Source organism: Lotus japonicus, chromosome 6 (assembly GCF_012489685.1).
Source record: "Lotus japonicus ecotype B-129 chromosome 6, LjGifu_v1.2".
Lineage (NCBI taxonomy): Eukaryota > Viridiplantae > Streptophyta > Magnoliopsida > Fabales > Fabaceae > Lotus > Lotus japonicus.
The window spans coordinates 65,126,349-65,242,832 of record NC_080046.1 but is presented as its reverse complement, the minus strand read 5'-3'; the positions used below and the strand labels follow the sequence as shown (position 1 = coordinate 65,242,832).

Below are 116,484 nucleotides of genomic sequence, written 5' to 3'. Positions count from 1 at the left end.
TTTTAATTAGAAAGTGAGGGGAGCAAGGATCGAACTCTAGACCTCTCGGTCATAGAGGCTCTGATACCATGTCAAATAACCACTTTATCCCAAAAGCTTAAGCTGTTGGGTAAGGGCAACATTAATGGTTTTATATTATATTCTAACAAGGAGCTTCTGCTTCTTCCTAACTAATAGTATATTCATTTGTTGGGAAATTTTAAAGCATTGTTGTGTTCAACTTACTTACCTTTATTTAGGATTTTATCGTGAATAAATTCTAATTAAATATATGTATCAAATGGAGAACAATGAAGATGACAAACATGTGAGCTTAAAAAGAAAAATAAATGTAGGTACATGCATGCATATAGCACACACGGTTGGGGAAGTTAACTAGTATTTGTAGTCCGTAATTAAGAAATCAACTTCCATTTGTTCATACTAGAATATAATATGCGTATATAATATTTCTTTGAGCGATCGAGCTTTTTCTAACTAATCCATGTATCTAAATTATAGTTGAACCCATCTATTGCCTGAACGCGTTTACAAACACACCAATAATCATCAGATATAATAAATTAAGTGCATGAATTATGATATGTAGATGATGAACGTAGTAAGCAATCACTCGTGTCTTTAGGGTGCTCACTATATAATTTTTTTATGGCCGGTAAGTTTACACTTCCCTCTCTAGTCATCTCTGCCTGAAAATCAAACAAAATTGGACAAGGATAGTCATTTTATTTTTCAGGCAAAATGAGGTCATCAGCTAGGAAGAATATTGACTTCTGGTCAGGGAACAAGGCTGGGGGACATGTGGACATTTAAGGTTATATACAAGGTTCGGTACATATATGTCCTTCAATATCATATTCTTACTCATTAATTACCTAATTAGTCATGGGTGGATATTAAGGTCACACGCGTCGGCCATCTTTAACTTTGAAAAATAAAAAATAAAAAACAAGAGAAAGGTCTTGTCTTGACAAGTATAAATAATAGGTTTTCATATATTAGGGTGGATAAATTCCAGTCACATAAATTAGTGACAGTTAAAAGATTGAGATTATTTCATGAGTCTGAAAAGCTTTGATTAAATATCTATGTTTGTCAATTATTTCAAATTTCATTTCCACTTATTTTTCTTTTCAATTTCTTTTTTGTTTTGTTTTATAATATCACTCATTATATCTCCAATTTCTCTATCTCACAGTGGGAATGAATTTGTAATCTCAACCATTTTTTTTCTTGAAAGGATCAAAAAATTTGGCAAGAGCTATCCAAATTCCTGAGATAGGCTTTCCTCTTGTAACCAGAAAAAATTCTTGAGATAGAGATTTCAAATTTGGTATGAAATAACATCCCATTGGCTAGGAAGTTATAGGATGGCAACATTTCCATACGTATTCTTAGCTATTCGATTTACTGCCTAGGTGTAATGGTTTATTTAGAATCTCTTAATGTATGTTAATTGAATACTCTTTAGTGGAATGAAAGCGATTATTTATCTCAATTCATAAGAAATATCTTTTACTTTTTATTTTGAATAATGAAGTGAATGCTAATGTTTACACTAACCTTTATATTATGTGGTTTTTGAACTTTTTAATTTTCTACAATATCCGAGAAGCAAAGTAGATTTTAACTGATTGACAATGACACTCGGATTAAATGCAAAATCTGAATTTGGAGTTTTCAAACCGCTAATTGAGGAGTTTCTGGATGGAATATACGCACCACAAGTTGATCCGGATCTTTGATATCCATGCAATTACCCACTTGTTAAGGCACACTTCTCAACTCTACCACCTGGTGCTTCTAGTTAAGAGATAAAATGGTCGGCTCAAGAAAAATACAAAAAAGCTATTAATTTCAGAGCTTTCTTAAAATTGATCCATAAAATTGACTCTTATGTGTTGGTCGGAAGGACGAAAGTGCCTTGCAATTGCATCAAAAAGTCCAGACAAAAACTCAAGTGTCATCCATCAAACCTCTACTGCTGGCAAGGTCAAGGAAACATTTGATTGGGTATAAGACAAGTATCACGTTCGAGCCGCGAACATACATATTCTGACATGGTTAATTAATCTTCCAGCTGATTGATTTTTTCATCCATAAGTTTCGAACTTCTTAAACTTGGGAGCTTGTAAAACTGTGATGTGAAATTTTATTATATTTAGTTAATTAAAAGAGATTTAAGCAGCAGTTTAAGCATGGTAATTCAAACAGGTGTAGGCATTGATGAACTCCACAACTGAGTAATATTATTCGACCACACCCAAGCAAGAGGATAAAGATAAGAAAAACACAAGTCAAGGTTTCCATGAGTCAACAGTCAAAGGAGGACACGTGTATAGATAATGTGTAGGCCGGGCCCAGTGTTACTTAATTTAACTGTTTTAGCTGGCTGGCTTGTAGTAGAATAGTTGCAGTTGGTACCGTTAAACTGATATATTTGGCAGTTTGTATAGTTGTGGTGCTAAATACAGATATCATTAAAAAGACGTACATGAGTCTGTTTGGTTTATTTTTGACTGTTTGGTTTTGATGATAAGAAAGTAGGACGAACATGAGATTGGTAGTTAAGAGACTAAAAAGGAAGGAGCAAGATTAAGGATAAGGTAGTTTAACGGTAACGGTTAGTACTCACGTATGATTATGAAGTCAATTCAAAAGAGTAGAATACGGGTACACTTTGTGTGGAGTATGTAATTAATCCGTGTCTATGCGGCGTCCATAGCAGCATAGCTCCAAAGAACACAGAGGTTAGGCTTTGCTGTCCATCAAGTAATCAACACGTAGATTTCATACTCACTTAATGTTATTTTAGAGTCTCGAGAGAATTAGTTTTATGTATGCCGATTGTGGACATACCTTGATACAACCAAAAAGTAATTAGTAGAATGTTGAGAACCTCAATCAGGTGTAGCTCAATAGCTTTGTTTGGTAGACGTGTCCAATTTTCTAATTTGTTCCTGAGAAGTTGGTTATTGTGTTGAATCTATACCACAATTTGAGATAAGAGGAAGGATACCAATATACTACTTTATATTATATGAATTTCAAGCAATGATAAAAAAGAGTTGTGACCTTTATTTGCAAAGGGTAAAAAGTGCAGCAGGATTAAGAAGGGATTGGTCCCCTTTTAAGATATTACTCCCTCCGGTCCTATTTATAAGTAATAACAAAAAAAATTCACATAATTTAAGAAATGTAGTAAAACTAGATAAAATGCATTAAATTTGTCTTGAATCAAAATAAACTTCCAAAATTACTCTTTGTTATTCGTGTTGGAAAGTGGGAAAGAGAGAAAATAATTAATGAGACACATTCTACAAGTTAGAATTAATAAGGGTATCATTGGAAAAAATAATTAATGCTCAAACTTTCATTTGAGTTTTATAAAAAGGACTAAGATTTTTCTTCTCTTTCATGCTTATAAATAGGACCGGAGGTTTTGATTGTAAAAATTTTGATTGCAAAAATTAACTGAGATTACAGAAGAAAAATGATAGTTAAAGCCAGAATCTAATCTTGCTTCCCTCTAAAATCTGGGGAACTTTCAGTGAAGAAGCCAAACTGCCGGGGTCATCTAAATTAGATTTATCATATTAAAGAACTTCAAATGCAAAAATTGAGAACTTGAGAAACCACCATTTGTATGCAAAAATCAGCATAAAACACAATGCAATACTAAATACAGAGCATGCATGAACTCGCGCTAGTCGCTAGAGTAAAATAATTGACCAATCATTCCCTTGATTTAAACCGTAAACGTATGTGACACAGTAATCATAAATAATCATCCTAAGAAAATCACCAGCCACTAGATAGTGGATAGCCAGTAACGAAACAAGAGCTAAGTTCCATTAGAAGATTGGGAAAATACAGCAACCAAGAAGGAGTAGTGGTGGTGGAAAGGTGGCCTTATACAATAAACTGATATTCTTCATAGAAACGACACATCTACTTGGTATCAATGTTTACATGTTTATACCGCCAAGGTGAGTAACTCCTAAATACATCGCTATAGCCTGCCTTTTCATCTTTTGACCATATCATTCATTCTTCTTGTTTTGTTTAAGCATTTTTTCAACTTCTCCACTGTATGGTGCGACATGATAAGCATACTGCTGAAGAACAGAAAAGACAACCATCTCTATGATTACCAACATATTCTGCATTGCTTCCTCAACGTGCTCCACGTCTAATTTATAAGGAAGAGATTGAAGGATGCCAAATGATGCTAAACCATCGAGAACCATTCCCTGCATATGGCCAAAGAAAGGATGTTCATTATTATCACAGACACGGCTCCAGATGATGGCGCTATTGTATATGAAGGATGATTCAGCAGTCAGGACAAGAAAAAATAATAAAAGGAAAATTTAAGAGAGAAATGGATGACTCAAGGGAATTGAAGCGTGAAATTATAAACCCATGTTAGTCTATGACAACATGTAACTGGCAATGGCATATAGGAAAGACCCTGAAATCAGAAAATTCTTAATAGAATGTAAGTATGTAATTGGTAGGATACCAAAAATAAAAATTCACAACTACATAGGGTTTAAAAGTTTGAGGCAAAAGTAAGACACTTAATTTCTAAAGGGAATCCCAAATAATTCAGCAAACAGTTACAGTTTCGACTTAACATAAGTAGAAAACTAGAAATCAACTTGTACTAATTAAATCTTTTGTCATCATTGGTCTCCACAGATTTTAAGATCACGCAGATTTACTTTATCTGTGAATGACAGAGCTCTTTCACTAGCAAAGTATTGAATACAAAGATTCCCAAAACTACAACGGAATAGGAGGTTATAGTCCCGGAATAACAATTTTTGGTATAATTTACTGTTTTAATGCAAAAAACAAATAGGAAGAAGCTATGAGAACAAAATATTAAAATAAACAAAGGAATTAAAGTTGAGAACCACTAGATGTTCTAAGTTTTTTGCTTTGATACTATATGTAAAGTCAAGACTATTCTGCATGTAAACGAAGCACTATATCAGCCAAAATTGTAAGTTCAGCAAAATCAGTAGTTCAAATTTTAGTTCTTATCTTACTCTAACAGTTTGTGATCTAAGCTGGTTTTCTAATCAATGTCTTTATAGATGATCATTGAACTCAGGTTACCTGATGACAACATAAAGGATAATAAATTTACCTGCCAAAAGCAGAAGAAAACAATTCCCTTGATGCACAGAAATTTCGCAAGAGGTTTGTGTGGAGCAAGTTCTTTAGCAAACACATGGTAAAAGATCACCAGAGAATACAAGGCCAATGACACAGAAATGTTGAGAATGATGGTGAATGTCCAGCTCAACCAAGTTGGATATAGACCAATTAGCTGTAACAGAATCATCAAAATGGAGCACACGGGGCGGACGACAACAAACTGCCATGTCCAATATTTTAGAAGCTTCAGAGTATGGTGGTTCAACCGAACAGTATGAGGCTGCATAATATCAATTTACACAATTGTCAATACAAGTCTTAACACAATCACACATAGATATGTAACTGAAAAGAAAAGCTACATGTAAGCAGAACAAGCTAACACATCCATCACGCAAAAGCTTTATGAATATTCAATTCTCCGCAAATTTTGACAACAATTCTAACTGTGCAAAACTATGCCATACCTGAAAAAGGGTCATTGGAAAAGAGTGGTGAATTTCTCTGCCTTTAATCTCATCAGGCACAATGTTTTTACTAATTGATATGTTCAAGTAACTATACATCAAAGCCAAAAACTTAGCAATGACAAGAGCTTCATAGCATTCTTTAACAGACTCCAAAAAAGTGAAAAACTCCTTGCTTCCTTCAATATCCAACAGTCCCACAAAGGAGACAACTGCATAGATAGGAGCCATGAGGATGATAATGATAATAGCCCTTTGCTCTTTGGGGTTCTTCCAATAGAAGAGATGCTGAGACAGTAACTGTGTGGTGAAATGCATCGAAAGCATAGCGCCAAACGCCGATCCCACCGTAGTGAGCTGCCTAGGATTCATTTTACTTAGATCCATCCTGATATGAAATGCTTAAATCTCTGAGCCTGCAAAAGAAATTCAGTGAAAATTAGACAAACCCTTTGAAAGGAGGCACTGAAAAATCAGCTCCACAGTTCAATTCATCACAATAAGAAGAAGCTTAAGGGTTCTTCTGGTTTCGCCGCCAAGACAAAAACATGTTTGTCTGTTTGTTTCATAACAACCTAGCTCTTATCGAAATTTACAGAAAACAAGGAACACTTCAATTTGAAAGGAAACAAGAAGAATAAGATGATTTTCCGATGGAGAGGAAGTTGAAGATTGAAAGCACGAAACGAAACTCACCTTAATCGGCGATGAACTGAACTGAACTGATTAGCTTTGACTCTCCACAAGCTTTCAACGGCGCTGCAAGTGAAAGAGAGTTCACGTTGTTGTTTAATAATTCACACACATGCTGGACCAATCAGATCTTGCCACCATATCATAATTTCTCAAAATAATAATATTTTATATGGTTCATTATCAACTTATTTCAACTTCTGTTTCAATTCAAGAAAAATAAAAGTTTATTTCAATTTCATTGAATAATAACATATGATATAGTACTTCTTAAAAGATAAGTGAATGTCAATTGTAGCATTCAAAATAAAATATCAACTGTATATTTCATACACTCATAACACATGAATGTCTAGTTTATCTAAAATTTAATGTGTATAATATAGGATACTATATATAGCTAAACATAAATTTGCATTTATGAAATCGGCTTATTTATATAGTTCAAAGTTAGATACTTAACAAGTTAATTAGCTAGTGAGTAGCTCATAATTTTCACATTTCACTTGTATATAAACTCAGTTAACAATTGAATGAAATCATATTGCTAGTTTTCACTTTTGTGCATAATTCCATCGTTTTAGGGTGAATCAAGGAATTCCTTTGCATGTCCAATCCTCCTCATTCAAAACATTCTCATTTCTTTCCATCCTTCATGAAAGCTCTATCAGACCACTACAATAGAGGACTTGGCCGGTATAAACTTTTCCCTTAATCACACACCATTGCTAAAAGATTCCCCACAAAATCTCTGAAGCCCTTACTATCTACATCCAGGTGAGAATTCAAGAGCTACATGGCTTCCAATCCTTTGAATGGCAGCGATTACCATCCATGGAGCACAGCTATGAAGAGATCACTATATTTTAAGAGCAATTTCAAGTTCATTAATGGTTCAATTGTTCCTTCAGGAAGTGATCCATGGCAAAGGTGTAGGTCACCGGTAGTTTCATAGATAACCAGAACCTTATCTCCTGAAATAGCTCAAAGTACTATGTATATAGAGAATTCAGCAGACAACCTATGAAATAACTTAAAAGACCTCATAATATAACACAGTGAGGACTCAAATTCTTCTGATGTAGCCATTGTCAATTTGCCACTCATAAACATACACACATACAATAATCTACATAAGTTTTCATATTATCCATACTTTTAGAAGAGAAGTAGATTTCATAACAATTCTGTTAACATTGACAGTTATAGAAGCAAAATACAACCCTCTGTTACTGTCCCAAATGACATTTTTTTGCATTTTTATTCTTCCCGATTGATTCACATCTAAAAAACATTTGAAATTCTACCTTTCATTTTTCATTCTTTGATTCTGCTCCCTCAATTCACTCCCAAACAAAGCAAATTCAAGTTTTAAACAAGCAGTGAAAGACAATCTCAGTCAAACCAAAACAAAAAGAAGATTAAGTATACAGTATACACGGCTTGGATCTCTAGTACATAATAACATACTTCTTATTAGAGAACTGTGGTCATGACACATGGACAGACTCAAATGATCCAGAAACATGTCATGTACTTGGGTATTTAGGATAGTTTTCATGTCAAAAGCAATATCTTCCCAATATGATGGCTGCTTTCCATAAGCTGGTGAGCCTCAGCTGCTTCAGAAAGTGGGAAAGATTTGTAGATCACAGGCTTAACCTTTCCTTCTGCAATTGCAGGCCAAACGTTCTTCTCCACTTCAGTAACTATCACAGCTTTATTTTCAATACTTCTGTTACGCAAGCCAGCCCCTGCACAGGCCACACAAATTCGATGTTCACAAATGTTGTATTAAACTACAGTTAGATCCTACAAATCGACCATATACCACACAGGAAAGAGCTCACATTCCAATAATGGAAAAACACAGAATAAGGACAACTGTTAGTAGTTAATCCATTAGTTAGTAATTAGAACTTAGAAGAGACTAGTTAGATAAATAGGGGAAATAGAAAAGGGCATTTATTAATTTGATAGCTTTTGGTGAAAGAAGAGTGTTTAGAAATTCTTATGATTTTATCCTAGTTTCCTTGGTTAGAGTCTTAGAGCTGATCTTAATCCCTAGTATTAAGGAATTGGTTCTATCAGCTTTTATAAAAATAGTGTAAAAATTACTTTCGTAAATGTATATAAAATATGTATTATTCATGTTTAAGTTGGTACAAGAACACTCTAGTCCAGGAAACTGTTCAGACGCTACCAGGGAGGGTAACCCTGTTTTGTCTTGTCGTCAGGTGTCCAAGGTGACAGTGACACCACAATTTGTATCAGAGACTGCTGATCGGTCTTCGCTCTGAGCGTTGTTGCCGGAGGAGCTTCCCCCTCTGGTCTAGTTGTGACCACTTTTGGCTAGTGGTTCAATTGTTTGAAATGTTCTTTGGTATGTTTGATTACTACTTGTTTCATTATTTGGTCCTTCATAGTCCCCTTTTTATTCAGTTTCAATAAAACAGTATGAAACGATTAGTACTTGCTTCAAAACGTGCTCTCTGGTGTGTTCTTCACTAAAGTTCTTCATTTGTGTGAAACAAGGAAGAGGAAACGCTTGCCTAGAATTCTATTGTCCATTTTCAAATCAGTTTCAATAAAACATTTCAATTTTTTATTATTACAATCACTTTTCCACTTCAATTTCTGAGTTCCTATCAGATAAAGCACAAGCAGAATTCATATGTGAAGTCATTAGACTATATTTAAGTGTCTCATTCTTCTCCCATCTTCTCCCATCTACCCAAAATTAAGAGAAATTTCATAAATTGCTTTGTATTTTTATAGTTTTTAAAGTGACTGGCTATTTACTTTAATTTCTTCATCGTCCAACATACAAGATGTCAAAACCATGTTTTCACTTATACAGACCACAGACAAATACTGAAGAAACTAACTCAAACAGGGTCATCTATTAGAAAAGAATATAATCTAAAATTTGTAATACCTTGTACAGTAAGACGCTTGGCAACTAAAGGCCGGAGATCTACTTCGGTAGAAGTCCCCCCTTGAAAGCCAATAATAAAAAGCCTTCCATCAAAGTTTAAGCTATCAAGATTTCTTTTATAGTAGGATGCTCCCATACAATCAAGAATAACATCAACACCTGCCACCGCACATCAATTACAACATACATCGTGCTTCTCAATACAACCAGTAAAAACACAAACATCAAAGGGTACAAATACTATATATGTAGGTATTTAACATTGAGGAATGCTAGGAAATCACAACATGCCTTTTAGAGGTAATACCTTGACCACCAGTTTCTTCCTTTACCCTCGCAACAAAGTCCTCAGTTTTGTAGTTGATACCCACATCAGCTCCTATACCTTTACAAAAAGCTAGTTTCTCCTCACTACCTGCTAAGTGATATCTAGAATCAAATTTTGGCAATAACTAATAACTACTTGGAAACATGTCAGGTTCACTGGATAACACAGCAGAGAGCTAATCTCCACATCTATCTATATATTTATACATAGAAATTGACTATAGTTCAATAACATGAAATTGAAAAAGCAGACTAAACAACCTGCAGTGACAAATACTCTTGCTCCGCGATACTTGGCAATCTGAATTGCAAATGTACCAATTCCACTGGAACCTCCATGAATCTGAGTTGGAACAATAAAGTTAACATTTCACTAACTAAGCTAGAATCATTAGTTATTACCAATCAAATTGATGATTGACATGATTATGATTTATGACTAACCAACAAGGTTTCTCCTTGAGTGAGGCGACTCATCATGAAAATAGTAGACCACACAGTGCATGCAACCTCAGGGAAACTAGCTGCATCCGTCAAAGAAACCCCAGGCGGAACCGGAAGAATCTGTTCCTGAGGAACAGCAACTTTCTCAGCATATCCACCTCCAGCAAGAAGAGCACAAACCTATAAACATGAATGAAAATCTCTGTAAATGAATGAGCAATAATAGTTGAAAAATCCTAAACTATGAAATGAGTTATGAACCTGATCGCCGATTTTCCACCGGGAAACGTGTTTGCCGATGGATTCAACGGTGCCGGAGCACTCAAGACCTGGGTAGGAGCTTGCACCTTTAGGGGGAGGGTAAGCGCCTTTCCTTTGAAGGGTATCGGCTCTGTTAAGGGCGGTGGCGTGGACTCTGATAAGGACTTCGCCGTCGCCGAGGTGGGGGTCTTCCACGTCTTGGAGCTGCAGCACTTGGGGGCCTCCCGGTGTGGTTATCACTACAGCCTTCATTTTTCCAACTTTGTTTGTCACGGACACGACTCCTTTCCTTCATATACAAACACTTGTTTGTATTTAGTTTACACTAAAACTTCTAGTTAAAGGTTTGATCTTAAGCGATGTGTATCGAGAAGATTTGTTCGGAGAAGTCTAGCCACTTAGAGCATGTTTGTGGAGCATTGAAAAAATAATGAAAGTTTAGCCACCTAGTGCATTGATGTAAGCGATGTAGTATATATTGTCCTCACTACATAAAAATTTTGGATCTGTCACTATCCCAACCGTTAGTTCTTTATAACATTAAGGGACATGGCATAAGATTTTTAACTTACTTGAATCAATAGATCTCTCCTCATAAATAATAATAATAATAATATGTTTTTTAACATGTACCAAAAATATTTCTCACTTGAGTTTTGAGCTATGCTATGCACCACATACTCCAAAACACATTTGAGTAGAAGCTAAAACTACATGAATTTGGAACCATGTTGAAACTACATGCTTCTAGGAAATGCACAAATCTACATCCAATTGCTTCACAAACCACTATTGCCATAACATACAAATTAGTAATTCGTCTTTTAGAAAATGTACCAATTTGACAAATTTGTATCTTTTTTATTAGAAAATTAAAATAAATAAATAAACATTACGTATTTGTATTTGGATGGAGGATACTACTATTTGAATGGATTGGATATTTCGGTGAAAATGGGGAAACTGGAAACAAATTTTGTAAACTTCTTGTTATAAGTCCCACATTGGCTAGAGATAGAGCCAAGATAAGCTTTATAAGGGTAGTGCAAACCTCAACTCTTGAGCTAGCTTTTGTGGTTGAGTATAGGCCTCCCAATTTCTAATATGGTATCAGAGCCTATCCTAGATCCATTTGTTGTGGAGACCTCCCATTATTGGGCCACCCGTTGTTAATCCCACGTTCCAGTCTGTTCAATCCTGGACGTGAGGGGGTGTGTTAGAAGTCCCACATTGGCTAGAGATAGAGCCAAGATAAGCTTTATAAGGGTAGTGCAAACCTCAACTCTTGAGGGGGTGTGTTAGAAGTCCCACATTGGCTAGAGATAGAGCCAAGATAAGCTTTATAAGGGTAGTGCAAACCTCAACTCTTGAGCTAGCTTTTGTGGTTGAGTATAGGCCTCCCAATTTCTAATACTTCTCAACCCCAATCTCGTGTAATAAAAAGAAATCTACGAACAATTTAAGGGCATCCAAAATAATATATTGCATAAGATATATGGACCAACAAAGTACCAATAATTTAATGGCATCCAAAATAATACATTGCATAAGTTATACCAACCTACAGAGTACTTGGAATTTAAAATTTTGTCCTATCACAAGATTAATTCAACCCACTAATATTTCTCCTCCATCATCGCCATCTGAATCATATTTTACTTGACATCTTCCTCTTTTTTGGAACCACTGGCTTATCATCATCCATGTACGACTGAAAATAAAAAGGAAAAAGGACATGCCACAGATTAGAAGCCAAGCCCCATCACAACAGGAAGGAAAAAGATGCAACATGACAGAGAGAAAAAATGATTCAAACATTTTAATAAAATGCAGTAAAGCCCATGAGTGGCATTGAGGGTTTGCTTGAGATGCAAAACCAACATCATACTAACCAGTAACCACACATACTAGCCACAGATTATAAGTCAAGCACCAACACAATAGGAAGGAAAAAGATGTAACATGACTGAGAAAAAAAAGTTTCAAACAGGAAAGTTCATGATACAAAATGCAGTAAAACCATCATCATACTAACCCCACAAACATCATTCTTAGCCTTATGTAATTAAAAGTAAAACAAGAAATAGAAAAAGAACATGTTTATTCCAAATAGATATAGTGACAATTCAGAAACGTCTATCAACCGTAACACTCACAATAAAAAAAAGTAGAAATGAGCAGAACACTATAAAGCTGCTGCTAAACAAGATTGGTTTAATAAAATAGCTTTAAAAGAACAAACTGAAACACTGCACAACAACAACAACAACAACAACAACAACAACAATTCCACAGAAGCTATTATAATTAGTCCTTCCACAGTTTGAAACTATTCCAAGCATTGTAAAGAAAATATTGAACAGTCGTAAGCAAAAAATGCAATCAGATATTGAGATAGCTAACCGGGGGGTCTGCTCCATCAAGAGGATTGAGCACTTGTCCAATGAAGAGGACTGTTCCGGTGAAATCTTCTCTGATCAAGAAGAGGAAAGGGTGGTTAGCTACAAAGTCTATACCAGCTGGAATTTGAGAACGGCACATTCGTGCCCCACGCACCAAAGTGGCCGCTGCAGCTTCAGTCCCTTGTTCATTTACCTCAATGAATGCTTTGTGAAATATGGTTTCCACGTGTAATTTACCCGAGGCCTCCAGCATTTTTGAAAAATCGGCATCCTGTGGAGAGAAAGGTGAAACAACTCCAAGCTCCTTGAGCACATCAGCAGCTTTAACACTATAAGAAATCTTGAATTTTGGAATCATGAAGTGACCTACTGGAAGTTTTCGGCGAGGAAAGGTTTGTTCCAAGAAACCAGACTCTGAAGCCAAGTTTTGAATTAAAGTTGACAATCCATCTTTTGCATCTGGAAGAAAAATGTACATGGAGAATCGGCGTGTTTGATCTCTACCTTGTTTATAAGAAAGACGGAGCACTTTAAAACCATCAAAAGCCCTAATAAATTGCTCAGCCTTGTTCTTGGTTTTCATGAAGGGAATCTTTCCTCCCTTACCATTAAGAGGAGTGCTGGCAAAGTGTGTTGAAGAATGTGTTTACAAGAGTGCGTTGCTATCATTTCTCTACAATTAAATGATGCATTGTATTCTTGTGCTAATTTATTTTCTTTTCCTTTTTTGTTTATCATATGCCACAATCAGATTGACAGACAATGGAGTTTCTGGGGAGAGACAAAGGTAAAAACTTCAATATCAGTTTACTTGCCCAACTAGCTTTCTGATTCTTCATTTTCCAGTTTTAATCTTTGATGTGTTACAAACAAAGTTCATGCCGGTTATAGCAAGTGATGGAAATAGTTTCTTTTGAAATTTGGAATTGGTTTGGCTGTTTTACAATCCTTGTAGTAATGTGATATTGTATCTTGGATATACTTTTCCTTCAAGTTAGTACTTTTTCTGCCTCTTCATGCATATCCTGCATCTTCTAGGATGTTGAGAGGCTTGCCGCAAGGTAAAATACATGCTAGTTCAAATCTTGAGCTAAGGCCATTATGGTTGAGAAGTAATTCAAGGTCGAAGGTGAGCATTTTTTGTTATTACTCTTCTATATTCTAATTATACTGAAAGCTATTGTTTTACCTGAGCTGACAAATATAATGATTGCTTGATGGTGATTATGATATTGCAGACTAGTGTTTACTCGAATCGTAACTTGCTGGCAGTTCCAATTCGTATTAAACAAAAGTGTAATGTCGATATCATGGTGCAAAAGGTATTAGTGATGATTGCTTAGATTATCAAAATTATTTGAATCCGCATTTCTTATTATTTTTCATTTTTTTCAGTTCCTTTCAGCAAATTTTACTATAATTTTGTTCCATTATGATGGCAATGTGGATGAATGGTTGAATCTTGGCTGGAGTAGCAAGGCCACACATATTGTTGCTCAGAATCAAACAAAGTGGTAAGTACAAGACTGATCACATCTGAAAACCCTGTATTGTGAATCATATGTCCCATGTAGGGAGATTCTTTAATTATTCTGAAGAAACTATAAGTGTAAATGGGGCAAACTATGTCTTCATTTATGTCAAGTTTTTTTTTCTTTTGAAAATCAAGATGTCAGCATGAGCCAGTTAGACGAATTAGACACGTTGAAAATTGGGTAAACACGTTACCTTTTGTCAACTTATTTAAATCAAAGTCTTAATTTTTTTTCTTAATTTATTAATCCTCTTTCCGTCATTCAAATTGAAAAAGTATTAGGTAATACTAATGCCTTTTGCCATGGGAATCCTCTAGTTAGATGATGAATTGGGGAATGTACCACACTACCACTGCTTGACCCTGGATTGCTCAATATGTGTCCATTATGTTGTTGTAGAAATTAATTATATTCATACTAGGATTTAGAATACCAATAATTTAATAGATATCGTGTAAGCAATTGCAACTTCAAGAATTTTCTCACAATGTGATGTGGTGTCATGGTAAATATGCACTCTGAGAATACTCTATAACTGCGGTAGAGTTAAAGAGTGAAGAGTGTATTCTGGTCATATAATGTAAAAGTATCCTTATTTTCCATCCAACATGGGCTCTAGGTTGCTATGCATTTCCCAATTGAGACTCAATAAACATATATGCATGGTCATTCTCCAACTCATAATGGATTACATAATGATGGTAGTTTCCAAGGAAAGTGTAAAAAACTTAACCATTCGACCTATATTTGATAAAACTAAACACCCCGATTCTAACAGTTGAGACTCTAGGCAGATATATTTTAATTTTCTAAACTGAGATATTAATTCGTGAATTCTTTCTCAGGTGGTTTGCAAAAAGATTTATTCATCCAGATATAGTTTCTATTTATGATTATATCTTTATGTGGGATGAGGATTTAGGAGTGCAGCATTTTTCTCCATCAAGGTATGAGTGATGCTTTTGTTGCTCTTCGCAGTGGTATTTTGATATTTGTGTGCAGTCTGCTTCCACTTTGAATGGTTACCATTTTATACTAGAATGGACCTGCAATGCTGGTACAAATGTAACAATTTTTTTAATCCAATTTCATGTGATAGATTTTTACCCTCATTTTAAAATTTGAAAGCTGAATGAAGATTGACTTTGAATTTTCTCCCTCTTCAATATACTTGTGTTGCAAGATCTATTATCCTTGTTCGATTGTTAACATTAGATTGCTAAGAAATCCTTCCTGTCTGAGATGGTGGTGGAATGAAGGAATTAATATAAACTTCTGATTTTGCAGATACATTAAAATTATAAAGGAAGAAGGTTTGGAGATATCCCAACCAGCTCTTGATCCAAATTCAACTGAGATACATCATAGAATCACAGTCCGAGCTAGAAGCAAGAAAGTTCATAGGTAACTTATTGACATTGTTAGAGACCATCTATATGCACTAACTAGTAAGTGCTGATCATACTTACACTGGATGTTTTCATCAATGCAGAAGAGTCTATGAGCACAGGGGCAATACAAGATGTTCGGATGCAAGTGAAGGGCCTCCATGCACTGGGTAACTACATTCTTTTGACCTGGTGGAGCTGTGTAATTTTTCAAGATATTGTTTGTGTTGTATCCTGTTCATGCATGTTATCATTCTGACATCTGGCATCTAGATGGCAGTATATGTTTAATTTGTTCTGGTGTTCGATTGCCTACATCTGTGTATTTGTAGTGACTAATAAGAAAAAAGCAATTGATTGTCAACTCTGACAAGACAAGTTTGGATTTAATAACAACAAAAATGTTAAGCACTTTGGAAATGTGATATCAAGCCAACTTAATATCTATCTCTTAGATGACTAACCTAAAATTATTTTCTTAGGTACAAAGGGTGCTAGGTTATTTTTTTACTCCCTTTTTTCATAGTTTCGCTCATCTAGGATGATGATGCATAGTAGCTCCTAGGTACGATCATCGTATCTGGGGTCCATCCTTGTCTTAATCTGCTTGAATAGGTCAAAGTTGGAGTAGTTCCTTGTTCCCTCTGAGTAGGGGAAACAAGGCAAGCCCCATCAACATCCCGTCCCACGCAAAAGAGTCGTACCCAGCTGAATACCACGATGTCTCCGCGCTTCGGATCAGGGCTCTGATTTTCGGCTTCTTTGAAAAAATTAGCAGAGAAGCCGCCGTTGATAATTGCTGTGAAGCAGCTTTCGACTGGACTCTTTTCAGGATGTTTGACCAGTAGATGTCTAGCCATATATAGAAAAGTTACAATTACTGTAAATGTAATAGTTATAATTGTAAAAGTAAATCTCTAGCAATATATAGAATTGTTACAATTACTGTAAATGAAATAGTTATAATTGTAATAGTAAATGTCTTATAATATATAGAATAGTTATAATTACTGTAAATGAAATAGTTATTATTGTAAAATATTTGTAAATGAAATAGTTTTTTACCTGTTATGTATTTATCATCTGAGGTGCATATAGCTAAATGGTCATGGGCATGATGGAAAGAAGGGAGACTGCACAATTCCAGCTATATACACCTCAGATGATAAATACATAACAGGTAAAAAACTATTTCATTTACAGATATTTTACAATAATAACTATTTCATTTACAGTAATTATAACTATTCTATATATTGCAAGACATTTACTATTACAATTATAACTATTTCATTTACAGTAATTATAACAATTCGATATATTGCTAGAGATTTACTTTTACAATTATAACTATTACATTTACAGTAATTGTAACTTTTCTATATATGGCTAGACATCTACTGGTCAAACATCCTGAAAAGAGTCACAGTCGGAAGTTGCCTCACAGTAATTATGAACTGCTGCTTCTCTGCTAATTTTTTCAAAGAAGCCGAAAATCAGAGCCCTGATCCGAAACGCGGAGACATCGTGGTATTCACCTCAGCTGGGTACGACTCTTTTGCGTGGGACGAGATGCTGATAGGGCTTGCCTTGTTTCCCCTACTCAGGGGAATAAGGAACTACTCCAACTTTGACATATTCAAGCAGATTAAGACAAGGATGGACCCCAGATACGATGATCCTATGATCCTGGGTACAAATGTGTTGTACCTAGGAGATCCAACAAATTATTCCTGAAAATATAAATGATCTTGATGCTGTTAGTAAACTAAACTGAAGACTGTTTTTCTTAAAAGACTAGTTCATGTTCTGCTGTGTTTAGAGATATCATCATGATGTTAGACTCAAGACTGTTTATCTTAAAATTTCATGTTCTTGCTTGTTTAAAGACCCATCAGGTTCCTTTTTATCATCATGCTGATATAGACTAAACCCTGTTTCTAGTTCATGTAATCAATCATGTTCATTCCTTATCCTTAATACATATCATCATGTGGTTAGACTCAACACTGTTTTTCATAAAGCAAATCAAGCAAACAGTGACCAATTGATGACTCGTTAGGGTCCTTTTTATCATCATGTTGTTTGATTGAATATTAGAGTTTATAAATCAATTCAAGTAAACAGTGACCAAATGAATTCTCATCAGGTGCTTTTTTATCATCATGCTGTTTGATTGAATATTAGAGTTTATAAATCAATTCAAGCAAACAGTGACCAAATGAAGCCTCATCAGGTTTTTTTTTTATCATCATGCTGTTTGATTGAATAATAGTTTATAAATCAATTCAAGCAAACAGTGATCAATTGAAGCCTCATCAGGTTCTTTTTTATGGTCATGCGGTTTGCTTGAATAATAGAGCTAAAAAATCAATTCAAGCAAACAGTGACCAATTGATAAAAAAGTGACCTATTCAAGCAAACGCACCTCCACAGATCTATATAAAAAAGCATATAGTACCTCGTATTTTTCCCTCCACCTCTGGTTGTCGCGCAATTCATTCTACTGCTTGACCTGCACCAGTGCCTTGACCAACCCCAGGTCTAATAGTAGCAAGCCGAACCCAACCCCGCAGCAACAACAGAAGCGGCAGAAATTATAAGATTCATCATAAGTTCCTCGTATTGAAATAAGAATATTTATTGAACCACCAATGATAAATCTGACATTCAACATCGAACTGAAGTAGAGGTTTTAGAGAGATACGCGGTAAAAACTGTTACCTTAAAGAAAAAGGTGGGTCTACCGCAACTCCAACCATTCCTCTTATATACATGATAGATCTGCCAACTAGATCTTAGATCTGCCACCAGCCGAGTCTACGCGGAGACAGACCGACCATAAGATCATGATCCTGAGGGACGTCGACGACGGCAACGCGAAAATCCAGGATCTACTGGAGTTCATGGATGCGGGTCTCTGGAGAGGACGTGGCGAGCCAGATCCTGCGGGGACTGGCGTATCTCCACCACCACCACATCGTATTCGTTCGTTCACTGTGACACCAAGCGGTGGATGAACCCGGCCGGAGAGGATAAACACGGATATAATTTTGATCTGAGAAGAGAAAATGAAGTCAGGTTTCCTGTGGCTGTGGAAGAGAAAGTTTTATATTTTTAATGAGAGAGAAGGTCGCGTTTGAAAGTTTTATATTTTTTTTTATACCATTGGCCTTGGATTCTAATCAAAGCTGTCAAGTCTGGTGAGGCTCCCAATGTAACCCACGTGAACGCTCTTTCCCACCAGATTAATTAAATTTACCCTTCCCTCTCGAGCCTCCCACTTACTTGGTTTGTTTGGTATTGGGAAGGAAAGAAAGGAAAAGAAAAGAAAGGAAAAGGAAAGAAAGAAAGAGAATGAAAAATAAGATGATTTTTAGGTTGTTTGGTTTTATAAAAAGTGGAAGGAAAAGTGAGAGGAAAGAAAGATGTAAGCTTTTGAAATGACACAAACATCCTCAACTAAAAATGAGATGTAATAATTGACTCTTTTAATTAAAATTTATTTTTTAAAATTTTTGTAGAACGAAAATTTTAATTATTTTGACGGAAGTTAACATAATTATATTTAATATTCATGGCCATCATTGCTTTTAATTTCTACAATATTATATAATAATTTTACTGTTTCATGAGAGACATAATAATGAAGGATAAAATTGTCATAGTGATGAAATTGTTCTCTTTCCACCGTTTTCTTCTCATTTTGGAAGGAAAACTGCAGTGGGGCCCACGACGTCAGTTTTCTCTTCCCCTCCCTTTTCAACCATTTCAAACAATGGAAAGATAATATATTTACAAGTTTTCTTTCCTTCATGTAATCTTTCCTTCGTTCCAAACACACCGTTTAAAGCTGGCTTTGTGTTTACGAGATGAAGCTTGTCCTCTAGATCTAGGATTTTTTAAGGACAAAGAAGCAGTGTTATCAGACTCGGACCGGTGATCGACTCGGTCGAGGTACTGGGTCAATGAGTCAATGGTTCAACCACTGGGTCACTGGTTGAACCGTTTAACTCGGTCGATACTAAAAAAATTAAAAAAAATTCATAATACCATAATAAAATGTCACAAAATACCATACACACAAAAGCAATAAGGAATTTTTTACCACAACAAAATGTCACAACTCACAAATAACTAAAATAAGTTTTAAACATCATCAAACAACATCGATTTTACGCTTTAATCACAACAAAAAGCGTATAAACAAGTTTAAAACAGAATCAACAACTAAGATCTTGTACATCATAAGCTAACAAATGATATATACACATGAAACAACTTGTATATAATCCAGTTTCTGATTCATGCTAGCTAAAAGGATTATCAATTTTTCAATTTTTTACAACACCAAAGCTTGTTATTCATATTCTTTAATTTGTCCTCAAAGAAACGACAAGAAGACTTTGCAAAGAAATTATATAGAACAACTTGACTCATTCTATATTAAAAAATTAAAAGAATTAATAATACTAACTAACATTAATTAATAACTTCATAATAAAAACACACAAATAATTATTTTAACTTATTGTTAAATAACGTTTTTGAAACAATTGTTAAATAACGTTAAGAAATAGTTATTGTTAAATTACTTAAATATATATATAAGTAATTATTATAATGGTTGGGTTGTGTTTTAGTTATTTTGTGTAACACTAATTTCGTTCAAAAAAAAAAACTGATGTTTACTTGTTAAAGATTTGTATAGTATTATTTTTGTTTATATAAATATAATTAATTGTAACCATTATATCAAAACACTTGTCTAGCCTAGTGGTAAGGTTCACAGCATTGAATCTTGAGGGAATGGGTTCGAATCCAAGCTAGACTCTTTTTCAAATTTTTTTCGCAACTAATAAATGCTAAGAAAAAAAAGGGCTCTGTTCAAAAAAAAATACAGGGGAAAAAAAAGGCCCGTTAATACAGGGAAAAAAAAGGCCCGTTCTAAGAACAAAAAAGGTAAAAAAAAATACAGGCCCGTTCTAAGAAAAAAAAAGGTGCTTTGTTAAAAAAAAAGGCCGGTTCAACCGAGACCGGCCGAGTCTCCGGTTTAATCATAAAAACCGGCCGAGTTGACCGGTTCACACCGGGCGGCTTGCATGGCCGATCCAATGCTCGGCTTGAACCGGTCTAGGGTCCGGTTCCCGGTTCAACCGGTCGAACCGGCCGGTTCGAGCCGAGTTTTATAACACTGCAAAGAAGTCTTTCAACAATGGGTCCCATGTTGATTAGAATTCCAAGCCCAAAAGAATTATTCTGAAGCCCAAATGGCCACAAAGACTACACAAAATCATTTGGGATGCGTTTACTATGCACAAGCTTAGCACCTTGTACTTTTGTTTTAAGCCTACCAAAATCATTTCATCCTATTCATGTGATTCTAACTACTCCTACAACTTAACTCAGTCAATCATGGCTAGATTAATCAACATTTACCCCTAATTTCCTTACCTTTAATCACATGCGTAATGAACTTACCCAACCTAGCCATATTTGAAACCGGTTAATTCCGGGTAGCCTTATAGTTAAAAAAATTGCCTTAATAGTAGGACACACTAGCCTGATTGGAGATGTTCTTTTTGTCGGTCTCCAAACTTGAGATCAAACTCATTCCTTTTTAACCCACTTCTTAACAAATCAAACTTTTCCTTCAAAGACCATCATGTTTGAAACAATAGTTGAAAACGGATCTATATCAATTTTTAAGTTTGTGCTTTGACTTATCTACCATTTTCAGTCGTCCATCCTTTATATATAGCCTTCTAAATGACATTGATCACACAATTGATCGTTGCATCACTATATGAATATTGCCACTTGCACTACTTTCTCTTTTCAATTCATCGGCTGAAGGGATCTCAAACGCATATTCTTCTTGACTGTCCACTTTTTTTCCCCTTAGCGAATCTCAAGACAAGAAGTGTAAGGCTTCCCCTTGAGGAGTTATACGACCTAAATATCCATGCAAGGACCCTCAACCGTTTCAATTAATTATGGATATTAAATGGGGTCCTTTTTTCCGCCCTACATTATCACTTAAATTCTTTGTCCTTACTTAAAACCTCTCGGAAATAGATCGGTCAATGAGAATGTATTTAAAGGGGAAATTCGAGATGTATTTTTCCTTTTGGGCTTTCTATATTGTAAGGGTTTACGTATAGAAATTTCAATTGATAGATTCACCAATGTTATGAATAGTAGTTAAGTGGAAAACTCTTGGTATTATAAGTGAAATGAACTTTTAAAAAAAAAATATTTGAGTTGAAAATAATCAGAGGATAGGTGATCACATTTCTAAATACGTTTTTTTCTTTGTTACCGCTGTAAGTCTTCTTTTACTGCTTTCTTCTATTTATGTATTGAAAATCACAAAAATAAATTTATCAAACATCCGATGAGATCAAACTTTTAGTATTGGAATGGAAACATCGTTCACACAATCTCTATGAATAACGAACTAATATCTACTTAAGTGAATTATAAAGATTTAAGTTAAAAACAGTATAAAGAGAATATAACTTTTGTCACCGTATAGTAGTCCGTAGGACATCGGCTACGCTAGCAAGCTAACTCTGTGAACAAGATGTTTTGACGAGTAAAATCTAATATCCACTTCCCTCGCGGAAATGAAGAACTTTACTAAATCCAGAACTATTTATCTCTTTTGGCGAGATGGAGACCAGATTGCTTCAAAGCACATAAATTGGATTAGGAAGCTTTACAACTTGATGACTTCTCAGTGTCTAAGTTCCCACGGGAAAAGTGTGAACTTCAAAGATTTGGGAATGAGCGAGAACATCTCAAGCTTCATGCAATTAAGCGACGGATCTATAAATTTTATGAGGTAATATTATATTCATGTGATTTTTTGTTGTTGTCAAAACATGATTTTCTTTTTCAAAAAGCGTGTGAAAGGGGTAAAGAAAAAAAAAATCGAACTCACGAATGAAATTATCATCTCTACAATGATGAGGAGGAGGATCATCCATACATGAATACATAATATACATGTAAACTAAAATCCAGCTCATGACTTAGCCAGTTATCCTATTGGGTACTATTGAAACACAATAAGAATAATGTTTGTTTTCACGGTCTTCTATAAGGAGAAAAAAAGTGAAATGAGAAGAGAGATAAAATGAAAAAAAAAAAATAAGAGAGAAAGTATGAGATGTGATAGATGATAAGATGAGATAAATAAAAATAAAAATAAATAAAAATGAGATGTATAAAAAATGAGGTGTGAATATATCATTATTGAATAACTACTTGATAATGATAATTTCATGTTTCCTCTCATGCTAAAATTTTATATCTATCAATTTTTTCATAAACATTTAAAAAGCCATTTTATAAAAAAAATAAAAAATATGTGGGAACACTATAATATTTACAGTCTACAGATATGTATTTCAAGGTGGATCCGTGGCAAGCAACTGCTTGGGGTAATATGTATTTCAAGGATAGCTTCAAATAGCAAATATCTTGTTCTCTGTTTCCTTTTAATTCTTATGGGTCTGGGTCATATATTTTGTTTACTATTTTTATTTTGTGTGTAGTTAGATGTCTAATTACTTGTAATTACGTTGTGATGTTCTCTTTGCACAACTCTGATTTCTGTTTTGAAATGCTCCTGCTCATGTATTAGGAACTTTTACTAGGAGAACACTGTTCACTGGCTTTGATATTTTGCCTGCTGTTGTGCCTAGCTCAAGATGAAGGAGGTGGTAGTTTTCCGGCTGTGTGATAGAGCAATGACGGAGCTTGAAGGGGAAAAGATTGAAGGGCCAAAATAAAATTTTAATACATAGAGTGAAATACTTTTTTTATTAGCCCACACATATTTACCAAAAAAATAAAGGTTAACTATCTTTTATACACAAATATTGGAAATTTATTGTAAGTTTGAGAATTTACTTATTATTTTTTTGAATTTTGGAATTCTTGATATATTTGTTTACCTCTAAACAACATTTTTATAATTATTTTCACAAGTTTGGGTGGTATTAATTTCCATAAAGATTAATTATCAAGATGTTTAAAGAAAAGTTTTCATCAACACTAATTACATGTGGGTAAGTTCGGGTCAAAGTGTTACAAAAAAAAAAGTTCCGGTCAAATTAAGATTCAGCTAAGTAGTAAAAGATGAAACAATTGGACAAAATTGGTGTGAGTATGAGTTGTTGCGTCGAGGTTAGAGCATCTCCAATGATAGTATCTAATGTTACATATATACTCATATAGGTATCTATAACCGTTAGAGTACATATTTAATTCCAACATGACAAAGAGTTTGCATGATAACAAGAGTTTAACGGTATAACAATAATAAAACTTGTAACGGTAACTAAAAAATTTATATTCCAACATTTCCAAACATTTGAAACTATAAATAGGATATTTGGGAACGTTTCAGATGTGAGAATAATAACAATTAGATTGTATTTTAATTTTTCAAAATTCAAAATTATTATTAATTCAATTTTTCAATAATTCATTTTTTATTATTTAAATTTAAGTTGCAAAAATAATTTATTAAAATAGAGTAAAATATACAAATGTGATGTTGATGGTTGAATCCACTATAGAAACTTTTAAGAGTTGGGTTGGAGTAAAAAGTTAGTAAAATGGTGTAAATGATGTGACATTATAAGAAATTGTAGAAAATGAACTGTAGATATTTTAGTGAGTATGATATGTAGATACTCTTAATATTTCATCTGCTCCTTTTTTTTGAAAGTTCATCAGTTTCTAATTATAAGACTTAATAATACAAAAGATTGCATTTTTCTTTTTTTTGAAAATTGAACGTTTATTATTATAAAAAACTTGAGCCAAAAACACTGTAGGCATGAGGCAAGTACAATCTGAAATGACAGAAACAAAAGCAACAAAGAAACCTGAGCTGTGCTAAAACCCACCACCAACCCACAGAATGACATAGTCGAAATCTCAAGAAGGAGCCTCATTAAAACCTTACTTGGAAAAATCCAATGAGATAAAAACCAAGCAAGAAAAAAGAGTATCACAATCATGGGATATTCATTCTGCACTAATACAAATAAGCACTACAATCCTTGAAATAAAAAATTAGCACTAGCTCAAAGCATGACCCTTTACATCACAAAATCTACTACAATTTGCATCATAGCCCACGTAAATCAGCAGCAACAGCAGGCTAGAACGATTTATTAACAGCAGCAGCAGTCACATGCAACAACAACAACAACAGTAAGCAATAACAACACAATAGTCAATTTTGTAATGTTGGTAGCACTTCTTGTGTAGTTTTGATTGTGAAGGATGTGGAAGCGCATGATTACGGTACTGTCGAGGATATGCCATCCACACCGGTAAAAATTTATAGCTCTGAAGAGGAGGATGGTGACGCAAAAGATGAGGCAAAAGAGGATGAAGCTAATGATGATGATGCTGCGAAAATTATAGAATTGCGTTTATTAAAAAGACTAAATGAGTCTAATAAATATATTGATATTTAAAAAATAATTCTTCAATATTTACTCTTTGTCATTTTCTCACTCACAATTGATATACTAAAAGTCATAGTTAGTCGAATTAGTAGTAATTAATTGTAGGTGGTAATTAAAATTTTGGAATTGAAAACCACAATTAATGTAAGGGATATATATAGAATAATACAATATTTTTTGTTAGATTATTGTATAAGGTCTTATATTTAGGTACATAAAAAATGTAAAACTAGGCTTCATAATTAAGAACGGAGGGAGTATATCGTACCTACTTTAAAGGTTGCTGCTGGGCCACAACATATTTTATTATGCGCACCGTAAAGGTTAATATAAACATGAAACTACTTCCTCCGTTCCTAATCTTTTGTTGTTTAAGGATATGCATATTGTTTAAGAGTGCAATCATTGATATATTTGTTGACATGAACACCCCTATTTAATGTTGAGTTAGAGTTTTTTTTTATAGACAAATGTTAGTGGTTAGTTGTTAGTAAGTTAAAAAATCCCTTCAAATTTCCCTGACAGGATTCAAATTCTAGACCTTCTCCTCTCTAACTCTTATGTCCCCTAACTCTTACCACTTGAGCTAACCTTCAGAGACAATGTTGAGTTAAAGTGAAGACTAAAGAGAGAGAATAATAATTATTTGTTAAGAAATTTGTTATGATTTTGATTGGTAAAAATAAGAGGTGATATGTAAGAGATATAATATTAAATGAAGATATACATGGAATAAATTGAGAAAAAATAAATTAGTTTTATAAAACAACAAAAAATTTAAAATTTAGCCCAAAAGTTAAAACAACAAAAAATTAAGAACGGGTAGAGTACTTTATATGATCCATTGGTGAGGTTTAACGACAAACTCTTGTTTAGAGAGATAGCACTTGATTGAGGTTTGTTTGGCCTTTGCACCTAGGTGTTTATCTAAAATCTTGCATGTTTTTATTTTATTTTGCTGAAGGTTGTCATTTTCAAACATTTGAAGAAAAACATCTAGTTACCTCATGGATAGATGTTCGACAAATTTTTCTAATAGGATATGTTTTCTAGAGTTTTTGGTGGTGAAGAGCTGAAGTTATTTCTCACATTGATTTTCTCTTTTTCTTTTCTGTCTACTTTAACTATTAGCCAATGTTATGTACTTCTTTATTACTATAATTAACATCTTCTAAGTCAATGTTCAAAATTGCAATTCAATTCGAGAAAGAAGATAAAAAAATCACAACTCAAATATTTTAGAGCGTATTTATATGAAAGTAATTAATTAATTAAAATGATAAACGATGATTCATTTTATAAAAATGCATGTGTGAGACAGTGGGGGCAAAGAGAAGCTAGACTAAATTGACAACCCATAAAAAAATGTAGTATGTTACTAGACCAATTTATCAAAATTAAGTGGGGGCAAATGCCCCTATGACTCCCAACGTGTATCCGTCTATTGGCGCGCAAACGGATACAAATTTTGGGCACAAACTTGCATGACAAATGGTCGTCCAAATTCCAAAAGCACCACCAGGCTTTTTCAACATTTTTCTGATGAATTATATAACTAAGTTTCTATTTACTTTATTGTATTTTTATTGATCCTAATCATTTGTTTCTTGATATCGTGCACTACATATAATTGTCGTGCATATAATTGTCGTATTAAAATGGGGGTGTTTTGTTACTGACACAAAAACCAAACACACCATCCAATTTTATTAAGTGCTCATCTTATTCGAAAGAGAGCCTCAAAATCAATTTTGAAAAGCCAAACGCTAATAGAAAAGCTCACAACGTGTGTCCTTCACAATCAATTCCACACTCAAAATCAACTTCTGAGCAAGCTACGAGCCATTACATATGGAGTACCAACGCTACAAATGATTGATCATTACAGTGTTAGCGCTCTGGTTCTCTCTCTTTCGCTTCTCTGATGTGTGCTCATCAAATGGGCAGAACTATTTAGCAGTTTTAGATAGATGTGTTGAATTAAATGTACTCAAACAAGAATCGCAATTAGGCTGCTCATCAATTCCATTAAGGCTACCATATCAACAACTGAAAACCATAATACTCCATCGTTACAATATAACAATACATTTAGTGAAGATGCACACATATTAAAAATGCAATAAGTTTTGTTAACTTTTTAAAACATTATATATATTTTTCAATTTTACCCTTTAAAATGCATTATTATCTCTCATCATTTATTTTACTTATAGGGGCATTATATAGAAAAACACTCATTAATGCTTCATTGAAATTATAAGTGGACAGTTATTATTAAACAAAAAATTTATCTCTAAGTTGACAGTTATTTAGAAACGGAGAGAATATATGATAATGCTTGAGGAGAAATGAATTGAAGATCAGATACATGTCATCGAGCATGTCAAATTATGCCAACATCAACATACAAAAATATTCAGTAATGCAGGATGTGACAAAATCAGGGGCAAAACTCAAACTTCAAACATGTATTACCATGAGTAAACCAATTAAGAGGTATTAACACACAACAAACCTTTAAATTAACTCAAAACAATGCACGACTCAACCTTAGATAAAAGCACAGGATAAGTCAATAGTTAGAAATAAGTCAAAATCCCAAAACGTACAAGTGCATTGCATCCACAATGTTTTACCAAAAAGGCAAAAACCACGAAAGCATACTCAGACTGATCATTGGATGAAAACCAACCAGACTGATCATTGGATATCCCACAATACACTTCCACATCTATGAATTTAAATTTTCACTAAGGAATTTCCTTGAAGAGAACACTTTCCAACATCACTCATCTATAAAAGTAACACATGCATTCTAGATCATATAAACATCCCCTATGTTGAAAACAATCCTGGCCCAACAAACTCACCCTAAGTTAACTTTAAAACAGAGCCTATGTGAGATAACAAATTCTCATCACTCATGCTACATCAGCCAGAGATAACTGTAAAACTCTTAGTCTCATCATGCCATCATCCATGGAGTTATATACACTTCAATCCTTCTAAGAGAGTTAACCTCACTCTCAAATATGCTAAGAGAACCAACTAGGGATTGCTTCAAGTAGTATATGTTTGATTCTCCTTAAGCATGATATTGTTTGAGTATTATAGATGAAAAATATTCCGCTAGAAAAGTTAACTCATCATAAATGTTTCCGGCTTGAACAAGATTGACTCCGATAAAGAATACATGTAAACTCAAAATAATATCCAAAGAAAATCAAGCAGTTCAAAAGGCAATTAATCAAACAAATAATTTACGGTCTGTCTGTGTTTTATAGTTTGGCATGTCAATGCAAACTCAATTCTTTTTTTTGAGTTCAGTTACAAGTTGAAACATCTATACTCAGAAGAATCAGCACACGAAGATAAGAAAAGAACATTCTTTTACATGAATTGATGATTGAAGTTGAATGTAATCATCCATATGCAAGTATGAAAACCTAATTATGTTATTCAATCATCTGTATCTGAATTGGATTCTGTATCTTCATCGAACTCAGGAGGCCTAATCCTGTTTGTATTGGCTTCCAATGGAGGTAGTCCATCATCATCGTCATCACTCTCGTCCATCTCATTTACTTGTTGGGAGGTGGTTGTTTCGTTTGAATCATCTACCATCTCAGATTTAAAAATTTCAGGCCTACATGGAAAGAATGATTGAAAAATGAGTATATTGGTAAGATACTAAGATGCCATTAGATGCTACCATGTAAAATACAAGTTTAACAGAGAGTGATCCGTCAAGAAAACATGTTCAATATAGATAGTGAGTATATGATTATTCATCAAGGGAGCGCAATGCAAATAAAGCTATACAAATCAACGCTGGAAACAAGAGCACACCATTCTGGAGATTTCTGTAGTGCTCGAACTTGTTCATAGAAAAGAACTTGAGAAACAAGACATGCAACCTTGCTACCTGATTCCAGAGCCTTTTCCTTTCCAGCGTCATCAACTACTACGAAGCTCCCTGCACATTGAGAAAGCATCAAGGTTGGTTGATCAATGAAGTGGAGGCAGACCAAGAAAAACAAATATATATATGGTTTTCAAAACCAAGACACGGTTCAATTTTCAGATTATGCAAATAGCCCGCAATTAATGTTTCAAGTAGTGTTCACCATGTATACGGTTAGGTTACGGACTTCTCAACAAAAATGAGGTGGCCAAGTGGACTTGCCCTGGTTTTTCAATAGTTGTATAACCTATATGGTCAGCTTAGATTTTTATTTTAAGAATGACACAGTAAAGGGTTGAGCAAAAAGAGCTAGTTAGGAACATTTGAAGATAGAGGCACTATCCTTTCCAAGATTGAGCATACGTCAAGTAATGCTTTCACTAAAGTCCAGAGCTTGAGAAAATCAACAATGATAAGAGAGAATCATTGGTTCACCAAGATTGAGAAATAATTATCACTAAAGCAATTAATTGTTTGTTATAAAAATAATGTCGATAACATATTGAGTAGCTTTTAAATTTCTATAGTAAGCATTCAATTGATTCATAAATAGGACAAACCTCGTTTTATCCACATGCTTTTCTGAAACTTAGCAGGAAATAGAGCTAGTGATTTCTCACCACGTGCATCCATGACCTTGAGACAAATCAAGACAAAAAGAATCAAAAGATAAATAAGTACTATATGCACAAGTAAACAATGGTGTGGCGTTTACCCGAAAAATATTAACATGATCATAAAGAAACCTAGAAACTAATATAAACACAGTCTTGCAAATCAGTCTGCACACTCTCTGTTGACGAAAGGAATTGACTATTGACGTGACATTACTTGAATATTAACAGGATTCACATGTCTTCTTGCTTTGTTTTTCCATTTTTATTTTTTTCTTTCCGGCTTTTGAAACAATCACTAATTTGGGTTCTATTTTCTTTCTTGCAGAGCTGGTAAAAACACTGAAAACCCCAAATTTCCATTAGAAGTTGTTAACCTAAGAATCTCATAAAGTAAAGGAAGTACCAAAGTTTGTGGGTAGAACTTCCAACCATCATCTATGTTAATAACTACAATGTGTTTCTTTTCTTGTTACTTTTTCAATAAATATGCCTGTTCTTTCCACAGATGCGAACTTCCATACAATATTCATTGATTTGTTCTTTTTAACAGTTTTTAAATTTCACCTCAATTATTTTGTAGGTGTTTTCTCAGCATAAAATACAGAAAAGGGAAAATTTGGAAGAGTTAAAACTTGAAAAACCAGTACCTCAATGAGATTGGAGCCTCGAAGAGACACCACTTGCGTGATGCTTTGCCCATCTTGAAGGGTTACATGTGTTTCCTCTGTGGCCCTTTTCAAATTCTTTCTTCCTCCTTTCATGGCCACCAAAAACTTCAATTTTCTTGTTGCCAAGGTTTCTCACGAAACTCTCCTGCATATCACAATTGGAAGCTAAATAGATTAATACAATTTTTTTAAAAAAAAATGCACATGAAAATATTTCAAAATGAATTGTTATAAATTATGTAAACATTTGCAGCCTTAGAAATACATATAATTCGGTAACACTAAATAGCACGAGATGGCACTTGACGAGAGTGCTCAAACAGTATGTGGAATATTTCAATTGTACAACAATTTGAATTGTTTTTTATAATAATCTCGTGATTTCCTGTTGAACTACCATGTGTTTTATGTCTACTATTTTCATTCTAAATAGCATTGCTTTATATAATTATATATCACTCAATCTCATACATGTTCAGAAATACAAATAAGCTGAGGTTTCAAATGCCAGCCAGTGCATCATTTCAATTTTCAACCACTAAAACGGACAAGAAAGCATAATCTCCAGCACTGCAAAAGCATAATACTCAGCATCAGAATCTGAATTTTTTTCTAAATACATGATCTTAAAGCCTAATCCCAGAGGTAAAAAAAACCATTCCAATTTTCCTTTTACTGTCTCTGCAAGAAAAAAAAAAGTATAAAGATAAAAACAGTGACTGTTTCAAAACCGTGAAAGACACCGTTCAGCTAGTGAGGCTTTGTTTTCATACCCTTTCTCTTGGTGAGTCTCGAAACTCAGAAGACCCTGTTGCTCGTGAACCACCACCGCCCCTCACATAGCTCCTCTGCCACCGCGAGTTGCTTCTCCGCTGCCATGCTTCTCCTTTTCCGCCGCCGGAAGCTTGAACAAGGTTTCGCAAGAGCTTCTCCTTCTCGCACCCTTGCTTTCACAGTGACCAGTGAGTGATTTCTAGTAATATTCACTTCTTCTACCATTGAATTCTTCTCCCCTTCACATCCCTCTGTTTATCTATTCAGCTTTTTGGGTATCGAAATTTTGAACCTTTAACTGAACTGAGCCTTGAATTGCTGAACTCTGTTTTTTTTTTCTGATATTATTCATATTTCATATCAGAATGTGTGAGACTGGTTCATCAAAGTCTTCAAGCAACACATGTGTTGTTGCATTTAAATCTAGGAAGAATGCCCCTTGCTTGGTTATTGCTACAAGAACTTATGATTTGGTTATTATGCATGCTTTAGGAGATGTACTAAGTAATATTGCACTCTATTATTGTCCTTTGTTGAAGTTTGCTTTAGTATGAAGTTGGTATGTTGAATTCCTTTGGTTAATGTATCTTCAATGGTACTAGTTTACTATCTTTGTATACCATAACAGGTTTTCACAAGTATTTTTTTCATTGTTGGTGAATTCGGTACGGACTCTAAAGGAGTTTACGCATAATTGTGAATTTGACAACCTTGAGTCTATTCATTTCACGTTTAGAATAATTAGTTTATTACTTTTACTTTTACCCTTAATTTAGAGATAACCAAAGAGCTCAGAATGTTAAACTCATTTTGAAGACAACTTTGATATATTCACATCCACTTTACCTCCCTCCCATCCATTATTTTTTTTCTTCCTATCTTTCTCTTCTTTTCCCATCACCTCCATTATATCTCTCACTTCTCTTGCTTTTATTCTTCTCACGCTGGTGGAGGTGGAAATGGGGGAGATTGCAAAACATTAGTGCTTTGAAGGATAAAAACTCACAGTAAAGACTTCATGACTTCATAAAATCATCCACGATTAGACCCTTGATGTTTCCTGGTGTAGGAAAGACGTGATTTGATTAACTTAGCTCTTAATTCTTTTTGAGGTCCTCATTGATATTTGGATTTTACTTAGCTAAGATATGAGTTTAGAGGTTGATTAGTTACCATCCCATTTTCTTTTACTTGAGTCTACTACTACACTATTATTGACGTGGTGAGAATTTGATTCTAAATTATTCTTATCTTGTATATCCCCCTGCCCTGACACCCCCATTTAAAGTTTAAACTCTTGTACCTGACCACGACAGTAGCCTTAAGTGTTAAGATTCTGATAGTGAATTGGCAATTGTACGAGGCTAGCTCTTTTACATGCTATTTGGATTTTTAAAAGCTCAGTTTTAAAAGATTCTGTACTAAGAACATCTCAACGGTTAAATCTGCTACCTTGAGACAAATTAAAATGGTAACTTAAATAAGAACTATATACCCAAGTAAATTGTGATATGCAGTTTATCTCAAAAACACTATCATCATGATAAGTAAACCTAGGCACTATACATAGTCATGCACATGTGTGGATGTGCTCCCTGCGTCCAAAAGGAATGGGTTGCTTACATTGAAAGTTACATTCTTAACAAAACATCAAGGTTAAGTCAGTTATGTGGTGTATACAGAATATGAAGAATATCTAGCATATATTTGTCTCTATTCTCATTTCATTTACATGGCACACAACTCCAACACTGAAACAGTTGAATTTAACTAGATAAAAAAACACCTCCACTAACCAACATGAAATTAATGGTATATTCAAACAAATCAGCAAAGAAGCCTGTTCAATCATTTTAATCCATGTCTTCTTGAAAGATTCATTGAAGCAGGCATGGTCACCCAACAAACGGTTCAAAACTAAGCAATGGAAAAGTTGAGTTCTAAACTAAGTTACAAGTAACCAGAGCAAAACAGAAAGAATGTAAGCAACACAAGATATCAAATTTTCATTTTTCCATTGCAGTAATAGGTAAAATAATAAATAAATAAAAACACGATTGAAGATACAATCATAATTATACAAAACACTAGCAGAAAGTAAGGCTAATTGTGTGCTGTGTTATTAAAGTACCAAACAATACATAACGTTGAAATTATAGGCTTTAGGTAGACAAGGGGAAAGAGATAAGAGAGGAGGAGCAAACCTGGTTGATGCGGCGGGAGGTGCAGTGGCGCGGCGTGGTGGGCGAGTGGCTGCTGGCAGTGGCGGATCCAGAAATTTTGTGGAGCCTGGGCAACATTGGATATGTTTGGATCAGTTAGGAGATTTGGATCGGATAAAATTGAATCTGACAAAGACGTGATTTACGTTTGGATGCTTTCATATGAGTAACTTTGACTAAAATTGTATGTTAGTGTATAATGTAATGACCAAAATGGTATATATATTAAATAAGATAAAATCAAATACTAAACTAAGGAATTAACTTTGAGTTAGAATCCACCACCTTATAACACATCGCAACTAGCTGGCAATTCCTTGCTAAAAAATGCCACTGGGCTATGAATGTTGCATCCGAGTGTATGAAAAATCCTTCAACATGATATAACATATCAGTATAATAAAATGGAAAGCCACCAGAATAATGGATGAAAACGAGTGCGAAATTGAAATAAAAAACTGGAGAGTTTGTGGATGATGTGAATCAAGAATAGATCATAACTTTCATGAGGATCATAGCTTAAAAAAACGCAAAGCATCAGAGGGTGGAATCCATCATCAGATTCAAAATTCTCACCCTGTCTCTCTCACTCACTCTTTCACCACAATGACTACATGCTTCACAATGAAATTGACAAACCGCCCACCCACAGGCCACATAGCCCACACTCTCTCTGTCTCTCACAGTCTCACTTCTTCACTCACCCCCTTCCCACACCGCCACTCCCTCTTCACTCACCCACCGTCGCCGACTGCTCCCCTTGCTTCACTCACCGTCTCACACTCTCACCCACCCACGCCAGCACAATCGATTCACAGAGATACAGTTCCAGACCCTCACGGCCTCACCCACTCACGCCAACACAATCGATTCACAGAGAATCAGAGTCAGAGGACAGAGACAAAGTCACAATTGATTAAGAAATTTACCTGCTTCTGCTTGGTGGTTTGGTGGAAGGAGCAATTGAACAATGGTGAACAGAGGTGAAGCCGTGCGTGAAGGAAGTGGTGAAGCCGTGCGTCAGCAATGAACAATCGAGCAAGTCAAAGAATAGGGTTTCAGAATTTTGTTTTTATCAACTAGTCCCTGAATTTTTCCCTTACCTTTACATTTGCCCTTTTTATTTTATTTTTTGTGGCCCAAAATATGATATGGGCCAAAGAAAAAACTTTTTTTTTGCCAGAAGCCTGGGCACGGGCCCAAGGTGGCCAGGCGGTAGATCCGCCTCTGGTTGCTGGCGCTGGGACTTGAGGAAGAGAGGGAGCGTACGTGTTTTTGAGAGAGAGAGGAATCAAACTAATTTAGGGTTTGTAAATTTAGGAATGAAACCAGATTTTAGAGAGAGGAATGGGTTGGACTTTTGTCTTTTGGTGTCTTAAATTTTATTTTATTTTTTCTGTTGGGCCAGTTCTTCAATTCAAGACTTATATTTTTTTTTCTTTTGTAATGCGGTCCAGCCCGCAAAACCGCGGTTCAACCCGCCTGAACTCACGGGTTGAGCGGGCCAGACCGCGTAGGCCCGCTTTTAAACGAGCAATCAATCACCGGGCCACAGCCCGCGCGGGTTGCAGGTTAAGCGGGCCGGCCCCAGGCACGGGCCAATTCGCCCAGCTCTAAGGGTAGGGTTAGGAACATGTGCAAGCAAAGGGGTAATGCAAACCACATTTGTTGCATCTCACTTTTTGAGATATATCAGAGTCTCTATGACTTAGCGGTCTAGAGTTAAATGCTTGTTGCCATCACTTTCTAATCAACAAGTGAAATTTAAGTACATGGTAGGTCAGTCTGTGCATTTATTCACGCTTTAAGTTTTTGGGATAAGTGGTTGCTTGACATGTGAAGTAGAATAACGCATAGCATCAAACTCAAGCTCCAAATGGCACGACGGAGTCAACATATCCACAAAGAATGACATCACGCACCAGAATGACATCGTTACAAAGCCTCCAAGCAAGTTCCTTGTATTGAGGGACAACCTTGCTCTTCCAAAGTTTCGACCAAAATGGTTGAGAAAAAGTGTTGTTAGCGGAGCTAGATATCGTATATTGGTACTATAAATTTGTAAAATGTCAACATAAATAAGCCTCATAAAAAGCGAAGCAACAAAACGATTGTCCCGTTTGGGACAACAACTTAATTAAGCACTTATGGTCATAAGCGCTTATGACATAAGTGCTTATTCATAAGCTATTTTAAAAACTTATTGACATAAATTGAAAATAAACTATATAAGCCTAAGCTCTTATTTATAAGCTATCCTGAATAACTTATGAAAATAAGCTCAAAGCAACTTATGATAGGCCTAAGTTGTTTACATAAGCTCTCCCAAACACTAACATAAACGTTTATGCTATCAGATAAACTCAAATAAGTTCATCCAAACGGGGCCTAAAAGTATTAAAAATTAATCTTTATGGCCCATTTGGTGGACAGAATAAGCAGACAGGATAGGATAGCAGTAATCATATCTTGCTGTAATATGTCGTTTGTTGCGCCAGCGGCATAGGATAACACTATCATGTCCCTTATCCTATAATGTCTATCATGTGTAAAAGTTATCTTGAGGGGGGAGTCAGGATAGAAATTATCCTGACATGATAGGATATTAGTTTATGAATATTATAAATTTTTTATGTCAAAGGAAAATTTGATACATTTTTCATTGTTTCTATCATATCCTATCAGTATCATGTCCGCCTCAAACGCATGATATGATAAAAGTCTTATCCAATCATTTATCACATCCTGCTCTTATAATATCCTGACCACCAAACGAGCCCTTAGTTCTAAGAGTGTGAGTTAACACAAATAAGATTCATCACCATAACAAAAATTAACTCTCACTTTAACATTACTTTTTTTTTTGTACAATGGAAAACTTTAACATTATCACTTAGTTAAAAATTAAAATGATAAAGGCCTTATTAAATTACTCCCTCCGGTTATTTCTATAAGAAACACTTTGAATTTTTTTTTGGTCATTTCTATAAGAAACACACTTATAAAATTAAATCAAATAATTCATTCAAATGTAAAGGGACATATTACCCTACAAAAATTTGGAGGAAAATTGCAAGCACCCAATAGGTATTGTCAACATTTATGGTAATTAGCATGATTGTTTTTGTGAAAAAAAAAAACATCATTGAAATTAAGTATAGTAGTTTATTTTATAAAAAATATTAGTTTCCTTAATTTATGTGACTTTACCAAAAAAATTCTTATAAAAAGAACAGGAGGGAATATAAGTGTGCCGACTTATAGTCTATGGCGGTTCCGAGTATATCAAAATCAATTTTCCTTTGTGTTGATAAATCTTCAAGTTTGTGCCTTGCAATAGCAAAGCAAAACACTTTTGTTGCCGTATCCAATTTTCCATCTTGTTTGAACCTTGTGGTGGTTCATGTAAGAATTTAATTTTTGTGTTTATGATTATTAAAAATATTATTTATTATAGAAAACATTGAAATATTTAATTATTAAATTAACAGAAATAAAAATATTTTTTTCAAATTTAATAAACTAAAAATAAAACCAAATAATTTTACAACTATTAATAAAAAATAAAAAATTTGAAATATGAAACAAGACTTGAACAATTATGATGCATTTACATTTCACTTTCTCTTCCATCTTATTTCTCTTATCTTTTTCTTTTCATATCACATCGTTTATCATTCTTTCAATTATTTTTCTTTTCTTCATATATCTCTCTTTCAAGTGTAAGTGAAAGAGTGTGAACAAAACATTTTTACTTTTTGGAATGCGTGCCGCCTTGCAACTCTAATAGCCAATGGCAACCCATATATGATTAAGCCACTTCCAATCTTGACCAAATTTAAATAATTATTACCTCAAATAGTTTTGTTTTATTTTAATATTTTGTAACCCTAAAAATATTAATACTCCCTCCATTCTTTTGTTATAAGACCATTTTTATAGTTTTTTTTTTCCTTAAATATAAGTCTATTTCTAATATTTAGGTAGCATTTTTTTTTTCAAACCTACCCTCACATTTGAAACTTCGTATTTCAGCTTTTCATATTTTAATTTATTTCCAATGCCACTACCATTCACTAACTATAACTCTAGAAATTCAAATTTTTCATCTATTGAATTACTTGGTGGACTACAAGAGTGACAAAAATTCCATTACTAGTATTTAATATTTTTGACAAAATTGAATAAGAAAATATAAAAAATATAATTAAATTAGTTTAAGTTTTTTTCAAAACATGAAAGTATTTAATAGTATAAGAGCATCTCCAATGAGAGTATGTAATGTCAAATACATACTCTCACCAATATCTATTACCATTGGAGCATATTTTTAATTCCAACATGGCTAGTGAGAGTATGTGAGTGTAGATACTCAATTTAGTCATGAAAAGTGTGTTTGCATTTATTATTGCTTAATGTAAAAGGTTTAAATAAAACTTGCAATTAATAAAATAAATTTTTATATAAACTTTTAAGAGTTGTTGGGTTGGAGTAAAAATTAATAAAAAGATGTAGATGATGTGACATTATTGGAAGTTGTAAAAAGTTTAGTGAGTATCATGGTTAAAGATGCTCTAAGAGCATTTCCAATGGTAGTATCTAATGTTAAATACATATTCATATGAGTATCTATTACCATTAGAGTACATATTCAATTTCAACATGGCAAATATGAGTATGTGGGAATAGATACTCCACACTAGACTTGAAAGATGAGTTTGCATTTATTACAAACACTTACAATTAATTAAAATGAAGATAAATAATAAAATATACAAATGTGATGTTAATAGTGGAATGCACTATAAAAACTTTTAAGAGTTGTTGGGTTGGAGTAAAAAGTTAATAAAATGGGGTAGATGATGTGGCATCATGGGAAAATGAAAAAAATGATGTGTAGATATTTTAGTGAGTATGATGGATGTAGATGCTCTAATAACATAACTTGCAAGTTGGAACCTTTCAATGCAACACAAGCCTCTAGACTAAAAATAGAATCAAAGACCTTGTTGGAACCTTGTAACGCTCCCTAAGAAGTTGATTCAAACCAACCAGCCAAAATGATGAAGGGGTTTTCTTCTTCATGTCTTGCTAACACACACATGTTCTGTTCTTCTATTCCTTTGAGCTTCTCCAACCACAACAACCTTGCCATTTCATCCGCTTTCCCAAGGAGCGTTGCCAATTCAAATACAAGATTGTTTATCCGCCACTCACAGCCATTGTTTATCCGCCACTCACAGTCAAACCACGCCTCATGTTTGGTGGTGCAGTGTGCGAGTTCGAGGTTGGTGACAGAATTGGAGAGAGATCTGAAACTGGAAGAAGGAGAAGGAGAGGCAACTGGAATAATGAGGTACAGGCACAACTGCAGAGAAGGGAAGGGAGCGGTGGAGCTTTTGGAGTGTCTGGAAAGAGAGGCAATCATGGGTGCTGATATTGGGAAAGAGCCTATGGATTACAACCGAAGGGCTCAGATATTTGAAAGGAGCTCTACTGTGTTCCAAGCTCTCAGCCTCAGGGAATTGGATACTGCTAGTAGTGATGATGTTCTTTCTACACCATAAATAGCGTAGGAAACTTGATTTGATATGATTCTGCATTTCTTGTTGAAATAAGAAAATAGTAAGTTTAACCTTGGAAAATGTATACCAGCAGAAATTACATTGGTGCAATTTTATAAGATGGAATATGTAACATTTCTTGGAAAATGGAAAATGTATACCTGACGAGTTAAGCCTGAGAAAAAACATTGGTGCAATTTTATAAGATGTGAACAAAAATAAATAAACTACAGCAACAAGAGAGATCACTTAAAAACTGAAAAAATAAAATAAAAAGGTACATTGTTGCCTAAACAATTTCTAAATGTTAATTTAACTGTCTGAATAGAAATGTAACTCTAGCGCTACACCATCGCAGAACTGTAATGTCATCGCACCTTCATACACTAATCAGTAACAAATGACAGTAACTTACTCCCATGTGACGTTAATGGTTGAATCCATTATAGAAACTTTTAAGAGTTGTTGGGTTGGAGTAAAAAGTTAGTAAAATGGTGTAAATGATGTGACATTATAAGAAATTGTAAAAAATGAATCGTAGATATTTTAGTGAATATGATATGTAGATGCTCTTAATATTTCATCCGTTCCTTTTTTTTTCGAAAGTTCATCCGTTTCTAATTATAAGACTTAATACAAAAAATTGCGTTTATTAAGAAAGCACTAAATGAGTCTAATAAATGTATTGATATTTAAAAAATAATTCTTCAATATTTACTCTTTGTCATTTTCTCTCACTCACAATTGATATACTAAAAGTCATAATTAGTTGAATTAGTAGTAATTAATTGTATGTGGTAATTAAAATTTTGGAATTGAAAACCACAATTAATGTAGGTGAACCCTAATGTGGACCACTTTTAAAGTGGTCTAATTTTAGACCACTTTTTTTAACCTACTATAACAGGTCAACACATTTTTTTAAATAAATTTAATATATGACAAATTTTTAATGATATTTTTTCTTAAAAAAAATAATGTGTTGACTTGCTATACCCGGTCAAAGTAGATGGTGTAAAATTACACCACCTAAAAATGGTGCATATTAGGTTCTCCCATTAATGTAAGGGAGTTATATACACTTCAATCCTTCTAAGAGAGTTAACCAGAGATAACTGTAAAACTCTTAGTCTCATAATGCCATCATCCATGGAGTTATATACACTTCAATCCTTCTAAGAGAGTTAACCTCACTCTCAAATATGCTAAGAGAACCAATTAGGGATTGTTTCAAGTAGTATATGTTTGATTATCCTTAAGCATGATATCGTTTGAGTATTATAAATGAAAAATATTCCGCTAGAAAAATTAACCCATCATAAATGTTTCCAGCTTGAACAAGATTGACTCCGGTAAAGAATACATGTAAACTCAAAATAATATCCAAAGAAAATATTCATCTTAACTCAAGATAAATGAAGGTTAGTGTTGCTTAAAAAAATGATGGTTAGCTTTAAAAAAAGAAAAAAAAAAGACTTCATAATATTACACGTACAACTTATAAAATTTTGTTCCAACCCCTCTCCTCTCACCTCTCATTTTCTTTTATCTACTTAATTTTATATAAATAAATAGTTTTAACGCGAACCATTCATTTTGCTATTTATTTTTAACCCCCTCAAGGTTTTTCTAGTTATTTTTATATAAATAACTAGTCTTAAATGTAAAAACCCCTGTATTCTCTAAGTTTCATTAAAATGGATTTTTTTCAATTGCAAACTATTTTTTAAAACTTCTAGAGAAAGAATCATAATTTTGGAACTAATGAAGATCTATTGATGAAAAATATAAGTTTAAATCAAATAAAAAAATAAGAAGTCTACATTGCTTTTTTTAGGCAAAATATTATTTGATAGAAAAAAATTGCTGAAGTACGAACTTCACATTTCAAGCTGTTCCAATACTACTTAGTTACACAACTAGATCAAACCTACCCATATCACCAGTATTTTGTTTAAAGGACAGAGCATATGTAGCTATAGCAGTTTTAGGAAGCAACAATTTTCAAAAACATATCCCAAAATCTGAATATGTATCAGTGTTACCCAAAACCAAATCCTATTTGAATCGCAATACAGAGACGAAATTGGGCATAACAAGAGGAGTGCTCTCACACGGAGGGGATGGTCAGTGTCTTTATTTCACATGTCTCCTTGTCAGGGCGGCATGTTAACTTTCTTTTTGGTTCTAACGTTATAGTATTAAAATAGAACTTTCATTTCATCGTATTGCTAGCTCTGCATTAGTGAATATAGTGCTTGTGGATCTTGCACTACAAATATGCTACAGTCACAAGTGCACAACAAAGTAAGGTTCAGGAAGACTAAAACACACTAGTCTCAGGAAAAAAAGCATAGACGGTTATACCTTTATCATCACCCTCTAAACACTCTAAAAAGCCTTAGATATTGAATCAACTTATATTAAAAACAAAGACCCATGATGATGAAGCCTCAACACAAAGATAGATGAATTTCAGTAAATGTTATAATGAAGTGTTACAAGAAGACAATTAAAGAACCCAACAAAAGAGAGCGATTAGGTTTTTCTATATTTCTGTTGGGAAATATCAGAGTGAATCTTATCCTTAATATACATCAACCCAATTAGCAAGGTCTTTTAAAGAGGTAGGAGGTGATGATCAGAGTTATAAACATTTTACTTATTAGTTTTAAAACTTGTATGATTTAGTATCCTAAAAATTGCTTAGGTGACAGTAGCCTAATCATCATTTGGTGTGCAAGATCCACAAGAAACATATCCCCTCTCTTCTGCTAGAGACCCTGATATGAAAATAATATGCTGGAAGCAAAAGAACTTCTTCACAAAATGTATACACATCTATCTATTGTACATAATAAAATGTAGTATGTGAAGCAAAGAATGCTGTCAAATATCCAGTAATGTGGAGTTAACCAACAGGAAACTATAAAATATAAGGATTGAACAGAAATAAACTGAAGATCAGATACACAACATCGAGCATGTCAAACCAAGCCAACAAACAAAAGTATCCAGTAATGCTGAGTTAACCAAATCAGGTGCAAAACTCAAATTCCAAACATGTATCACCATGAGCAAACCAATGAAGATTCTTAACCAAACAACAAAACCTTTAAATTAACTTCAAACAATGCAAGACTTGACCTTAACATAAAAGAAACAGGATAGAGCAGTGATAATTGGATTTCCCACAACTAATATGCAGCTAAATTTTCACTACTGAAATCCATTGCAGAGAACACATTTCACCATCCCTTATCTATAAAGAAAGGGAAGTATTCAAGTTCAGATAAACAAGTTGAAAACAACAATGCACTTTAAAGCAAAGCCTAGAGGTGCATGTCAGATTACAAATTTATCAGCACCTGATATATCAGTCAGGGATAACTGTATAATTGTTAATCTCATCATCCACAGCACCATGAGTCAGGCCAAAACAACAACAATTGTACACAGTTTTGATATGCTGCAAACCAGAATCACAGTAAACAGATTTGCATCATTGACTCCTCTACTGGAGTAACACAAGATGATCCACAATTGCAAACTAATAAAGAATAGGCTTCACTATCAAAATGGATCAAATACAATTCAAATATGCATAAAAAATTACAGATTGAATACGCGAATAATTGCAGGCTGTGAACAAATAAACAACCGGATTCATAAACGCAAATGCAGCAAAATTAAAATAAATTCCAATGCTAATACTAGAAGTATCAAAAGGTTTGATTTAACATTAAAGCAAAAGATAATAATCCATAACAAATAGCTTCGATCCAAAAAGAGCATATAGATAGTTTTCTAATATCAAATTCAAAGAACAACAACACTAATCAACAGTTTGCATGATATCCTCAGGAGCAAACTTGGTACCCTTCTCCTTATCAGCAGCGGCACGTCCCTTAGCCTTGCGGTCGAGAAGCGCCTTGCGATCCTTATCGAGCCTGAGCTTGGTGACCACCACCTTGGAAGGATGGATACCAACGTTGACAGTGGAGCCGTTCACCTTCTCACGAGTGATGCGCTCGATGTGGATCACCCATTTGCGCCTGTACACCTGAGTCACCTTCCCTTCTCTTCCCTTGTAGGTTCCACGCACCACCTGGACCTCGTCCTCCTTCCTCACCGGAACTGAGCGCACGTTGTACTTCGAGCGCAGGTCGGCGGAGAGCGGCGCGCTCATGAGGACGCGGCGGACGCTCGATGGGGCGGTGAAATGAGCCTTGCGGCTCTTTCGCCTGCTGCTGGAGACTCTGGGGTTGAACTTCATCTTCTTCTTCTTGGCTCTTCTGCTGCCGCTGCAACCAGGCTAGGGTTTCTGCAATTCTCGTTGGGTTTTTATTCAGTTTTGAACTGGGCTTACGGGCTTCTTTTCGTGTTCCTGAATAGGGTTTAGAAGTTGGGCTTTTGAGGTTGTTAAAATTGGGCCAAATTGTTGAGGACCCGGGGATAAAATTCATCCTTGTTCGAGTCGAGATATGTGGTAGTTCCTTCCGATAAATAATTTTTCCAGAGTTCGATCTTGTAACATTACCCTTGTAGGGATATAACTTACCTACCATAAACCAATACCTTGTTGGTTTTGAGGGGATAAAATTCGTAATTGCATGTGTAGAATTTAATTTTAATTTATGGATTATATGCCAGATTTTCAATTCAAAATTAACTTTGTAAACTATGATAGTTGCTTATAGGGATGAGGCAAAACTGGCGAACCCGCTCGCCGTGCTGTCAACCCACCTAAAGCAGGCCAATTTGTCCTGCCCCGCATTTTAGAAGTGGATTGGATTATAGACACTGCATTGTTTAACGGTAGGTTGACAGGTTGGTCTACCAAAAATAAATTGTAAGTTATTACATTAGAAATGAGCGGGTTGATGCACCGCAGCTGACAGTTTAGCAATTAACCTACCTGAAATAACTTTTTTAAGTGTGTTAAATTGATCTCGCAATTCAATCTTGATGTATTGCGGGTCAAAGACATTTTAAAAAATGCAACTCCTAGTAATTGAACTTTCGACCTAGAGGTTCAAACAACTATTTTTTACCTCTGCGACCAGTACCCTTTGGATCCACCTAAAATAGCTTTAAAAAATAATAATAAAAATAATATTGTAAAATATATTATTACGTATGGGCTAGGCAGGATGAGCCAAAACGGGTTGTGGGTTGGAAACCCAACCCGCCTGTTCTGGTGGTATGGCCCTTGAAGTCCAACCCGTTTTATCTTCCCTAGTTGCTTATTGTTCTCTCCTACTTCTGTATGGTTTAAGCAGCAACACGGTTTATGTGAGGGTGGGGAGACCACTAACGTATAAGCAAAGAACTTCAATTCACAGAAACAAATCATTTTGACCTAGCTTTACTCAACACTTTCAACAATAAAATCTTGAGTTATAGTTTCACATGGCTCCAGTGCATCATGTCTTGTATATACCAGAATATGCCATCTTCCCTTGAAGTTAAGGTCAATTATTCGACCATGCTTCATTAAATAAATACGTAGTATGTCAATCTTGTACTCAATGAAAACCCAGTAACGTGTTCCTTCAAGCTAATCTTAAAATTAAAGCCCTATATATCTGTAATGTACCTTCCAAAAGGAAACAAAACAGATGAAGTAATCAGAAAAATTATAATCTAGTTAGAAGATGGTTAGGCTTGGAGATTTGTTGGTGTCTCTTCCATTTGGATTATTTTTGTTGCTCTCAGGTGCTTTCATCACAATACCTGGTGCCAATGCCTGGAGCAAAGAGGGTCATGAGATGACATGCCTAATCGCACAGGTAAAGTTCAATCCCAATCCTCAAGCAATAAACACAATTGAATATATATTTGGATTGATGTAAGTGTTCTTACTTAATTTAGAGAAACTGAAAAGCAAGTGAATTGAGATTTTAATTATAGGAAAGTAATTGGAACTTAATTGTTTGAATGATAGGCATTTTTGAAGCCTGAGGCATCTGAAGCAATTTCCCATTTGCTACCTCCTAATGTGAAAGGTAACTTATCAGCACTTTGCACATGGCCCGACCAAATAAGGCACTGGTACAAATATAGATGGACAAGTCCACTTCATTTCATTGACACCCCTGATGATGCTTGTACTTTTGATTATTCAAGTAAGTATATGTTTATATCATATGGTTATTTTGTCATGTGCTCCTCAAGGCTCAAAATACTCAAAGAGCAAAACCTTTGCGCTATAAAACTCCTCCTACGCTCGAGTAGGCAGTCTACCTTGGATTTTTCCAAGAAGTTGATTCCACAGCTCGAACATATGACCGCAAAGTCACATGGCAGCAACGTTACTGTTGGCTTAAGATACTAATGCATGAAATTCTTGTTCTTACAACAGGAGACTGCCATGATCCAAAAGGCGTGAAGGATATGTGTGTTGCAGGAGCTATAAAAAATTTCACTTCTCAGCTTTCACATTACAAAGAAGGGACATCTGATCGTAGATGTAAGGGAATCAAGTTTTTCTAACATAAGCTCTTGATTAAAATTTTCAATTTCTTCTTAGTAATTTGGCTTCATTCATTCATTTTCTGATCTTTCAGATAATATGACTGAGGCGTTGTTGTTCTTGTCACACTTCATGGGAGATGTACACCAGGTTTGTGATAAACTCTTCAAAAGTGCTATATTCTGTAGCTTCTTACCATCCACTTAGACTAAAACTTTTGTGGACTCTGTTTTTTTCAGCCTATGCATGTTGGATTCACCACTGATGAAGGAGGAAACACAATAAACCTGCGCTGGTTTAGGCACAAATCTAATCTGCATCATGTAAGCTGCTCCATCTTTCTGTATTTCAAAACAAAATCTAAATAGAAGACAATTTAATTTAATTAATATACAAAAGACCACTTTTAGCTAGGCAAGTATATTGCTAGAGTGGATACAAATTTTCAACTCCATAATTATTAGAAAACCATTTTCTTTATTTGACCACTTATCTTGTTTTGGTGCATCATTAGGTGTGGGACAGAGAAATTATTCTCACAGCACTATCAGACTATTATGACAAGGATGTGAGTCTCCTCCTCCAAGACATTGAGAGGAACATCACTGATGTAAGACCAAATTTGTCTCTCAACCATCTAGCTTTTATTAAACTCATTGATTCTTTTAATATTCCAAATATAATCAACAATTTTCATGGAATTCGTTCTATAATTGATTGTAAAGTCAAACTCAATTTTGGGAAGAAGTTTAGATGAATCGCCAGGATTGATTATGAGAAAATGTAAGTTGATCCAAAATGCTAAATACCTTATTTCTTCTATGCAGGGAATGTGGGCTGATGATGTTACCTCTTGGGAACATTGTAATGATCTCTCTCACTGTGTAAATAAGTAAGCTCTTCACATTTTCTTGCCTCTTGTTGTTACTGCTTATGCATAGATTCCTCACATTGGATACGCTTATTTTGAAATCATATAGTTGGGCAAAAGAGAGCATACAAGTAGCTTGCAAATGGGGTTATGAAGGAGTTCAATCTGGAATGACTTTATCAGGTAAGAAAATTGTGACCAACCATAAACTCAACCAGTAATTAGTAAGCTTCTCTGTTAAGAACAGAACTAATACAATTAGTTTTTTTTCCTTATCTATCTAAATAATTCATTCATGATTTTGTTTAAGTACGACTTTGCACCTGTGATCCTTTTACAGATGAATACTTTGACTCAAGGATGCCATTTGTGATGAAACGAATTGCTCAGGGTGGAATTAGATTGGCCATGATTCTGAACCAGGTGTTTGGTGATGACCATGAAGAAGGATTTGCAACAGCAACTTAAGCTGACCCACCAAGACGTAGACTTACACAAATTAAGTGCTTAAATTTGTGAATAACCATAGGGTCTAGACAACATGAATGCATAGACCTGACAAAGTCACTTGTAAAATTTAATTTGTTTGTAACCATAGTGTGTGATTAGGTGAGCATTTGAAAAACCTGATTTTAGATTGTCCTGACTTTTCAAAGTTGATTTTTATTAATATATAGAGTACAATTTGAAGAAAATTGATTTAATTTTCTGTATTTTTATTGCAAAAGGGCAATACCAATGTCCATACAATAATCAAACAAGCAATTAGCTAGGACCAATATTCAACTCCTAATCAGGGCACTCAGGGATGAGAACAAGGCATTAGCAACTAGGCTACCCCAGCATCCAATGAAAGAATCTGCTCTCGTAAAGTATATATGTGTATATATGTTGGGCATAAAAAATGAGAGTAAATAGTTGAATTCCTCCTTGAAAATTCATGGTGCTCACAAATTGATCTCAAAGTGTAAAATTCAATTACGTTAGACCACCACACAAAAACGTTAGTAAAAGTTAACGGATATGCTAATGGGCTACTTAAGTGACATTTGAGCACTTGACATCCTATGAGACTTTATGAGCCTCTTATGAAGTTTCACCCTTCAATTTAGTCCATCCCTCCCTCATCTCCCCCATCAGCCGACATGTTGAGGGAAATCATCTTGGCCATTAGTCATACTAGTTCACGAGCTTTCGAGACATCGCCGTTTTCATTGTTGATGCTTTCTTAATCATTTTGAGCTACAACAACGAGAATAGCGGTTGTGATATCTGCAACAGTAGGGGAAGGTGTTAGAGCGTGACCAAGTCCATGACCAAGTTGAAATATTTAATGATCTTTGATCATAGTTCCACCGATAGAACAATTTTTAAATCGTACACCCTAGTCTTTCAATAAAAATTTGGATATGTGAAATGCTATAACGGTTAGAATGAGAAGGACCAAACATATGATGAAATCAGTTTCATGCTTAAGGAAATAATTTAAAATGAAGCGACACCATAATGTATGTAATAATGTAATGTTATCATGCAAACAAAATTATGTTAAGGAGAAGTGGTCAACATGAATTTACTTATAGCAGGGTTGGCACGTGGAAGGTGGCTTCCCATGTTTTTACGGTCTCACTCCTACTTTTCCAAGGTTTAATAACAATTTACTACTACTTCTTTAATTTATTATCGTCGCTACAACTGTCAACCCCACTGTTTTATTTGATGTTGGCTTGTTGAAAGTCAGAGATTGAGACTGAAAATTGAAATTAGGCATGCAGGAGTACTGTACTCCACTACTCATTGCTAGCGCAATCTCACTCTCAAGTCTCACCTGAATTTCTAATATATTTATATCTCTCTTACTGAACTCCTTAATTTTCCTTTTAAAAGTATAATTGATGAATCTTGATTAATTTTCTAATTTTTTTCCACGTTTAAAAAAAAGGTTTGTTTGGGTAGAGATAGAAATGATGGGTAGGAAATATAATTTTTTTTTTTACATCGAAAAGATAAATTGCGCTCGATTCATATGTTCTCCAGCTCCTATCACTTAGCTATCTTACGGGGAGCCTGAACCTCCCCCTATCCAACTCATATGTCCCCCCAACTCCTACCACTTAAGCTATCATACGGAAACAAAATTTTACTTAATTTGATTACATAAATAATAAACATATATAAAAGAAAATGTCATTTTTGTCATTTTCTTCTCACAATAATTATATTTCCAAACCAAAATAGGACTAGTACAATTTGAGTACAATTTTAGGTTTGGTACTTAGTAGAATGCATTAATGAGAGATGAAACATTTGCTCTAAACCTAAATCATGATCTATATGTCCCACTTCATTTAACCATTGATTGATTAAGATTTTGATCTTGACCTATCAACTTAACATCAAACCCAATCACCACCGTTGAATATTTCCCTGTGGCCCACCAACTCAATCATCAACGGTCACAATGCTTCTCCCACGCTTTCCTTTCGGCTACTTTGGTGTGTGTCCCCAAGAAAGAGACCCACCAACACTCACTGTGCATGCCTGTGCTGTGTGTTGCAGCAGAAATGCTCTCAAAGCAATGAAGTGAGAGACAGTGGATGCGCATTTTTAACTTCTTTTTCCTCAAAGTAAGTAAACAAAGTCATGAACCATCATGGTTTCTCGTACCAGCTACATTTAATTAATGTATATAGCCACACTTGGTCAGTCACACAGGGATACAGCATCTACACCGAGTTCCAAAGATAATAGCAAAAATCATAAAAAGTCGCTTTTCTATCGTGGGAAGAAGAAGAACTCAATCTCTTTGAACTTTGAACTTAGCTCTTCTCTGCTCTCTTTCCAAGCTAACTTTGCTGGGTTTATATCAAGGTATTTGCTTTCATGGTCTTGTTGCATGCTTTATTTGTTCTTATTTCTGGCAAACACTGGTATGGTATGTCTGTTTATATCATGTTGCATTCATTATAGTCTCTTTAATTAGGATCTCAAACCAAGCATTTAGGTGTATATAGTATAGAATTTACAGAATCCCCCCGTTTAACTATTTAAGCATATTTTCAAATGGCTTTTATGCATGTCACTTACTTTGTAAATTCACAAATTCTTTTCCAAGTGTTATTTTTTTTTGTTATACTTTGCTAAAGAAGGTTTGATTTCTAACTTGATTTTTCACCATTATGCTTTTATCCCCAATAAGAGTAAACAGGGGATGAGCTCAGAAAATTCTGTCTTGGTTGTCTTGTTGTTAAGCATATGTTTCAGATACATTTACTTGTTCTGTTTCATGACATTTAGGGAAGCTTTTGTTAACAACTGTGGACATTTCTGGTTTCTGGTTATTGTAGATTAATCTTGTAGGGGTGAATTTTGCTTTACCACAACTAATTTGTTTTCTATGACAAGTTAGTTAACAATTAATAGGATACTTGGATCAGTTACCCTTTATTATAATCAAATCTGAATCAAATCTGAATAAAGAAGCTACTCAGAGAAGCTTATTTACAGAATTGATTCTAACTTCTGAATCAATTGTATTGTAGAAGAGTTTCCAAACATGCACTGAGTTTTTGATTTTTCTCGGTTGGGCCAGGTTACTTTTGTTGGACTCATTTGATGGAGGAGAGACCAGAGACAGAGCTGATATCTATACCAGCAACACCAAGAGTGTCAACACCAGAGATTCTGACACCGTCGGGGCAGAGGTCACCGAGACCACCATCAAAGGAAGCAAAATCTTCAAATGCATGGACACCAACCTCGTTCATATCACCAAGGTTTCTGAGTCCAATAGGAACCCCAATGAAGAGAGTGCTCGTCAACATGAAGGGCTACTTGGAGGAGGTTGGTCACCTCACTAAGCTCAACCCTCAAGATGCATGGCTCCCCATCACTGAATCTCGCAATGGAAATGCTCACTACTCTGCGTTTCACAACCTCAATGCTGGGATTGGCTTCCAGGCCCTCCTTTTGCCTGTTGCTTTTGCTTATCTTGGCTGGTATGTTTTCATCTTCAGAGCATTTTACATATTGCATATCTTTGTGAGACTTACTCCACTCTTTATAAGGATTTATTTGACCATAACTTTAGCCAACTGAGACCTTAACACACACCCTCACACCTAGGGCCATACATTTGGAGCGTGAAATTTGCATGAATGAATCGTTCATTCGGTGGAACTAAAGTTTATTCATTCATTTTCAACATGAACAAATATCCCATGTTTTTTTTTTTGCAATGGCACAAGTTTGTACTTCTCTTTGTCTTTTTCTCTTTTATCTATGGGCAGAAACTTTACTTTCATTTTCTAAAAACAATTGCCTACTTGTCGATCATATCCTTTTAGTAGACATGATATGAGGGGGGTTTTGAAATGTGGGGCAACCCTTCTACTGATATCAAGTTTCATCTGAGATTTGATTGCTTGAATGGAAAGAATGGGGTGGGAAGGCTTGTTCAATCAACTATTTCTTGCTATTGGCAGCAGTTTTAATTCTGTCCTTATTCTCTTTTTTGGAGATTTATTTAGGGGTCCCTCTTGTTGGTCATCCAACTGTTAGTGGTTTCATCTTTTTCTCATAATTTCTAATACTGTTTAGGAAGAACCTTTTATGCAAGTCCTTTTTTACTATGTTTCTATCTCTAGATGCCTTACAATACAGAAAACGGAGTTTATCTAATTGAGCTTATTAGTAAAATTTTGTATGGAGTAGTCCCATGTGGAAAATATTTCATCAACAACTTATAAATGTTTTATCCAAATATTTTGCAGGAGTTGGGGAATTATTTCCTTAACCATAGCATATGTTTGGCAACTTTACACCTTATGGATTTTGGTTCAGCTACATGAAGCAGTTCCAGGTAAAAGGTACAACAGATATGTGGAGCTAGCACAAGCAGCATTTGGTAAGTTTGTTTGCCATCATTTACTTTCTCTAGCTACTTAATGTAGCATTCTTATAAAAAGCTACTTAATTGACAATGTAGTCATGCTTTGAGACATGTCATATATAGTTGATTGATTCATATATGGGTTTAAAACTTGAGGTTTATGATGTAATGCCATCCTCAAAGAACATGTTTACTCAAACTAACTGAAAAGTTACTAAGTTAGACATAATTGATTCTGGTTTTTGAATTAATTGTAGAAATATTTCCAAACATGCACTGAGTTTCTACCTTCTTTTGCAGGGGAAAGATTAGGAGTTTGGCTAGCTCTCTTCCCAACTGTTTATTTGTCAGCAGGAACAGCTACAGCTTTGATTCTTATTGGAGGGGAGACCATGAAACTGTTCTTCCAAATAGTTTGTGGTCCTACATGTACCTCAAATCCTTTAACCACTGTGGAGTGGTACCTGGTTTTCACTTCTCTAGCAATTGTCCTGTCTCAGCTTCCAAACCTCAATTCAATTGCAGGCATCTCACTCATAGGTGCTGTTACAGCCATCACTTACTCCACCATGGTCTGGGTACTCTCTGTCAGCCAACAAAGGCCACCCTCTATCTCTTATGAACCCCTGTCTATGCAATCATCATCTTCTTCTTTGTTTCTGGCATTGAATGCACTTGGAATTGTAGCCTTTTCTTTCAGAGGCCACAATTTGGTCCTTGAAGTTCAGGTAACCATGAGTTGCCAAGAAATTGTTTTTCTTTTACCTTAGAATTTATTTCTTTTCTTTTTAAGTAATCAAGATATGCACATTGTTTTCTTCAGGCCACAATGCCATCAACTTTTAAGCACCCTGCCCGCGTGCCAATGTGGAAAGGAGCCAAGGTTGCTTATTTCTTCATTGCAATGTGCATCTTCCCTGTTTCTATTGGTGGATTTTGGGCCTATGGGAACCAAGTAAGTGATCTCAAAATGTGATTTTGAATGATATGAAAGTGCAACTATTGGAGACTATATACATATGCAGATTGAATTTGGTTTAATAATATAAACTATAGTTAGTATTTTTAGGTTCCTTTGGGTTTGGGTTCGCGCAATAAGGCAATTCTAAATTCACACAGTTAAGGAATTTGAGTCTTTTGATTAAAGATCGGCTAACTCTGTTGGGGAGAGACACGACGAGGACCCATGGGTCAAGGCCGAGAGGAGACACCAAGGAGATCTTGGACACCACATCTTAACCCAAAACCTTAAGGCATTAGGTTTATGGGTCACATCTCTTATAAACTCTCCCTCCCACCTTGACTTCTCCGATGTGGGACTTGACTCCAACACTTGATTCCAACAATCTCCCCCTCAAGTGTGAGTCCTTCAACCACATCGCCCATGGTCCTCCCGTCTGCGGAAGCTATCCACCTTGCACCGCCGTTCGCTGCCAACGGAACTCGCCGCCTAGCCACACTGCTAGGAAGACTTTCGACACAAGGAGCCGTCATGGTCCCACGAACCATCGGCTCTGATACTACTTGTTGGGGAGAGACACGACAAGGACCCATGGGTCAAGGCCGAGAGGAGACACCAAGGAGATCTTGGACACCACATCTTAACCCAAAACCTTAAGGCATTAGGTTTATGGGTCCATCTCCTTATAAACTCTCCCTCTTACCTTGACTTCTCCGATGTGGGACTTGACTCTAACACTTGATTCCAACAATCTCCCCCTCAAGTGTGAGTCCCTCAACCACATCAGTATCACCCATGGTCCTCTCGTCTGCGGAAGCTATCCACCTTGCACCGCCGTTCGCTGCCAACGGAACTCGCCGCCTAGCCACACTGCTAGGAAGACTTTCGACACAAGGAGCTGTCATGGTCCCACGAACCATCGGCTCTGATACCACTTGTTGGGGAGAGACACGACGAGGACCCATGGGTCAAGGCCGAGAGGAGACACCAAGGAGATCTTGGACACCACATCTTAACCCAAAACCTTAAGGCATTAGGTTTATGGGTCACATCTCTTATAAACTCTCCCTCCCACCTTGACTTCTCCGATGTGGGACTTGACTCCAACACTTGATTCCAACAAACTCGTTTTTCATCAAGATTGAACGCGAGAGATAAACTCAAAATTTGAGCCATCTGGTTTTGATTGAACAACTTAGATTTATTGTCTGCGTGTATTTAGGATTTCCCTTTGCTGCATGGAATTCAAATTTCTCTGCATGTACCCTTTTTAATCATTGCTGGATCCTTAACTTTGACACTATTTTCTTACAGATGCCTCCTGGAGGGATTCTCACTGCCTTATATGCATTTCACAGTCATGACATCTCAAGAGGGATTCTGGCCTTAGCATTCCTTCTTGTTGTGTTCAACTGCTTGAGCAGTTTCCAGATATACTCAATGCCTGCTTTTGACAGTTTTGAAGCTGGATACACCAGCAGAACAAACCGTCCCTGCTCGATATGGGTCCGGTCAGGTTTTAGAGTCTTCTTTGGATTTGTCTCCTTCTTCATAGGAGTGGCTCTTCCCTTCCTCTCAAGTCTTGCTGGTTTGTTGGGAGGACTCACTCTTCCAGTCACTTTTGCATATCCTTGCTTCATGTGGGTTCTCATTAAACAGCCAACAAAATACAGCTTCAATTGGTATTTCAACTGGATTCTAGGCTGGTTGGGGGTTGGTTTTAGCTTGGCTTTCTCCATTGGGGGAATTTGGAGCATGGTGAATAATGGACTCAAATTGAAATTCTTCAAGCCCAGTTGAATTTTCAACAGGTCATCATGCAAATGCAGATGGACTATGTTATGTTATGCTGCTCTCTACTGAAGGCATTTCATCAGCTCCTCAACTTCTTTCAGAATGAATGAGTGGAAAGCCATTAATAAAGATGAAGTTCAAAGAATATCTCCCTGTGACTTTACCACTCCTTTTTACACTCTTCAGTGAGGTTTTGTTATCTTATGTAGCTTGTTATATTAGAAAATATATTGATGTGCTTGTGTTCATAATTGTAGAGACATCTGCACCCCTTACCTTTTCTTAAAAAGAAAGGATGAGGTGATCTGAGTGTGTGTTTAGATCAGCCTTCTCAGAATTGGTTATGGTAAAAGTGAATTGAAATTTGCATCATTTATGTTTGGATACGCATATGGAAGTGGTTTTTATAGGGTAATGTTGTGAAGTATAGTTATAAAATAGTACATATAATTATGTGTAGTGTAGAAACTACTCTCTCTAACCCCTACAATTTTGGGACAAAATCAATTCTTCAAGTCAATTAACAAATGCTTATATAACCACTTAAAAGTGATTATAGACAATAAGAATTGATTATGAAATTGCCAAACATGGAACAAGACACACTATTCATATGCTTTATGTTATAAATATGTAATAATAAACCCAAATGGGAGAGTAGCGCCATTCCCATTTGGTTTCAGCAGGGGCAGGAGGGGATTCAATTCAAAGGAAAGAATTAAAGCAATAGAACATTGAGATAGCATTGAAAATTATACCTTCAAATGCTATTAAGATTGTTTGAACTATTATATTACCTTTGAGCAGACTCTACAGTGATTCTCAGTATTAAGAACTCTTTTCAAAGGAGTGAAGTATTACTTTGACCCATATTCTTATAGAAAACTATCAATGTGTTGACTTAGAAAAAAGGGTGCATCTTCTAATGACCCTTTGTTGATTATAGAAGAAACTAATGACTGCTCAACTCTGGTATCCTGGTTTTGCTTGGTTCTTTTTTACTTTCTTTCTACAATGTAACAAAAGAAAATTATAACTCCCTGAAAAATGACTCATATATATCTTCATTGAGCTCATCTATTCTTTGAGTCCAAAGACCTTCCCAGGTTTATCCAACTAATTTCTCCTTTTAAGAGGTTTAAAACAACACATTCATCTAGTTAGTCCTTTCTAATTATTAAAGTTGCTCACAATAGCAAGAAACAAAAATTCATGATTGTTTGACTTTATTTAATTATTCATAGAGTTGTTTATTATTAATTTTCCTTGAAACTTTCATTGCTGATGACATAAAGGATCACGTATCACTTGATAGGAGTTTTATATAGAAGGACATTGTATACATTTGTACTCTAATCTCTTACAGTAAGAAATAAGAATGCTGAAAGAAAGATCACTCAATTTATTGACAGGTTTCCTTTGTGTACAGAAGAGTGTTCATAAATTGAGTTACCATTACAGAAATCCATTCAATTCTGCAGAAAAACAAGAGCCTAGTTCGATTCACTAGCAAAAAACTAGCACACATAATATACACATTAGAAACAAATTTGTACAAGAATGAAAAAGCCAAATATTTGTAGGGAGATTGGTTTCCACTTTGATCCTCTGCCTCAATGGTTGAAGTGAGAAGGTGCAGCACATGAAGTGGTGCGGGAGAAGATGCAAGCAACAGAGTTGGCCAACCCCAAAACAATTCCAAGCTTCACTTGTCCTCTCTTTGGAATCGGACGGCCAGAGATTCTCCTCCCAGGGAAGCTTCTTCCACTGTTGATCATGCCAGCCCCCATCTCACTCTGTTCTTGCTCTGTTTTCTCTGTTTTCCTCTGTTCCCTTCAACAAATAGAAGCTCTGTTTTGAAAATGATGCACTCTGCTTCCCTTCCATTTCAGGAACTTCAGTCTGTTATATAGTACTCATGTTACTAAATTACCCTGTGCTTTTAGGCTAAATATAGAGGGTTTGCCACTGATGTGGACTCCTTTTGACCTTCCATTTTTTGATAGGGCCATTTTTGCACTGCCACGCGTGAACTCAATAAAATATGGACCTGTGGAACATGGTAACAGAGACAGACAACGCGTCCACGGTGGCCCCAAAGAACAGACAACAAGGACAGTTTGAGTGTGATAAAATCTATCTAGTGTGAACTCAACTTTTGAAGAATTTTTAACTGAAATGAATCTTGAATAGGAAAAGTTAGCACACATGAGAACAATTCATGCTCTTAACTTTTAGTCTTTTTATCAATAAAAAAGAACTTAGTTAAGGTGTGACATTGTTGAATCTGCATTCTTTTAAGCATAGTAGCAGAATTCTTCAACATAGTTATCCAATACTGGCTTAGGAGAAATGCCAGCTTTTAGTTGATAAAGCAGTTCACATTAATTTAATAATTATGAGAGTAAACATGTGATTATGTGTAATTCCAGAGTTGTCTAGAATACAATCTATAATTTACAATAACTTTTGACCTGACTTGAACTAATCTATATAAAAAATTGTGTTGGGGCTTCTTAATTTGACTGTTAAGGAAGAAAATTGTGAAATTCACAAGGGTCATGACACTAATCATTTCACCAGAACTGTTTGGCATAGTAGTTTTGGTCGGTTGAGAAAGTTATGTAACAGCAGCAGGGAGGGCCTATTGCCATTGCAAGAGAAGACAGAGTGGACCGACCAATGCCATCTTCAACACTATTTCAATCCAGAAATCATGTGAGTGATGAACAAAGGACGCCACTACACTGCCATTCCATTCCTTAATGAATGTAGTTATAGATGCTTATTTGTTTGGTTTATGTGAGATAGAGAAAAGAGAAGAGAGAAAATGAGTAGAGAGAATGACATAAGAAATGAATAGATTTTGTATATTGTTTGATATATGATTAATAGAGCAATCACAAATTCTATGTTGCCCTCAATATTTTTTAAGTGTACTACCTAAATGACATGATCAAGTGTTACCATTTTCATGTGTAGATGTAACTCACGAAGGGTATAATTGCAATAAAGATTTATTTGGTTATGAAATAAATCATATAAAAAATATTTTGAAGTAAATATATGATTAATAAAATTATTTTTTGAAAGTTGTCTACATGTATTAATCAAACCGGCCCCTGTGTCAAAGCATTAGAACAAACAAAAGTATTTAGACCAAGAGGCCCCTCCTCTATTAAAATCGTAAAGGAGGAAGCGTTCATAACTAAAAAGTCAGCGACACTATTGTCGGAACAACGAACAAACAAAACATCCAATTGTACAAAAACCAAAGAAAAAGTGCGACAATCAAAGATAATCAAATCAAGGTAAGAGCCGCTTCTAGAACAATGCCTCCACCACCGATAAAGCTGCAAAAAATCGGTCTCAAAACACACCATCTGGAATCCAAGGTCAATTGTCAAACGCATAGCCCAACTCAGATTACAACCAAACACGATAAAGCTCACTCTTTTCCCTCCTTTTTCATTCCACCCCTTTTCTTCTCCTCCCTTATCATCAAAACAAACGAAGGTGCGTTTTCTTTATGTAAATTGGAATTCCTTTTTAGGACCCTAAGTATAATAATTTACTCAAATCTATGACCACCTTTATTTCTTTTTTTTTGAAAGTATGACCACCTTTATTTCACAACACAAACAACAAACTAGTCAGTGTCGAATATTAATCCAAAAAAAAAATCTAAAAATTCATAATTGAAGTTCAAAGCAAATCCACTTTAACCTTTGATACCCCAAAAAGAAGCAGCCCTAATAGTACTGCAATTTTGCCAAAGTTTGCAACTTTATGAGTCTGTATAGTAAATTATCATCAGCATTGCAAAACCCAAATTTCAATTTTTCCTTCTCTCCATTTCAACCTCAAAAAAATCTGATTTTTTTTTCTTTCAGTATTGAATAGTATTGATTAGCAACCGTGGGCACATACATACCAAGAGTGAGAGATTGGTTTGTGTGTATGGTAGCTGAGTGACATGTCTTTATATTGTTCAAGCTTTGCTACAATTATCCCACGTCTCTTTGGAACAAGAAGAACAACAAGATACGATGATGATGCCTTCTTCACACTCTCCCATGTTGATTTAGTACAATCTGGTTCAGGTTCATGTTCTTGTTCCATTTCACCCCGCAGCTACAATTTCTCAAGGCACATTGGTTTTGTGTCAAAATTTGACCAGCCTTGTTCTTCTCCTGTCATGGAAGAGGAGGAGGAACATGAGAAATTGCTTATTTTCTCTGAAGCAGAGGAATATTCTAAGGAATTATATGTTGCTGTCAGGGCAGTGCAGATGGCATGTTCCCTTTGCCAGAAAGTGCAGGACAATTTGATTTCAAAAACCAGCACCAATCATCAGGTTCACTCCAAGGATGATAATTCTCCGGTTACAGTTGCAGGTGAATGTCTTGTTTGCTATTTCTCAACTGGGTTTGTTTGATTAAGCTCTTGTTTCTGATAATTCTCTGCTTTTCTTCTGAATTGCATTCTAGTTTATCAATTGTGCTTGCCTTCCCAAAACAATTCTCTTTGTTTCAACAAAATGACCCAATTTGACAATTTGTCACCTGGTTCTATTTGGATTCGTGCATTGGATATTTATGTATTAGGGGTGGATTCTGCAGCATATATATGCAGGGAAGGGACCTTAGCAACTAGCAAGCAAACAAAAACTCCAGTCAAATATGTTATTGAAACTTGAAAGATAGTTTAGGTATATTAAATAAATAACTAAACATGTCTACAAGGGGAAAAACTTATGACCTTTGTCAAATTATGACAAGTGGCTTCTTTGTTTGTTCTCAAAAGCAGAAAAGAGAGGAATGCTAAACTCTTCTGATACACAAGGACAAAATCAGATCAATACTTATTTTCTAATTACTACAATCATTGGTGTGGATAGTGACATTTAAAGTTTAACGGTTCGTGGATTTTCTAAAGTTCACCTTTCTAATGAAGGGAAAAAATCAGCTGATTGACCTGCCATAGAATTTTGATCTTTTCCAGGATATATACACCTAGCTCTATTTCCCTTTACAATCACAAATTTCCCCATTTAGGATATGGCTTGCAGGTAGGAAGGCATATAATTCACTTATTCCGTAAGCAAACTACTTTTGAATGAACTAACTGTTTAACCTTGATCCCTGGAAATAGTTATGTTACCTCAATTTTGGCTGTATCATTCAGAAATAAAGGAAGGAAAGTGATATCTGACCCTCTTTTTCCCTATGTTGACAACATAAGAAATTCTATAGGAACAAAGGAATGATCACAAAGGAGGAGGAGGATAAGTATCCTATTTAAAATAATACCCTAAAAATTAAATTTAATGGAGGGAGGAAAAGGGCTCTGAAATCCCTTTGGATGTCTTCAAGAGATTATTGGAAAGACCGCTCCACCAAAGAAAGTCTGCAGGTCTTTCTCCTAGTAAACACCTTGCTCGGTTGCTTTACATAGGTAGTTGCATTTAGGACTTTTGGAAGCACATTTCTGCTTTAGATGAACAAAAGTTTTCCTAAAGATTGATGATATTGTTATTTGTTGAATAAGTTGAGGTAATTATTCAACTTATTTGCTAGACCTTTCGCAGTGTTCATTTTACATTTCTATTTCTAGATGCTGCTATTGGAATTGAAGTGAATGAGGTGCAATCCTATATGGATTCATGATCTTCATAATATAATTTATTACTTACCATGTTCTCTTCTCTTTGTGTGAAATTCTGATATATAGTCATTGGTAAAACTGACCTGAGTAAAGAGCTATGATCAAATTTATGTTTAGTCCTTCATTTATATTTCTTTAGAACGTTGATCGTATGATGCTTGAAGCTTATTTGTCTGAATTTTGTAAGTAAATCTTTTTGGACTTGATTGATCAGTCTATTCCTGGGAGTTGAAGAGTTTACATACACGCTAACAATCATGTTTAAATTGTACTCTTCATGATGCTATTTAAATAGATTGGAGTGTCCAAGCAATCGTCAGCTGGATATTGTCCGAGTGTTTAGGGAGTGAAAATATCTCAATTGTAGCTGAAGAAGATGTTCAAACTCTCTCCAAGGCTAACGCATCTGAGCTTTTAGAAGCTGTGGTTAGAACTGTTAATGAATGTCTTGCTGAAGCACCTCAATTTGGAGTTCCGAAGCCAAAATCAGCGCTTGGGGCTTCACAGGTTCTTGAAATCATTAGTCGCTGTAACTCAATTGGAGGCTCCACTGGAAGATTTTGGGTACTGGATCCTGTTGATGGCACATTAGGGTTTGTTCGTGGAGATCAATATGCTGTTGCTTTAGCACTCATAGAGGATGGAGAAGTGGTGCTTGGTGTTCTTGGGTGTCCTAACTACCCAATGAGAAAGGAATGGTTAAGTTATCAACACCGCTATCATAGGATTGTAGCCAAGCTGACTCCTCCAACTTCTCAAAGTTGGAACAAAGGTTGTGTGCTATATGCTAAAAGGGGAAGTGGAAAGTCTTGGATGCAACCGCTGGTCCATGTCGACAAGAAGTTTGTGTGGCCAAACTATGCAAAACAAGTTTCTGTCTCTTCCATTGACAATCCAGCACTTGCCACTTTTTGTGAACCAGTTGAGAAGGCCAATTCAAGCCATTCCTTTACGGAAGGACTGGCTCAAAGTGTTGGTCTCAGGTGCATTTATCTTCTCATTCCATTTCAATATCAATTATCCGTTTGCTCTTGATTTTTACTTGTGTGGTTCTCAACTTATGGACATATGAATATGGGAATTTTACCTATATTTTTTTTTTCACTGTTAAGTACCTGTTCCTACATGGAGACTGATTGATTTGTTAGATTTTTGTTATCTTGGCCTCCCAGAATCTAGAGGAAATGTTTTCCCCTCATCAACAGTCGATCGACTGATTAGCTGATTAGCTAGACCAGGCATATTAACCTCGCTCGGTTCTTAGGTTCGGTGTGTGAACAGTATCCCAATTAAATTAGTACCAGAAACATATTAAAATTTATGATTCTTGAGTAAGGTCCAATCATCCTGTTAATTAGTACTTTTGAGATGAAGAGGTTATGAAATATGATGGAAAGCAGAAATTGTGATGTGCAGTTGCATATTCCATTCTTAAAGACAAGTTAGATTCTCATTTATCTCTATGACAAAGAAACGTTGAGAACATATTCTTTGAAAGAAGTCAGCAAGACAACATAAATGTACTAGTATAGTCCTAGCTTTATAAGACAGCTCTTTCTCATGATGTCTGCAGGAAACAGCCATTAAGAGTATACAGCATGGTGAAATATGCAGCAATAGCTCGTGGGGATGCCGAGGTTTTCATGAAGTTTGCGAGGGCAGGGTATAAGGAGAAAGTATGGGATCACGCGGCAGGTGTTATCATCATACAAGAAGCTGGTGGGATTGTAACAGATGCTGGAGGACTTCCCTTGGACTTCTCAAAAGGCTTATATTTGGAAGGCCTTGATCGTGGTATAATTGCTTGTTCTGGATCCATACTCCATAAAAAGATCGTCGATGCCGTTGATGCCAGCTGGGGCTCTTCTAGCCTTTGAGGTTGTTTCTTTAATGGTTTAAACCACAGGTATTCTGCACTCATGCAAACTTGTTCGAGGCAGTTAGGATCACTATGGGCGGCTAAGCTCTATCTAACGCAGGTTGTTTCTATCAACGTAAATGTACACACAACAAATAATGTGAATAGTATTTTATCTTTTATTTCAGTTTTACATAATAAGCTAGGACCCCCTGGTTCACCTTCAGTATTGGTAACAGCATGCCAGCTTGTTAGCTGCAATAACTATTATTTGGCATTACGATAACACCAGGTTGTCATAATTTCTTAGCATTCTGAATGCTACTAACTGAGAGTGACTCTTCTTTGAGAGAGATTCATGGGCTTATGTACTATGTATTGCAACTTTATCCCAATTGTTCAACTTCTGGGTAGCATGCAGTTGGCGGATAATACTAAATTAAGTTGAATAATACAATGCATTTATACACATATTACATCTCTTATAAATAAGAAGTGATGTTCTTGACATAGAGGTGCATCATGTATTATAATTTATACAAGTTAATACTATAGGTAGTGGGGGCAGATGGGTTACAGAGAAGATGTGTATGAATTATGTTGAGATGTTTGTAAGATGAACACAATCTAATTAATGATGCTGCAAGTGCAAAACCCAGTTTTGGACTAGTAGTTTTTTCCTGCCCAAATTGGTTTCAGAAAGTCAGAAACTTCATTTATTGCATTGAATATCCTGCCGAGTTGATTTGGTACCACTATTTTGACTGGTTTAGAGGCAAAGCCTTAAAAATAAAATGGTCCCATAATACACGGTGGTTTTTCACGGTGAAATCACAGTTGACCGCCCCAAAAGTTAATGGAAGTTGCTTGTGTCAATCGTGATTTCGGTTGATCATGGTTTTCTTCTGTGTGTTCAAACATGTACTTAAATAAATAAAAAATCAATTGTAACAAAGGGTAGGATTTTTGAAGGGTGCATTTATGGAAACATGAAAGTCATATCATATGTAACCTGTGGTCGGCCCGGCCTTGTTGATTATCTCTACCCATCGTCTTCAACTTTGGCTCAGCGGTGGGGATGGTATGGTAAATTCACTTCAACAATTAATGTATGGTTTCCATGATTGTTCAGTTAACAACTCTTTCTACATTGCATATTTAGACAAAGAAAGGAACTTAGAAAGTTTTTAAAGTCCACGACAAGGAAAGCAAATTGCTACAAGAGATTAGTGAGATTTCAAATCATGTATACAGGCAAGCAAACTGAACTAAGGAAAAAAATCATTTGATACTTTGATGCGAAAGTATTTTTTTTCCAATATTGTGGGAGAGAATAGAGATAACCATCTCATGGTGAAACTTCATCAGAAGTTTTCATTGATAAAATACTATCATATTTTTTTTTGTCGATATGATTGATAATAGTAGTGATTTATCCTTTCGTTGATGATGCTTGCATAAAAGGGTAATTGATTAATGTGTTATATTTCTATGGACGATGATTGAATCACCAACCTTATAACTAAGTCACGAGGTTAGCGATTATCACACGACACCTTTGGTTAAATCCTATCATATCCGTTAAAAATTCAACATGTTGCATTTGTGCTTGATCTCAAAAGGACAGAGAAGAGAAAAAGAAAGTGTCTAGTTAATGCATCCAACCTACCAGAAGATCATAAATCCTCCCATCTGTCCTCCACACCCTCCCAATAAATGACACTTTCTCCCACTAACACATTTAAATACATCTCACTCACCACCATCACATATTCCACTAACCCTGTCTCTCCACAAAGAAAAAAAAGTCTAGACTTAACTCAACACAATGAAACCTGTAACCATCTTTCTCCTTTTCACCCTTGTACTCCTCATAGCTTCAGCCTCTGTGGAAACCCGACCTGATTCCACTGGAGCTTCTCAGCCAAAGAAGGATAAAAGAAACAACAACAACCAAGGTGATGGAAGCAACTATGGTGGTGGTGGAGCTGGTGGCTTCTTTGGTCCTGGAGGTGGGTTTACCATGCCAGGATTTGGAAGTGGATTTGGGAACGGCATCATAGGAGGCGGGTACGGAGGAGGGTATGGAAGTCCTAGTGGAGGGCGCTCTAAAAATGGTGTGGTGAGATCCACTGTTGTGTGCAAAGACAAAGGCCCCTGTTTCCAGAAAAAGGTGACTTGCCCTGCTAAGTGCTTCTCCTCTTTCAGCCGCTCCGGCAAGGGCTATGGCGGTGGTGGTGGCGGTGGTGGCTGCACCATTGATTGCAAAAAGAAATGCATCGCTTATTGTTGAGAAGAGGAGTTATATGCATGTTTGGATACACGAGTAAAATCGTGGTGAGGTTAAGAAGTTGCTTCTATCCACCGGGGTTTTCTACTATATGTTAAACATGCTCTATATGAATATGAATGAATGATAGCTGCAGTTGTTTTCTCTTGTAGTTGCTAGTAGTATTGTGGTCATGTATAAGATAAATAAACAGAAAGTAGACACATCTCTATGGTATGAAGGTGGGTTTGTTTTGGGAGTTGCTTTTGATTATGTACTCTAATTTTCATCTATAGGTGGAAAATTACTTGAGAGACACTGCATCATATGGATAGAGGATTATTGAGGATTATTATATATGTTATTATATGAAGATACTTAGATATATAGTGTTTATTGTTACCTGCTGTTACATTTCAAGCAATATGAGGTAGAGTCATCCTCAGTTTAATTTGTTTTATTTAGGCTTTCGGTCCTTCTTTCATAAAAAAAAAAGGGCAGATCTCAGTTTATCGCGCTACTTTTTTAGTGTACTAAATTACTCTCGCAATTTCAATTCGGGTGTGGTGATAGTCAAATGGCTCCTAGAAATTAAACTTTCGGCCTAACGGTTTAAACAACCACTTTTTATCAGTGCGACCGGTACGGTTGGGTACAGCTACTTTCATTTCAGGCCAAAATTCATGTATTCAAAATGAAACCCAAGTGGATGCAGTTTTGGCATGAAATTTGATTAAACTAGAAGTGAGATAAGTAGTAGAGATTGATGTGAACCTTCAACCTCAAACCCCAGATCTCATCCGTCACCAAATGTTAAATGCAAAACGTTTTCTAAATGTCCAAGCGTAAAACGTTTTAGGAGGTGAGTCTCTATCAAAATTAGAATCCTCCACTTCATTGAAACTTTCAGCATTTAATATTTTTCTTTAAATAACAAATATGGTTTAATCAAACATTAACGAAATCTGCGTGTAAAATAAAAAATGTTTGATAATCAAACATTCAGATCTAGTTACAAGTCAAGGAAAAAAGGGATTGAGGATGAACTACATGTATAGAGGATGAACTCTCTGCTTATAATATACACTAACAAGTAACAAACCACATGAACATGTTAAACAAGAGAAACAGTTCAAAAAAATCACCTCAGTAAAATACTTTAATTCGCAATTTCTGTGGCTAGTAATATACAACATCAATACAAACATAATCACAAGGTGATTTATCATATAGCAGCCCTCAATGTTCCTCTTGCAGCTTCGCGCTTCATCTCAGCAGCCTTACCACTGCCGCGGAAGTACATACCCACTTGCTGTAATGCAACCAAAGAAAGAGTGAATATGTATTTTGGCTATGTGCATTCATAGTTCTAGGTGCATCCACTTTAAAAATTGTTAAAACCTTGAAAAGAATAACCAAACCTGAATAACCCAGATGCCGACCAATATTTCAAGGCAGAATAATCCGAATCCAATGAAGTATAAAATCTATAAGAAAATAGGCAAAGACTAAATAATTTATCAATCATTCAGAAGCAGAAGATTTTCATTGCTTAGAACTGTAGAATGGTTTGTGTGACAAATTTTAAATTGACTTCGCATGTGTAAGATCACCCAAGTAAACTGGCAAATGGCAATGTTTGAGGACAGGCATACTTACCCCAATCACAGTATGGTCATCAATCACATCTATGGCTGACAGAATGCCACTGTATCAATTAGGAAATAGCACCAAACATTAGGGCAGTCTCTTGAAAATGTAGGGCAAAGTACCATTTTTAACAAGATGCCTATCCGTTTGATTTTCTTAGTCATTTTAGGATCAAACAAGACTTCAGCTCATGTATTTTAGGTGTACTGGTGTAACTGTAGAGTAATTAACTGTCTACATGTCCTAGGTTCAAGTCATGTCACATTCTATAATTCTTGTCGTAGAAACTTCTTTCAATCACCTCTATTGTAGAGACATAAGCAAAAATAATTTTGAACTAAGTGAGATTGGCTATATGGATCAACTCAAGTGTGTGTGTGTGTGTATGTATGTATGTATGTATATATACTAAATGTGTGTGTGTTGTATGTATATGTATATGTATATTTGAAGTCAACGTACGTCAGGGATTTTCCTTTGAAAACTATAGGAGGAGCAACTGCAGCTAAGATGCAGAACCCGAGGTGAAGCTGTAAGCAGAAAAAACCAATAAGGCAAATTGAATCTTGTCAAATAGCTAATATGCATAAACCGAAAGAGTCATTTTACCAAGTAAAACAGAAAAAACCATCCAAACTTCATAGCACTATCAGTCCTGCAAAATAAAAATGGAACAAGCTCAACATCAAGATCAATCAAAGTTTAGGGCCTATTCACTTTATATTTTCATTTTCTGTGTCCGTTTCCATTTTTCTATTTTTAATTTTAATTGAAAAAAGCTCCCTTGTTTTACTTTATTTTTCTGTATTCAATAATTCAAAGTTTTATACAGGAATCAGTGAAAACAATCAAACGGCATTTAGAAAAAAAAATCAAACATCCAAATGCATGTAACTTTAAAAAATGATTACCTAAAAGCACGATATAATGGGCGATACCACAGGACGTATGCTCCAGGAACCCCTGCTATGAAGTAGATAATAGCAAGAAACCATATTTTTACACCTACAACAAAAAAGGGACATCAGATTTGTATTTCGAGCCATTCAATAACTGAGAAAGATACTTGATCTGTATCTAAACTGACCTTCTCCCTTAATCCAAGCTGCAGTGACAGCTACAACGTTCCATGTAAGGCACAACACCAATCCTGCATCATTTAATTTTTATCAATGACCACTGTGGACCACATCCTATTACATATTTGTTTTGTTATAAAATAAATGTGGACCTGATGACTATACATTGTAGATACATTCTATATTATAACCACAATCAAATCAAAATAGCATTTTGATCAAGCTAAGAAGAATTAAAAAGAGAATGCATTCATCATGCCTCAATTTACTAAACAGAACAGGTTAGTTCCAACCAGCCAGGTATCATTCAGACAAAACTAGTTCATCAGTATATCACAACCTATTCTAATATATTTCACCTCCATCCAAGCCTTCACTTTTCTCATGGACCTTTCATTTATATATTTTAGGGCGTGGAAAACAATGAAGACAAGGTTGTCTTATCAGTATAGGAGTTTAACATTTTAGTCATTGACGCCAATTAATAGCAATACTGCAATATGCAACTTCTCTTTTACTTATTGAGAGAGAGGGAGAGAGACATAGATCATACAAAAGGACAACATCATCATCTACAGAAAACATGCATAGAAGAGACTTCAGACGGAATCAACTCAAGAAAGAAATAACCAATGCTCATTAGAAGTCGGTTGACATTATGAGGGCATCTGCTGGCTTAAGAAGTTGTGATGATGCAAACCAATAACCCCCGTCCCACAAAACAATTTAAAGATAAAAAGAACGAAAGAAAGGATAGTTTACCTAACAATGAAGTAAATGCAACATATTGCAATCTTTGAAGATGAATTGGAATTTCGTTAGCAATATCATGATGGATAATTGGAAAAAATGGCGGCCAATTCTTCTCCTCAAGAACAATGCCAGCTGCAAAACAATGTAATAGAATTTACACACACTTTAAGAACAAAAGCAGAACCAAAGATATTGATTGTTCAAGTAAAAAGCATTAGTTCAAGCTTTTCTAAGAGATGAGTCCGCATGTGTAGAATGGTTGGACTGGTACAACCATTGGAACACCTATTATCTACAGAATTAGTGCTATCCCACCATTCAATTGAATGTAAGCACAAACAAGTAACAGCCGAGGAAACAAATAAACCTAGCCAATAACCATAAGTACTGGAAATGTAAATTACCTCGTGCAGCAGCTTCTTCTTTCCGTCGGACTTCCTGCATTTTGATAGATCGGTAAACATAAAAATGCAGGTGAATTTCCAGGCATTTGTAAGTTAATAAGGAATCAGTAGACAAGGCTTCATATATACAAAGTTATCAGAAAATAAATAAATAAATAGCAACAAAAACATTCAAAACATAGAACATAAGTCATCAAATTTGTAGGGGATAATATGTTTAAGATGCATAATTCTAGAGGTCAACCGACTTCTAAATCTATGCATAACAATTTCAGAATTCAGATGCCCTCATAATGTCCAAACTTTAAAAAGTAGTATAGTAATTATAAAGATCTAACTGGTCACTAAATCAGGGTAGAATTACAATTCAGAAATCGTATTCAAAATAATGACAATAATTTAAGAAAACTTAACCAAATGGGTTGTTAATATTCACTTTAACTGTTTCCACACTAATTTTTTTTTTTTCAGGAACTTGTAATTTGAAGCTAGTTAACTCTGTCATACAATATAGACTCCACTGTCAATATTAGTTTTTCTCACATGCAAGGTTACCAAAATTATACCATGGACAAGATAGGGGGAAGAGGAGAAAATAGAAAAACCAAAATACAAAATATACCAATAAAGCGTACGAGTAGAAGCCATCAAATCTCATTTTATACCTGTTCCCGTCTTTTCAATTCAGCCTCCTTGGCTTGGAGTTCCTTTTCCTTCTTTTTCAAATCCTAATATTAAAATATATCATAATTAGAAAACCCATAATCAATCTCCAAACAGTACATGTAATACAATGTAAGTAAAGTTAAAATTATAAAGAAAGTAAGAACAGAGGATTGGGGATTTTTCAACAAACTCAATCTTATTATACAAACCTTTGATGAATCAAGAGGTATATCAACGGTGGCCCCAAAATAGTTATAATCAGCAGGTTCAGGATTAAGAGGTGCAAGCCTTGAGTTTGACGCAGGGGCAACGCTTCCAGGATTCTGAAAAAATTTAAAACATTTGCATTAGGTTTGGGCAGGATGTTGTGAATTACACATCTTTTTATCACGGTTAAGGGTTTGTTTTTTAAATACTAAGAATGAAAAAAAGCAAGGAAAAACTAGTTGATGATTTGTCTTAATTAATACCTGTTTCAGCTCTACCGAAGTTGTTGACTAGTAGAAAGGGAGGAAATGAAATAAAATATGGTAGACAAAATTCATCATTGTAATTGTAAACAATAACAAGTATAACCAAAGTCTTTTGCCACTAGACTGAAGTTGGTTACATGGATTAAAACATCATAATGTCATATCATGACTTGTAATCTCGTATCTTAAATGGTCTACTATTAGACATGATTCATGATCAAAAATTTCTATGGCTAATTATGCTGAGAAGAATGAATGACAGAAGCATTTCTCATGGATTGAACTTCATAAAAAAGAAAGTCGGTCATGGGCCCAGGCCTTGAAGTTCAGCAAGCACAAGGATCAAAGCAGAGTATAGTTTGTTTATGACTCCTACTTTGCAAATGATATTTCCATTACAAGGTAGCACACTAAACTAAACAAACAAGACTGTTCCCTGATGCACTATGGTGTTGAAAAACAAGATTAAAAAAGAAAACAGAAAGAAAGAGAAACACATCATGCATACAAAATATTATTTTTTGGTTGGGTTTAACAAACTCACTGTGGTGTAAAATGCACCCCCACTATAATTTGATTGGCTTGATGTTTTTCCCTTCACAGCTGGATCCTGTTAGTGTATAAAAAATTTGAAGCATCATGCAAGAGCATGTGTTGCAAAATTTTACCAGGACAAAAAAATCCGAACTTAGATTTAAGAAGCAAGTAAACATAAAAGATTCCAACTGGGAATACAATGTCCCATGGCCCCAACCCCCAAATTCTAAAATCCTCAAACTCTAATTCCTCATGTGCAAATACACCATTACTTTTTCGTCATCATAATTGATAAAGAAAAATTGGACCAAAGTGGCCAGTTCAACTGGAAAATCATCGCCAACAGTCTAGTGACTCTAGTCGATTCTGCTGACAAGGTTTTTTATTCTCCTTTTTCAAAAAGTCTTTTTTTTTAACAAAATGAAGGTTCGTTGCCAATTAACAAGCGATACAAGCCCACATTAAAGCCCATGTATGAGCAAAGCATGAGATAGCTTTCCCCTTCCCAGCTTTTATATATGTTGTAAGCTTGGACGTTTTGCTCACTATCCTACATGGGGCTATTTTTCCATCAAACTATGCATGCAGTAGAACTCCACCAGAAGAATGGTTTACCCAATGCAAACACTGCCAAGACTCCCCTTCCATCCAAGACATATAAGCAGCACCAAATACTCCACTTCTCCCAACACAGTAGTGATGCCTTGTTGGAGCTCCGCAATATCTCATGTTTACTCAACCTAATCTTTTGGCTAGTCATCTCCAATGTGTCCATTTCAGTTCAGATTGGAAAGCGACTGACTCTCATGGCGCACAATTGTATACAAGGTCACTATACAAATACTCGAACTAGGTAGGCTGCTTGGAGACTAGAAGATCTTATACTGGTTACTTCTTCTTTCTTGATACTCTCATGAACTTCAAAGAAGCAAACTCCTATGCCTATGGTGGTCAGCTACATCCACTTATTATGATAGTTTTTTACTATGAGATTCGTTTAACTTGAAGATTACTAGTACTTCATCACCAATGTATTTTACATAGAATACAGATAAACATACCAAAAAAAGTATCACTTAGGTACTTAATGGAAATATTTACATACAGTTCTATAGTTTCTTCAATGCAAGCAAGTCCATAGGCCTTGTGAAACATGTTTAGCAGAAAACATAAGTTCCTTCATGGAAAATAAAATTAAACAAAAATCTAGAACTACCTTAATAGTAATCCAAAAATCAAACAGGTCAACGGACAACCAACCACGAGAATCTTCATCCCAAAATCCAAAACAGTAATACAACTAGTATTACAAGGTCAAACACCACATAACGAGATTGAATTCACAAAAAAGAGCATGCCCAGTTGAAAAAAACTAAACTTTCCTAAAGCAGCACAGTTGGGAAGGAGCAAGAGGGACTTACAGAGAAGGGATTGACTTCTTCTTCATCAAAGGGGTTCTTGTCGTAGCGGCCGGCCATGAGAGGAAGATGACGGTGGTAGCAAGAAAGCAGCCTCGGAATTGGAACCAGAGAGACTATGCAAAGATCTGGAACTCAAGAACTCAAGGATTTCCAATATTGAATCTTGTTATGCAAGGGAATGAATGGCTGGATGATAAACAACAAGAAGAAAAACAAAATGAAAAAGGCAGCAATTCAGACACAGGAATGGTCTTTGGTCAGCTTAGTACACTTTGAAGGGAGCCAAGAGAGAACAACTCCTTTTCAACGTTGTTATCATCAAATTATTTTAATTTTTTAATAAATACTATTGAATTAGAATGATTGAATTTTAGAGTGATTTTGTTTAAAATTAAAAAATAATTTTTACCAACAACTCCAAGAACTCTATAATGATAGAGAACAAGTTCGAATCTCATAAAATATATTAGACGAAACGATAAATTGTAAAGAAGTTTGTTATATTAAGAGTTGTGACTTGTTTTATGTTTTGATGATCAAATCATAACTACTAGAACGTGATTACTCTCTGATCAAAATGATTTGAGTTTTAAAACTTAAAAGGATCGAGCAGTGGTTACACAAGTCTAAAATACTTCATCTCGACCATAAACGGTACAAAAGACGAATATTTGTCTTGGATTGCTTGCCTTGCATCTCGGATCTGACCATTTTATTATTAAATGTTTCATTACATTTACTTTAGACGTATTAAACTTGACATTGCATGCCAAACTGGGAATGGGGACTCATGTTTTGGTCAGCCCAATTGGTCATAAGACTCATTATCGTGTTGGTCAACCAGGGCGACCAAAATAAAGGCTTAACTTATCTAATATCTGGGTGAGCAAAGACAAAATTAACAATTTTAATAATATAGAGACTGTCAAACATAACCATTATCTCGGAGGCTCTACAGTATGCATATTAAACTCAATAAATACAAGTTTGATCATTTCACTATATAATCAAAATTGAGTTTCCCACATCTTTATACAAGTTTGATCATTTCACTATATAATCAAAATTGATTTTCCCACATCTTACCACCACCGTATAAGGATCAAAGTATTTTTTTCTCAGTTTCTGGAAGAACACTATTATAGTTTACTCTTAAATTTTAGGCTTAATTCAAGTTTGAGCCCCTGATGTTTCACAAATGTGCGGTTTGCATCCTCCGTGTTTAAAATGTGCGGTCAAGCTCCCTGATCTATTTAAATTGTGAGATTGATGCCCTTCCGGATTATTTTCGTCACCAATTAGTAGCTTATATTTTATGAATTAAATAAGTGACACATCAGTATTTCCGTTTGGTCAACTAACAGAGATGGACGGAAGGGTTTCAATCGACCGTTTTAGAAACATGAAGGAGTTTGACCGCACATTTTAAACACAGGGGATGCAGATCACACATTTGTGAAACATCAGGGGCTCAAACTGGAATTAAGCCTAAATTTTATCAATGATTCTAAATTTATAACTTAGTTATCTTGTACATGTATTTTTATATTTATTTAACTTTTTAGTGAAAACTTCTCCATCATTAAATTAACTTTAGATGTGTCCCCGAATAATAATTCAAGTAGTTAGAGCTGAAAATATATGGGTTAAGGAATGGAATGTCCATGAATCAATCCTGTGACCGGTCTTTCTAATGTAAAAAAGAAATAAACTCTGGATGTACACAATCATATCGAACTTTTTTTTATCATATTTCATACATCCAATCCAACGATTTTATAATAACGAAATAGAATACACAACTTAGCAAAGTCGTAGGTTAAGAACACAATATCAAACTATATGGAATGTTTAACGACCAACATTGGCAGGCAGCCACGCAAACGTGCCTTATACGCTCTTTCATATCCTTCTAGACCCTTGCAATTTTCAACTCAAAAATCAACATTACCTTTTCCCCCAAGAAAATGAGAAAATCAACGGGACTAAACCCTGCTACACCTAGATCATAAGTACTAGTACTAATACGCCTCAAGTTCAATAATCAATTTGTGCCGATAATCTTCCACTAATTAACACATTCTTTATACCTAAATTATTAAAGTACTACTAACCACCATTACTTAAATTTACATCATTCATAAGTTAATGCTTTTATGAAGTGTTATCTTCCTACCTAACCAGCTTGTAAAATCAAATAGGTCAATACACATACAAGATGCTTGTAGGAGAAGATTGAGAGAGACAACAAACTACATGACAATAATAACCAAAACTTTAACATCAACCACCGAAAAGCACTAAATGATGGCAAACTTTTTTTTTTAATCTATAATGATAATACTAAGCTGCATATACCATTACTGCATGCAATAAAAAAAGGAAAAGGAAAGAAGGGTGGTAGGGACACCATAACAACAAAAGAATAGAAAGGTGAACCTGTTCTTTTTCAAAATTGAATGTATTAAGAATTCACTCAGCTAACACTATATAAGAATTCACTCAGCTACGTACACAAACTAATGTATGCCTATGAATAAACGTAATTAATGCCTGTGAATTATGAAGCTTAACATGAGTTAATGGGTGCCGCGCCATCTTCTAATGCGTCTTTGGTCAGTTCTACTCCTAAATGGATCAACCCAGTTTTTGTCCACAGAAACAGCTTCATTCCAACGCTTTTTGAAGATTTCAAGTTCCCATGTTGACTGTCTTCGTATCTGTTCAATCCATATTAAGATGTAAACAGTGTCATTGGCAAGTTTTATTCATTGATCAATTAATGCAACACTTGGTTTTGAAAGTAACTATAGCTCAAAAGCCTCACCTCAGCTCGCATATCAATTGCTGCTCCACCTTGTTTCTGCTAAGGAAAGTATAGAAAATAGACAACAAAGTGAACTTTAGAAACACTAGGATAGTAAAATGAGATATAGAATCACCGAGAAAACAATCTAAATGTCATTAAAATAAAAGCGGTACCGTAGTTGTCTTTTTAAGTTTTGAAACCTGCAAAAAGGGAAAATAAATATCACTATTACAAGAAATAAAAAATCAACAGCAAACTTTAAAAAAACGGTACACTTGATCCTTAGCTAATGGAAACAAAAGCAATTCCAACATTTAGAGAGGAAGCAAATACCTTTGTTGTACCATGATCACTCCCACCCAGGGTCTGTATTCCCTTATGAACAACATATTCACTATCAACAACTCCCACTTTTTTAGTTCGATCACCCTGAAAAATGACAATGATCTCATGAATGATACTTGTTAAGTAGAAAAAGACGCTTAAAGAAGACAGCAAAAGAATTAAGTGCAGATCAGCCGGATATACGCATGATCAGTTGATTATATGGAGGGCCTGATGCATTCCAAATTGACATACTAAAGCTGTCATGTGAAAAGGTGTACAAGACTAAAAGAATACGTCATATAAGATGATATTAGAGACTAGCGCTTTCAGCTAATCAAAAAAGATTACTGCAAAATTGGTGGATCATTCAAAGACTGCAGTATATGCTAGTTGATTGGCTATATTTTTCACTACTAAGAACAAAAACAGTTGCATCACATGGCGATGAGAACCGTAGAGAAAGACAGAACCAGCTATTCAGGAGGAGCTCCAATCGGAAAATAAAATTAAAGTAAGTTTAGGACCACCAGAAGTAATAAACATAGTTCAGAAAATGTGGAAGTCTCACCTGTGCACAATATCCTAGTTTCATATCCATTCCCCATCCATGTACAAGGTCATTCTGAAGAAAACACAAACAATGGGTTACAAATGTTGAATGAACACGAAACATTTTGATCTATTAGTAAACTTTGGCAAAAATTGACTAAAAATACAAAAGAGACAAGGTTACAAGAAGTCAATCATAATAAAATGCAAGCAAATTAAATTGAAAAATGATATGGAAGAACACAACAATAATGAATTTTAGGACAAAAACAGAAGTGGTCCACAGTATGTCGCAGAACAGTATTTTTGGATAATTTTGAAAGACTTTCACCACTTGTCTTTGGTCAGAACTCAGAAAACAGTTAATATTGCTATGTTGTATGAGATACGGGAAGAATATTACCTGTATAAGATGCCATGTACAATACCAGGCAGATCGAGAGAAAACTGGAGCCATACCTTCTACAAACCTATACAAGTTGTATTGAAGATTTTTGTGTCATTCATTGCACGATTATAAATATGCATACCAAGATTTAGCATAACTATACGAAATCAAAAGACTGAAGGAAAACATAGGGTAATACAAAGTTAGTCATAAAATTAAAACATACTCCATTCTTTTCTTTTTAAGTGCCATTTAAGGTTTACACACAGATTAAGAAATGTAATTACAAACTCAAAATTTATGAGAAGATCCAAGTGCTTGCATTTCAAAGATTACACCCAAATAAAATTCAAATATACATTCTAAAATTGTCCTCTTGCCGAAAGAACTATTAACGGCCAACGGGTTACAGATTACTCCATATACTTGTATGAAAACCTTTTCAAACCTACTATGCATCATCATCCTAGATGCGCGAAACTATGAAAAAAGGGAGTAAAAAAATAACCCAGCACCCATCCTTTGTACCTAAGAAAATAATTTTAGGTTAGTCATCTAAGAGATAGATATTAAGTTGGCTTGATATCACATTTCCAAAGTGCTTAACTTTTTTGTTGTTATTAAATCCAAACCTGTCTTGTCAGAGTTGACAATCAATTGCTTTTTTCGTATTAGTCATTACAAATACACAAATGCAGGCGATTGAACACCAGAACAAATTAAACATATACTGCCATCTAGGTGCCAGATGTCAGAATGATAACATGCATGAACAGGATACAACACAAACAATATCTTGAAAAATTACACAGCTCCACCAGGTCAAAAGAAAGTAGTTACCCAGTGCATGGAGGCCCTTCACTTGCATCTGAACATCTTGTATTGCCCCTGCGCTCATAGACTCGTCTGCATTGACGAAAACATCCAGTGTAAGTATGATCAGCACTTACTAGTTAGTGCATATAGATGGTCTCTAACAATGTCAATAAGTTACCTATGAACTTTCTTGCTTCTAGCTCGGACTGTGATTCTATGATGTATCTCAGTTGAATTTGGATCAAGAGCTGGTTGGGATATCTCCAAACCTTCTTCCTTTATAATTTTAATGTATCTGCAAAATCAGAAGTTTATATTAATTCTTCCATTACTTCTATTACAAGATCTAAAATGAGAATATAAATCCAACAAATATCCTCTTTGTCTACCACCATCTCAGACAAACAAAGATTTCTTAGCAATCTAACAAGGATAATAGATCTTGCAACACAAGTATATTGAAGAGGCAGAAAATTCAAAGTCGATCTTCATTCAGCTTTCAAATTTTAAAAGGAGGGGGAAAACCTATCACATGAAATTGGATAAAAAAAAATTGTTACATTTGCACCAGCATTGCAGGTCCATTCTAGTATAAAATGGTAACCATTCAAAGTGGAAGCAGACTGCACACAAATATCAAAATACCACTGCAAAGAGCAACAAACATTACTCATACCTTGATGGAGAAAAATGCTGCACTCCTAAATCCTCATCCCACAGAAAGATATAATCATAAATAGAAACTATATCTGGATGTAAAAATCTTTTTGCAAACCACCTGAGAAAGAATTCACGAATTAATATCGCAGTTTTAGAAAATTAAAATATAATGTTTAACTTTTTTATACTTTACTTGGAAACTACCATAGTTATGTAATCCATTATGAGTTGAAGAATCACCATGCATATATGTTTAATTGTTTATTGAGTCTCAATTGGGAAATGTATAGCATTATGGTGCAGGACAAAGCAACCTAGGGCCCATGTTGGATGGAAAATAAGGATACTTTTACATTATATGACCAGGATTCACTCTTCACTCTTGAACTCTACCTCAGTTATAGAGTATTCTCAAAGTGCATGTTTACCGTGACACACATGGCATTGTGAGAAAATTCTTGAAGTTGCAATTGCTTACGCAATACTCCTAGTATGAATATAATTAATTAAATTTCTACAACAACATAATGAACACATATTGAGCAATCCAGGGTTAAGCAGTGGTAGTGTGGTAGATTCCACAATTCATCATCTAACTAGAGGATTCCCATGGCAAAAGGCATTAGCATTACATTAATATTTTTTCAATTTGAATGACGGTTCCAAGGCAGAAAGAGGAAAAATAAATTAAGACTTTGATTTAAATAAGTTGACAAAAGCCAAAGTGTTAACCCAATTTTCAGTGTTTATTGCGTCTAACTGGCTCATGCTGACATCTTGATTTTCAAAAAAAAAAATACATAAATGAAGACATAGTTTGCCCCATTTACACTTATAGTTTCCTCAAAATAATTAAAGAATATCCCTACATGGGACATATGATTCACAATACAGGGTTTTCAGAAGTGATCAGTCTTGTACTTACCACTTTGTTTGATTCTGTGCAACAATATGTGCGGCTTTGCTACTCCAGCCAAGATTCAACCATCCATCCACATTGCCATCATAATGGAACAAAATAATAGTAAAATTTGCTGAAAGGAACTGAAACAAAAGAAATATGATAAGAAATGCTGATTCAAATAATTATGATAATCTAAGCAATCATCACTAATACCTTTTGCACCATGATATCAACATTACGCTTTTGCTTAATACCAACTGGAACTGCCAGCAAGTTACGATTGGAGTAAACACTAGCCTGCAATTTCATAATCACCATCAAGCAAACAATCTATTTGTCAGCTCAGGAAACACAATAATTTTCAGTAGAACTAAAATATAGAAGAACAATACAAAAACTGCTCACCTTTGACCTTGAATTACTTCTCAACCATAATGGCTTTAGCTCAAGATCTGAACTAGCATGTATTATACCTCGTGGCAAGCCTCTCAACATCCTAGAAGTTGCGGGATATGCCTGAAGGGGCAGAAAAAAGTACCAACTGGAATGAAAAATATATCCAAGATACAAAATCATATTGCTACAAGGATTGTAAAACAGCCAAACCGATTCCAAATTTTGAAAGCAACTATTTCCATCATTTACTATAACCGGCATGAACTTTGCTTGTAGCACATCAAAGATTAAAACTGGAAAATGAAGAATCAGAAAGCTAGTTGGGCAAGTAAACTGATATCGAAGTTTTTACCTTTGTCTCTCCCCAGAAACTCCATTGTCTGTCAATCTAATTGTGGTATATGATAAACAAATAAGGAAAAGAAAATAAGTTAGCACAAGAATACAATGCACCATTTAATTGTAGAGAAATGCTAGCAACACACTCTTCTAAACACATTCTTCAACACACTATGCCTGCACTATTCTTAATGGTAAGGAAGGAAAGAGTTTAGTAGTCTAATGTTTCCGGAAATGATTTGACAAAATTTCTGATCAAATGGCCTATTTACACGTTATAGGACTCTATGGATAAAGCAGTACTAATATATCCTTAATAAGATGCTAAATTGGTGTGTTTAATTTAATCAACATTTTGACTCTTAGACATGACATACATATAAATATATAATTCTATCCAAAGGAATTCTACTGATCTCGTACCTCTTCTTGGTGATATTGATACTTTGTAGTTCTATACACAATGAACAACATTACTGTACACACAACTGCCATGAAAGGCAGCTGTTTCATCTTCCAACTTGATTTTCCCTGCTAAAATAAAATAATGTTAAAATATTAAAGCTACACCCATATCTTCAGAATCAAAAGATTGTTGAACAGAAACTCTCCTAAAAGTAACAACGTAATGAGATAGAAGAAAAGAGGACAGACCCCATCAGACAAGCCACTCTTTTTCCTCATCAGCCATCTCAATGATTTGATAGTCGTCATGGAAAATCAAATCTTTTATTCAGTCTTCATCACAAACTGTTTGCCAAGACATAAAGACTCAGAAGCTATTTCAAGCCAATGTTTGAGATATTATTTGCTTCAATATACTTTTCAAAACTAATCATTCATAACGTGAGAAGCACTGAAGCAGGTAACTGAATCAAAGAGTATAAAACAGCACGATCAAAGTTCCAAGCACATGGCATAATTTGGCATCAACAATAAAGCCAGCTAGTCAAAACAACAAAATTTCAAGTTTCCACATTCTAAGTTCTTAAGCACAAAACAAAATACATTGTTTTTTAGCTGAATTGCTAGTGAACACTACCTACGGTCCAAAAGGACATGCATCAGTACTAAACAGAACTGAATGACCTTCTTTCATACAATTCACAAAAACCTCGAGCACAACATGACATTCATGCAAGTGCCACGTGTCAACTGATATAGGAGCTAATACTTGTGAATTGAAGATAGAGAAGGATCAATTGAAATTTCACAGGAAGAAACATGCATAGAACATTGGCGATGACACCAAAAGCATGTCCCTGCTAGCTGAATCTACACCCCTCTATCTAACAACACCAACCAAAACTTCCATATAAAATATAATAAACATGCTCAGAAATGAAGCAACCCAAGCAATTTCCAAAGCTAGCATCAAAACTTGAAACAAAAGCATCTAGGAACACGGAAACAGAACCTCAAACATTAGATTTTCCCCTGATCACATAAAAAAATTGGAAATATTCACAGCTGTTCAGCACACAGAAAGAACTACTAAACCTGAAACCAAAAGTCTTCCATTCACAACAAACTCCATAGAAAAATTAAGGGGGAGAAAAAGAGTAGAAACAATTTCCACCGACAATGAAAGAGGAAAAAAACAACTCACAAACCGTTTCAATCAGATCTAACCCAATTCAGACACTCTTTATAGTCATTTAAAGAAGAGTAAAGTTTCACTCCAAAACGCAACTCAAAAATTAAAAATCCCAGCTAAAACGTCTATTTTGAATTTATTGTTCTTCTGTGACAAGAAATTCAAAGGCTTTCCGCCATTTTTTTCAAGACCCGGATCTTACTTACCCTGAAGAACACTGAAGGAAAAAGTGAAAAAAAACTAAAAAACAGTGATAGAAAGCAATGCCCCAGAAGAAGAATCAACTAGGAAACTTAAAGGGCAATCATGAAAAGTCGAAAAGCATCCAACTTTGAATGGTGGCAGCTGAAACAGTAAACCCCATATGAAAAAACAAAAGATCTCAAGCTGAACGAATGAAAGAGTGCACAAAAGACAAGAGCTCAGAGTGTGGGAGCAGAGAACATGAACCTGAAAGTTTGAATGCATGCGGTTGTAGTTGTAGCTATGGATGAAGAATGAATAGTGTGATGACAAGTGCAGTATCTAGTGGTGAGTCGTGTCAATTCGTTGTAATCCGAAGAACCAAACCCAAGTCTTTCGGTATGAGACTACTGTTGTTGTGTTCTTATATGTTAGGAAGGAGTAAAGGACACAGACACAGTCACACTCAACCCTCTTGTTTAATCCCCACTTCTTCTGCACTCTGCACACTCTCATTTCATTTGATTCCTTTCTCTCACTTTGCATTTCCAAATTTTTAAAAATCCATCCTTGATTTTAGATACACTTATTACTTTTCCATTATTTCTTTCCATTTCAAAATCAAATATTGTTGTTCCAGCCATTCACACCCTGTATTTACCTTTATTTTCCTTATAAGTATATCGTAATCATGTTCGAGTCAAAAATATCTATATTTGGATTAATTCAAAGTTCAGTAGTCGGCCTCGCGCTCTCGCCCTTACTACTTGGTGTGTTGAGTGTGCCTCTACTACTTGGTGTGCTGAGTGCGAGATGAGATATTAATATCTAAGCAACCAAACATGTACCATTTAAATTAGTAATTCGTTGGTTTGTACTTACCTCTTTCATTTGATATATCGGAAAACTAACAGTAAAAGGAATAAAAACAAATACGGAATCGATAAACGATCCTTCAAAATGAGGATCTCTAAGTCTCAAGACGGAGCCTCCAACAAACACCAGGACACCGACGGGGAAGAAGCCCATCTTCTGGCTAGCCAATCCACTGGTTAATTGCAATCTCTAAACACGTTGTACTTATTTCTTTACGGTAATTAGAACTGATTTTGAAAAATGTAAAAATATGTCAAACCGTAAATGGAAAAAATTTAGTCGTAAGTCTCTATCACTTGATGTGCCGAGTGTGAAATGAGATATTAATCTCCAACAAAAACATGTTTTGGCATTTTAACTAAAATATAGCATTTCTATTAATAATAATAATAATATTCCCTAAAATATTACTACTGAGAATGTGAGCTCATACTTTGAAAAAATCTTCATGAAAGGAAAAGACGTGGATAATAGGGTACGTGTTGCTGTGAAATTTTTTTGTGATAAATAATTGCTTAAAATAAGGGTTATGTTAATCATGCCAGCGTCTTAAACAAAGCCTTCTTATTATAATAGTAAATTCTTGACCTTCATGCTTCTTCTTCTTCTTTCACAAATCCTAGTGCTTGACATTTTCTAGGGTCACAATTCACAAACCAACGGTGGTTGTTCAATCACAATGTGCGCATTTTGATTTATTATATTATTTTACGATAATATGTAAAAAAAAGTAAAATATTCCAACTAGTGAAAAATAATTGAGCTAATAAACTCTGTTGTTGATGCCATTAATTCAAAAGAATCCAATTGTAGCAAAACCAACAATATACCTATTTAAGTTCAAAAAAAAAAACAATATACCTATTTCTGCAAAATTTTCAATCACATGAATGAGGGAAAATACTTTTCTAAAATGAGTTTGACGACAAAAGCTATATTAATATAATGTCCTGCATTAACATGATGCCACCTGCATTTCACATTAATCTCCAGCTAGAAGTTCACTGCACCACTTTACAAATATACGATGTATCGGTTCAAGTTTTGTAAATGCAGCTCCATTATATAATCTCAAAATTAATTTGGTAAATAACAGTAGTTGGACCCTCACCACTCAAAATTAATCTGCAGCAGAATTATTGAAAAGGTGTTGGGGTAGGGAACCAACCTCACCAAACCCACCCCAGATTCTCCCTTTTTATTAGGGGATTGATTGATTAACCAAATTATATTTTCAAAATGAGATTAATTTTTATGTATCGACGGTGTAAATAAGTTTTACACCATCCTTCAATCACATCCCTCCATTTTATTAGTTTACAATTAATTTTAAATTTAATAGCATATAAAATAGAAAATAAATAGTTGTGATTGAATGATGGTATGCATAAAAATTAATCACTTTCAAAATCTATATATATATATATATATATATATATATGTAAAGCTCACTTGAGCTTTTGCATTAAACTCATTAGCAAAGAGTATTAAACGCATTAAACCATATAATTCTCAAATTAAAAACTAAAAAAAATTATTGTCAATATTAAAAATTAATTTTGTTAAAAAAAACTGAAATTTTCTTTAGTTTTGCATTTGACAAATATTAAAAATTAAAATTAGTTAATAATAAAATAATATTTTTTAATAAATAATGTAGATAAATAGTTTTAAAATTAAAAAGCACCGCTAAAATGAATTTAAAGTTAACTATAACATATATGTGCATTATTGAAAAAATATCTAATAATAATTTTTCATAAATTTTGTTATTTCTAAAAATCATTTCTATGCTAATAATTAAATATCAATAATAAAATTTGAGTAATATTAATTATTTTTACAAAAAAATCTAATAATATTTATTGAAATGTCTTAACACGGTTTAATTACAATTATAATTAAAAAATATTTATTTATTTATTTAAACTATAATAATGTTAAAAAATATTGTAAGTAAACCCGTGCAACGCACGGGAATAATATCTAGTTATTAGTATATTCAAAAATAGACAGGGGAGATTGATCCTTTAATTTCGTCACAATTAATCACACGAAGTAAATGTCAACCCACACTCTTCATGTGATATGGTCACTCACACATGCACCAAATTAAGGTTTTAAAGTGGTCAGCCACAGATAAATAAATAAATAAATACTACCCATCACGGAATGCAGCCCATTCTTCTTCTTTCATTCTTAATTTTATTTTGGCTTAATTGCACTTTTGGTCCCCCACAAATAACAAATGTGCATTTTTGGTCCTAAACGTTTGAAAATAGCAGAATCAGTCCCACACGTTTGTCTCCGTTAGCATTTTTGGTCCCTCCGTTAAAATTCTAACAGAAGTTACTTATTGCACCCCCATTTTACTATTATCACCCCTCACTAGGACCAGAAATGCACATTTATCATTCGTGGGGACCAAAAGTGTAATTAAGTTTAAAAAATAAAAAAACCAAGAAACTCATCAACCACTTCTTCTTATTCTTCTTCTCCCAATTCTCATCTCTCCTTATGCTATGTTACTTGTCCATACGCAGGTGTAGGTTCATCATTAACTTCCAATGAGAACCTGTAAGAAAAAATAAGTATGAGTTTGAAAACTAACACTGCGTATCTCACATGTTTGTGCATGATGAGTACTTGCAGGCCCTGGCAATAAAGACTTGCAACCATGTGTGTGAATGGATAAAAAATGTGGAAAATGAAATATTTTTGCTAGGAGCTAGCCCCTTTTCATGGTGATTCCCATGACAAATGCTGTAAACATGTACCATAATTTTAATTTAATACAGTGATGCCAACAAGAAGTGGAAACCATTGTGGATCATTAAAAGGAAATATTTCTCTAATCATTTAAGAACTTGATGGAGAAGAAGAAGTGGTTGGTGGGTTTCTTGGTTTTTTTATTTTTTAGGCTTAATTGCATTTTTGGTCCCCCACGAATGATAAATGTGCATTTATAGTCCCAGTGAGGGGTGAGAATAGTAAAATGGGGTGCAATAAGTAACTTCTGTTAGAATTTTAACGGAGGGGACCAAAAACGCTAACGGAGACAAACGTGTGGGACTGATTCTGCTATTTTCAAACGTTTAGGACAAAAAATGCACATTTATCATTCGTGGGGAACCAAAAATGCAATTAAGCCTTTTTTTTTTGCATAATTGATCTATAACTATTTAATTCAGATGTGTTTGAGAATGATGATTGTGCAAAATTAAAAGTGAAACGTTGATTAGTACTCCGTGGCTCATTTATGGCCTAGGGTTTTCAATTTTTTTGTTCATGCTTGATCAAGTCTCATATGTCAAATTCCAGCAAGGTTTCCAATATTAAACATCAACAATTAACCAGATCTAACACATGTTAATGACCATAATTCAGATCTAGGCATATATGGTGAAAATAGCAAGGTTTTGACATAAAATCATCATGGATCAAGGCATCATGTAAAATGGCATGATAAAACAGAACATTTTCATTCTAAACTTGCATGGAAGGAATTCTCAATCATACATACAAACCCCTCGTGTTAGAGATCACCCAAATTCTCAACCTTCCACATAAAATCATGAGATTTCAAACATGCAATCTCCTAGACTCTACCAAACTAGATCAGCCCTCACCTTAGCCTTAGGATTGTGAAGAAAAGATGGAGATTGAAGAAGTTGATCCCTTGCTCCTACTCTCTTGCTCGAAACATTTCCTCTTCCTCGATCCCTTTGCCTTTCTCTCTCGCGGTCTCTCTTTCCTCCCCAAAAGAAAAGAAAGAGTTGAGAAAGGAGAGAAAGAAGACGCGAGAGAGAGGGGAAGATGATGAGTCAGAGGAGTAGGGACATGGGTTGAGGGACTTCCACTTTTCTTTAGGGTTGAGAGTCCGAGTGACACTGAACTTTTAGTTTACTTTTCAGTTGGATCATTTTTTTTTAAAATTGATGTAATTTACGGTGAAGTTTCTTTTGGATAATTATTTCATACTTTTCTGTTGATTAATAAATTTCGAGGTTTACGTTGACGATTATTTCCGCACGATAAAATGGTTAAGTTTCAAGATTTCGTAAAATTGAATTTTTGTCATTAATTCAAGAGTAATTAATTAAACGACAAAAATTCTTTACGAAAATTGTATTAGTTGGTTACTGTGTGACACCCGAGAAATCGGGGCGTTACATTTTCTCAATCTCCTCCTCAGTCCAATTCTTAGCAGTGTTTGAGAGAACATAGGATTGGAAGGTTTACTGTTTGTATAAATATAAAATACAGATAAACGAGATTAAAATCTCAAACACAATAACCCTAAATCCTAAATCATAAACAATGGAAACAACTCACTCTTCACATGGCCCATGACTTTTCCAGCCCAATGAAACCCCGTTGGACCAAAAAAAAATTCAAATCCCGGACCACGCTAATAAGCCACTTATAACTGCTGTGACCCACACTACATGAAACTTGGCAACCCAACACCAAGGGTGACATGATCCAATTAAAATCACTTTATTTTCTATTTTAGAATCACCATAATTCAGGGTGACAAATTTTTAATGCAAGTATCCACTTCTTAGTACATTTAGCTCTCTCTGCAGAAGTTTTTTCCATACACAAAACTCGAACTCGAGATTTAAAGGCAATCAAACATGTACTATTATAAACAAGCACATATGGGCATTCCAAAGGTGACATGATCTAGTTATGCTATTTTTAATAACTAAATAAGTACTAAATCAACAAATAACAATAGTCCACCATCCAAACCTAAACCTAAAAGCATTCCACCATCCAAATCATCACCTGTAATCCTAACTAATATTTTTTTGTTAAAACTTGCATACATTTTAGTTATGAAGTTGCATATCCTATAGTGAACTTCACCGGCAGAGTTAAATTTTAAATGTAATACTTCCCTGCAATGACAAACCTATTTTGATTTTCAATAAGGACACATGCTCATGGATCACTTCCCATCCATTCAATTAGTACACTTCACCTTTGCTACCTTCAACATTCGTACTTACAACAAGTGACTAGAATTATAGTACTCATGAGAACTTAAATAACTTGTATGAAATTATATATTCAAACCTTACTGCTAACTACTGCACTAAAAAAAGTTTCTGTCACTAACAATTTACAAGAAGAAATTAGATGCTGGCAAGAAACAAAATCAAAAGACTACATTAATAAACTTATCCTCATAAGTTAACTATAATTTAGAACTATTTCATACATTTGTTGTAGTTAGTTCCCTCTTGCACCTTACCCGAATTCCTCTAGATGATGCATGAACCTTTGTCCTTCACTAAAGCAAACAAAAAAGTTCTAACCCAAAAGGAAAAACCTTTGTACAAAGAACCAGACCTATTGTCTAAAGCTATGTTTGGATACCTATAGACACGGGTGCAAACGGATGTTAGCACTCACTTCGAGACAACAAAAAGTGAGCGCAACTCTTCTTATGGATAAAGTTTGTTTGTGTAGCATTCAACTGGTATCCAAACACAAGAAAAAACTATCCCTTTGTTCTAACTCTTTTCTTCCCTTTCAATGGTGTTGCAGGCTTTGGTCCTGCGGTTCCACGTCCAACCTTTTTCGGTCGACCAAAAGCTTTCTTCTTAACAGTTAAGGATTCCACTGGGGAAGGAGAATCAACTTTACAGGGTTTCTTAGCTCCATCAGACACCCCAGATGCAGAGTTGTTGCCACCAGTTGCCTTAGCAACAATTTTTCTGTTACCCGGGCGTACACTTCTTGGTTTCACACGAGGATTTTGCACAGGTAATTTTGAAGACTCATTAGCCTCGGAGGTGGTGGTGACTTTGCTGCTGCTAATACCCTTGGAAGTCTCCCTCATTTTTTTGGTGACAAGGTCTCTTAGCAGCATAGCAGATTTATACACGCGAGTGCTCTTGGAGTAGAAGACTAGAGCATTGTTAGCCAGTAGCAGCAGGTCCCGGAAAAGTTCTCTAGCTGACTTGATTGTTTTGTCGCTAATCCTTGACCTTATGGTGTCGAAGTCCATGTGCCGCCGGATCATCTTCTTGTACTTTCCTCTCTTCTGTCATAGGAATACACAAATGATTCAATAACTGCATAATGCCTTTAATCATTGGATTTTACAACACTACTCTATACAAATAACTTTTCCCATAAACATATCCCAACATAAACCACTTCTCTTTCAACCCATCTTAAGTCACTTCCACCATAATTAATTTTACCAAAACCAATTCTAACAACACTAAACACGCAACTAGAAGATACCATAACAAGCACACCCTAGAGAACAACAACAACAATCACTAGCCACTTGGTAAAAGTCAAAATCCATTTATACAAGTAACTAGCTAAGTCTAGAGCTACTGGACCTATCATTCAAAAATTTATGGTGAGAAGCTTAGAAACTAGCTACAAATGGATAAGATGAGACTTTTTAATCAAACATACCTGACTATCAAGTCTGCGTCGGAAGGCGGAGGCTCCTTGAGTTTCGAAAATAGAATCTAACATCTCCATTATTTCTCCTGCCCCAGTCTTTTTCAAGTTCTTGATTTGATCATCTACACCAGAAGACTTGGCAACTTCATCATAGTTGCTGGTAGAACTTTCTTTACACAAGGACACTACATCAGCTGAATCCAATAAGTCACTTTCTCCCATACTTGCTGCTTCCTTAATATTTCTGCCACAATCCTTCCTCTTCCTCTTTCCTCTTCTTTTCTTCAGACTTCCTACTTGTCCCTCATAAATAGTATTTGTCAAGTTATCTACATTCAAAACTTTAACCTGCTCACTAGAGTGTGAAGCTTCAGGCTTAGTCTCGGTATCCTCGGCTGGAACCTGGCGTTCAGGAGACCAGTTTGTTGTCCTGGTTTCATGCGTGAAACTCCCAGCAGATAGCCCATCCTTCGAAAGCTCTTTATTGGAAGATTCAACTCTCTCCAACTTCTGTGAAGGTTCATGTGATGCTGGACTTCCTGAGCCATTTTCAACATGACGATCATCTATTTTTTCATTCTTCTCAGCCTTGAGGGATTCAAGCTTCGACTCAAGAGCCCTGAAACAAAGATAATTATAAACTAAGCTAAAAAAGCATAGTATATGGACTGTCCATTCTAAAGGACCACTTGTTGGTCATGACCTATAACATTTCATGGACAATTCATTTAGGGAAAACACTTGTAGTATATAGGAATAATAGCATGTTTGGTTCCACATTTCAATGCTCTAAAATCAGTTCTGATTAGAAGCTACAGTCTTAGGTTCTGAGACGTGTCTTGGATTTTGCGCAAATCATGAAACCAAACATGTTATCATTACTTTCTTGTCCTCTTACGGAAAATCTCAGCTTGAAGAGACAGATAACCACGCAACTAACCCAATCTTTTTATCAGATTGCTCCAGAGCTCTCTTCAGCTCTGCTATTCTAGCCTTCTTAAGCTCCTCATACCAAGCCCTGAGAACGCCATTTTACCATAATACAATGAGAGACATTATAAAACTTGTAGGAAACCTTCAAAGGGTATTTCATTATAAAGCTTCAAATGAAATCTTCTGCTTACGTGCTCCCAGAATACCGCTTTAGAAATTCTTCATACTTGGCTTCACAATTCTACAAAAGTAATATATCAACTACAATTAAGTAACCACCATGAGGCAAAGAAGAACACAAATTTTAAGGAGTAAATTTAAACCCAAATGTATTATGCTAATTTCATTAAAACTATCAATCTATCAGGCTAAGTTCTCAGATATGTAAATTGAGTTAAACAACAAGAAGCAAGCACAAAAAGAAGTTTGGCCAAAAAAATGAATTATTTTTAATTTTTTATAATTAAAACAATTTCTTTATTTACCTGGACATGCTATACAGAAAGGGCATGATCATAAAGATTCATCATTCTTCATATAACAAACAAAACAAAAGGTTGTGTGCCACCTCAGTGAGACAGTGACCATGTGCAAGTGATGATGTACAAACAATTGTATATAGATAGTGTTACATTTTTCGACTAAGTGGTCAGCACCTGTGATTGTGAAGAACAATTGACACGTGTCACCCACCCAATCGTCACTCTAAAAAACACTTTTTCATGATCATAAGTAACTAACAAATATTCTTTACTTAGCACCATGGTCCATGACTTTTACTAGTGGCATAATGTCACAATCTTTGATTTTTTATAATAACGACCCATAAAACGGTCAAAACATTCGTTGACTAAACAAAAAAACATTCTTAAAAATTGTTTTTAACTAATAGCATAAATATTATATTAATTGTAACTATTATAGTATGAGATTAATGAGTCAAGAGAGATGGCTCATGAGCCGCGACGCTTCGGAATTAAAAAGCAAAAATTTCCAAAATATTTTATATTTTATTTCCTAAGGTACGTACTTTTTTGTTTTATTAGTCCTTATCTTTATGTCCTATGTTACATGGATTTCCATTTATACCCCTTCACATGAAGTATCTCCATACAAGTGTCCTTGACTATGGTTATCCTAACGTTTGAATAGCACATAAGACAGTGGGGTAGCATAAGATTTTTTTTCCCCCTATTTCTTAAACCATCATTAAAAAATAAATATAAATGTGCTTAATGCCATATTCTTCGAATATAAAACAGATAAGTATTAAATATTTTATCTTCAATATAATATAAGATGTTCTGATTAAAGAGGATATCCCATTATTAAGAAAAATACGTTGCTAAACATAACAATGAATAAACAGCAAAATTCGGATTAAAAGTATAATAAAAGATAATGTGAGTGAAATTTAATCTTTTTAGTCCATTTTTGTTTTGAAAAAAAAAAAGGAAAAAATAATTATTTAATTAATACTACCATTTTACCTCTGGAGTAAAAGCATCAGGACAAGGGGTTCGGACTCGGAGCTCGCCGGCGACCACCTTCCAGTCTTGGGTTCCGTGGCGGAGAACGGCCGCACCGAGGATGAGCTCCTCCCAGGTGCCCCATTTCCCATTCCCCTCCTCCGTCCCCATCACCACCGTCCACGTGTACGCTCCTGATTAAAACGACAACCACCACTACCTTTACTTTTTTAAAATAACATACACCGTGCGCACCCGGCTCACGTTAGCAAACACCGCCCTCGTCAAAAACGAAAAAATAAAATAAATAAATAAAACAGCCACCACCCTCTCCGGCAACCGGAACGATAATGGCTATTGGGAAGCGAAAACCACCTTCTGGGCGTCGGACACGGCGGCGAGAGCGGTTTTCCGGCGGAAATTTTGGGGGAATTCAGTTTTTTTGGATTATATTTGTTGGGTTTCAAGTTTGAAGTGAGAAGAAGAAGAAGGTATCATTCAAGAGACAGAGACAGAGACAGAGACAAGAACAAGAAAATTATCGAAAGAAAATAAAAATGGACGATGAAGCAAATTGACAATTGTGTTTTCCTAATTACAGGTTCTTACTTTCTCTCTCTACCCCTGTTTTTTCTCTCTTCCCAATTCCCAATATTTATATATGAGGAATTTCATCTGAAATGACCATTGTGTCCTCCAACAATTTCCTTGTATTCTTCCATTAATTTCCAATAATTAATGATTTTTGTTTGAATTTATTTCAAAACTCAATTGGTCAATAATTAAATATATATATATATATTTACTATTTTATAATATATTTATTAATATATTTAATATTAGTAAATTAATATTAATTATTGTATTAAATATTTTAAATAATAAAAAATTAATAATAAATATATTTCACAATAATAATTAATGCTTGCATTTGAGTATCAAAAAAAAAAATATAAAATATTATATATTAATTAAATTCAAATAAAAATATTTTTTTTAATTTGACCATTTCATTAATTAATTAATATATTTTTGACTTGACTTGAAAAAAATAAACACATTAAGAAATGTAATTAATGTTGCAAATTTTTAAAACATATTATTTATTTTCCTATTTTATATTTTAAAGGGTATTTTTATCTCTCCTCATTTATTTTTCACATTTTATTGTAATTAATGTTGCAAATTTTTTTAAAACATATTATTTATTTTCCTATTTTATATTTTAAAGTGTATTTTTATCTCTCCTCATTTATTTTTCTCATTAAAGCATGAAAAATATATTAATTAATGCTTCTTTAAAATCGTTATTATATGGCTACGAAATAATTTTTTTCTCTCTAAGTGGATATTAATTTTAAAACGGATAGATTACCATTTTTATCATTTTTCATAAGATCAATCACCTGATTGTTTTCCAATTCAATTGATCTAATCCACTATTATTGCGTGCTTTTCTATGTGGGGGGAGGGGGGAGGCCAAGTTGTACATAGGCTATTGGATTTGTTTGTTTTCTTATGCTTTAACATGTATTTTCTATTTTTACATTATTATCATGAGTTTTTGTTTTTATTGTGTATGTTACATGCATGATATGTATGATTTAGATCGGAAATGGGACAAATTTTGAGGTGAAGGTCAATATCATAGCAAAATGGGATATATGTGATTTACATATTTTGGGTATATCGGAAAATTAAACAATACAATTATGCAGCAGAATTTTCACTTCTAAAGGAATAATTTTTTTTTGGTTTTACTTCTAAAGGAATAACATATAAAATAACAAAACAAAACGCTATTAAGTTGGATCGAAATTTAGCCAACCAGTCGGCTATCATATTTTCAGACAAAATTTTTCCATGAAAATATAAGTTACTAAAAGATGAAATTAAAATACTTCAAATGAATAATATGAATAATAATTCAAACATTAATTATGCTTCTGATACATATGTAGTAACTTTAAAATACTCGACCAAGCATAGCTAGGACGATATCCTTTCTTAGCACCCCAAATAGTATTCTGAGCACGGCTAGGACGATATCCTTTCTTAGCACCCCAAATGATATTCTTTCTGATGCTGGTGTTGTTTTTGTTTCTGATTTGATTAATGGCTCTCATTGGAATCTACTACTTCTTATTCTCAAGTTTGATTTTTACTATTCCTACAAGACCTCCAATCACGTTGCGCCATCTGTCCTTCTTTTATTACTTTTTTGAATTTGTTTTTCATCTTCACCGTTCATCTGATCTTTTGCTTCTTTTTACTGATTTCCTGCTTTTTTTTTCCTTTTTCCCCTCACCGGTCATCCTCTTCTACGTCATATGAGTGTATTCTCACCCATCCATCACAGCTCGCGTTTCCTATCCAAGGTCGTCATCTTCGTTCGCTGGCTCCTTCTATTGCTTGCTCATCCATGTCTACAGTTCAGTTGCTCATCTGCTCCCGTCAAATCGCGTGTTTGCTTCCTTCCATTGCTCATATGAGTGCATTCCCTAGGAGCAAATCGCGGATGAGCAATCCTTTGGTCAGTAACCGGTCTTAATCGCTTTGAATGTTACTGATTTTCTTTGATTTTTTTTGTACTTCTCATCCATCTTTATTTGTGTTCACATGATTATTTTCACTTAATTTGATTTTTGGAGTGAACATTTTTTATTCAAGAACATATGATGACCTACAACTCTCTATCAGTTGTAGGTATGTCAGTTAATTTATGCAATTTCTCTATAAATACTCTCCTATGTGAGGATTTTCATTCATCCTGCTTTCCCATATCCCATTTGCATCTTTTGTTCAACCATTTGTGTATTTTCACTGATATCTCCAATCTCCAATGTCTGGTCCTGCTTCAGCAAATTCGAAGCTTATGCGCTGGAAAAGAAGCATGAAAGATCAGAGCAAGTGTTATCAGAAAGGGAACTCCATAGTTGGCAATTATGATCTTGATTTTGCTGAAGGACTGTCGGCCAGTGGGTTAGGTGAGAACAAGAATGAGGACAGTAAAAACTTGAAGGAGAAGGAGGAAGATCCACAGTCGATTGTAAGGAGGACAGTAGACAGTTTATCCTGAGGTGGAAGCTTGAAACTAGATATCTTACCTCCAATTTTTCCAATTCAGGTATCACCTGCATCTAAAATTTAAGTCCTGCATTGTCCCTGCTGCTCCTTGGGCATGTCCCTATTACATTACCTAAAAATAAAATAAATAAAATCTTGATATAAAGTACTGCATATATTAACATGTAATATCTAAGTGTCACGTTTAGAATTTGCTTGCTTCTATGTGAAGCTTCTTGCTATAAGTTAGGGGAGTTGTAGTTCAACTTACTTAATCCAAAAATTTGCTCAGGAAGCTTAAAACTTGGTTTTTAAAATTTTATCATTTGAAAATCTCAGTGCTCATTTTGGCATGCAAATATTTGGGTATTAGACTACTTTTTCTACCCTTTAGAGGTTTATTTTCTCGATTTGTTTTTAATGTTTGTGAGCTCATCTTAAATGTATCTCAAGTTTCCATTTGAGAAAAGTATTTGAAATTGTTACAGTTACTTTGTTAGCCTTTTGTGATTAGATATTACATTAGTGTAAAAAAGGCCTAAAGGGGCCTGTCATTCTTGGTGTTTTGCTATTTCTTCATTGTCTGTTGTGTTTATTAACTTTTCTGTTTATGCTTTATGACTACATATATGGATTAATTGATTCAGCCAACTTATTTTGTCCAAATGCCTATAGTTTTTTTATTTCCAGTCACTTTTATTGAATAGGTATGTTTTTTAGTTGTGACACCTCATATTGCTAAAGAATAAAGTTATTTTTTGGTTTATGGTTTATGATGGACACTACCCATTGTAGTGCATCTTCAACTTCACCTGAACTACTTTGATGCTTTGCAATTCATTATTTTCTATTTGATATCCTGTTCTGGAGCATTATGTTTTGGGGTGAAGTTTCTTTATCATTATATTGTTGGTATGGCTGATCAGTGGTATGCTATTTTGATGGGGCTTGTGATAATTGAGCTTTAGAATTATTATCAATCTTAACATCTATATTTTAATGAAATATCACTTCTACTTTTTGTGCAGATACTGGTTTGCCTTTCTCTATGTATTCAACCTTTATGATTGAGGCTCTTCATGGTTTTAATAAGGTTTATATCCTTTTTTCAAATTCAATCATCTATCTCTTATTTCATCAATCATTTTAGTCCGCAACTTTTGAGTTTGATCTGGCATCTTATTTTGCTAATATTGATAAAAGTGCATCTGTTGTAAAATTCATATATGCATTCCTTTTATCATGTCCTTAAAGAATAGCCATGGTGTTTGCTGTATGATAGGAATTTTCCTTTCTGTAATAACTGGTTCATCTATTGTGGTTGCAATTGAAATAGTACATATAAAATCTCAGACTACTGGAAATAACTATCACTTACTTGAAACCTTAGCTTTTAAATAATTAAATTTGGATTATCTAGCTATTTTTGATTTAGAGTTACTTTTGGTTGTGAGGCTTTGATCCATCAAATTTAGAGTATATATAGCCTTGCTGGCAATGTGAGTGAAAAAAAAAAGGCCCTAAACACTACTGCCCAAGTAGTTTCCAACTCTCTTCTTTGATTTTCTTAATTCCATTGGTTGTAAGAAAAATGATGATCACAAGGTTTTTATCCAAGTTTTGGAAGTTTAAGGATCTTTTAAGAAGCCACAGTTTATGGAAAACTCAACATTGCTTGAGTTTTAACCTATTTTGCAAGCTTTATTAGTTTCGTTGAATAACTATGACTCTGTCTTTTGAATTCAGCTGCTTGCTTTAGACTTTAGACAAATTGAACTCAGGTACTTGAGAGCTTTTTGGCATGATATCAGAGTCTTTTGAATTCAGCTACTTGCTTTACACTTTAGAAAAATTGAACTCATGTACTTCAGAGCTTTCTGGCATGATCTAATGTATTCAAAGGATATATTTTTTCTTTTTCAATATAAGGGTAGTCAATGTAGAAAATGGATAGCTATGACTGATAGTTGAAGTGAACTGAATTTGGTTGATGAACTTGGTTCGTACTTAATCTATGTGATTTTGGTCCTTGTGACATGTTCTTTTCTTTCTTAATATGATACACTCCTGAGGTGATAATGAACTATCCCTGTCTTTATCAAATTCTGAAATGGTACTTACTTCGGTCTCTTATTAACTTTATTGAGTGTTCCTAATCTCTTTTTTTGTTTCATTTCATTATTCTTTTCTTACTTCTCCCTATGTCTTATCACCCCCACTTTCTTATTTGGGTTTGTTGCTGAAAGGTTTAGCCTTGCCATGGAGTTCTTGAATTATAGACTCATATACAAAGTACAAAAGGTATGATATTTTTTTCATGCATAATATTCTTGGGTTGTTAAGGGTACTGTTTCTCCAAGAATTGTGTAATGAATAGTTCTATTTATTTTCATTGATTAGTCTCTGAAGGCCCAAGAAATCATGTTTTTTGTGATGTCTTTTTCATTCTTCTGAGATAGGAGATGAAACCCCTTTCCTTAGATTTTTTGTGTTATCATTTTGTCTGTAAATGAAAGAACTAACGAGGAGGTGAACTCTTCGGTTCGTTATGAAAGAACTAACGAGGAGGTTTATGTGGTATTGGTTTATCATGCTCTTCATCATTCTCTTCAGTTTCTATTAAAATTTGAGGGAGAAAAGTTTTGAATCAAGCAGATTTTACTATAGAGGTACATGATCAGCCAAAAATTTAGAGGTGCGGAAAAATAATCTTTTATATAAGATGTCAAGCATGACTTGAATTTTTTTTGGACTTGCTTTATTGTGATGAACCATGTATTGTAAAAGATTACATTGTTGAGATTATAGCAAATTATCAATGGTTCATATTAAAAGGGTCAATTTTGTACAGAATGTAATAATTTAAGAAGATAAGGAAATTCATGGACAAGGAAATTATTTATTCATTTTTGTGCTTTATCTTAGTCACTATAGATTTATATTAGCAATGGATCATGAATCCACACTCACAAGCCATGTGCTTATTTAAAATGTGAACCAAACTTAATATTACAGAGTTATCCAATTACTATTTATAAGTAAGATGAAACATTTAGACATAAAGAAAGATAATAATAACATATAAATGTTTTACTAATTAAAATTGTATGTTTTAATAAATATATCATTGTATTAATCCGTATATATCAATTACTCAATGCAATTAATAATTGATTTAGTAAAACATTACCCGTGCATCGCACGGGCAAACGGGCTCTATCCTAGTAACAATTTAATTGAGTTTGCTTTATGTCCTTCCACAGCTAAGCAAATATTGGCTATTCCTTTGCCAATGCATGGTGGACCTGATTCCTTATATTGGCCTAGCTCGCTTGATGGTGTTTACACAACAAAGCTTGGGTATCATTTTGTTATGAATTTTGCAGCAGGTCATGAAGCATCATCCTCAAGCTCAGGTACCTTGCTCTCCCGAAGCTTATGGGCCAAGTTCTGGAAAAGTCCAGCCCTTCCTCGATGCAAGGAAGTGGCGTGGCGGTGGTGCTCGAATTACCTCCCTATGAGAGCCGTTCTACACCGGCGAGGGATGGATGTTGATGCCGTGTGTGGATTGTGTGAGCTAGAACCAGAGATGGCTAATCACGTCATGCTACACTGCCCAGCGAGTAAATGTTTTTGGTTTGGTCTCTCTCTTTTCGCCTGGAGATTTTCCCTACTGTGAGTGATTTTTTACAGCATTTTATGCGAGTAGCAGATCTGGATGGGGTTGCCTAGTGGCAAACGGGTTGTTATGCTCTGTGGGAAGCCCGTAACCGAGCGGTGTTTGATGGTCGTCGTTTCTCCTGCGAAGCGGCACTGCAACGCTCCTCGGGTCTGGGATATGCACGTGCTCCTACGCCTTCAACACCTTCAGCGGCGGTGCAAGCTTGCTCGTCTTGGAGGCGGTCTGCGTCGGGACTTGTGAAGCTGAACTTCGATGCCTCTTTCAAATCTGATGCGGATGCGGGACTAGGCATGGTGTTGCGCGATGAGGAAGGTTTGGTGCTGGCTGCTGCAGCTAGCTTTCTGGTAATGGTTTCTTCATCAGTTCTCGCCAAGGCCTTGGCGTTACGGTGGTCCATGTTGCTGGCCATTGACATGGGTTTCCGGTCTCTCTGTTTAGAAACGAATTGTCTCCGGCTTTTCCACCGATGGAAGAAACCTCCAGATGGGAGGTCTTATTTAGCAGTTCTTGTTTGTGAATGCATTGGTCTTTGTCGTTTTTTTTATGTTGTTCGTTTTTCTTTTGTTCGTTGTTCTGGCAATACTATTGCTGATTTTCTTGCCCGGGAAGCTTCCACATACGTCGGTTTAGTGTGGATTGAGGAAGTTCCCCCGGCTTCTAGCTCATTTGTAATTTCTGACATTTTGGCGTCGATGTCATCCCGCTCTTAATATTATTCTATATGTTTAAAAAAAAAACTTTAAAATAAATGAAGAGAATTTTTTATACACGTGGCTGTGGTGACAATTTATCTAAAGTGTGAAATTTGATGAGCTTGACCAAGAATTTTAGTACTGAACTTATGAAACTAAAAAGTAAACCTGTAAATTGTTGAAAATTAAGATTTTTAATGAACTTATGAGTATAAATTAAGCCAAAAAATGAGTAATTAATGTTTTTTTATTAACATTGATCCAATTTAACTGTTAAAAAAACCTTGAATTTTATTTCTATTTTCTGAATTAATTTACAATAATATCTAGATTTATTTGTTTAATTCTGTATTTCTTTACACTCGTATATTAAAAATGTTATATAAAAAATATTTAAAAAACAAATAATTTGAAACTAATTTAAAATAAATAAAATAATATATTTTGAAGCAAACTAATTATTTATTCTATTATAAGAAATTGAACCCGGAGGATCGAAAAAAATATTAATTATAAATCAGTTGTGAAATGGCAAGTAGTTCCGCGTTGATTGCATTCGTTAATTGTGGCCATTGTTTGTAGTTGTTATTTACGGTCATTGTTTACAATCGTTATTTATGTCGTTGTAATTATTCCATTTTCAAGAGAATTATTCCATTATTGAGATCATTTGTATCTCGACTTTTATTCAATAAAGATTTTACTTAAAAAAAAGGTGTAATCAACCTGAAGTTGTCAATATTCAATAATGCTTTTTAGTTTTTATATGATCAACTAGCATTGGAATAATCATTAAAACACAAAAAGTGCATGTGTTCATGGCTTCATTCTTATCATAACCGCGTGATTATGACAGAGATCGATGAAGTTAGCCCGACAAATTAAGCATTGGAGCTTACTTACCTAGAAACCACATTGTGTGACTTCATATTTTTCTACTGACAACAACATTAGAGGCGGTATTGACTTTACCTAGAAATTGCCAATCACTTTTCAAGTGGAAAATGAAGCTCATTTACTTGGCGCATCAACATAGGAAACTGCATAGTAACTATATTTGTTCTAGACTGTCCAAATGATCATTAGACCCAATATCGTAGAGTGTCCAAATGATCATTACAGTCAAATGAACAGTGTGTTAGCTAGTTAGGACGACCAAAGCGAAATTTATCTCAGTCAACGATCAACCGAGTGAAACATAAACAGCACACTCACTACATACCTACAAGTTGTCCAAACATAGTCATCATCAAGAAGTCTTCCTCAAAGGCTTCACTATGGCCAAGCGTAACAATTGCATGACATACCGCATAAATAAATGTATGTTTGATTGTTTAAACAAATGCTAGAGCATTTTGAAAAAAAAATTGAAGATCCATTTCATTGAACATTGACATATACAAAGAAATATGCATGGCTACTACATACATTTGATTGATACATTTGTTGATAATGGACACTATTAAGGATTAACCCTCTTGGGGTTAACATATAGGGGTCAGTATCATTACCAGTTACAAATTGAAGAACAACAAAAAAGATACATATATGCAATAGACAAGATCAGGGAATTGAAGTTAGGATCACAAGCCTTCATTCACAATTGTTGAAGACCAAGACCCTCAGATGGCTGTTTCCACCTTCAAGTGTCTAAAAAGAACTCGTTCAGATTTCTCACATTCTAAAATGATCTTCCATCAACAAAGCCGATAATGACAGTCAACTGAGCAAATCATCAAGACAAAATTGTAGGTTGTAGGCTGTAGGCTATGATTATTATAAACCGACACGAAAGCTTCACGTTTTGTGCACCATCCTGACTAAGAGCATATTCTGACAAGTTACTCTAAGAATTGAATTTCACATAACATCTTCAGCTAGGACTGTTGAAGAACTAGATTTAGCTCTAGGGCAGACTTTGCCAATAAACCACCCCTCCTACAGTGAAAAGAAAATCAGGAGAAAAAAAATGAAGCTGAGGTTCAGTTTCTGCATATACATTTTCAATATATAAATAAGTCGGCAAGACTAAAAGACTGTATGATTACCGTATCAGTATTGGAAGAACCATTTGGGTTTTTTGCAATTGCATAAAGCACTGGTTGCAGCATTCCCGCCTGTCCTCGAGATTTCATTCAAGTTAGATTCATTCACATATAAACTACACAAGATAGAAAGGAATATTGAGTGAAAATAGAGGGCACCTTTGCTCTTGATGTAGATCAACCCCAACAGAGGGAGGTGCTGAAACGGTTGCGCGTATTGTTGGACCAAAAACTGCTACAAGCTTTAACAGCAAATCCAGTGACACCTTTACATGTCTGCGCATAAAGAAAAGAGTAAATGTCTCAATTCAATTTTTCAGAGGCAGCCATCAGTGGAAACAAACAATAGATAACAAGCTCCTATAAACAATTCCACAACCAATTCCCACCACGAGTTTTCAGGCCACTATAATAAACACTTGCCTTTCTGTCCTGCTATCCAACAAGCCTGTGAGCACAGGAAATAAGCAAGAAAATAAATCCAAGCTGAGGATCTCCATCTTTTCCACAAGGACACTAATAACATCTGCTTGAACCTACGTCAGAATAAAATTATTTTCAGGATAATTTATTCAATGAGAAAACCACCTATTTCTAGTTAAATAGCACTAAACACAGAACAAGAAGCTAAGAAGACATAACTATTGCAAAAATACTCACAGATTGATCCGGCAGCTTTCTCAAAGCATTGATAGCACCTTTAATATCATTGCGCTCCCAAAAATGCCGCACCACCTACAAATATTTGTTATAACCAATAACTAGTCAGAAGATATTGATTACAAATGTTGCCTATTTTTATCACTCTGTTTCTTGAGAGCCAAACACTGATATAAGTGTAATGGCTAAGACTAAAATAATGACTAAGGTTTAATAAAGACCTTGCATGCAAACTAGTAATATCAATAACTACCAAAAATTACCTGTAACTTTGTCAAGCGTGACCGAAGATTACTTAATGTTGCATCATGAGTCTGCATCAGACTTTCAATGATTTCCACATCAGAGTTTGAATCCACTTTAGAAATTTGAGGCTCAGCTTTCTGCCAAAATTAGAAAACAGAATAACCATGACTTCGTTGAACAAACTTTAAGTGACAATTAGCAAAATTTGTTGAGTATGATTGAGTTTGAGCTTTCACATTCTTTTGAGACATGTGATATTGCATTTACTATTTTGCACATCGTAGAAGAAAAGCGACAGCGAAGTTCAGAGAAAGCAAAGAAGAGATAAGTGCAATAACATTTAGGAATGATTCGAATTCCCGCTAGGATGTATTCACCTAGAGGCTCAAGAGAAAACATCCAAGTAGCTAACTCCTAAAATCATAATGCCATATATAAGTTTACAGCCTGATTTAGTAGATAATAATTAACAGTTTATTTATAAATTACTTATTTCCTTCAGACCAACTCAAGTGATTACTTTTTATATAGCGATTTATGATGAATAACAGAATTCTCCAAGTATCTACCAGTAACAAGAATAAACAGCAGTTCAATCTAGAAGCAAAAAAGAAATCATTTGTGTGTTGCTGAAGTTCATTAGGCTTCCCTATATTGTTCTTTGAGCCTGGGCTTCCTATTGTAAGCTTCTAGTTTGAGGAGTGGTAAGAATTAAAAAAGTACCTAGGAAAGACTCCAGGGGTAAGAGGTGATTCTTTGTATTATACTTTAAATAAAAGGCATTGTATCAACTATCAACATGCTTGAAGTATTGGTATATGTTAGGAACCCAGAAAAATGGAAGGAATAGACTGAAATTAACTTGTATTATTTACTGAGATTCTGGTGAAATCACCAAGAATCAATGTAGCAGTAGTTACATATGGAAAAAGATAATAAACGAAAAGATAGCAGAGGCAAATTAGAGAGTGTCTCTATTCTCTCCCAAGTCCAAGCCTAATCTCAATTCAAGCCTAACCTCTCTCTCACACAATACATGCTTATATAACCTCAATCTCTCTCTCTTTCCCACTACCTGCACAGCTCATGACACCTCAGCAGGTGGTTACACCTCTCGTGGGAATTGATTTGGTGCATTGCACCTCTTCCTCTTACTTCCATGGACTCTAGTAGTATTGGGCCTATCCCTAACAATTGGGTTCCTATCATCACTTGAGAAGGTAGCAGAAGTCTCTAGAAGTCTGAAGGCAAGTGCATGGGCAAAATGGAAACCATACGGATTGGGTTCTTCTCCCAACCTAATGGGCCTGGCCCATGAGGTGAGTGGTTGTCTTACTTTCACAAAATTGTTTGACAAGTATTTACTTGCTACTGGAAATAAAGAGAAACACGTGTTAGAGGGTGAGAATCATGGTGTACAAAATATATCTTCTGAAATTGTAAAAATGACACATGCCCCTACTAGCAACAGGTTTCAGGTTGAAATGATATTTTTGAGCCTAGCCCAGTTGCTAGGACACACAAATGGAAGAGATGAAGCTGGTTTTCTATAAGATTCGTTCTGCAAGTACCCATGTTTCATCTTCATTAGCAATTGCAAACATGCATAAAATCCCACACTCACCCAAAACTTTAGATACCATGGTGGTGTCATGCTTATGGCAAGGAAAACCAAGTTATAGTTTGGAGTTTTACCAATTTCCTGAAACTCTGACCCATGTGCATAAGGCTGTTACATTGTGTCGTCCTACTATTTCTAATGAAAGGGAATTAAGGAATTGGGCTCTCCCAGGTACTGAGTTACATATACTGAGGTGGGGACTTGAACAGAATTGGAAGCATTGCCAAGAGATAGTCATTTATTGGGAAAATTTGAAGCTGCAACCTCATGAATTAGGGTCATTAGATAAGACACCTAATCAGAATTTAAATGCTGATGTTGGCTCTAAGGGAAGTTGGGTTTTCTCATTTGCCTTGAGCTTTACACATTGGGATCCTGGAGGTTGTTCTTACTTTTCAGCAACAATTGGGTCAGCAAGTGTTGCCTCATGTTGGCTCATTGTCTCTACCGGATTAGAATTTGAATTTCAAAACTGGGATTCACAAGTTACTGAGTTCAACAAAATAAGGGGAAGACAAGAACATATTGCATGGCATCAACCTTTTGGGAGTACTTTGAGTTCTTTTCACTTTTGTTCGCATGGAAGTAGGGGGCTGATTTTTCATGGTGACTCTACTACTGGTCGAGTCAAGGATTTGTGGGCTCATTATATATTTGATAATGGGGAATACTGCTACATGCTTCTTGTATCATGGTTAGAAGAAGAGCTAGTACCTGAAATGTTGAGTACTATTCTGAAGGCACAAGATCAACTAAGTGCTCAAGCATATCAGCTGCAAAGACCACTGGAATTGCTGACTGGAAATTGGCTAAATTCTCTGTCACAACTTCATAAATCAAGGTTACTAGCTGTGGAACCCTATCAGGCATTCAATGTTGGTTCTCATGGGAATTTTAAGGAGATATTGAGCATGGGAATGGAGGAGTATGAGCTGAAGAAGGTTTTGACAACTCCTCAGCAAAACCAACCTCTTTCACTTATGTTCTTAGTAGAGAATGAACTGTCAATACAGACTGCACAAGTGGTGACAACAATTCTAGGTTCTCTGGTTGCATTACATGGACTGATTACAGGGCAAAATCTGCTGGACCAAGATGATTTGGCGATTGAATCAAAGGGAAATTATGGTCTCGCATATGCCCGAAGCTTGTCTTGTTTTACACATTGGAATTCAAGGGGCTGTTCTGATTTTTCAGCAACAACTTGGCCCACATATTTTCAACAATGGGATCCAGGTGGTAGATTTTATAGTCCTTATTCAGATTCTGCAGGGAAGTGGATCAAAGGGAGGCTGTTACAGGTCACTTTGGGGGCAGCAACATACATTCAAGAAGGGTTTTCCACGTCCATCCTTGAGGACAAGGATGTTTTGAGGGGGGGAGTGATGATAGGAACCCAATTGTTAGGGATAGGCCCAATACTACTAGAGTCCATGGAAGTAAGAGGAAGAGGTGCAATGCACCAAATCAATTCCCACGAGAGGTGTAACCACCTGCTGAGGTGTCATGAGCTGTGCAGGTAGTGGGAAAGAGAGAGAGATTGAGGTTATATAAGCATGTATTGTGTGAGAGAGAGGTTAGGCTTGAATTGAGATTAGGCTTGGACTTGGGAGAGAATAGAGACACTCTCTAATTTGCCTCTGCTATCTTTTCATTTATTATCTTTTTCCATCTGTAACTACTGCTACATTGATTCTTGGTGATTTCACCAGAATCTCAGTAAATAATACAAGTTAATTTCAGTCTATTCCTTCCATTTTTCTGGGTTCCTAACATTGGTATCAGAGCACCGATCTAGGTGCTGTGGTAGCCATTGATTCGTGAAGATGTTTCCAGAATTTAATGGAAGTGTGGCTTATGGATGGATCATCACCGTGGAGCAGTACTGTGAGGCGAAGGGAATATCAGAAGAGAAGAAATTCTCAGAGGCGGAGAAGGCATTGGCGCGTGATGCGCTCTTTTGGTGGTATTCCTGGAAAAAACGAAATCAGAGGGCAAAATGGTGGGATTTTGTGATAGCATTGTTGAGAGAATTCGAACCAGAATCGGAACTGTATCTGCCAGACCCAGTTGCAGATTCAGAGGAGGAAGAAATTCCTGGACAAGAAGAAATTCAGAAGGATGACGCCAGAAAAGCCAAGGAAGAAAACCGAGAAATCAGAAGAAATTGGTGTGAAGATTGGATCCATTCCAATGGCTACTGGGGTGATCAGCATGAAGTCGTTCCGAAGGATGACGACGAAACTGCGACGGAAGAGAAGCCGATGGTTGCACAACTTCAAATCGGTGACGCTCTTGAGGAATCAAGAAGAGTGACAACAGTTTTAACAACACAGGTAACGATGGGGAAGACGAATCCAGAAGGGAAGATAGAACTGACGCTGCCAGAGCAAACAGAATGTGGTGCTGCTACGGCGGCGCAAACTTTGCCGACGGCGGCGGAGGAGACGGTGGACCAAGCAACTCCGAAGGTGCAAACAAGAGCGCTGGTGATTGAGCGACCACCTCCAAAACCTCCGTACCATGGCGATCATTGTTACGTTCGAGGCGGAGCCGGCGGGAAGTTCAGAGCTACTACAGCGTGGATGAAAGATGCCAAAGACGAGGTGGCTAAGCGGCGGCCACCACCTAAGCCACCGGAATCCATGGACAGTGGTGTTGGTCCGGCAGCCCTCACCCCACCGACGGCGGCGTCGGGGTCGGAGAATCAAGCCACACCGGCAACGAGAATGGGAGAGAAGGTAGCAGAAGTCTCTAGAAGTCTGAAGGCAAGTGCATGGGCAAAATGGAAACCATACGGATTGGGTTCTTCTCCCAACCTAATGGGCCTGGCCCATGAGGTGAGTGGTTGTCTTACTTTCACAAAATTGTTTGACAAGTATTTACTTGCTACTGGAAATAAAGAGAAACACGTGTTAGAGGGTGAGAATCATGGTGTACAAAATATATATCTTCTGAAATTGTAAAAATGACACATGCCCCTACTAGCAACAGGTTTCAGGTTGAAATGATATTTTTGAGCCTAGCCCAGTTGCTAGGACACACTAGTGGAAGAGAAAAGGTGGGCCAAGCCCAAAATATTGGAAAGGAAGCTGAAGCATGTCTACAAGCCCAAATTAATGAAAAGAAAAAGGAGTCTGAAGCATTTCTGCAAGTCCAACTTAGAACAGGGACATCCAATATGTGGGTTATTATTATGTTTAAATTGTTAAACCCTGATGTTGGTACTGTGATGAACTACCAGTTTGTGGATGCCATATCTCTGCTGGAAACACACCCCTATGATACTAAAATGGTGGTTGACACAGGAAGGGGTGCCAAGCGGCCGCCTCCACAACCACCTGATCGTGATGCTTGTATAGGCAGGGACAAAATGGAAGGAATAGACTGAAATTAACTTGTATTATTTACTGAGATTCTGGTGAAATCACCAAGAATCAATGTAGCAGTAGTTACAGATGGAAAAAGATAATAAACGAAAAGATAGCAGAGGCAAATTAGAGAGTGTCTCTATTCTCTCCCAAGTCCAAGCCTAATCTCAATTCAAGCCTAACCTCTCTCTCACACAATACATGCTTATATAACCTCAATCTCTCTCTCTTTCCCACTACCTGCACAGCTCATGACACCTCAGCAGGTGGTTACACCTCTCGTGGGAATTGATTTGGTGCATTGCACCTCTTCCTCTTACTTCCATGGACTCTAGTAGTATTGGGCCTATCCCTAACAATTGGGTTCCTATCAGTATATATAGATATTTGGGGTTTGCATATATAATGCAGTTATTCTGAGCATATTTAGTGAATCATTTTAAACACCCTTTTCCATTGCTTTCAACCCTTCCATGCTCCCCACCTTCTTAACACAGAATATGAGCAGTACCGCCATCTACTCAAAACCATAGGCCCCAACCAAACAGGAAAGTGATAAGAAAATCTTATTAACCCTAGAGGAAGCTGATCTCACCATTCAATTATCCTCTTTTTGTTGTAATACACAAAACCACCATCATTAAGACTTTCCTATGTACTCAATACACCATAGCAGAATCAAAGCAAGAAGTGAAAGGTGATATAACAAGTATAACCAAAACTGAGAAACCAAACCAAGACCTGAAAGAATACAATACAGGTTTCCCTAATATCATGTACCACTACAAACATGTATATCAAATTATCAAGCCTGGCAAAATCTCAATAGGATAGCTGCTGGATTATAAGGTATATACTGGGACCTATAACAAACAAATCTTTCACTAAAAATTAAAAGATGCAATGGAGATTTCAATATCTGAATTTTAGTATAGCAGAGCAGGAACTTTACCGGTATACTCGGAGATTTATCGGTTTCAGACATTGTGTTAGGAATCGGCAGAATGTTGTTTCTATCTTCATTGCGGGGAATTCTTTCCCTCTTCTCAAACACCACAGTGGAGGATGCAGATTTACCGGTTTCAGACATTGTGTTAGGAATAGGCGGAATGTTGTTTCGATCTTCATTGCGGGGAATTCTTTCCCTCTTCTCGAATACCACAGTGGAGGATGGAGATTTACCAGTTTCAGACATTGTGTTAGGAATAGGCGGAATGTTTTTTCGATCTTCATTGCGGGGCATTCTTTCCCTCTTCTCAAATACCACAGTGGAGGATGGAGATTTACCGGTTTCAGACATTGTGTTAGGAATAGGCGGAATGTTGTTTCGATCTTCATTGCGAGGAATTCTTTCCCTCTTCTCAAATACCGCAGTGGAGGATGGAGATTTACCGGTTTCAGACATTGTGTTAGGAATAGGCGGAATGTTGTTTCGATCTTCATTGCGGGGAATTCTTTCCCTCTTCTCAAATACCACAGTGGAGGATGGAGATTTACCGGTTTCAGACATTGTGTTAGGAATAGGCGGAATGTTGTTTCGATCTTCATTGCGGGGAATTCTTTCCCTCTTCTCAAATACCACAGTGGAGGATGCATTAATTAGAACTTCATCATGAATTCTTTCTCTCGCATCATTTCTTGTGGGGAGGGACGCCTTAGATTGATCTTCACTGGTTTGAATTCTTTCCCTCCTCTCCCTCTTCTCAAATACCACAGTGGGGGATGCATTAATTTGATCTTCATTGAGAATTACTTCTCTCGCTTCATTTATTGAGGGGAGGGATGAATTAGTTGGATCTTCACTAATTTGTATTTTTTCCTTTCTTTCAAACCTCTCAACCAGAGAACGGGTCCTTCCTCGTACAACAGCAACTGCAGCAATAGAATGTGAAGATATTCAATTTTAAGGGGCTTGTATACAATACAAAACTACATATATAAGGGATAGCCAACCTCCATTAACATATTTAACTGGACTAATTTCTTCATTGCAAGAAGAGGATCCATCCCCTGAAATGTAATGAGAAAAATCACCTGTGAGCTCAAAACACTCAACTTTAAACAATAAGCCAAAGTATACATCTCTATTAGAATGACCTTACACATGGCAGGTCAGCTAACAAGCTACTTGCCTACCTGCTTGTTCAAATCCCTAAAAAGAGATTACCTATGGAGAGTTTTAGACAACAGTTTATTCATTATTTTTAAGAAGGAAATGGAAGTTTGAAAACAGGGGCATACTTCACTGCAGAGAATTTCAAGAACATCTTAACACCTTTAAGAAGCAAGGTCTAAATGTAAATATTTGAGATTATAGGGAACAAACGAGAATCAAAATATAATTAGCACTTAGTCTGTTTTGAGAGGGTTAAGACATCATGTACATGTAAATCTATAGGATAGGATCAAAGGGAAAAACAGCAACTCCACCGATGAGAAGTCAAATAGTTGCGGGGGGTAGATTAGATTTTAGCCAATAATCTACCCATGCTACAACTATAGAGACCTCATTTTATAAAGTGGAAAAGAGACTAAAAGAATAGGCTAAGGAAATTTAATCAGCAATGACTTGCATTTGAGTGGTTAACACGAAAACTTACGTTTTTCTTTGGTAGAAAATTTGTATGGGGATAAAGTCTTGTCAAGCTTGTCAGTAATACTCTTGATAGGATGTTTATCTTCACAGCATTCTTTGACTTCGTTCTGAGATCCTAGATTAATTTGGAACTTAGAATCTTTTGCACTGTCCAATTTACTTGCAGTATCACAAAAATTTTCAGAATTCACATCATCTGAAAATCTATCAACATCAAATCTGCCAGTGGATGCTCTCCGTACATGAGCTGGCCTAAGTAACATCCCAGGTTTTGTCTTTGCAAAGGTGATGGTCTCTTTCTCAGATTTTGGGTCCTTGTCATCAGGAATTTCCCGGGGTACAATGTTAGATACAATGAAAGATTTTCTAATCGTTTGTTCATTTGATTTTACATGAACTCCTGCGGCAGAGCTCTGCTTCACTGTTCCCAAGTTACAAATTTTCTTGGATTCCTCTGGAAGATCTACTCTTAAAGAATTCAAAGACCCTGACCTCTGGAAGGCAACAGGTTTCCCTCCAGAAGCTGAACATGGAAGAAAATTGCATTTTATCAGATGTACAATTGACAAAGTAATCATCTCAAGAAATACATAGAACAAATATGTATGTATATATCTTCTTAATATGCATTTATCATGTCAAGAAATTCACTACATGCTTGAACGTAAAATTAAGGACCTATGTGGCTTCTATTTCCATTTTCTACTTTCACTTCCTGCTTTTAGTTTTAACTGCAAAAATGCCACCTTGTTGTCACTTTATTTCTTGTTTTCGAAGTTTCATAGATGATCCTACATAAAATATTGAAAATGTGAAACAAGGTGGCACTTTTATAACTACATCGTGAAAACTAGAAATGAAAACAGAAATTGTTTTCTGAAACTAGACAGGCCCTAAATTTCCAGATTGAGCCACTTGAAGAAAATTGTCAATACATCCATCAAAACCACCCACTGATGTAATGGTTATGGTTCCTATCTATGAATCTTCTTAGGTATACTATATGGTGCAGACTCAATTTTGCAAGCTCAATTAGTTTGAAGAAAGCTAGATATATTAAAAACTTAGCTAAATTGTTTCTTTAATGAAATTTAGAAGGCAACTGAGAAATCGCCACCACCATTAGGTTAATGAATTAATAGGCAGACAATATTCTTCCATTACATGCAGTGATAACAGAGCAACTACTTACTACACAATTTCAATTTTCAAAGAGTAACAGAGGAAAGACCCAAAAGTAAGTGGCTTACAGTCGATGTATATATTCTTTATCTCTTTTGACTCATCAGGAGACATGCTGCGAAGCCCAGAAGTTGGGCCAACATCAGCCTCTACTTTCTCCAGTTTGCTTCCCTTACTGAGTATCTGTTCTGTGTCTCCCTTGTTCTTGGGATCAAAGCCATCCCCATATGGCTCAATAAGCTGACACATAGAAACTATTACTCAGAATGATGTCTAACAGAGAACAAAGAATAAGATGGGCACAATGCATCTCAATGATATCTATTCATAGACTTTTATTGATACCAAGCACTCATGTTGCAGCTAACCACTGCATAACCCCGCCCCAAAATGTCAGTATTGGCATTTGCAGTGCACAGGAGATGGCATCACACAACAATTTTAAGTATGAATTCCCCATCATACTTAAAGTAAGATACATAATTATAAAAGAAAGATAATGATTTAAACTAAAAGGAAAAGCAACAGTAATCTAAATAGTGGAACCTACCGAAATATCTGCAACCCAAACTCCAACAGAATTTCTGTAGAATGAGCACCCTAGAAGTTTCCCATCATGGATACAAAGATCACCAAGTGTTGTCCATCCCATATCAACAGCATCATGACATATAACAGGTTCCCATGAGTATACCTGCAATATACATATATATCAGAATTGCAAATGACATCTTTATCCAGTTCTACGTGCTAACTTATTAATTTCATAATAATCAAAGTTTCACAACAATCATTACCTTCAAACCATCCTCATGTCCGGTAAATAGGGTCCTCCCATCAGGATGAAAAGCTATTGAGCGCACCCCAGTAGCCTAGTGATTTAATATAATTCAGATAAGTTTTATAAATTAGAAGCATTGAAATTTCTACTTACCAATGAAGTTCATTATAGCATAAATGGACATAATTATTGCCTTTCGAGCAGAAGAAGAAAGAATAGCAAGTTTGCATACCTCACGTCTTGCCGATCCAATCAGTTCAAAGGATTCTAAATCCCAGAATTTCACTGTTCTATCTGCTGAACCTGCAAAGCAGTAGATAGATTTCAAAATACATACACAAAAGAAGTTTTGGAGATAGAGAATGCACAACTATAAAACACCATAGGTTGATACCATACATTTTACAGCTCCGCAAAGAAAGTGTGATAATAGCTAAATATGACGGATTTCCATAGATAAATAGGCTTTATTAGTATTATACTATTATTACATCATGATATAAGCTACATTTTTGCTATTTTATGGATACTTATTATTATTTGTTATGAAAGGATAATTATTAAAAACATATAATTAAAGGATTTGGTAAGACTTTTAAATATCAATAACCTAGAAGAGATTTCCTCAGTTATAAATTATAATAATTAGACGACTTAAAGAAGGAAGTAAAATACTTTAGGTGTTGTTCAAAGATTGCACATTAAAAGCGAATGTGTATTAAAAAAACAGGACATACTATAAAAAAAGCCCATAATCTATGTTGGATAAAGTTTTCATATTGTTTGCATGTCTTGGTATTTAGGTTAGGCCTAATCCACTCCAAAAACTAGCTTAGGGTTAGGATTGAGCTACCCTTTATAATAACTAATTTGGTCATATCTCTAGTCAATTTGGGGTCTTTCAACACACATCCTCGCGCACAGGGATAGACATCTAGAGGCTAAAGTTTGCATGATTTGACATATGTGGGTGACTCATTTATGAATTGTCAATAAACAGATGGATAGGCTCTGATACCCTCTTGAACCCAGATTAGGCCTAACTCCTACCCAAAGTTAGCTCAGAAAACCCAGGATTAGTTTGGGTAGAGCATGTAGAAACATCATGTTGTTAACTCTGGCTAAATTCATTGTAGAGTGAAGTCCACTACTCTTGTTTCAGTAGACAGGGAGCGCAAGGTCAAGTTATTAACAGAAATTTCATAAGGGAAACAATTGAGATACTAATAGAATTAAGGTCTTTTATCTTATGAGCAATTATTTGAGCTCCCATTTTTGAAGCTTTAGCTCAGTTTTACAGAGGTGTGTCTCAAAAAAAATTAATGATGTGATTATGTTAATTATCTAAAGAAAGTTGAGAAGCAGATGAATGAAGATAACGGATAGGTTGAACTATTACCTAGATCCCAAAAGCCAGAAAATATTGTCAAAGTAATAGGAAAAAATGGATTGAAGAGCACATGCATAGATTAATCTACATGGAAAATTTTGGGTTAGCAAATAGGCTGGTTGAAGATAAATATTTATCTTTAAACAACATATTTACCAACCCGAGATTTTCAGTATAGATTGTCTATGTATGTGTTTTCCAATCAATTCCTTCCCTATTACTCTAACAATCTTTTTGTTGGTTCTGGGATCTAGTTAGTTAATGGCATAACATATACATTTCATCATTCCTAAGTTACTCATTCTCCAAATAACCAACATAATCACATCATTCAAGGACCTTTTGAGACTCACCTATGTAAAACTGATATAAAGCTAAAAAAAATGGGAGTTCAAATGATTGCTCATAAGCTAAAGGACATAATTTCATTAGTATGTCAATTGTTTCCCTTATCACGTCTGTGGTAATAACTTCGCTATGGCGCTTTCGGTCAACTAAGTTAAGAATATTGGACAACAAGCTAGGATGAATATGGTTGGAGTTAGCAACATGATGTTTCTCTACATGTTAAACCCAAACTAAAACCGAGGTTTACTGAGCTAACTTTTGGGAAAAGCTAGGCCTAACCCGAGTTGAAGATGGTACCAGAGTCAATACATCCGTTTATTGGCCAAGCATATATGGGTCACTCGCAAATGTACAGTCATGCAAACTTCAGCCTCAAGATGTCCATCCCTGTGCGTGACAAGCCTGTGTTGAGATGTCCCAAATTGACTAGAGATATGGTCACATTAGTCACTATAAAAGGTACACCAATCACCACCCTAAGCTAGCTTTTAGGGTAGAGTTAGGCCTAACCCAAATTCTAAAACATGCAAACAACAAAGCAATATGAAAAATTTATCCACTGCTGATTCTTACAAAAGTATGCTAAATATGTTATGGAAATTCCAAGACTGAAATCAATCTGTATTGAAATTTAAGAGATAGTCTAAGAAAGAATAATAAAAAAGTTGGTTATTTAATACCCTATGTCTGTTTTTCTAGATCATCTAAAATTAAATTAACATGAAGTTTCTAGATCTAAGAGTCTATTGCAAATAACTTAATGTTAGCAGTTCATAATCCATCCATGTAAATAGAGAAAAAATTATGCACAGTATTGTCTTTTTGTCTTTGCTATATTGCCTACCCTAAACTATAAAGTTCGTAAGACCAGCTTGAGCTCTGTTTTTGACATCTTTTATATATTTATAGAAGCCTGAACACAATCTGATGAAACCCCTAAATAAAATGAAGCATGAAGCTTAAATTGAGGTGTTGTCACTTGTCACCTCCACTCCCGACAAATGCAGAATATTATATGATGTAATGTAGCAAAAGTTTTTCACTAAGTTTGGCCAATTATTCCAGCTAAGTAAATTTTCATTTAGTGTGCTACAACTTATATCAATAATCAATATGCTTTTGAAAATATTCCTTCTTTGTATCTGCCCAATAAAAGCAGTATGTAATTATTAAAGAATCTATATATAGATATTGTACACATGTAAGCGCCTACAACTCTCAATTGTCTCAACTGTTCAAAAGTCGATAAATCACCTGTAGCCAGAAGAAACTCAAGCGGATGAAAATCTAAGGAGCTAATGTGTCCTTCATGGAACTTGAAGTCATGCAAGAGCTTTCCAGCAGTAAGATCCCACACCTGTAAATTGGTGGTAAGGTAGATCTATGGTTTATTGATGCAAACAATTGTAAGAGTTAAAATCTATTGCATGCTCTAGCAAGGTGGGTTTAAGAATGTCCATATTTTTACCTTCACGACATTATCAAATCCACCAGAAACTACCCAACGACCATCTGGAGTGAATTTGATAGTACTGATGCCCTGGCTGTGACCCTTGTATGTATGAATACATCCTTTTTTTCGAATGTCCCAAATCTTTAGATTAGTGTCCATGGAGCCAGATGCGAAAAACTCACCAAACGGATGAAATTCAACAGCATTGCAATTGGACCTGTGTCCAGCAACAGTGCGAACCACTATACTTCAAGAACAATAACAAATATATTAGAAGCATATTGATAAATTTTAAAAAGCATGGAACCTATCTTGTGCCTAACAAAAAAAATGCTTTCAACTTTGGAAAATGGTACTTATAATGATCCTTACAGATTTCGTTTTATGGTTCCACATTCAAGGTAGATAGCTTGATATATAATCAATTAATAGTCTAAGTTTACTATCTGCAAGTTTTATTTCCCTAGCTTATGATCTAATGCTCCATAAATGAACATTCTAGGTAATAAAGTAAATAAACAATATAGCCAAAGATCCTCATGGAGCCAGGGACTAATTAACTTACTCTTTCCTTCTTCCAAATCCCAAAGCTTAATCACACCTGATGATGCTCCAGCAAGAACTAACACTTCTCCAGAGTCAAAAGCGACAGATTCAACTGGACTAGAATGACCAGACAAGCTCTGCATATACAGTACCAACATTGTTAGGTCACCCACAGTTATACATGCAACATGGCACTGCAGCCATCAAAAGAAACTGTACACAAGTCATCAACAGATGATATATTGTTATGATCTAACTTCTAAGTATGGTAGAAAATTTCAGTTTTGTAGTTCCTTCCTGTAATCCCTTGTCAAAAGGGTGAAACAAATGAATAAAGAAAACAAAGCAAAACTTATCATTTCATATGAATTGAAAGCAAATCCTGGGTAATTGAGTTACATAGAATAACAATTGAAAAGCAAGTAGCGCAAATCAGAACTAAAACCTTCATTAAAATGGTCTAGCAAGAGCCATATCCTAAACAAAATGCTTAAAACCAAAAGCAGCAATGGCACTATAGCACTGACCGTTACACAAGTCGGTTTGCCAATCGTCCACAGATTAACCTTGTGATCATCCCCACCTGTAACGAAAAGGCGACAAGCCTTCTTTCCAATGTTCAAACAATTGATACCACTTGAATGAGCCACAAATTCCTCTAAAGTTGATTAGCTCAGGAAATCATATGATAAATATATATTCAACACACTCATCAACAACAAACAAATCAGATTAAACAAGAACAAATTGAAACAATGAAACCCTTTCAAGCTAAACCAGCTAAATTAACATATTCAAATGTCTCAACTCTGATTTACCATTACCTTTTGCAACAATTTCTGGGCAACCAAATGAAACAAATGATTCTAAAAAAATAATCTTTCATTACTTCTAAAATTTGCATTACTTTTTTCCACCAGAAAAACAAAAGGAGTACCCCCCTCCCCCCACCACCACCACCACCAAACAGAAAACCCAAAAGGGGGGAAACTGGAAGCTTTACAGAAAAACCTGTCCTAGATTTCAATGGAAACTCAGCTACAGATAACTAATTTCAATTATTTGAAAAAAAATCAGAAGCAGTTCCAGATGAACATTTTCTGACACAGCAGAAATATTTATTTATTTTATAAAATAAAAAAAGGATACGAATTTTGTAACCCCGCTTTGCCATTTTTTGATGGGCAGCTGAGAAAGAAGCTTGTGGAGCTGAAATGGAATTCCTTTGTGAGGGAGAGAAGAAGCAACTGAGGACTTGAGTTTTACTTGAAAGATGGCTTCTGCTACTGCAACTCAGCAGAAGGAAGAAGAAGATGATTCTGAAGTGAAAGCAGAAGCAGAAGGGTAGGAAGTGGGTTTGGTTAGATATGTGATGAGAAATGGTGTCTGAAGCTGAATGAATTGAAAAGCAAGAATAATTCAGATTCAGAGAGAAAGAAGAGAGAGATAAAAGAAATGTAGTAGTAGTAGTTGTTGTCTTTTATTTGTTTTTTTATTTTTGAATGGCCTTAAATAATACTCATATTGTCTTTTTTTATGTGTGGTCAAAAACATTAAAACAAAATAAATGGTGTCATTTTTTTTAATTTTTTTACTAGAATTAATAATAATATGGTGATTAATGCTATACATTTGATATCCTTTCAACTTAGGAAAAGAAAAAGAAAAATAAAACCTAGGAAGGTAAAGTTAAATTTTGTTATTGATATAGTCATAGTCAGTATTAATAAAAAGGAATTTTAAGAATATGTATATTAAATATGTATCTATTAATTGTAATTGTGTAATTAAATAAATAAATTCTTTCATTAAAGTAATGAATTCTTATCCTTCTATCCTTTAATTGTAATTTTGGTATCTATATATATTAAAATATGTAGAATTATTTTTTGTAATAAAAGAGGGATGACCAAATCACTTGTTTAATAAATATGTTGTATTTATTAATTAATAAATTATAAATTATAAAATTATGAATATTGAAATAATTTAAATTTGAAATAAGGGTGAAATGGAATATAAATTAGTTATCTTATCATGACAAGATAAGTTATGACTCAGCTCCACTTTCAATATAAGTTTTACATATGATAATCATGATTATGATAAGAGACATGATTATGTTATCTTATCTCACTGACGCAGCAAACAACATATTTCAATAATTACTTTATCTCACTTTATTGTCTTATCATATCCACCAAATTGTTATATATATATATATATGGTAAATATTAAAGGCTTAATCCTCAAATTAGTCCCTGTTTTTGTCTCGCCGTCTGATGTAAGTCCCTCACCGGAAAAATTTGTGGAATACGTCCTCATTTTTGCAAAACGTCTGGAGCCAGTCCTCGCCGGAGCCCGGAGCTCCGGCGAGTGATGAAATGGCATGGTGACTGTGTAAAATGAAGCTGACATGACACTAAAAAAAATAAAAAATAAAAAATTAATTTACACATCATATATTTAACATAATTAACCCCAATTCTAATTCTAACCCAAATCTAATTAACCAATCTTAATTCCCCCCAAATTACCCCAATTCCCAATTCATCAACTCATAAATCCCCCCAAACTTATCCACATTCCCCTAAATTAAACCAGTTCCCAATCTAGTAAATTTACCCTTTTCCTCTAATCTGGATGCATCTTCGTACCTAAAGCATAAAAAACCCTTAAAACCAATAAGTGCATCCAACGAACAATCCTCTAAACTCAAATCCAGTTCACCCAAACTCCCACTTCCAGTTCAAAAATCCAGAAGGAGACAACCCCACCAGCCCCAGATCATGAAGGAATAATCCAATTGCAAAGAGAAACTCAAATCAAAAGGGGAAAGAAAATCTCTCAACTCAAAGTAAAAGAGACGTCAATAGGAAAAAATAAAACTGACCCAGTAAAGTTTAACCGCGAATATAGCGACTGTGAAAATAGTGCTTGGGATTTCAGAACAGGATAAGATTCTTCGAAATTGAGCAAGTGAAGAAGCAGATTGTGATGGAAATTTGGAAGATAAATAAAAAAAGAGATAAACTTTTGGATCTCAGAACAGAGGGAACAGGCACGCGAAGTTCCAGCGACGAATTCCTCATTGCAAGCCATGTGGAATCGATCATGTTGTCGTACTGGTCCTTGCAAACAGAGAGCGAATCGACGATGGATTTGGAGACTCCGACAGTGGCGAGGAGGCTGTTGATGGCGGCAACGATTTTGTCGACCTGTATGGAGGCGTGGAAGGAATGGGGTATTTGAGGTGAATGGGTTTGTGCATGAAATCCGGATTCTCAGACCGGATGTGCCCAGAATAGCTTTGGGGTTAGTTGCTTTTTAGTTAATATTGGAGAAGAAGAAGAAGAACAGCATAGGAGAAGAAGAAGAAGATGGGAGTTGGGTTTGGTACCCCACCTATGGGGCTTGGCACC

General features: G+C 35.3%; 15 protein-coding genes and 1 non-coding gene across 30 annotated transcripts; 6 read left to right on the top strand and 10 right to left on the bottom strand.

Annotated features, from left to right (window-relative positions):
• Positions 1-3,727: 3,727 nt before the first annotated feature.
• Positions 3,728-6,476, bottom strand: LOC130722481 (uncharacterized). Its single transcript, XM_057573224.1, has 4 exons — positions 6,333-6,476; positions 5,637-6,052; positions 5,159-5,449; positions 3,728-4,253 (listed from the first exon to the last, which is right to left on the bottom strand). The coding sequence occupies exons 2-4, from the start codon at positions 6,021-6,023 to the stop codon at positions 4,044-4,046; spliced, it is 888 nt and encodes a 295-aa protein (XP_057429207.1). The 5' UTR covers positions 6,024-6,052; positions 6,333-6,476; the 3' UTR covers positions 3,728-4,043.
• A 1,147-nt stretch (positions 6,477-7,623) lies between these two features.
• Positions 7,624-10,608, bottom strand: LOC130722480 (uncharacterized). Its single transcript, XM_057573223.1, has 6 exons — positions 10,300-10,608; positions 10,039-10,218; positions 9,856-9,937; positions 9,575-9,682; positions 9,268-9,426; positions 7,624-8,083 (listed from the first exon to the last, which is right to left on the bottom strand). The coding sequence occupies exons 1-6, from the start codon at positions 10,549-10,551 to the stop codon at positions 7,887-7,889; spliced, it is 978 nt and encodes a 325-aa protein (XP_057429206.1). The 5' UTR covers positions 10,552-10,608; the 3' UTR covers positions 7,624-7,886.
• A 1,155-nt stretch (positions 10,609-11,763) lies between these two features.
• LOC130722328 (serpin-ZX-like) lies at positions 11,764-13,643 on the bottom strand. The gene is made up of 2 exons (XM_057573022.1): positions 12,703-13,643; positions 11,764-12,010 (listed from the first exon to the last, which is right to left on the bottom strand). The coding sequence occupies exons 1-2, from the start codon at positions 13,282-13,284 to the stop codon at positions 11,948-11,950; spliced, it is 645 nt and encodes a 214-aa protein (XP_057429005.1). The 5' UTR covers positions 13,285-13,643; the 3' UTR covers positions 11,764-11,947.
• Positions 13,644-13,740: 97 nt separating this feature from the next.
• Positions 13,741-14,288, top strand: LOC130725783 (uncharacterized). Its single transcript, XM_057576975.1, has 4 exons — positions 13,741-13,830; positions 13,940-14,023; positions 14,097-14,215; positions 14,276-14,288. The coding sequence occupies exons 1-4, from the start codon at positions 13,741-13,743 to the stop codon at positions 14,286-14,288; spliced, it is 306 nt and encodes a 101-aa protein (XP_057432958.1).
• Positions 14,289-28,359: 14,071 nt separating this feature from the next.
• LOC130725979 (uncharacterized) lies at positions 28,360-34,453 on the bottom strand. Of its 4 annotated transcripts, XM_057577174.1 has the most exons (9): positions 34,296-34,453; positions 33,652-33,737; positions 33,349-33,433; positions 31,144-31,482; positions 30,842-30,940; positions 30,350-30,515; positions 29,646-29,721; positions 28,971-29,097; positions 28,360-28,767 (listed from the first exon to the last, which is right to left on the bottom strand). In XM_057577174.1, exons 6-9 carry the CDS (start codon positions 30,461-30,463, stop codon positions 28,581-28,583), a joined length of 504 nt encoding a protein of 167 aa, XP_057433157.1. In that variant the 5' UTR covers positions 30,464-30,515; positions 30,842-30,940; positions 31,144-31,482; positions 33,349-33,433; positions 33,652-33,737; positions 34,296-34,453; the 3' UTR covers positions 28,360-28,580. The 4 variants fall into 4 exon arrangements, with proteins under 4 accessions (XP_057433157.1, XP_057433156.1, XP_057433155.1 ...); XM_057577173.1 differs by lacking the exon at positions 30,842-30,940; XM_057577172.1 differs by lacking the exons at positions 30,842-30,940; positions 31,144-31,482.
• Positions 34,454-38,401: 3,948 nt separating this feature from the next.
• Positions 38,402-39,068, top strand: LOC130722231 (uncharacterized). Its single transcript, XM_057572899.1, has one exon. The coding sequence runs from the start codon at positions 38,427-38,429 to the stop codon at positions 38,931-38,933; it is 507 nt and encodes a 168-aa protein (XP_057428882.1). The 5' UTR covers positions 38,402-38,426; the 3' UTR covers positions 38,934-39,068.
• Positions 39,069-42,268: 3,200 nt separating this feature from the next.
• Positions 42,269-42,353, bottom strand: LOC130727115 (small nucleolar RNA R38). Its single transcript, XR_009015152.1, has one exon. It is a non-coding gene; the product is annotated as a small nucleolar RNA R38 (small nucleolar RNA).
• A 297-nt stretch (positions 42,354-42,650) lies between these two features.
• On the bottom strand, positions 42,651-43,261 carry LOC130726125 (60S ribosomal protein L26-1-like). The gene has a single exon (XM_057577355.1). It carries the CDS (start codon positions 43,204-43,206, stop codon positions 42,766-42,768), a length of 441 nt encoding a protein of 146 aa, XP_057433338.1. The 5' UTR covers positions 43,207-43,261; the 3' UTR covers positions 42,651-42,765.
• Positions 43,262-44,399: 1,138 nt separating this feature from the next.
• Positions 44,400-46,971, top strand: LOC130723373 (endonuclease 1). The gene is made up of 9 exons (XM_057574384.1): positions 44,400-44,722; positions 44,878-45,058; positions 45,295-45,402; positions 45,500-45,555; positions 45,645-45,728; positions 45,920-46,015; positions 46,233-46,297; positions 46,386-46,459; positions 46,617-46,971. The coding sequence occupies exons 1-9, from the start codon at positions 44,588-44,590 to the stop codon at positions 46,742-46,744; spliced, it is 927 nt and encodes a 308-aa protein (XP_057430367.1). The 5' UTR covers positions 44,400-44,587; the 3' UTR covers positions 46,745-46,971.
• Positions 46,972-48,797: 1,826 nt separating this feature from the next.
• On the top strand, positions 48,798-54,308 carry LOC130724274 (lysine histidine transporter-like 8). Its single transcript, XM_057575468.1, has 6 exons — positions 48,798-49,147; positions 49,869-50,274; positions 51,049-51,182; positions 51,468-51,895; positions 51,991-52,122; positions 53,443-54,308. The coding sequence occupies exons 2-6, from the start codon at positions 49,892-49,894 to the stop codon at positions 53,926-53,928; spliced, it is 1,563 nt and encodes a 520-aa protein (XP_057431451.1). The 5' UTR covers positions 48,798-49,147; positions 49,869-49,891; the 3' UTR covers positions 53,929-54,308.
• Positions 54,309-57,632: 3,324 nt separating this feature from the next.
• On the top strand, positions 57,633-61,918 carry LOC130724275 (PAP-specific phosphatase HAL2-like). The gene is made up of 3 exons (XM_057575469.1): positions 57,633-58,319; positions 59,885-60,572; positions 61,163-61,918. Exons 1-3 carry the CDS (start codon positions 57,899-57,901, stop codon positions 61,464-61,466), a joined length of 1,413 nt encoding a protein of 470 aa, XP_057431452.1. The 5' UTR covers positions 57,633-57,898; the 3' UTR covers positions 61,467-61,918.
• Positions 61,919-63,147: 1,229 nt separating this feature from the next.
• LOC130722259 (glycine-rich cell wall structural protein-like) lies at positions 63,148-64,101 on the top strand. The gene has a single exon (XM_057572942.1). It carries the CDS (start codon positions 63,276-63,278, stop codon positions 63,738-63,740), a length of 465 nt encoding a protein of 154 aa, XP_057428925.1. The 5' UTR covers positions 63,148-63,275; the 3' UTR covers positions 63,741-64,101.
• A 555-nt stretch (positions 64,102-64,656) lies between these two features.
• Positions 64,657-70,994, bottom strand: LOC130722257 (secretory carrier-associated membrane protein-like). Of its 2 annotated transcripts, XM_057572940.1 has the most exons (13): positions 70,700-70,994; positions 69,286-69,351; positions 68,478-68,591; positions 68,268-68,330; positions 67,603-67,636; positions 67,208-67,330; positions 66,454-66,516; positions 66,278-66,371; positions 65,976-66,021; positions 65,829-65,896; positions 65,376-65,424; positions 65,138-65,203; positions 64,657-65,028 (listed from the first exon to the last, which is right to left on the bottom strand). In XM_057572940.1, exons 1-13 carry the CDS (start codon positions 70,754-70,756, stop codon positions 64,942-64,944), a joined length of 930 nt encoding a protein of 309 aa, XP_057428923.1. In that variant the 5' UTR covers positions 70,757-70,994; the 3' UTR covers positions 64,657-64,941. The 2 variants fall into 2 exon arrangements, with proteins under 2 accessions (XP_057428923.1, XP_057428924.1); XM_057572941.1 differs by lacking the exon at positions 69,286-69,351.
• A 2,129-nt stretch (positions 70,995-73,123) lies between these two features.
• Positions 73,124-80,202, bottom strand: LOC130724051 (uncharacterized). Of its 9 annotated transcripts, none has more exons than XM_057575212.1 (16): positions 79,935-80,202; positions 78,542-78,637; positions 78,311-78,421; positions 77,901-77,936; positions 77,558-77,668; positions 77,366-77,449; positions 77,174-77,292; positions 76,265-76,366; positions 75,767-75,883; positions 75,613-75,678; positions 74,788-74,854; positions 74,404-74,457; positions 73,842-73,937; positions 73,682-73,708; positions 73,527-73,565; positions 73,124-73,419 (listed from the first exon to the last, which is right to left on the bottom strand). In XM_057575212.1, exons 2-16 carry the CDS (start codon positions 78,599-78,601, stop codon positions 73,279-73,281), a joined length of 1,230 nt encoding a protein of 409 aa, XP_057431195.1. In that variant the 5' UTR covers positions 78,602-78,637; positions 79,935-80,202; the 3' UTR covers positions 73,124-73,278. The 9 variants fall into 9 exon arrangements, with proteins under 9 accessions (XP_057431195.1, XP_057431199.1, XP_057431200.1 ...); XM_057575216.1 differs by having other exon boundaries at positions 78,311-78,418; XM_057575217.1 differs by having other exon boundaries at positions 73,527-73,562; positions 79,935-80,201.
• Positions 80,203-85,692: 5,490 nt separating this feature from the next.
• On the bottom strand, positions 85,693-90,003 carry LOC130724115 (uncharacterized). Its single transcript, XM_057575286.1, has 6 exons — positions 89,759-90,003; positions 89,405-89,577; positions 88,106-88,155; positions 87,922-87,999; positions 86,991-87,600; positions 85,693-86,601 (listed from the first exon to the last, which is right to left on the bottom strand). Exons 2-6 carry the CDS (start codon positions 89,552-89,554, stop codon positions 86,056-86,058), a joined length of 1,434 nt encoding a protein of 477 aa, XP_057431269.1. The 5' UTR covers positions 89,555-89,577; positions 89,759-90,003; the 3' UTR covers positions 85,693-86,055.
• An 8,173-nt stretch (positions 90,004-98,176) lies between these two features.
• LOC130726422 (katanin p80 WD40 repeat-containing subunit B1 homolog KTN80.1-like) lies at positions 98,177-114,539 on the bottom strand. 3 transcript variants are annotated; one of them, XM_057577678.1, is made up of 18 exons: positions 114,212-114,536; positions 113,590-113,720; positions 113,082-113,199; positions 112,532-112,758; positions 112,318-112,420; positions 109,558-109,628; positions 109,342-109,416; positions 109,095-109,238; positions 108,613-108,784; positions 107,367-107,885; positions 106,720-106,776; positions 105,719-106,638; positions 99,792-99,911; positions 99,529-99,603; positions 99,292-99,404; positions 99,028-99,144; positions 98,872-98,940; positions 98,177-98,761 (listed from the first exon to the last, which is right to left on the bottom strand). In XM_057577678.1, the coding sequence occupies exons 1-18, from the start codon at positions 114,234-114,236 to the stop codon at positions 98,701-98,703; spliced, it is 3,117 nt and encodes a 1,038-aa protein (XP_057433661.1). In that variant the 5' UTR covers positions 114,237-114,536; the 3' UTR covers positions 98,177-98,700. The 3 variants fall into 3 exon arrangements, with proteins under 3 accessions (XP_057433661.1, XP_057433662.1, XP_057433663.1); XM_057577679.1 differs by lacking the exons at positions 113,590-113,720; positions 114,212-114,536 and having other exon boundaries at positions 112,532-112,763; XM_057577680.1 differs by lacking the exons at positions 98,177-98,761; positions 98,872-98,940; positions 99,028-99,144; ... (1 more) ...; positions 99,529-99,603; positions 99,792-99,911 and adding an exon at positions 103,095-104,287 and having other exon boundaries at positions 114,212-114,539.
• Between the last annotated feature and the right edge of the window lie 1,945 nt (positions 114,540-116,484).

Excerpts from the sequence above, each read along its gene's own strand:
- LOC130722481 (XM_057573224.1), bottom strand. The coding sequence starts at position 6,023 with ATGGATCTAAGTAAAATGAATCCTAGGCAGCTCACTACGGTGGGATCG. Across the intron at positions 5,450-5,636 it reads TTCCAATGACCCTTTTTCAG|CCTCATACTGTTCGGTTGAA; the intron begins GTATGGCATAGT and ends GATATTATGCAG. Across the intron at positions 4,254-5,158 it reads TTTTCTTCTGCTTTTGGCAG|GGAATGGTTCTCGATGGTTT; the intron begins GTAAATTTATTA and ends GGCCATATGCAG.
- LOC130722480 (XM_057573223.1), bottom strand. The coding sequence starts at position 10,551 with ATGAAGGCTGTAGTGATAACCACACCGGGAGGCCCCCAAGTGCTGCAG. Across the intron at positions 10,219-10,299 it reads GGTGGAAAATCGGCGATCAG|GTTTGTGCTCTTCTTGCTGG; the intron begins GTTCATAACTCA and ends TCATGTTTATAG. Across the intron at positions 9,427-9,574 it reads GGAAGAAACTGGTGGTCAAG|GTGTTGATGTTATTCTTGAT; the intron begins GTATTACCTCTA and ends GTGCGGTGGCAG.
- LOC130722328 (XM_057573022.1), bottom strand. The coding sequence starts at position 13,284 with ATGAAAACCAAGAACAAGGCTGAGCAATTTATTAGGGCTTTTGATGGT. Across the intron at positions 12,011-12,702 it reads TTGATGGAGCAGACCCCCCG|TCGTACATGGATGATGATAA; the intron begins GTTAGCTATCTC and ends TTTTATTTTCAG.
- LOC130725783 (XM_057576975.1), top strand. The coding sequence starts at position 13,741 with ATGTTGAGAGGCTTGCCGCAAGGTAAAATACATGCTAGTTCAAATCTT. Across the intron at positions 13,831-13,939 it reads GAAGTAATTCAAGGTCGAAG|ACTAGTGTTTACTCGAATCG; the intron begins GTGAGCATTTTT and ends ATGATATTGCAG. Across the intron at positions 14,024-14,096 it reads TCGATATCATGGTGCAAAAG|TTCCTTTCAGCAAATTTTAC; the intron begins GTATTAGTGATG and ends CATTTTTTTCAG.
- LOC130725979 (XM_057577174.1), bottom strand. The coding sequence starts at position 30,463 with ATGAAAGGAGGAAGAAAGAATTTGAAAAGGGCCACAGAGGAAACACAT. Across the intron at positions 29,722-30,349 it reads GAGGCTCCAATCTCATTGAG|GTCATGGATGCACGTGGTGA; the intron begins GTACTGGTTTTT and ends ATTTGTCTCAAG. Across the intron at positions 29,098-29,645 it reads AAGCATGTGGATAAAACGAG|GGAGCTTCGTAGTAGTTGAT; the intron begins GTTTGTCCTATT and ends CTCAATGTGCAG.
- LOC130722231 (XM_057572899.1), top strand. The coding sequence starts at position 38,427 with ATGATGAAGGGGTTTTCTTCTTCATGTCTTGCTAACACACACATGTTC.
- LOC130726125 (XM_057577355.1), bottom strand. The coding sequence starts at position 43,206 with ATGAAGTTCAACCCCAGAGTCTCCAGCAGCAGGCGAAAGAGCCGCAAG.
- LOC130723373 (XM_057574384.1), top strand. The coding sequence starts at position 44,588 with ATGGTTAGGCTTGGAGATTTGTTGGTGTCTCTTCCATTTGGATTATTT. Across the intron at positions 45,729-45,919 it reads ACAAATCTAATCTGCATCAT|GTGTGGGACAGAGAAATTAT; the intron begins GTAAGCTGCTCC and ends GTGCATCATTAG. Across the intron at positions 46,016-46,232 it reads TTGAGAGGAACATCACTGAT|GGAATGTGGGCTGATGATGT; the intron begins GTAAGACCAAAT and ends TCTTCTATGCAG.
- LOC130724274 (XM_057575468.1), top strand. The coding sequence starts at position 49,892 with ATGGAGGAGAGACCAGAGACAGAGCTGATATCTATACCAGCAACACCA. Across the intron at positions 50,275-51,048 it reads GCTTTTGCTTATCTTGGCTG|GAGTTGGGGAATTATTTCCT; the intron begins GTATGTTTTCAT and ends AATATTTTGCAG. Across the intron at positions 52,123-53,442 it reads TTTGGGCCTATGGGAACCAA|ATGCCTCCTGGAGGGATTCT; the intron begins GTAAGTGATCTC and ends ATTTTCTTACAG.
- LOC130724275 (XM_057575469.1), top strand. The coding sequence starts at position 57,899 with ATGTCTTTATATTGTTCAAGCTTTGCTACAATTATCCCACGTCTCTTT. Across the intron at positions 58,320-59,884 it reads TTCTCCGGTTACAGTTGCAG|ATTGGAGTGTCCAAGCAATC; the intron begins GTGAATGTCTTG and ends CTATTTAAATAG. Across the intron at positions 60,573-61,162 it reads GCTCAAAGTGTTGGTCTCAG|GAAACAGCCATTAAGAGTAT; the intron begins GTGCATTTATCT and ends TGATGTCTGCAG.
- LOC130722259 (XM_057572942.1), top strand. The coding sequence starts at position 63,276 with ATGAAACCTGTAACCATCTTTCTCCTTTTCACCCTTGTACTCCTCATA.
- LOC130722257 (XM_057572940.1), bottom strand. The coding sequence starts at position 70,756 with ATGGCCGGCCGCTACGACAAGAACCCCTTTGATGAAGAAGAAGTCAAT. Across the intron at positions 68,592-69,285 it reads GGGGTGCATTTTACACCACA|AATCCTGGAAGCGTTGCCCC; the intron begins GTGAGTTTGTTA and ends AAATTTTTTCAG. Across the intron at positions 67,637-68,267 it reads AATTGAAAAGACGGGAACAG|GAAGTCCGACGGAAAGAAGA; the intron begins GTATAAAATGAG and ends ATCAAAATGCAG.
- LOC130724051 (XM_057575212.1), bottom strand. The coding sequence starts at position 78,601 with ATGACGACTATCAAATCATTGAGATGGCTGATGAGGAAAAAGAGTGGC. Across the intron at positions 77,669-77,900 it reads GTTTCTGGGGAGAGACAAAG|GCATATCCCGCAACTTCTAG; the intron begins GTAAAAACTTCG and ends CTGCCCCTTCAG. Across the intron at positions 73,709-73,841 it reads GTGATCATGGTACAACAAAG|GTTTCAAAACTTAAAAAGAC; the intron begins GTATTTGCTTCC and ends CCCTTTTTGCAG.
- LOC130724115 (XM_057575286.1), bottom strand. The coding sequence starts at position 89,554 with ATGGGGACGGAGGAGGGGAATGGGAAATGGGGCACCTGGGAGGAGCTC. Across the intron at positions 88,156-89,404 it reads CTGATGCTTTTACTCCAGAG|AATTGTGAAGCCAAGTATGA; the intron begins GTAAAATGGTAG and ends TTACTTTTGTAG. Across the intron at positions 87,601-87,921 it reads CAATCTGATAAAAAGATTGG|GGCTCTTGAGTCGAAGCTTG; the intron begins GTTAGTTGCGTG and ends TCTTTGTTTCAG.
- LOC130726422 (XM_057577678.1), bottom strand. The coding sequence starts at position 114,236 with ATGGCAAAGCGGGGTTACAAAATTC. Across the intron at positions 109,629-112,317 it reads TGAGTTTCTTCTGGCTACAG|GTTCAGCAGATAGAACAGTG; the intron begins GTGATTTATCGA and ends ACTGCTTTGCAG. Across the intron at positions 99,405-99,528 it reads GAAAGCTGCCGGATCAATCT|GTTCAAGCAGATGTTATTAG; the intron begins GTGAGTATTTTT and ends ATTCTGACGTAG.